The sequence below is a fragment of the Salmo salar genome, chromosome ssa03 (assembly GCF_905237065.1).
Source record: "Salmo salar chromosome ssa03, Ssal_v3.1, whole genome shotgun sequence".
NCBI classification, from domain to species: domain Eukaryota; kingdom Metazoa; phylum Chordata; class Actinopteri; order Salmoniformes; family Salmonidae; genus Salmo; species Salmo salar.
This window is the reverse complement of record NC_059444.1, coordinates 12,335,092-12,479,270: the sequence shown is the minus strand read 5'-3', so window position 1 is coordinate 12,479,270 and position 144,179 is coordinate 12,335,092. Positions and strand designations below refer to the sequence as shown.

General features: G+C 42.3%; 7 protein-coding genes across 11 annotated transcripts; 4 read left to right on the top strand and 3 right to left on the bottom strand.

Annotated features, from left to right (window-relative positions):
* Window positions 1-11,442: 11,442 nt before the first annotated feature.
* On the top strand, window positions 11,443-19,661 carry LOC106599180 (neuromedin-U receptor 1-like). Of its 2 annotated transcripts, XM_045714503.1 has the most exons (4): window positions 11,443-11,845; window positions 12,528-12,623; window positions 17,089-17,986; window positions 18,340-19,661. In XM_045714503.1, the coding sequence occupies exons 3-4, from the start codon at window positions 17,110-17,112 to the stop codon at window positions 18,747-18,749; spliced, it is 1,287 nt and encodes a 428-aa protein (XP_045570459.1). In that variant the 5' UTR covers window positions 11,443-11,845; window positions 12,528-12,623; window positions 17,089-17,109; the 3' UTR covers window positions 18,750-19,661. The 2 variants fall into 2 exon arrangements, with proteins under 2 accessions (XP_045570459.1, XP_014045773.1); XM_014190298.2 differs by lacking the exon at window positions 12,528-12,623.
* Window positions 19,662-28,055: 8,394 nt separating this feature from the next.
* On the bottom strand, window positions 28,056-51,630 carry cpdp (CPD photolyase). The gene is made up of 10 exons (XM_014189811.2): window positions 51,471-51,630; window positions 50,915-51,279; window positions 49,135-49,286; window positions 48,277-48,459; window positions 47,671-47,829; window positions 47,042-47,240; window positions 46,416-46,568; window positions 37,484-37,605; window positions 32,839-32,998; window positions 28,056-30,005 (listed from the first exon to the last, which is right to left on the bottom strand). The coding sequence occupies exons 1-10, from the start codon at window positions 51,479-51,481 to the stop codon at window positions 29,857-29,859; spliced, it is 1,653 nt and encodes a 550-aa protein (XP_014045286.1). The 5' UTR covers window positions 51,482-51,630; the 3' UTR covers window positions 28,056-29,856.
* A 102-nt stretch (window positions 51,631-51,732) lies between these two features.
* fytd1 (Forty-two-three domain-containing protein 1) lies at window positions 51,733-61,509 on the top strand. Of its 2 annotated transcripts, none has more exons than XM_014189691.2 (9): window positions 51,733-52,088; window positions 52,574-52,711; window positions 53,300-53,484; window positions 53,699-53,862; window positions 54,596-54,665; window positions 54,786-54,850; window positions 55,038-55,112; window positions 57,592-57,730; window positions 59,163-61,509. In XM_014189691.2, the coding sequence occupies exons 1-9, from the start codon at window positions 52,016-52,018 to the stop codon at window positions 59,259-59,261; spliced, it is 1,008 nt and encodes a 335-aa protein (XP_014045166.1). In that variant the 5' UTR covers window positions 51,733-52,015; the 3' UTR covers window positions 59,262-61,509.
* A 1,653-nt stretch (window positions 61,510-63,162) lies between these two features.
* On the bottom strand, window positions 63,163-90,846 carry LOC106598799 (TSC22 domain family protein 2). 2 transcript variants are annotated; one of them, XM_014189806.2, is made up of 4 exons: window positions 88,404-90,846; window positions 77,602-77,676; window positions 65,573-65,624; window positions 63,163-64,952 (listed from the first exon to the last, which is right to left on the bottom strand). In XM_014189806.2, the coding sequence occupies exons 1-4, from the start codon at window positions 90,173-90,175 to the stop codon at window positions 64,515-64,517; spliced, it is 2,337 nt and encodes a 778-aa protein (XP_014045281.2). In that variant the 5' UTR covers window positions 90,176-90,846; the 3' UTR covers window positions 63,163-64,514. The 2 variants fall into 2 exon arrangements, with proteins under 2 accessions (XP_014045281.2, XP_014045285.2); XM_014189810.2 differs by lacking the exon at window positions 77,602-77,676.
* A 15,797-nt stretch (window positions 90,847-106,643) lies between these two features.
* On the top strand, window positions 106,644-114,933 carry pfn2a (profilin 2a). Of its 2 annotated transcripts, none has more exons than XM_014189805.2 (3): window positions 106,644-106,966; window positions 109,159-109,351; window positions 112,664-113,005. In XM_014189805.2, exons 1-3 carry the CDS (start codon window positions 106,838-106,840, stop codon window positions 112,759-112,761), a joined length of 420 nt encoding a protein of 139 aa, XP_014045280.1. In that variant the 5' UTR covers window positions 106,644-106,837; the 3' UTR covers window positions 112,762-113,005. The 2 variants fall into 2 exon arrangements, with proteins under 2 accessions (XP_014045280.1, XP_014045278.1); XM_014189803.2 differs by having other exon boundaries at window positions 106,652-106,966; window positions 112,988-114,933.
* A 9,149-nt stretch (window positions 114,934-124,082) lies between these two features.
* LOC106598794 (proline-rich extensin-like protein EPR1) lies at window positions 124,083-128,427 on the top strand. Its single transcript, XM_014189799.2, has 7 exons — window positions 124,083-124,465; window positions 124,699-124,872; window positions 124,997-125,115; window positions 125,198-125,363; window positions 125,482-125,597; window positions 125,706-128,227; window positions 128,317-128,427. Exons 1-6 carry the CDS (start codon window positions 124,099-124,101, stop codon window positions 128,223-128,225), a joined length of 3,462 nt encoding a protein of 1,153 aa, XP_014045274.1. The 5' UTR covers window positions 124,083-124,098; the 3' UTR covers window positions 128,226-128,227; window positions 128,317-128,427.
* Window positions 128,428-138,568: 10,141 nt separating this feature from the next.
* Window positions 138,569-142,751, bottom strand: ahsg2 (alpha-2-HS-glycoprotein 2). Its single transcript, XM_014189797.2, has 7 exons — window positions 142,445-142,751; window positions 141,631-141,741; window positions 141,457-141,538; window positions 140,971-141,128; window positions 140,334-140,441; window positions 140,054-140,131; window positions 138,569-139,280 (listed from the first exon to the last, which is right to left on the bottom strand). Exons 1-7 carry the CDS (start codon window positions 142,652-142,654, stop codon window positions 138,891-138,893), a joined length of 1,137 nt encoding a protein of 378 aa, XP_014045272.2. The 5' UTR covers window positions 142,655-142,751; the 3' UTR covers window positions 138,569-138,890.
* Between the last annotated feature and the right edge of the window lie 1,428 nt (window positions 142,752-144,179).

Here is a 144,179-nt window from a genome sequence, read left to right as displayed (position 1 = left end):
CTTTGAAGAATATTTTTTAAACACTTTTTTGGTTACTACATGATTTCATATGTATTATTTCATAGTTTTATGTAGAAAAATAAAGAAAAACCCTGGAATGAGCAGGTGTGTCCAAACTTTTGACTGGTACTGTATTTCCACCTTTATACATCAATACAATAACCTTGTAACTTTACAGCCTTATTCTAAAATTGATTTAAAAAAGTCTTTCCCCTCAATCTACACACAACACCCCATAATGACAAAACAAAAACAGGTTTTTAGATTTTATGGCAAATTTATGAAAATAAAAAAGCTGAAATATCACATTAACATAAGTATTCAGACTTTGTTGAAGCACCTTTGATTACAGCCTCGAATCTTCTTGGGTATGTTGCTACAAGCTTGGCACACCTGTATTTGGGGAATTTATAGACCCTGAAAGAGATTCTAGTTGTTAGATAACTTTTTGTTATCACTTTTTGAGAACAAGTCTCCTCACTCACATCTACACCAACCCTGCCTGCACTGACACCTGTCTCCTTACGGTTGCTTGCCTCTCTCTGAGTGTACAAAACTACAGAAAACCTTCCTAATATATTGAGTTGCACCCCCTTTTGCCCTCAGAACAGCCTCAATTCGTTGGCGCATGGCACATGTTGACTCCAATGCTTCCCACAGTTGTGTCAAGTTGGTTCAATGTCCTTTGGGTGGTGGACCATTCTTGATACACAAGTGTCACATGCACAGGCAGAAGGAAAAACAATGAAAATAACTCACGTGCTCTCGTCCGGGACCTGCTCATTTAAGGTGCTGAATTCCAGAGATGGAAGGTGAGTGAATGGATCCAAATAATATCACATTAGCAGTTTAGGTAAATTGGTGATCGATTTGTAGTTATGATTTTGTATAATAAGTAACTAGTTAGCTACTTCATCTGGAAAAGAAAGTACATTTGAGCAATCTTGTCAGTTTGCCTTGTGATTTGCTATAGGTAGCTAACTTGTTTAGCCCACAATCAATATCAATGAGGGTAGTTAGCTAGTAGCCTGCTTCAAATTTGCATTAGCTGAATATCGTTAACTTTCACAATCACTTAGCTAGCTGGCTAGGTAAATACAATTAATACCTTGCTATCTAACTAGCTCGTTAATATTAACTACAATTTGGCCGAGTGTAGTTAGCTACATTGTGTCTCCATTAACTGACAGAAAAGTTGTTTGACACAAATCAGATTAAAACTTGGTTGCAAATGACGTGGTGTTTTTTTCTTCTAGAATAGGCTACAACCTTTGTGTCAATTAAGGACCTTTTACACTAGAAGAATCTTGTCATTATTTTGTGTTGGTACACTGTGTACTTCTACTGGTAACCATTTCACTGTCTGGCCTTTCTTTGTGAAATGTTTAGTATAAATTGAAACAGCTATGCAACAAATAATAGCCTTTATGGCCTATTTATTGCCTTACCTCCCTACTCTTCTACATTTGCACACACTGCACATAGATTTTTCTATTGTGTTATTGACTGTACGTTTGTTTATGTGTAACTCTGTGTTGTTTTGTCTCACTGCTTTGCTTCATCTTGGCCAGGTCGCAGTTGTAAATGAGAACTTGTTCTCAACTGTCCTACCTGATTAAATAAAGGTGAAATAAATAAGAAATAATTTCTTCCTTCTCTAGCCTACTATTAAATACATGATCTTTTTCAACAGGTTTCCGTTTCATGACAGGCCAAAGCTGCAACAGTGGGTAGAAAATGTCAGGCGGATGGATTGGGGACCCACCCAACACTCAACTCTGTGCCCTTCACTTTGAAGATGAGTGTTTTTGACCGTGATGACATGGGAAGAGTCAGCCTCACCGGACTGCTGTGCCCACCATTGTGTCTTTTTCCAGATCATCTACAAAAGCGATCACAAGACCCCAGGGAAAAACAAAGGAGTAAGGTAAGTACAGAGGTAAGTGGCCATGTTTATCATGCTACACATGATCACAGGTACAGACACACGCATGCACACACAAGCGCTAGCACACGCACTGTACACACACACACATACATTGTAATATTGTTGTATGGTGGTATTATACATTTTGTATTGTACATGTTTTAATTGTAGATATGTAGCGGTGTAATAATGTTATATCTGTTTTATCTTTTGTTTTATGTGTAATGTAAGTGCCTTAGTGTGTTTGGACCCCAGGAAGAGTAGCTGCATGGCAGCAACTAATGGGGATCCTTAATAAATACAAATACACTTACTATGCTGAGGTTGAGGATCTTGACGAGATAGCTGATAATGATGAAGCAGACATTGATCACTGTGATACTGGGTATGCATGACGATATTACTTTTGTGTCAGATGTATGGTTACATCACAATGATATATCTGTGACGGTGGATGTATGTGAGGAAAATGTGGTGTCAGACTCTATCGATCGTGGTTATGCTGTTCAGGAAACCACTTGTGTTCCTGAACACAACTACAATGTGATGGAATTACCCAGAACACTGAAGCGTAACTTGAGGTCAGTAGGAGACACCCTGTAAACATTTAGAAATAAGTTAAAATTGTAAAAGGAAAAAACACATTTTCACTTTGTTACATTTAGATTTGTTGAATGTGCACCAATGACGGCATCCTGTGTTCCATTGGTCTCTTTACTGCATTTATGTTCTTAACTAACATCGTCTTTGTCTGCTGACAACCCGCTCGTTGTCAGTACCTTGACTCGGTGAGTGGGGTTCAAACCAAGACAGGCCATTCATTTATCATTTCTTTAAAATGCTCACATATTCACCTGTGTGTGTGCCCTTTCCCTCACCCTTCTGCAGGTGTGACTGTCACAGCTGCAACATAACTATTCAACATGACAGAGTGAGTAGTTATTGGAAATTGAGTGTGAATTGAACTATGAACTATGAATACTGCTCCAGTGTTAATGTTATTGTGTGCCACTGGATGTACTGTGTTTTGGTAGCTTTCAATATATTCAGGTAACCTGACTCGGACGCAGTGGCAGCCCTACCCACCTGGTGGTCTGTAATTGGCTGGTATCTTATCTGCAATAAGAATGGAGGCAACAGAGAAAATGGCAGGACGCCTCCCAGGAGGAAGCCCTGTAAAGAGGGACACATTTTTTCCCATACTTCCTCATTGGCGTGACTGTCATGTACCGTTTCTGTTCACATGCCACTTATCTGAGATCCTCGTGTGTATTCCAGTCTCATGACGCCCAAAGAAACGCTGCCACCACTGCTGCGAGTTCAGTTTTGAGAAAGACAACCCTTCACGCTCCACTAGCTACTCACGTAAACAGGGATGAACTTTTCATATTCCTTCATTAGTGTGACAGCTAACGTTGTTAATCACATGCCATTTATCCTATTCCACTTGTGTGTTCCAGGCCGCCTGTCGTGATTTATTTAAAATTCAATGAACACTTAACCAGCATGGCTACCACAGCATTCTGCAGCTATACGTCATCCCATCTGGTTTGACTTAGTGGGACTATCATTTGTTTTTCAACGGGACAATGACCCAACACACCTCCAGTCTGTGTAAGGGCTATTTGACCAAGAAGGAGAGTGATGGAGTGCTGCATCACATGACCTGGCCTCCACAATCACCCGACCTCAACCCAATTGAGATGGTTTGGGATGAGTTGGACTGCAGAGTGAAGTAAAAGTAGCCAAGAAGTGCTCAGCATATGTGGGAACTCCTTCAAGACTGTTGGAAAAGCATTCTAGGTTCTGCTGGTTGAGAGAATACCAAGAGTATGCAAAGCTGTCATCAAGGCAAATGGTAGCTACTTAAAGAATCTAAAATACAAAATGTATTTTGATTTGTTTAACACTTTTTTTGGTTACTACATGATTCCATATGTGTTATTTCATAGTTTTGATGTCTTCACTATTATTCTACAATTTAGAAAATAGTAAAAATAAAGGAAAAACCCTTGAATAAGTAGGTGTCCAAACTTTTGACTAGTACTGTAGATTTAAAAAATCTATGTGATCTTAAGTAGAAATATAGAAGTACACTAATAAATCTAGGAGAACAATTCAAGTATTTGAGTGTGTTAACTAAAAGTTAATGAATAAAATGTTTAGTGGGTAATCCATGCTTACTCAAGCACTATCAGTAGGTGGGACAAAAATGTTCCGCTGCTGGCTGTTACCGTGGTAACTTGGGCACTTGCTTGTCTGTGATGGACAGTGTTGCCATGTTTAAGGTTTTTGCGCAAATTGGGCTACATTGAAAACGATGTCACGGGTGAAAATGTATTGGTCGCGGGTTGCGTTTTTTTGGGCTATTTCTAAGTTGCACCGTGGTCGCTATGGCATTTCTCATTAAAAATATATATATTTGACTGTCGCCTGCTGTCAGGCAGCTGTTGCTGAGTGAGTGAGTGGTGGGGAGGGCCGGAGGGTTGTGTATATGGGGGGTGATTCAGGCCAGAATTTAGCCTAGTGAAGCTACTGATACCTCTCTCCAAGTCAGCTAACGTCTTCCTAGCGCCATAAGATACCGCCATGAATTAACATGGACTGTCAATGGAGACAAGTTTTTTTCTAAGGCGTCAAACTGCCAAAGCGTTCACGTTGTGTAACGTGGCACTCACACGTCAGTTGCGTGTAAGTTTATTATGAAAGATCTCACCATGAATGCCTTAAAAAAACGTCTACATGACATCTACATGCACATCACGCTTTCACTTTGTGTACAAGCGACACTTACACATCATGTGTTAGTCATGTGTAAGTGATGTAAGTGATGGTTTAGTTTATTATTAAAGATCTGACCATGAACGCCTTGAAATCTACATGTACATTCTTTGGTAAAAAATCTTTGTCAGAGTAATCTAATTGATTTCATTTGTCAATTTAGCTAAAATAGACATAACCTCAATACAAAAAAAATATTAGGCTAGTTGATTTGCAGCCAGACACCATTACTGTGTAGATATGCGTATTTCTCACATCAATACAGGCACAAGGGCTTCTTTGTTGGAGGTAGCCCTATTCAGAGATAAGAGGTAGGCTAGGTCTCTAGCGGCGCATTCAAAACAACTCAGAACTCAGCAATCTCTGACTTCCGACTTAGGTGTATTTAAGACAACTGTGAACTCAGGGAAAAAAATTGCTTAGACTGAACATTTTTTTGTAACAGTCACCATGCAATCCTTAGGCTATCAATTTCTGTGGAGTTGTCTTATGGTTAATAGCAGGGCTTGAATTGAGGGGGTATGTGAGGATATAGGCCTAGATGAACGGAGCAAAGTACAGAGATCCTTGATGAAAACCTGCTCCAGAGAGCTCAGGACCTCAGACTGGGGCAAATGTTCACCTTCCAACAGGACAACAACCCTAAGTACACAGCCAAGACAACGCAGGAGGGACTTCGGGTCAAGTCTCTGAATATCCTTGAGTGGCGCAGCAAGAGCCCAGACTTGAACCCGATCGAACATCTCTGGAGAGACCTGATAATGCTCCCCATCCAACCTGACAGAGCTTGAGAGGATCTGCAAACTTGTAGCGTCATACCCAAGATGACTCGAGGCTGTAATCGTTGCCAAAGGTACTTCAACAAAGTCCTGAGTAAAGTGTCTGAATACTTAAATGTGATATTTCCGGGGTTTTTTTCTAAATGTGAAAAAAATTCAGAAAAACTTGTTTTTGATTTTTCATTATGGGGTATTGTGTGTAGATTGATGAAAAACTATTTTATAAATTTTAGAATAAGGCTAAAATAAAATGTGGAAAAAGTCATTAGGTCTGAATTCTTTCCAAAAGCACTGTATAAACGTTGATATTTATTTGGTACAGGTAGGTCAATTTACTTTCACAGATTTGATGTACACTCACATGGCAATCATACACTGAAATACTGAATTCTGATGTGTGGAATAGAGAGGAGGTGGGTTCTGTGTGGGTGGGAGGTTTTGCCTGTCACTTGTTCTCAACAGGCAGAATTTATTTTTTGTTGATGACTGTTTGTTACTAAGCTGTACCACAGCGCCGATAAAGAACAATATCCATCCGGACCTTTCCAACCTAGGAAATTTGTGTCACTGGACCTTCTCAAATAGTAGTTGAGTAACCCTGCCCTAGGTCCTGGAGAACAGGAACAGAGTGAAGGGAACAGGGTAGGAGACAGAGACGTAAACAAGCAAACACAGGTTACAGGTTGATCAGGTATGTAAATATACAGCTTTGAATAATTTCATGTAAATGTTTGATTAGACATACAATAATGTTAATGGCAGACAGAAAATAAAGGATACCTGTCTTATGTTCAATGTCAGTGGGGTTGATGAGGGAGGTAAAGGATGGTCCCTGGAAAAGATGAGAGGTGAGTTGTGAGAGAAACTCTGGGGTGGTGTCATGACCACTGGAGTCATACACCTCAACCTCTTAAATGTAGTCCACATATTTGGGGACCCTATTTGATGTTTTTTATTCAATTCAGTCTGGTATGAGAACGGTAGCCCCTATCTGCAAAAGCAGGGTGTCTGCGGAAAGCCGAGTATCTTGGCTATTGAGTGGTGCCTTCAAATCTTTGGTATGACTTACTGCCATATATAAACACACCGAAAGCTGGGACTCCACAGATCATGAGGATATCTTATTTGTCTGCCTGTGACCAACCGTTATTGATCACCTTCCCCGAGAGTCAAAATGTTCATTTTACACAACGTTTTCACCAAACATCTTAGAAGGTAAGCTTCCATTTTCATCTGTGTCTGAGCTATAGCTACATGGGAGGGTATGAAATGAATCCTTGGGTTGGTAGGAACACATCTAGCCTATTACCAATGCTATCTGATGATGTATGACTTAATGGCAACATTGAATATATCTTTGCGCATCAAAAATATGATGTTGCCTGCTTATGTGCCATAGACATCCATATCCCCTGTATATCCCCTGACACCAGCACAATGTTTGAGAGAGGTTTTGATAGTGAACAATAACTTTTAGGCACATCCAGTGTTGAAAAAGTGTGCAATTACCACATTCGGGACACTTTGGAGAGGTTGAAAGGACACTTGTGTATCCTGCATACCCCATAACACCACCACAATGTTTGAGTGAGGTTGATATGGTAAAAATGTTGTTTTTATACTGAACAAATAGCATTTAGGGATTGCAAATATGTAATAGCACTGGAATTATCTAATTTACAGACATATGCCACTTTTGAAAAGTTTAGGGACACTTGGAAACGTCCCGTGACCACATTTGATACCACTTACTAAAATATCTGACCATTTCTAGTTAAGTCTATCAATCCCATTTTTCTTCTGATATTGTTCACATGTTGTGAAGGCCATTTGATGTGTTTCCAGCTCGAATCATCATTGATCTTGTGTATTCAGAACTGTGTAACTCATATCTATCTTCTGATCATTTCCCAGATGTCCTCTTTCCAAATATACCAGGTTTTTGCATGTCAGAATCATGTAATTATACATGAATAGCAGTTACATTGGGGTATGTCTATTTACGTGGACATCTACATTTTCACCTGTCAAATTTGTTATGTCAGTGGGGTTGATGAGGGAGGTAAGGGATGGTCCCAGGAAAAGATGAGAGGTGAGTTGTGAGAGAAACTCCACTGGAGTCATACACCTTAACAGTACCTACCTGGCAGCGGAGGTTACTTACCGTGACCCAGTGGTTAGCCTTGAGATTGACTATTTGGGGAAACCCCTGGGCCAGTGTGTTGGTACTGCTGACAGCATGGTGATGCCGCCTACCACGAGGTGATGTGTTGGGCAGACCACACCACGCTCTGGAGAGCCCTGCGGTTGCGGGCGGTGCAGTTGCCATACCAGGCGGTGATACAGCCCTACAGGATGCTCTCAATTGTGCATCTGTAAAAGTTTTTGAGGGTTTTAGGTGCCAAGCCTAAGAATTTGTTCTTAACTGACTTGCCTAGTTAAATAAAGGTTAAATAAATAAAAAATGTGTGGCATGACAATGATAGAGAAGTTGGCACGTATACAATATTGAACCGGGTCTAGAGCAGTGTCTAGTTCATTCCTAGGAGTTACGGGGTCTTGAACTCAGAGTCAACTTTGAAAAAACATTGCGTGGTGGTGTGTTTGCTGGGGACCATCCCATTCAGGAGTTCTAAAAAGGTCAGACCTGCATGATTACATGGCAGCCATGGAAATGGATAAACCAGAATCAATACAATTTGATTTAAAAAAAACTAAACCCCTTACAAAAAAATAAACCTCTCTGCATAGCCGCATGTGATTTCATTCTGCCCAGTAGGACCATGGGTGTCTGCAAACACAAGTCTCGTTATCTCCACTCACCCTCAGTTGTGTACATAGTTATGTTTATTCAATCACTAGGTCTTAATCCTGTGCTGCAGCGCCAGACTACGACTGGCTGTCACGTCATTTAGCCACAATTAGTGAGCCGGCTGAGACCCTTGTTTTTTGGTATGTTTATTTTATTTATTTATTTATGTAACATTTTATTTATGCAGTCGAGTCAACATTTATTTATCCAGGCAAGTTAAATAACTTATATTTACAATGACGGCCATTAAGTGGCTTCCGCCGGCACTTGAGACAACAGAAAAACAGGAAGAGAGAAACATAGGATAATTTCTTAGAAGCTCTAGACTTGATAGGGGGTTCTTGCATAAGTTATGGAATTTCTAGTCGTGATACGTTATACTTAGCCTGGTTAAACCAGACCAGTGGTGAACGCAGCGTTCAGTCTGGTATAACTGCCAGGCTATGTGTCATACTGATTTGGGCAATGAGGCCCTTTACCTAGTCAGATTAACTACTGGATACCATTTTTACGTATCTGCGTCCAGTGACACCAGCCTACCAGACGAGCTAAATCACTTCTATGCTCGCTTCGAGGCAAGTAACACTGAAACATGCATGAGAGCATCAGCTGGTCCGGATGACTGTGTGATCACGCTCTCCGCAGCCGATGTGAGTAAGACCTATAAACAGGTCAACATTCACAAGGACATGTACAGGGAGCATGCCTTGACCAACTGGAAAGTGTCTTCACTGACATTTTCAATCTCTCCCTGTCTGAGTCTGTAGTACCAACATGTTTCAAGCAGACCACCATAGTCCCTGTGCCCAAGAACACTAAGGTAACCTGCCTAAATGACTACCGACCCGTAGCACTTACGTCTGTAGCCATGAAGTGCTTTGAAAAGCTGGTCATGGCTCACATCAACACCATTATCCCAGAAACCCTAGACAAACTCCAATTTGCATACCGCCCCAACAGATACACAGATGATGCAATCTCTATTGCACTCCACACTGCCCTTTCCCACCTTGACAAAAGGAACATCTACAGTGAGGGAAAAAAGTATTTGATCCCCTGCTGATTTTGTACATTTGCCCACTGACAAAGAAATGATCAGTCTATAATTTTAATGGTAGGTTTATTTGAACAGTGAGAGACAGAATAACAACAACAAAAATCCAGAAAAAAGTATGTCAAAAATGTTATAAATTGATTTGCATTTGCACAGTCGTGAAGAGGGCACAACAAAACCTATTCCCCCTCAGGAGACTGAAATGATTTGGCATGGGTCCTCAGATCCTCAAAAGGTTTTACCGCTGCACCATCAAGAGCATCCTGACGGGTTGCATCACTGCCTGGTATGGCAACTGCTCGGCCTCCGACCGCAAGGCACTACAGAAGGTAGTGTGTACGGCCCAGTACATCACCAGGGCCAAGCTTCCTGCCATCCAGGACCTCTATACCAGGCGGTGTCAGAGGAAGGCCCTAAAAATTGTCAAAGACTCCAGCCACCCTAATCATAGACTGTTCTCTCTGCTACCGCACGGGAAAACGGTACCTGAGTGCCAAGTCTAGGTCCAAGTGGCTTCTAAACAGCTTATACCCCCAAACCATTAGACTCCTGAACAGCTAATCAAATGGCTACCCAGTCTATTTGCAACCCTGTTTCTCAAACTTGATATGAAGGAAGTTAAGAGGTAGTTTTTTAGAACCAAAGCTAACTAGCATTAGCGCAATGAATAGAAGTCTAGAGGAACAGCTCTAGCAATTGCGCTAATGCTAGTTAGCAACTTCCTTCAATCTGCATTCAAATACATAAACATGGTATCCGAACTCTCTCTTTAAATTTGAAATGTGATGGTTGGAATAAGACTACCATTGTACATCAGACCCCATGCACTGAGGATGTGGTGAGAGAAATGTAATTTATTGGACATGTCTCCCACAAACTATGTCAATGTTGTGAAATAAATAGGTGTCATTCTGTTGTATAGTGGAGGGTAAAACGCACGTAAACGCCTTTTGTGTGATCACTTTCCCACCGATCGTGAAAAAATGAATTGAAAGTATAGGGGAGTGTTAATTTAAATTAAGCACCAAACATTTTTTTACCACTACATCACTACATCATCATGGTGTCATTATTATCCGGTGATCTAAGATGTCTCTCACAAACTATCTCAGTGGGTTATTTTCAGGAAACCTTCAGAACCTGTCCTTCCTCATTCACTAAATTATTTTTCTTCACTTTTCTGCAGGAGAACGCTGAAGGACACTGCAGGTTGCAGCTGAGAGAGTCCTGTCAGTCACTCAATATAAATAGGATACAGTGCCTTTTGAAAGTATTCACACACCGTGACTTTATCCACATGTTGTTACTTTTTTATATTTAAACTTTATTTAACTAGGCAAGTCAGTTAAGAACAAATTCTTATTTACAACGACGGCCTACCGGGGAACAGTAGGTTAGCTGCCTCGTTCACGGGCAGAACGACAGATTTTTACCTTCTTAGCTCAGGGATTTGATCCAGCAACTTTTCAGTTACTGGCCCAATGCTCTAACCACTAGGCTACCTGCCACCCCAAATATTAGTAATATTATGTCCACATCACCTCAGCATATGGTGGACTGAAGTGTTTTAAATGAGTGTTTAAGTGATATTTAAAACGGAACATTGGACTTGCAGTACAGAGACAACTTTTTTCTAAGCATTTTCACAATTGATGTTTTACAGTTCACGTCTTCTTCTCTTGTTTATTTCTTTGGCTGTTGTTGTATAGAAGCGGTCATTGGGTGAGTATTTAGTAGGAACATTAGCTTTCACCCTGGACAACGTGTTGAAGAGGTAAAATAATAGAGGCCATCTTGTCAAGGTAAACTCTATTTTTGTGTGTGACCACTGCCCTTTTAACTGGGGTCGGGCTGTGTGTGTGTGTGTGTGTGTGTGTGTGTGTGTGTGTGTGTGTGTGTGTGTGTGTGTGTGTGTGTGTGTGTGTGTGTGTGTGTGTGTGTGTGTGTGTGTGTGTGTGTGTGTGTGTGTGTGTGTGTGTGTGTGTAGAGTGGGGTAATAAAAGTGGAACCTTTTTTAAATTGGTTGCCACTGTGAACAAAAGCTCTATCAGACATCACTACATCAGACATCAATTGGCACAATCATTGGTTCACTGCAGGTCAAGGACTCAATCTTACATGGTGTGTGGTGCAGTTAGGAGATGTACATAGGGGATAAGACCAGAGGGAGGAGGAGAACAGAGAGCTGAGCATCATTTACTCTCACAGAGAAAAGGAATTAGGGAGAGAGAGATTATATTTTTGGTGCTATGCTCTCCAATTCATGAAGACTGAGAGGAGAGAACAGCACTCTTTGTCTTCACTCCGGCAGTTCAGGAGATTTTAACACGGTGAACCAAACCAGTAAAGTATAGGAGGACGTAATCGTTGCAAAGTTGAAATCCAAGCAGTGGAGGACAAATGACGAACATCAATTTGCGACCTTTTTCCCTCTCCTTTACATACATCCGTGTCTGAAGAGAAATAAGAAGAGGACATTTAAAAAGGACAAGGTAAGTTTTCCATCTTTCCATCCATGGCATATGACGATGGAAGAACATTTCTGCAACGACTACCATTCATGGTAGTCGTTGCAGAAATATTCTTCCATAGTCATAAAAAAGGTGCATTAGTGGTTCTTGTTAGACAAAGACAAGAAACAGGCCCACTGTACTTTCCCAAATTATACAAATATATACAGCTATGGGTTCAACATGGGTTCAACACTGTTTATAGTAAGAATGTTAAAATGACCAGTATACTTTATACATTTATACAGTATAAATCATATGGGAGTAGTCATATTTTTATATCCATTTTCATGTATGTATTTTAATACCTCTCATGGTTAATTATCTTGAACTTGATATGAATTTGGATGGGAAAGAGCAGTAGGTTGTTGTTTTGAATTAATCATGACTTTAACCAGACTGTGTTTATGCAGTTGGATCCGTGGCTGGTTTGGAGCCAAATATTTTAACTGAATTGTTACTATTGTTAGGATTATTATCATTTATATTGGTTATTTGGAGTGACAAAATCCATTTGGATCTTTTAGCTTTGTTCAGAAAAATGTAATGATGATTTATGACAGGTTGGTCACAGATACCTTCAAAAATAAGTATGGGCTTCGCATAGAGTTGATCAGGCTGTTGATTGTGGCCTGTGGAATGTTGTCCCACTCCTCTTCAATAGCTGTACGAGGTTGCTGGAAATTGGCAGGAACTGGATCATGCCGACGTACACTTTGATCCAAAGCGTCACAAACATACTCAATGGGTGACATGTCTGGTGAGTATGCAGGCCATGGAAGAACTGGGACATTTTCAACTTCAGGGGAATTGTGTGCAGATTCTTGCTACATGGGGCCGTGTATTATCATGCTGAAACATGAGGTGATGGCGGCGGATAAATGGCACGACAATGGGCCTCAGGATCTAGTCACAGTATCTCTGTGCATTCAAATTGCCATCGATAAAGTGCAATTGTGTTCATTGTCTTTAGCTTATGCCTGCCCTTATCATAACTCCACCGCCATCATGGGGCACTCTGTGCACAACGTTGACATCAGCAAACCGCTCGCCCACACGACACCATACACGTGGTCTGCGGTTGTGAGGCCGTTTGGACGTACCAAACTCTCTAAAATTATGGAGGCGGCTTATGGTAGAGAAATTAACATTACATTCTCTGGCAACAGCACTGGTGTACATTCCTGCAGTCAGTATGACAATTGCACACTCCCTCAAAACTTGAGACATCTGTGGCATTGTGTTGTGTGACAAATCAGCACATTTTAGAATGGCCTTTTGTTGTCCCCAGCACAAGGTTCTCCTGTGTAATGATCATGCTGTTTAATCAGCTTCTTGATATGCCACACTTGTCAGGTGGATGGATTATCTTGGCAAAGGAGAAATGCTCACTGACAGGCATGTAAACAAATTTGCACAGCACATTTGAGAGTAATAATGTAAGGACCAACGCTGGAGTAGAGAAGCAGGTACGGAGTCAACATTTAAATAAGGAACAGATATAGGACAAGACAGGAACAGTGTCAGCACATGGGTAACACAACGACATACAACAATTAATCCTCAAACAGAGCTTCAGGGGAAGGCAGGTGTGCGTAATGATGGAGGCAGGAGTGCGTAATTCTGAGGAACGCGCCAGGGAGGGGGAGCAGGTGCAGGTGTGCCAAATAAGCTTTTTGTGCATATGGAAAATTTTCGGGATATTTTATTTCAGCTCATGAAACATGGGAACAACACTACATGTTGCGTTTATATTTTTGTTCAGTCTGGTGAACCAAGTTCATGTGACGAGTAACCTGGTCTGGGACATTGGCTTTAGCATAGAAGGCTAACACTGCCAGGAGAACCAGGTCATGCCACCAATATAACCGAGATCTCCTGTGAGCCAACACAAGTTTTCATGCAAGAATTAACCATCATGCGAGCTTGGTTCACTGAACCACCTGTGTTACATTTTGCAATGTCTGTTAGCAAACCGGTATTAGAGAGACAAGATGTATTCACCCCTTCATATCTTCCTGCTACAGACTAGAAAATCTGAAATCAATCTCCCTTGGTAGAGGAAAATACCACCGCCAACATTAGCTATATTCATTCAGTATGAAATGTAGCATAACTCATATAAAAAAAAAAAAACATTTTAATGGGAAAGTAAATCAACAATTCTGTTCCTTTTCTGTCAGTAAAAAAAGTACCCCTTTTCTTGCTCCATTCAGTACATTGGTTGGTGCATGAAAGGTTTTCTAAATGGATGAGGGCATAGCAAGGCATCACATTACAGGTATGCAATCACAAGTTATTGGCTCCTCCAAAATGGATCTATTGTGCCACTTGATTCAATCATATCGTGTTCTGTTGTTCATGAAAAAAAATTGTAACGCGCAAAACCCCGAGGGTAACAAGTTTGTAATCTTTGGATATTAAATCAGTTTCAACCTGTATTATGGGCAACAATGAAATCATTAAAAAAAAAGAAATCGGTAACACTTTATTTGAAGCTTAGCTACGTATTATTCTGTAGGTACACTACCGTTCAATAGTTTGGAGTCACTTAGAAATGTCCTTGTTTTTTAAAGAAAAGCACATTTTTTGTCCATTAAAATAACATAAAATTGATCAGAAATACAGTGTAGACATTGTTAATGTTGTAAATTATTATTGTAGCTGGAAACAGCAGATTTGTAATGGAATATCTACATAGGCGTACAGAGGCCCATTGTCAGCAACCATCACTCCTGTGTTCCAATGGCACGTTGTGTTAGCTAATCCAAGTTAATCATTTTAAAATGTTAATTGATCATTAGAAAGCCCTTTTGCAATTATGTTAGCACAGCTGAAAACTGTTGTCCTGATTAAAGAAGCAATAAAACTGGCCTTCTTTAGACTAGTTGAGTATTTGAAGCATCAGCATTTGTGGATTCGATTACAGTCTCAAAATGGCCAGAAACAAATACCTTTTTTCTGAAAATTGTCAGTACGTTCTTATTCTGAGAAATGAAGGCTATTCCATAAGAGAAATTGCCAAGAAACTGAAGATCTCGTACAACACTGTGTAGTACTCCCTTCACAGAACAGCGCAAACTGGCCCTAACCAGAATAGAAAGAGGAGTGGGAGGCCCCGGTGCACAACTGAGCAAGAGGACAAGTACATTCGAGTGTCTAGTTTGACAAACAGACGCCTCACAAGTCCTCAACTGGAGCTTCAGTAAATAGTACCCGCAAAACACCAGTCTCAACATCAACAGTGAAGAGGCGACTCTGGGATGCTGGCCTTCTAGGCAGAATTGCAAAGAAAAAGCCATATCTCAAACTGGCCAATAAAAAGAAAAGATTAAGATGGGCAAAAGAACACAAACACTGGACAGAGGAAGATTGGAAAAAAGTGTTATGGACAGACAAATCTAAGTTTGAGGTGTTCGGATCACAAAGAAGAACATTTGTGAGATGTAGAAAAAATGAAAAGATGCTGGAGGATTGCTTGACGCCATCTGTCGAGCATGGTGGAGGCAATGTGATGGTCTGGGGTGCTTTGGTGGTGGTAAAGTGGGAGATTTGTACAGGGTAAAAGGGATCTTGAAGAAGGAAGGGTATAACTCCATTTTGCAACGCCATGCCATACCCTGTGGACAGCACATAATTGGAGCCAATTTCCTCCTACAACAGAACAATAACTCAAGGCACAGCTCCAAACTGTGCAAGAACTATTTAGGGAAGAAGCAGTCAGCTGGTATTCTGTCTATAATGGAGTGGCCAGCACAGTCACCGGATCTCAACCCTATTGAGCTGTTGTGGGAGCAGCTTGACCGTATGGTAAGAAGTGCCCATCAAGCCAATCCAACTTGTGTGAGAGGCTTCAGGAAGCATGGGGTGAAATCTCTTCAGATTACCTCAAATAATTGACAACTAGAATGCCAAAGGTCTGCATGGCTGTAATTGCTGCAAATGGAGGATTATTTGACGAAAGCAAAGTTTGAAGGACACAATTATTATTTCAATTAAAAATCATTTTTTATAACCTTGTCAACATCTTGACTATATTTCCTCTTCATTTTGCAACTCATTTAATGTATGTTTTCATGGAAAACAAGGATGTTTCTAAGTGACCCCAAACTTTTGAACGGTAGTGTAAATCCGAGACACTCCATTTAGTATGATATGTTAAGTTTCATATGGTATGTATTCATTTGTGGATGTCAATCACACATTTTGTATAATATGTTCCGAATAACAATTCCTATGATATTTTTTTCTAATTGCAATTCGTACAATATCTAACAATTTACAAATAAGTATGACATGTTAAGAGTTACAATTTGTTGTGGCTAACGTTAGCTAGGTGACTAGGTGGCTAACGCCAATGTTAGCTAGGTGGCTAACGTTAGCTAGGCTAGGGGTTAAGGTTAGGAGTTAGGTTAAAGGGTTAGGGGAAGGGTTAGCTAACATGCTAAGTAGTTGCAAAGTAGCTAAAAAGTAGTAAGTAGTTGAAAATTTGCTAATTAGCTAAAATGATGAGATTCGAACACGCAACCTTAGCGTTATTCGCCCACCCATCCCGACCAACCACCATCCTTTCATTTTTGCCTTAAGTAACCTTCAGTCTTATATAACCATACCAAACCTAACATATCATACTCATTTGAATGTCCCAGGTGCACATTTACTATGTTTCGTCTAGTTTTTGAGACCAGGGTGCGTCATAACACTTTATAACACTTCATAACCATGTCATAACAGCTGTCATAGCCTGTCATAAATAACATTGTAACACTGTTTTCACACATATTTAGACATTTTGTTGACTACAATGTACATGTTAATGTTGTGCCATACAGTATATTGTGATATTTTATAACCTGGTTATGACACCTACATAAGTGTCAAAACCCACAAAAACCTACCACACAAGGCAAACCATTCAATTACACCAAACTTGTAGTAGGCTATGTTAGATAACATTTCCTGGAATTAGCATTGTTATTGCACACACATTGATATCAGACATACAGTACAAACCCCAATGCTCATTTGCTGATGACTGGGATGAATTCAGAAGCAGGACAAGACACCCTCATTGTGACATATGACTGACATATGAGCATGCACATAATAGGTCACGTCATAATCACCAACTGCCAAATGTTGTTTGTTCAGACTACTGCTAAACTGTCACCTACACTGAACCAAGCAAAACATTCCATTCCTATTATTTCCATTCTCCCCCTCAGGTGTTGTGTCCCCATAAACCAATGGCTCAGTATAACTGTTCCTCTCTGGGTCTGCCTGCCACCACTCCTGACCAGCTTGGTTGGAATGTGTCCTGGGCCCTGGGCAACGTCAGTGCTGATGACATGGAGGACACGTGCCTGAATCGGAGTCAGTACCTGGAAAAGTTTCTAGGCTTCCAGCGGTCGCCTGTTTTCCTGCCGGTTTGCATTACCTTCCTCATTATCTTCGCTGTGGGAGTGTTAGGGAACGTGCTCACCTGCGCCGTCATCGTGCGCTACAAGGTGATGCGGACGCCAACTAATTACTACCTGTTCAGTCTGGCCGTGTCCGATTTATTAGTCCTACTGCTGGGTATGCCGTTGGAACTCTACGAGATGTGGAGCAACTACCCGTTCCTGTTCGGCGCCGGCGGCTGTTACTTCAAGACCTTCCTGTTTGAGACGGTCTGCTTTGCCTCCATTCTCAATGTAACGGCACTGAGCGTGGAACGCTACATCGCCGTGTTACACCCGCTGAAAGTCAAGCACGTGGCCACGCACGCCCATGCCAAGCGTGTCATCCTGATGCTGTGGGTCATGTCCATGGTGTGCGCCATGCCAAACACCAGCCTCCACGGGTTGGCCGTGTTGAGGCCCCGATTTGGCCGCCAATTCCCAGAGTCGGCCGTCTGCATGATGGTCAAGCCCATGTGGATGTACAACCTGATTATTCAAGTAACCACACTGGTCTTCTTCCTGATGCCTATGCTCACCATCACTGTGCTGTACGTGCGCATTGGCCTGCAGCTCAGGATGAAGAGGGGCATGCAGGGGGTCAGGACCGGGCAGGGTTTTGGTCCTGACCGCCACTGCAGACACCAGCAGAGGGCGCGCCACCAACAAGTCACCAAGATGCTTTGTGAGTTCATCATCCACTTTCTCTATAGTGCCTGAAGGGTAGAGAGGAGATGTCCAGGAAATTACAGATTACAGACCGATCTCTCTATTGAATAGGGATTTAAAATTATTTGCTGAAGTACAACTGAAAGTCTGTTGTTACTTAACCATTGCTCTTGCTCTCAGAAGATAAGATGTTCTGGAAATGCGACAAATTATAGACCAATATTTATTTCGAATTGGGACTTAAAATCCTGTGCTAAAGTACAAACCAAAAGATTAGTTTCTAAACATGTTCATTGTCACTTAAACATTGCTCTTACTCTCAAAGTCTGCAAATGTCTTGTCTGTCCGTCTGTCCAACTGTCTATGCAGGCATACTGGTGATTGTTTTTGGCATCTGCTGGGCTCCCTTCCACATTGACCGTCTCATGTGGAGCTTCATAAACACCTGGACCGGCCACCACCACCTGGTCTTCCAGTACGTCCACATCGTCTCCGGGGTCTTCTTCTACCTCAGCTCGGCGGTCAACCCCATCCTCTACAACCTCATGTCCACCCGCTTCCGGGAGATGTTCCAGCAGATCACGTGTCACTCCGGCCTCTGTGGCGGCAACGTGCCCCGGCTGAGCGCCCGTAGCACCCAAATGACCCTACGTAGTATCGTCTATGAGAAGCCGCAACATAATGGGACCCCAGAGAGAATCACCCCAGACAGACAGGAGCAGAATGTGTACGTAAACCCCCACGGCCAGCATGTATATGGCAATACAAGCCCTGATTAGATAGAGGGTGATGGGGTGGGGGTAACAAAACAATGTATAAAAATGAACTAAGATTGGGTACCAAAATGAGAAAACGTGTAGCTGATTGAATGTGTACAGTGAGAGTTTGGATGGAAAGCAACAGAGTTGAAGTTGAAGTTTTGCCCTTTGGATTTAAAGAGGAATTCTCACTGGGCGATACCGAAATTAACCAGGATGAGGTACCAAAATGTAACAAGATTATTAAATCGATCACTGATTGAATGTGTAGCAGGTAGGCATTTATTGGGATGACTCATGTACTGAAGGCAGCTTTGTAGAGTGGTCACTAGATGGCACAGCCACAAAGTCATAAAATCAGATTTCAAACCTAACCCTAACCACCCTGCTAACCTTTTGCCTAACCCTAACATATAGCCAATTTTGACTTTGCAGCTGGCCCATCTAGTGGAAATCACTCAGCTCTGCCTCCAGAACACGGCATCTCAATAAACGTCAACTTGCAACTGTGTACAGCCAGAGTGGATAGAGACAAAGTAATAAAGTTTAGTCCTTCGACTTTGAATTTAAAATGGTTTTCCCACACACATACAATTAGATATATGTGGGATATTCAACTGTTTATTCTGTGCAGATGAAAGTGTTCTTCAACCGGATATTAATATTCAGATTGAACACATTATTTATATAAGCTTATCTAATAATCAAACTTTGAAAATAAACGATACCCAGCTTTGTAAAATAGCTTATTAATATAATACTGATCTTATTCTGTTCATATGTTTCAGGAGACACGATTAAATTGTAACTGTCTTCTTCCATGCGTTATTGTACTAGGTACACTATCAAAATCCCACTCGCTATGAATGTAGATCACAGGCAATATTGAAAGTATACGGGAGATAGAAATGTCATGACACAGAAATGGAAAATGTGATGTGCGATGTACGTATGACTGTCACGTCCTGGCCAGTATATAAAGTTAATTGTTTTGTAGTTTGGTCAGGGCGTGGCAGAGGGTATTTGTTTTATGTGGTTCGGGGTGGTGTGTTTGTTAAAAGGGTGTTTGGTTTAGTATTTCCGGGTTTTGGTTTATATAATCTTACGCTCATCAAAACTTCTGTGGTGAGGAAAGAAGTTTCTCAGTGCCAAAGAGAGAACTTTCTTCAAATTCGATTTTTATCTTCAAATCGCTCTTCAAATCGCTATACATGGAAGGGTTCTTCTTTAATTTATTTATTTTTTATTTCACCTTTATTTAACCAGGTAGGCAAGTTGAGAACAAGTTCTCATTTACAATTGCGACCTGGCCAAGATAAAGCAAGCAATTTGACACATACAACAACACAGAGTTACACATGGAGTAAAACAAACATACAGTCAATAATACAGTAGAAAAATAAGTCTATATACAAACTGAGCAAATGGGGTGAGATAAGGGAGGTAAAGGCAAAAAAGGTCATGGTGGCGAAGTAAATACAATATAGCAAGTAAAACACTGGAATGGTAGATTTGCAGTGGAAGAAAGTGCAAAGTAGAAATAGAAATAATGGGGTGCAAAGGAGCAAAATAAATAAATAAATACAGTAGGGGAAGAGGTAGTTGTTTGGGCTAAATTATAGATGGGCTATTGGCAGCAGAGAACTGGAAGGAGAGGCAGCCGAAGGAGGAATTGGCTTTGGGGGTGACCAGAGAGATATACCTGCTGGAACACGTGCTACAGGTGGGTGCTGCTATGGTGACCAGCGAGCTGAGATAAGGCGGGGCTTTACCTAGCAGGGTCTTGTAGATGACCTGGAGCCAGTGGGATTGGCGACGAGTATGAAGCGAGGGCCAGCCAACGAGAGCATACAGGTCGCAGTGGTGGGTAGTATATGGGGCTTTGGTGACAAAACGGAAGGCACTGTGATAGACTGCATCCAATTTATTGAGTAGGGTATTGGAGGCTATTTTGTAAATGACATCGCCGAAGTCGAGGATCGGTAGGATGGTCAGTTTTACGAGGGTATGTTTGGCAGCATGAGTGAAAGATGCTTTGTTGCGAAATAGGAAGCCAATTCTAGATTTAACTTTGGATTGGAGATGTTTGATGTGAGTCTGGAAGGAGAGTTTACAGTCTAACCAGACACCTAGGTATTTGTAGTTGTCCACATATTCTAAGTCAGAACCGTCCAGAGTAGTGATGCTGGACGGGCGGACAGGTGCGGGCAGCGATCGGTTGAAGAGCATGCCTTTAGTTTTACTTGTATTTAAGAGCAGTTGGAGGCCACGGAAGGAGAGTTGCATGGCATTGAAGCTCGTCTGGAGGTTAGTTAACACAGTGTCCAAAGAAGGGCCAGAAGTATACAGAATGGTGTCGTCTGCGTAGAGGTGGATCAGAGAATCACCAGCAACAAGAGTGACATCATTGATGTATACAGAGAAAAGAGTCGGCCCAAGAATTCTAAACCTTATTTCCTGGTAAAAACCAGAGCTCTTTGAATCAGACTTTTAAAATCAACTTGCTTTGTGCCCACAAGAAAGAGCCATCAGCTACCCTTTCACACTACTGAGCTGTGCCCAACTGTATTGTGTGGCCTGGTCAGCCATCCAACATAGTTGCTGAAACAATGCTGGAAAAGATAACATGAAAGTAAAACATCTGAGCCAGCACCGTACAGTACAGTTTGCCATTGTAAAAGGGTGTGAGAAGGGTATAAGAGAGGAGCTGTGATGACGATTTTCTTTGCGCTTCTCTGTTTACATTATTAGTGCCAACAGGGCTATTCTCAGCCCCGGATGGCTGGAAAAATGTATTTATAAAACGTTCTACCAGAACCCTCTGCGCTCTATGAAACAAACATCTCCCTTTAAAGCACACCATCAATTTAAGGTACGTGATAATGAAAATACATTATATGTGTGGCTTCTAACCCCTTTGGCATCACATCCACTCTGTGTGTAAACCCACGCAGCATTACGCTTAAATATAACACCTCAATACATGAAATAAACCTATCTTTTCAAGTCAGTAGGTTGCATGCCTCTGAGTTAAGACATCCATATATGGTCATCCGTCACAACTCTAAGACACACCTCCAAAGGAAGATGAGTAGTGAGTAGTTTAAACGCAGACATAATACAAGCAAGCATGTCACGCAGTCGCATAAGATGTGCCAAATCTGCCAGGGCGCCAAGACCATCTGCTTGGGCACCACAGAAATTTGCCAAAATATCAAATTAAATGTATTTGAAAACTGAAAAAAAACCACTAGCTATTCTGTTAAGAAGGCATGTAAATGTACATAAATAATTAAGTGTAGGTGATAGCCTATGCGTATTGGCTATAGTCGGTCATATCAAAACTGATGCTAACATGAGGGAGAGGCTCCTGAAAATGTAGCCAGACTTTTAATTACAAACTGTATATATATATATATATATATATATATATATATATATATATATATATATATATATATATATATCTATCATGTACATACAGTTGAAGTCGGAAGTTTACATACACCTTAGCCAAATACCGTTAAACTCAGTTTTTCACAATTCCTGACATTTAACGATGGTCCTTATGGCCAAACAATTCCCTTTTTGTTTCATTAGACCAGAGGACAAAATACGATCTTTGTCCCCATGTGCAGTTGCAAACCGTGATCTGGCTTTTTTATGGCAGTTTTGGAGCAGTGGATTCTTCCTTGCTGAGCGGCCTTTCAGGTTAAGTCGATATAGGACTTGTTTTACTGTGGATATAGATACTTTTATACCCGTTTCCTCCAGCATCTTCACAAGGTCCTTTGCTGTTGTTCTGGGATTGATTTGCACTTTTCGCACCAAAGTACGTTCATCTCTAGGAGACAGAACACATCTCCTTCCTGAGTGGTATGACGGCTGCGTGGTCCCATCGTGTTTATACTTGCATACTATTGTTTTTACAGATGAACGTGGTACCTTCAGGCGTTTGGAAATTGCTCCCAAGGATGAACCAGACTTGTGGAGGTCTACAATTTTTTTCTGAGGTCTTGCCTGATTTCTTTTGATTTTCCCATGATGTCAAGCAAAGAGGCCCTGAGTTTGAAGATAGGCCTTGAACATCCACAGGTACCCCTCTAATTGGCTCAAATGATGTCAATTAGCCTCTCAGAAGCTTCTAAAGCCATGACATCATTTTCTGGAATTTTCCAAGCTGTTTAAAGGCACAGTCAACTTAGTGTATGTAAACTTCTGACCCACTGGAATTGTGATACAGCGAATTATAAGTGAAATAATCTGTCTGTAAACAATTGTTGGATAAATTACTTGTGTCGTGCACAAAGTAGATGTCCTAACTGACTTGGCAAAACTATAGTTAACAAGAAATTTGTGGAGTGGTTGAAAAACGAGTTTTAATGACTCCAACCTAAGTGTATGTTAACTTCTGACTTCAACTGTAAGTATATACATGGCTGAGCTCTTTAATCACCACTTCATTAAGTCAGAATTCCTATTTGACTCAGCCATGCCTCATTGCCCGTCCAACATTTCCTAATCTCCCAGCCCTTCTAGTGCAACTAGCCCAGATGCTCTTCCCTCTTTTCCCCATTCCCCGCTACAAAGTTTCTCCCTGCAGGCGGTCACTGAGTCTGAGGTGCATAAAGGAGCTCCTTAAACTTGACCCCAGAAAACCATCTTGGTCAGATGGTTTAGATCCTTTCTTAGGAAAGGGTGGATTTAGCTAGCTAGCTACTGCAGGACACAAGCAGACCAGAAACAGACACTGAAAATTACATTTTGTTTCAGAAGTGATTTGATTGGTGTGAAGACAAATCCAAACTGGCCTCCCTTGGGGGGCATTTTCTGCACCAGGACAACCCACAGTTGAGCTCAGCTCAACGATGATTGGCCAAAAAAAAAATGTTGTTATTATCAAGAGAGGCCAAATGCTGGCATCAATCAATCAAATGCTACTGCAGCAACGTAATTTATTTTTTACCAGACAGCATCAGATACATTGGATACACATACTGAGACAGAGAGGTGCTGTTTTGCTTGCTTGGAGACTGGCACATTTAAGGATAGTTATGAAAAACACAGAAAGACAAAAGATACATTTTATTTTTATTGGTCAAATATTTGGGGAAGCCTGGCCTCCCTTGGAATCCATGAATACACGACACAGTTCTAGCAGTTGGAGATAGTTCAGATGGGTTTGAGGTGGCAAAATTGCTGATGCACACCTCATGGTAAATGTAGCAAAAGTTAATTTGTTGCTTTACTGGGGAGTCATGTATTTTTCATGAGGACATGGGTTCCAGTGAAGACCGGTACATCACATTATGATGTTGTAGACCCAAACTGCACCACATGATTGGTTTTACTATTTAGTACAAACTTGAGGAAAATGAGTAAATCCATATGAATTCAATCACTTTTTGAAAGCACCCTTTCTGATTTGAACAAAATCTTGAATATATACGTGCCCATTGTAGAAGATCATACAAAAGGACGTTTTGGACCCGAATGCCAAAATATTCAATAAATAAAAGTGCTCAAAGTTGACCTATTTTGCATACCCCACCATACCATGAGACATCCATGTCTTCATCACTGGAAAATATAGAGTTCGAGATCATTTAAAAGCTTACAAAGAGGGTTGTCAAAGGTGTTCATCATTTCTTAAATTTTGGGAAAAAAAATTCAATGATCTAAAAACGCATAAAACTCTGTTTTTCATATTTGCATATGTTATAGCTACATGACATAAGAGGTTGTGTTGTGCCTGCTATCAGCTGAGACATGCTCTTTAATACAGGGTGGGTGTTATGGTTTGGCTGATAAATGTACTAAAACAGAAATAAAAATTGACATTTTGGCTTTCAAATGCTAAAGCTTAAAGCTGGTTGGAGGACCACTCTAGAGAATGTTGACTTGAATGGCAATATCTGTTGTTTAAAATAATACTGTCAATCCTTCATATGAAACCTATTGTAATCGTAGAAATATAGACAATAGAATAGACATGACCATTTAAGTTGACATTCGACGGTGGGTGGACTGGTGGCCATCTTTGTGGTAGTCATTAGAAATTAACATTTCAATTAAATTTAAATGGTGTACCAGCTAAATTTCAGTGGTCTGAAGGGATAAGTCCATTCCTTGAATTATATTTCAATGATAGAAATTACACCCACCCTGTATTCAAGTGCGGGCACAACACAAATACTTCAGTTGCTGTAAAGTAGGGTCTAAGTGACAACATATGCGAATATGAAACAAATCTGAGTTCACGTGTTTTTAAATAATTGACGTTAAAAGGTTAAAAAAATACACTTTTTCCACCAACAACAAAAATTAAATAATTAAAAATAATTTGACAACCCTGTTCGTAAGATTTAAAAATGATATCAAACTCCACCATTTATATTTTCCAGTGATGAAGACATGGATGTATCATGGTATGGTATGCAAAATAGTCAACTTTGAGCACCTCTATCTCCTTAATATTTTGGCCTTCAGGTCCAAAAAAATCACTTTCTGACCACTTCTTCCATGGGTAAACATGTATGGAAAGTGTTGTTTAAAAGGTTTGTACCCTTTTTTTCCCCATTTTTGCTGAAAATGACACCCAAATCTAACTGCCTGTAGCTCAGGACTTGAAGCAAGGATATGCATATTCTTGATACCATTTGAAAGGAAACACTTTGAAGTTTGTGGAAATGTGAATTAATGTAGGAGAATAACACAGATCTGGTAAAAGATAATACAAACAAAAAACATGCGTTTTTTTCCTTCCATCATCTTTGAAATGCAAGAGAAAGACCATACTTTCAGATAGGAGTAGAGGTGTAATTTAGATTTTGCCACCAGATGGCAGCAGTGCAAAGTTTCAGACTGATCCAATAATTATTTGGGGATTTTGGGTAATTTCCTGAGTCAGATGAACTCATGGATACAATTTTTGTGTCTGCGTGCAGTTTGAAGGAAGTTGAAGGTCATTCCAACATTTAAGAGGTTTTACTAAACTTATTCCTCAATGACAACAGGGGTCCCTGTAAAAGGACATAAATATCACCCAGAAATGACCTGATTATATAGAAAGGGGCACACCTCAAAAAAACTCAAAACGAAGTATGATATTCATATTACATTCTGTCTGTGTTTATGATTAGGGGGTACCCTCACGGCCGTAGTGGAAACCCCTGCAGCCCCCGGAAGGTGGGGGGCCCCACAAGCTCTGGGGGCCCATGTGCTCCCCATCTCACACCTGTCTACATTTTATTACTTTTTAAATAAATAATTTTGACAGTAACCCTCCTTTAAATTTCAATGTGTAGCAAGTGAAGTGTTTGTGATGTCCAATCTACTTGGGAAGTAGGTGAGGCAGACAAACAATATAGTTGCGATGCATCTAAATTAGCCTATTTACCAGCGGCAGACTATAGTCCTACAGGACAGTTGTGTTTTATTTGTATAATAATAAGTTACTGATTACTATGCTGTTGCATTGAAAATCTATTTTACAATCTGCAATGTTTGAATTTCCCACTTTAATTACTGAACAAGTAGCCAGCAGCCTAAATACAGTAGGGTAGATTGCCTAGCATAGGAAATTGTTCCCATGTAAATACGTAAAAAAAGTGTTGACGGCCTTACCTGTACATTTATGGGAAACTATAAAAATAACTGTCCTGATGTACAGAAAAGTAAGAGGATTGCATATTTCTAAATATTTCTCTCTGTGGGACACTTTGCAAAGTATACCAAGGCCAGTGCTAATGACTCGTCTCCACTAGATGGCCACACAACACGTCTAACTCAAGGCCTCATCTACACAATGTACAAAATATTAGGAACACCTGCTCTTTCCATGACAGACTGACCATGTGAATCCAGGTGAAAGCTATGATCCCTTATTGATGTCACTTGTTAAATCCACTTCAATCAGTGTAGATGAAGGAGAGGAGACAGGTTAAAGAAGGATTTTTAAGCCTTGAGACATGGATTGTGTATGTGTGCCATTCAGATGGTGAATTGGCAAAACCCCAAACTGTAAGTGCCTTTGAACGGGGGTATGATAGTAGGTGCCAGGCACACCAGTTTGCGTTAACTGCAACACAGCTGGGTTTTTCACGCGTAACAGTTTCTCGTGTGTATCAAAAATGGTCCACCACCTAAAGGACATCCAGTCAACTTGGCACAACCGTGGGAAACATTGGAGTCAACATGGGCCAGCATCCCTGTGAAACTCTTTCGACACCTTGTACAGTCCATGCCCCAACGAATTAAGGCTGTTCTGATAACAACCTTTATGAAACTTCTATTAGCTCTTATAAGCCTCACGTATCGAAATAAAAACAAATTGCTACCTTGACTAAATTCAACTCTCATTGCACCACATACAAAAACTCTTCACTTGCTTAATAATGAATTATCTGCTTAACGTGGAGAGATTTTGGGTGGAGTAAACCCTCTTCATCTCTGGCGCTAACCAGTGGAAGTGGGAGTTGTTGTATGGAGGTCAATGGGAGTGTCAAAATTGGTCAATAGAATGAAGTTGCATTTTATATGCAAGGCTTATTTGATCGAAGTTTATAAACGGTCAGGTTGTTACAAATGTACTAATAAAAATCAGGCATGTGGCATCCCGGCAACTTTGAGAAAACCAATGTTATCATAGTTGTGCCCGTTGTTCACATGTGAATGTTCCCACCTGCTCCCACCTCCACCCGGTTTGCAGACATTAGTATTGTTAGAGCCTTGAGTCCTGCATCTTGTCCTTATATAGATCATCTTTGTTTTTACTCAGCGATATGACGATGCCACAAGCAGCACCACAGATGTTACAGATGAGCGCAATGCAAGATGATACACTCAAGGATTATCACAAAGTATCCGCGCATGTGCATGGGTTCGCTGCAATAGCTACACATGATGGCTGCGGGACTTCAACGCTCGGGACTTCAACGACTTCAGTCTGGCACTTCAACGCTCTTAGTTGTTGTGGAAATCGATTACTTTGTGCATCGCTGACTGACGATCTTTAAACTTATTTTTTGTTGTCTATGCAACAGCAGGGCATGGTCAACAACGTCGAAAACTTTCAGTTAGTCAATAAAGTGATACGCAATGCTCTTTTTTTGTCCTGTGCATCCTGAAGATCACTGATCACCTTGGTTACAGCTGATTATACTATGTTTAGCTCTGAAACCAGACTGGCTTTGGGATATGATACAATTATTGTAGAGAAAATCTTTCAGCTGTGAATTAGTCGGTTTTCAAGTTTTACAAATCTTATATAATAGTTGATGGGTTAACATTATAGAATAATAATTTATTGGACACAGAACACTATACTAAAAACAAATAACAACTTTATTCAAAAATACAAAGCATAATGCTATTCTCTGTGACACAAAAAAACAAACTTTACTTGACACCAAGCGCCATAACATGTTATGACAACGTCATAACACTGTCATGACCAATATACTTACACGTGTTGTGACATATATTGCGTTACTTTAAGGCTGGTTATGACACCTACATAAGTGTTACCACGCTGGGTGTCAAGGAAAGTGTTACCAAAATAACACTAGGAAATACATATGAAATAAAACATCAGTGATGTTCTTGACAAGCCAAAGAAAATCAATCACGCAAAACTGTAATACATGTACATATACTGGCAAATTTACATAGTCGCTTAGATACCAGATACAAATAAAATGAAGTATTATTACCTTTGACCTAAGAAGAGTGTTTGACATCTATTTGACATGTTTGATCTGCTTCCCAACCAAACACACATTGATATAGCTACAGTATGTCCATTTAACAGATGATTTGAACCAAAGCGACTTACAGTTATGCGTGTATACATTGCTCTGCAGTCCATGTAGTTATATAAACCTGAAATAGCAGCATGCTGTGGCTGAAAAACCCCAGCTGTGCTCAGTAGGGGGAAAACGTTTTGAAACAGAGTGAAACGGGGAGGTACTACCTGGGCCCATATCCACAAAGCGTCTCAGAGTAGAACATTGGTCGCAAGTGCTGAGACTGGAGCCATTTTTCTCCTACTCTCATGTCATAAGAGTCCCACCTAGTCGGCAGATATTTAGGAGACCTCATGAGCTGTCCTAACCAGTTAAGAGTTACCAGCAGTTGTCTTGATAACAGTAAAGGGCAGTGAGTCACTGGTTCCTGCACTATAGACAAGCAATTGATCTGGAGTTGAAAGAATGGTTTGATATTTCTATACGATCAACCCATAAATAATCTAGACCTTCATGCAACAGTAGGTATCTCTTGTGCTTTTGACAATGATTTTACACGAGGCCTAATTCACATGATGATATGCCTAAATACTTATAACCACTAGGCTAATAAATTATCACATTTTTATTTTGACTATTTCATTAACCTACATGTTATATCAAGATGTCCCTTTGGAGTGCAATATCCCTAAATTGGGCATGCTTATAAGTTTGGCAATTGACAGCATCTAGGGGCTATGTGTTTGGTGATTAATGATAGACCTTTCAAAATGTTTTAGGCAACATTATCGGCAAGTGACTTGATGCCTACTGTGCTAAAAAGAGATTCAAAGTCGTTGAAGGGGAGAGATGAGTGTGTTGATATAACAGTAATATAATCAAAATTCTGCTTTTATCAACCATCATACTGTATGATTCAGTGCAATGCCTTTCAGATTATAAATATAAGAATTTGTAAAAAAACAAAACATTTATAATAAGTTATGCATGCCAACATATTAGGTAAGAATTAAGAGTAGTTTTATGTTGTTTCCTTAAAACAAGTGAACAGGATTCCTAGGACCTTTTCTGAGATGCTTTGTGGATACGGGCCCTGAACAATAAGAACACAGAGAAAAAAAAAGTCCCGTACCGAACTTGACCCCATCTTAAAGTCTGGAGTAGGTCTGAGTACAGGGTAGTATTCACTAGGCACCAAAACAAACAAAACTGAATGAAACGGAGGGACCACCTGAATGTGTAATAAGAAAGGATTATTTTCCTTTTTGCATTGAACATCATTTTGATACGTTTTGTCCTTACGAATATGACCCAGGTATGGGATATTATGGCTCCCAGAGTCTACACACTCTTCCCCCAACTTGCCTCTGCTCCCATCCTCATTACAGGTCTTTGGGGCAGTACTTCTTCTCAAACTGTGACACGTCAAACTTGCGGGTGCAGCCTTTGTAGTTCATGTACCGTATCTTTCCGAAGATGGGTCTCTCGGCCCAGCCCTGGTCATGGACCCCACATATGGACCACATACAACCTACAGAGAGATAGATAGGGTGGGGGAAAAAAACGTTGCAGTGTAAAACAGACATGGTAGCAGTCGTAAGAACAAAGATTCAGCACGAGGCAAGCATGTAGAGGTGCAAATGGATGTTGGTTTAATTTACACAGTGCTGGTGATGACGGTGACAAATGTACAAGTTAATATATTTAGAAAAAGGTTTGCTTTCCAAATGGCAGCATTCAAAAGACCAAAAATATAATAATAACCCCTTAAATCAGGCAAAACCTGTCTTAACCAGAAAGCGCAAGTGGAGTCTACTAGGCTCAGATGCAGCCTCCCCATTAAGTTACCAAAATCAAAAGAACATACCCAAACGGTAGAGCTGCACAATTAATCAAAATTGCGATATAGACATGTGCAATATCCATAATCGCAAATCTGCGATATTTTTGAAACGGCACTTAGCCATTAGCCATCTTTAACGCCCATTTATTTTACTTTTGATTTATTGCTCGAGTTGACGGAGATCCCTCTCCATCCCTCCTCTTTAGGCCGGAGATCCCTCTCCATCCCTCCTCTTTAGGCCGGAGATCCCTCCTCTTTAGGCCGGAGATCCCTCCTCTTTAGGCCGGAGATCCCTCCTCTTTAGGCCGGAGATCCCTCCTCTTTAGGCCGGAGATCCCTCCTCTTTAGGCCGGAGATCCCTCCTCTTTAGGCCGGAGATCCCTCCTCTTTAGGCCGGAGATCCCTCCTCTTTAGGCCGGAGATCCCTCCTCTTTAGGCCGGAGATCTCTCCTCTTAAGGCCGCTTCTCAATACCACATACACCAAGCCCCGCACCCTGTCACTCAAGCAGGCAGTTCCTTGTGTTTCAGATTCACTCTGCATGCATTGACCAAACAGCATGCAGTCAACAGATTTTACCAAACAAGAACTTTGCTTCTTAATTTAAGCCCACGTTCTCCACACAGAGTGTACAACCCATTAAGAACACCTTCCTAATTCACCCTCCTTTGCCCACAGAACATCCTCAATTTGTTGGAGCATGGACTCTACAAGGTGTAGAACGCATTCTATAGGGATGCTGGTCCAAGTTGACTCCAATGCTTCCCACAGTTGTGTCAAGTTGGCTGGATGTCCTTGGTGTGGTGGACCATTCTTTACACACGTGAAACTATTGAGCGTGAAAAACCCAGCAGCACTGCAGTTCTTGACACAAACCGGTGTGCCTGGAACCTATTACCATACCTAGTTCAAAGGCACTTAAATATTTTGTCTTGCCCATTCACCTTATTTAAAAAAAAAAAAAATAATTTAAAAAAATATATATATATTTTTTTTTTTTACCTTTATTTAACTAGACAAGTCAGTTAATTAAGAACAAATTCTTATTTTCAATGACGGCCTAGAAACAGTGGGTTGGTTAACAGCTAATCGCTAGCTAAATCCACTGAGCTAGGGAAACTCTTGCTAGCAAACTCTTGCTAACTTTTGCGCTGATATAGGCCGGTAACAGGGTGGAGTAAATCAGCAATGTTGGTTGAATAGCTTCCTCTTAAAATCAGAGGAAAAGGTACAGAATATTCTAAAATATATGTCGGAATGTACCCATCTATTTAAATCTAATTAGGGTCCCCTGTGAAACACTGACCAACACTTTGGTTCCTACCCTGACCTTTTCATTCGTTGTTATGCTAAACAAAACTGCATTCCAAGTTCCCATTGTACTCCAACCATAAAATTAGAATGATAATTCTATTCCTAGGATTCCAACAGTTTACCCCAGTGTTTTGAGTATTAAAATCGCAAGTAAAATCACTATTTGGTACAAAAACGCAATGCAGGCCTACCAAACAGGCACCTAAATACAATAAGCCACACCTATCCTGACGCGTCATGCCAGGTACTTCTGTGCACGGGCTTTCACAAAACATTAACAAGACAGAGAAACTGGACACATGCTCTCCAAAAGAAGACAATGAAGATAGACACTAAACTGGTAAACAGAATGAAATAAACCAAACTTCTTTCAAATGAGTGTAGTGCAGTTTGTGAGCTCTACAAACATTTCCACTTCGGGAATGAGAATGGTATGAATGGTATGAATGTATTAACATAATTTACAGTGTCCAAATATTCTAGATTACTGGCATTAACGGTAATTTTAGATACTGTATATTTAACAAGGAATTGACAAACAACTGACACAATGAAACAATGAATCATATGAATTGGCGGGAGACAGTGCGCATTAGTGGAGAGAACAGACCTTCCTATTTGGCACAGAACAAACGTGCATTAAGTATACATCAGGTATTTGGAGTTGTCTTAAAGACAGACTTTCTTGCATAAATGCATTTATTTGACAAAATTCCGTAACAAAACATTACCTTGTAAGATGTATTGACATAGATGCGTCAACATTACCTTATAAGATGCATTGACTGTTAGACAAGTAGAAGTCTCAGCATTATCAAACTTTACGATCCCAAGGGGGACATTTTGGTTTGCAGGCAAGGGTATTATTATTTATGATCTCCCAGATCCATCTATTTATATCTGTATGCTACCTTGCTAGCTCCATTTCTATCCGGTCAAAGGTCACGTGGAGAAATTACAAATTAGACTTATTATAAGTAAAAAGCTGCACCTCCACCAGCTCAAGGCAAATTCAATGGGATGACACATTGGTTAGGTCTGCCCGTACACCTATAAATTAACCTTGCTTTCACCTACCCAGTTCTATCAGATCTAGGAACATTGAAGGGGTGTAGGAAGAGGCTAGGTGCAGAAATGGAACCTGGCCTTACACCAAAATAATAGGTGCTTTGGGTAAGAATTGAACCAACCACCAGTGAGTCACTTACCTACGAATCCATTAGGGTCCTGCCCGTCCAACTCGTATCGGTCGTTGAGGTAGATGGCGATGGACAGCGCTCCCTCTGGTGAGGAGGTCCACTCCAGGATCTTCTTGGCCCAGTACATCCTTAGGAAGCCATGCATCTTACCCTCAATCACCATCTGGTACTACAGGAGGAAGGATACAAGATGGACAATTTATTTACAGTGATATAGGGCTGTCCCGGACCCCAAAAAATCTTGGTTGATCGAGAGTCATCTGTTCTTTCAATCAATCGATTTGTCTAAATTTAAACTTGTATTTTTTCATATACAGTGTATTCGGAAAGTATTCAGACCTCGACTTTCCACATTTTGTTACGTTACAGACTTATTCTAAAATTGATTAAATTGTTTGTTTCCCCTCAATCCACACATAATAGCCCATATCGACCAAGCAAAAACAAGTTTTTCGAAATCTTAGCAATTTTTTTTTTTTTTAAATAACTGAAATATTACATTTCCATAAGTACTCAGACCCTTTACTCAGTCCTTTGTTGAAGCACCTTTAGCAGCGATTACAGCCTCAAGTCTTATTGGGTATGACGGTACAAGCTTGGCACACCTGTATTTGGAGAGTTTCTCACATTCTTCTCTGCAGATCCTCTCAAGCTCCGTCAGGTTGGATGGGGAGTGTCGCTACACAGCTATTTTCAGGTCTCTCCAGAGATGTTCGATCGGGTTCAAGTCCAGGCTCTGGCTGGGCCACTCGAGGACATTCAGAGACTTGTCCCTAAGCCACTCCTGCGTGGTCTTGGCTGTGTGCTTACGGTCGTTGTCCTGTTGGAAAGTGAACCTTCACCCCAGTCTGAGGTCCTGAGCACTCTGGAGCAGGTTTTCATCAAGGATCTCTCTGTACTTTGCTCCATTCATATTTCCCTCAATCCTGACTAGCCTCCCAGTCCCTGTCACTGAAAAACATCCAAACAGCATGATGCTGTCATCACCATACTTCACCGTCGGGATGGTGCCAGGTTTCCTCCAGACGTGACGCTTGGCATTCAGGACAAAGAGTTCAATCTTGGTTTCCTCAGAGCAGAGAATCTTGTCTCTCATGGTCAGAGTCCTTTAGGTGCCTTTTGCCAAACTCCAAGCGGGCTGTCATGTGTCTTTTACTGAGGAGGGGCTTTTGTCTGGCCATGCTACCATAAAGGCCTGATTGGTGGAGTGCTGGAGAGATGGTTGTCCTTCTGGAAGGTTCTCCCATCTCCACAGAGGAACTCTGGAGCTCTGTCAGAGTGACCATCGATTTCTTGGTCATCTTCCTGACCAAAGCTCTTCTCCCACGATTGCTCAGTTTGGCGGGGCGGCCAGCTCTAGGAAGAGTCTTGGTGGTTACAAACGTCTTCCATTTAAGAATGATGGAGGCCACTGTGTTCTTGGGGACCTTCAATACTGCAGAAATATTTTGGTACCCTTCCCCAGATTTATGCTTCAACACAATCCTGTCTAGGACACTTCCTTCGACCTCATGGCTTGGTTTTTGCTCTGACATGCACTGTCAACTGTGGAACCTTATATAGACAGGTGTGTGCCTTTCTAAATCATGTCCAATCAATTGAATTTACCACAGGTGGACTCCAATCAAATTGTAGAAACATCAAGGATGATCAATGGAAACAGGATGCATCTGAGCTCAATTTCGAGTAATAGCAAACGGTCTGAATACTTATGTGAATAAGGTATTTCTGTTTATTTTGAACACATTTGCAAACATTTCTAAAAACCTGTTTTGTCATTATGGGGTATTGTGTGTAGATTGATTAAAAAAAAATCTATTTTAGAATAAGGCTGTAACGTAACAAATCAATTATATGCACTGAGCCTGTCTGATGCTTTAAGTGAACTATTTTATGAAATAATTATGACAAACAAATTACTTGATTGCATTTAAAATCATGAATGACTCGTATGCTTCGTGATGACATTAACCAATGAATGACTGATACAGTAGCCTATATAAGTATTGAAATATAGGCCTAAGTAAGTTACGGTATTAAGACTAAACATGATGCGCTGTTAGGTCTACAGCTTGATGGTGGTTATACAAGGCTGCTATACTAAGCCTACTAATGATGATTACATTACTTATTATGCTGATCATAATAACAAGAAAAAGTTGGGTTATTGTTATAAATATTTTTCTGACAATTTGGAACAGTGTAAACACTGAATAAGTGAGAGACGCTGTTCTTACGAGATAAAAAAAAGTGCAAAGCCTTTATTACAGCATAGCAAAGATTAAAAATAGCAGAACGTGAAATTGTTTATCCGACATGTTGTGGTTGCGTGAGGCTTGGCGCTCATGGAATCAGTCGGCTATTAAAACACACTCAAACTGGCAACAGAAGCAGGATGTGTCTTATTTCTGTACATATAAACTATATATACACAAAAGTATGTGGACACCCCTTCAAATTTGTGGATTCGGCTTTTTCCGTTGCTGACAGAAGTATAAAAAAAAAAGCACACAGGGATGCACTCTCTATAGACAAACATTGGCAGTAGAATGGCCTAACTGAAGAGCTCAGTGACTTTCAACACGGCACCGTCATAGGACGCCACATTTCCAACAAGTCAGTTCGTCAAAACTCTGCCTTGCTAGAGCTGCCCCGGTCAAGTGTAAGTGCTGTTATTATGAAGTAAAAACATCTAGGTGCAACAACGGATCAGCCGTGAAGTGGTAGGCGACACAAGCTCACAGAATGGGACCACTGAGTGCTGAAGCGCGTAAAAATAGTCTGTCCTCAGTTGCAACACTCCATACAGAGTTCCAAACTGCCTCTGGAAGCAACGTCAGCATAAAAACTGTTTGTTGGGAGCTTCATAAAATGGGTTTCCATGGCTGAGCAGCCACACACAAGCCTAAGAACACCATGCGCAATACCAAGCGTTGGCTGGAGTGGTGTAAAGCTCACCGCCATTGGACTCTGGAGCAGTGGAAACACGTTCTCTGGAGTGATGACTCACACTTCACTATCTGGAAGTCCGACGGACGAATCTGGGTTTGGCGGATGCCAGGAGGACGCTACCTGCCCCAATGCATAGTGCCAACTGAAATAGTTTGGTGGAGGAAGAATAATGGTCTGGGGCTGTTTTTCATGCATCTGGCTCCTTAGTTCCAGTGAAGGGAAATCTTACAGCATACAATGACATTCTAGACGATTCTACGCTCCCAACTTTGGGGAAGGCCCTTTCCTGTTTCAGCTTGACAAGCATTTGATTGACTGATGCCAGCAAGTATTTGGCCTCCTCCCTTGATCATTTTTAAAAATAAAAGAATTAGCCAATCAGCTCAACTGTGGGTTGTCCTGGTGCAGAAAAATGCCTCTCAAGGGAGGCCAGTTTGGATTTGGCTTGACAATGCCCCGTGCACAAAGCAAGGTTCATACAGAAATGGTTTGTTGATCGGTGTGGAAGAACTTGACTGGCCTGCGCAGAGCCCTAACCTCAACCCCATCTAACACCTTTGGGATGAATTGGAACGCAGACTGCGAGCCAGGCCTAATCGCCCAACAACAGTGCCCAACCACACTAATGCTCATGGCTGAATGGAAGCAAGTCCCCTCAGAAATGTTCCAACATCTAGTGGAAAGCCTTCTCAGAAGAGTGGAGGCTGTTACAGCAGCAAAGGGGGACCAACTCCATATTAATGCCCATGATATTGGAATGTCATGTTCGACAAGCAGGTGTCCACATACTTTTGGCCATGTGTATATGGATGATTTATAAAGCCAGGCACATTTAACAGTTAGGCTTTTGATTATAGAGCTAATTAAGTTGGGGTTCTCACTCTCTCCTCACTTTTCTTAGACAATTAAGTCAAGGTCTGTTTTCTTCTCAACTTCACTGCTGCCTCTGCCGCATTGTTCTCAACACCAATATGCTGGGTAACTTTGCTATTATGCACATAGCAACATGGTCTAGGAAAAGGCGCCAATTTAACAGCATGTTTCAGAACCGCGGCCAGCGACCACTATCCAACGCAAAAGAAAGCGCATTTGTTATAAAATAATATTTTTATTAGTGTTGCGCCATTGTTCTTATGTAATATAACCATATACAATTCCAGTAGTGCACGTCTTAGCGTGATGGACCTTGCCATCCCCACGGCCTTCACAATGGATTAGTCCACTCAGACAGGTGTCTTGTACACTATGATGTTTTGTTGTTGATTTCTTCAGTCGAGCAGTAGCAATCTCTGTCGACCAAGAGCTTATCGACAAAACAATCGTAAATGGGGTCAGCCCGGCAGTGAGTTGACTTTATTGAAGACTGAGCTTCTTTTTAACTTCCCTAAGGTATAGTTATTTCTGGGAATTGCTAACCAGCAAACGGTTAGCAGGAAACGACACCAGAGGGAAGTCGAAAATTCCCTTTTATGCTTCAACTTACAGCAATGAGTGCATTCATATGTGTCAAAGTGATTGGAGTTGTTTTCATGCACTCACTATATTATAAGTTGCTTTGGATAAAAGTGTCTGCTAAACTGCAGATTTAATTACATGATTTATGTTAAGAAATAAATACAAGTCTTGTTGTTGTTCTGAGAATTGCTGAATTGGCTGGTTTGCATGTTGATAGTCTATGGGCGGTCAGTACTGTAAATGATACCTGGGCTGCGTTCCAGAGCTTGTCATGGGTCTGGGCTTTCTCCAGCTGCTCGCGGGTATAGACGTATGGTCTGGGGTCTTTGGCGTGATCTTTCAACGTTTTCTGGGCCCAGTCATTTGCACCTAGATCAAATACAAGGATCATGAATGTTAACTTAGCAAAACAGAACGGAAACATCCCTTCCCCTTTAAAATGTCACAATAGACTTTAAATTGTTGCATTGTCTAAGACCCTGCACATAATCTACCATGTAAATACTAATCAAATGTTATTTGAAATGCTTACGGGCCCTTACCAACAAAACAGAGAGAAAGAAAATAGAGAAAGAAACACGTAATAATAAATACTTCATGAGTAACGATAACTTGGCTTTATACACAGGGTACCAGTGCCGAGTCGATGTGCAGGGTACGAGGTAATTGAGGTAGATATGAACATAGACAATACCAGTCAAAAGTTTGGACATACCTACTCATTGCGGGTTTTTATTTTTACTATTTTCTACAATCCGGAATAATAGTGAAGCCATCAGATCTATGAAATAACACATATGGAATCATGTAGGAGCCAAAAAAGTGCTAAACAAATCAAAATATATTTTATATTTGAGATTCTTCAAAGTAGCAACCCTTTGCCTCGATGACAGCTTTGCACACTTTTGGCATTCTCCCAACCAGCTTCATGGGGTAGTCACCTGGAATGCATTTCAATTAACAGGTGTGCCTTGTTAAAAGTTAATTTGTGGAATTTCCGAACCTTCTTAATGCGTTTGAGACAATCAGTTGTGTTGTGACATCGTAGGGGTGGTATACAGAAGATAGCCCTATTTGGTAAAAGACCAAGTCCATATCTGGCAGTCTCTATGGGGGTGCCACAGGGTTCAATTCTCAGGCCGACTCTTTTCTCTGTATATATCAATGATGTCGATCTTGCTGCTGGTGATTCTCTGATCCACCTCTACACAGACGACATCATTCTGTATAAATCTGGCCCTTCTTTGGACACTGTGCTAACAAACCTCCAAACGAGCTTCAACACCATACAACACTCCTTCAGTGGCCTCCAACTGCTTTTAAATGCTAGTAAAACTAAGTGCATGCTCTTCAAACGATTGCTGCCCGCACCCTCCCACCCGACTAGCATCACTACTCTGGACTAGAGGTCGACCGATTATGATTTTTCACCGCCGATCCCGATTATTGGAGGCCCAAAAAAGCCGATGCCGATTAATCGTCCGTTTCTTTACATGTATTTATTAATAATAAATGACAATTACAACAATACTGAATGAACACTTATTTTAACTTAATATATTACATCAATAAAATCAATTTAGCCTCAAATAAATAATGAAACATGTTCAATTTGGTTTAAATAATGCAAAAACAAAGTGTTGGAGAAGAAAGTAAAAGTGCAATATGTGCCATGTAAGAAAGATAACGTTTAAGTTCCTTGCTCAGAACATGAGAACATATGAAAGCTGGTGGTTCCTTTTAACATGAGTCTTCAATATTCCCAGGTAAGAAGTTTTAGGTTGTAGTTATTATAGGAATTATAGGACTATTTCTCTCTATACGATTTGTATTTCATATACCTTTGACTATTGGATGTTCTTATAGGCACTTTAGTATTGCCAGTGTAACAGTATAGCTTCCGTCCCTCTCCTCGCTCCTACCTGGGCTCGAACCAGGAACACATCGACAACAGCCACCCTCGAAGCAGCGTTACCCATGTAGAGGAAGGGGAAAAACCACTCCAAGTCTCAGAGCGAGTGACATTTGAAACGCTATTAGCGCGCACCCGGCTAACTAGCTAGCCATTTCACATCGGTTACACCAGCCTAATCTTGGGAGTTGACAGGCTTGAAGTCATAAACAGCGCAATGCATTGCGAAGGGCTGCTGGCAAACGCACGAAAGTGCTGTTTGAATGAACGCTTACGAGCCTGCTGCTGCCTACCATCGCTCAGTCAGACTGCTCTATCAAATCATAGACTTAATTATAACATAATAACACACAGACATACGAGCCTTAGGTCATTAATATGGTCGAATCCGGAAACTATCATCTCAAAAACAAAACGTTTTTCCTGTCAGTGAAATACGGAACCGTTCCGTATTTTATCTAACGGGTGGCATCCCTAAGCCTAAATATTCCTGTTACATTGCACAACCTTCAATGTTATGTCATAATTACGTAAAATTCTGGCAAATTAGTTTGCAACAATCCAGGCGGCCCAAACTGTTGCATATACCCTGACTCTGCGTGCAATGAACGCAAGAGAAGTGACACAATTTCACCTGGTTAATATTGCCTGCTAACCTGGATTTCTTTTAGCTAAATATGCAGGTTTAAAAATATATACTTCTGTGTATTGATTTTAAGAAAGGCATTGATGTTTATGGTTAGGTACAGTAGTGCAACGATTGTGCTTTTTTCGCAAATGCGCTTTTGTTAAATCATCCCCCGTTTGGCGAAGTTTGCTGTCTTTGTTAGGAAGAAATAGTCTTCACAGTTCGCAACGAGCCAGGCGGCCCAAACTGCTGCATATACCCTGACTCTGTTTGCAAGAAAAGTGACACATTTTCCCTAGTTAAAAGAAATTCATGTTAGCAGGCAATATTAACTAAATATGCAGGTTTAAAAATATATACTTGTGTATTGATTTTAAGAAAGGCATTGATGTTTATGGTTGGAGCAACGTGTACCTAAGCGATTATATGCAACGCAGGACAGGCTAGATAAACTAGTAATATCATCAACCATGTGTAGTTAACTACTGATTATGATTGATTGATAGTTTTTTTATAAGATAAGTTTAATGCTAGCTAGCAACTTACATTGGCTTCTTACTGCATTCGTGTAACAGGCAGGCTCCTCGTGGAGTGCAATGTAAAGCAGGTGGTTAGAGCGTTGGACTAGTTAACCGTAAGGTTGCAAGATTGAATCCCCGAGCTGACAAGGTAAAAATCTGTCGTTCTGCCCCTGAACAAGGCAGTTAACCCACCGTTCCTAGGCGGTCATTGAAAATAAGAATGTGTTCTTAACTGACTTGCCTAGTTAAATAAAATAAAAAATATAACAATTAAAAATAAAAATAAATAAAAAAATTAAATTAAATAAAAAAGACATTCGGCCAAATCGGCATCCAAACATACCGATTTCCGATTGTTATGAAAACTTGAAGTCGGCCCTAATTATTTGGCCATTCCGATTAATCGGTCGACCTCTACTCTGGACGGTTCTGACCTAGAATATGTGGACAATTACAAATACCTAGGTGTCTGGTTAGACTGTAAACTCTCCTTCCAGACTCACATTAATGATCTCCAATCCAAAATTGAATCTAGAATCGGTTTCCTATTTCGCAACAAAGCCTCCTTCACTCATGCTGCCAAACATACCCTCGTAAAACTGACCATCCTTGACTTTGGCAAATTGGATGTTGTCTATCACAGTGCCATCCGTTTTATCACCAAAGCCCCATATACTACCCACCACTGCGACCTGTATGCTCTCGTTGGCTGGCCCTCACAACATATTCGTTGCCAAACCCACTGGCTCCAGGTCATCTATAAGTCTTTGCTAGGTAAAGCCCCGCCTTATCTCAGCTCGCTGGTCACCATAGCAACACCCAGCCTAAGCACACGCTCCAGCAGGCATATTGCACTGGTCATCCCCAAAGCCAACACCTCCTTTGGAGTCTATATGAAGCTGCAGTCTCATTTCTCCCTCTCTAACTTTAAGCATCAGCTGTCAGAGCATCTTACCGATCACTGTACCTGTACACAGCCAATCTGTAAATAGCACACCCGACTACCTCATCCCCATATTATTGCTTACCCTCTTGCTCTTCTGCACCCCAGTATCTCTACTTGCACATCATCATCTGCACATCTATCACTCCAGTATTAATGCTAAATTGTAATTATTTCACCTCTATGGCCAATTTATTGCCTACCCCCCTACATTTGCACACACTGTATAGATTTTTCTATTTTTCTTTTCTTTTGTGTTATTGACTGTACATTTGTTTGTGTGTAACTCTGCGTTATTGCTTTTGTCGCACTGCTTTGCTTTATCTTGGCCAGGTTGCAGTTGTAAATGAGAACTTGTTCTCAACTGGCCTACCTGGTTAAATAAATAAAAAAATATTATGGCAAGAACAGCTCAAATAAGCAGAGAGAAACGACAGTCCATCATTACTTTAAGAGATGAAGGTCTTCAAGTGCAGTCGCAAAAACCATCAAGCGCTATGATGAAACTGGCTCTCATGAGGACCACCACAGGAAAGGAAGACCTAGAGTTACCTCTGCTGCAGAGGATAAGTTTATTAGGAGTTGCCAGCCTCAGAAAATGCAGCCCAAATAAATGCTTCAGAGTTCAAGTAAGACACACATCTCAACATCAACTGTTCAGAGGAGACTGTGTGAAATCAGGCCTTCACGGTCGAATTACTGCAAACAAACCACGACTAAAAGGACACCAAGAAGAAGAAGAGACTCGCTTGGACCAAGAAACACAAGCAATGGATATTAGACCGGTAGAAATCTGTCCTTTGGTTTGACAAGTCCAAATTTGAGATTTTTGGTTCCAACCGCCGTGTCGTTGTGAGACAAAGAGTAGGTGAACAGATGATCTCCGCATGTGTAGTTCCCACCGTGAAGCATGGAAGAGCTTTGCTCGTGACACTGTCTGGGATTTATTTAGAAGGCACACTTAACCAGCATGGCTACCACAGCATTCTGTAGCGATACATGGGACTATCATTTGTTTTTCAACAGGACAATGACCCAACACACCTCCAGGCTGTATAAGGGCTATTTGACCAAGGAGGAGAGTGATGGAGTGCTGCATCAGATGACCTGGCCTCCACAATCACCCGACCTCAACCCAATTAAGATGGTTTGGGATGAGTTGGACCGCAGAGTGAAGGAAAAGCAGCCAACAAGTGCTCAGCATATTCCTTCAAGACTGCTGGAAAAGCATTCCAGATGAAGCTGGGGGTGAAAAAAGGAAAAGAAAATAGCAGCAGTTCTGGCCTTTATCTCAGCCCGAATGTTGCCTGTAATCCATGGCTTCTGGTTGGGATATGTACTGTCATGATGTTGGCCTGTGGGTAAGGTTTATGACCCCCCCATAAATACCTTTCTCCCTTCCCTCTCTCTCTGACTCTACTGAAGGACTCTTGAATAGCCTTTGTTAAACATAGAGAGTCTGGGAACATCAAACAAGTGGGGGGAAAGGAACCATATTTCGGTAATAGAACCAGTTGAAAATATGCGTTGGTACTTAATGTATATAATGTCTGTTTGAATATTAAACTATTTGTGATAAGATTAAATGTAATTTTAGCTTCCAAATGAGAGAGTTGGGTTTTCATAATGTTAGAGCCCTGCTCAATCAGTGGCCCGCCCCTGTGAAGAGACATGGGTTATAAACTATGAAACACACCCTTCTCTCCCTCCACTATATAAGCCCTTGACGAAAATGTAACCTCCTGTTCCGAGGACGATAGACCCTTTTAACGTATGGATCGTCGTCCTAACATGTCAACTACAGAACTAAGCCAACCTCAGCGTGAGCTTTGGTTGTGAATGGTATGAATTTTGAACTCTTATTCACTAAAGAAGTGAGACCTCCTAGCTGTTGAGTTAGCAACAGCAGCTGTAAACGTGGGCTGGGAAAGGACGGACGACGTATCCAATCTAACACACAACGACGATACTACGACGTATTCAATTTACCACCAGAGACATTCTTCCGAGGACAGGAAGATCTCTGTTGGCCAACACGGCCAGCATCTACGACCAACCTAGCGAAGCGCAGCTCAGAGTAAATATTTATTGCATTTTCCTTTTCCAAGTGGGCGGTAATTTAGAATGTATAAGATACTGTATTTACGAAAGCTTAGCTTTTCCCTTTGTTCCTCAGTCTTCCCGCTCTTTCATTCAAGCCCAACCCCCTCTCTTTGTGTAACCAGCCATCATACAGGTTCCGTCCACCAGGGATGTTTTCTGTATGACATAATTAGCATTCTGTGTATATGTAATTCTGTGTGATTAGTTAGGTATTTAGGAAATAAATAATTAAACCCAATTTTGTATTGCTGATTCAACTTGTTAGCCAGGGTTCGTGAAGATAACCAAGAATTTACAACTTTCAGATGAGACTGAAATAAAATGACGATTAATATTGACTGCTATTGATGTGAAATATTACTAGGTCTTTAAGAGTTTATTTGGAAGATAACAGCTCTATAAACATTCTTTCGTGGTGCCCCGACTTTCTAGTTAATTACATTTACATGATTAGCTCAATCAGCTAATATTAATTACAGAGAAAGGATTTTATAGAATAGCATGTCATATCACATAATCCGGGATAGCCAAAGACACGACAGTACATACGGTCACCGTGGGGACGACGTCATCAATGCACTTGTTAACGAAGCCGGTGACTGATGTGGTAAACTCCTCAATGTCATTGGATGAACCCCAGAACATATTTCAGTCTGTGCTAGCAAAACAGTCCTGTAGTTTAGCATCTGCTTCATCTGACCACCTTCTCTAGCTGCACAGATGACATGCTGGTAGAAATGAGGTAGAACGCATCGGTTTCCCATTAAAATCACCCGTCATTAGGAGCACCGCCTCTGGATGAGCATTTCTTGTTTTCTTATGGCCCTACACAGCTCGTTGAATGTGGTCTTAGTGCCAGCATTGATTTGTGGTGATAAATAGACATCTATGAAAAAAAAGAAACATCCCTTTTTCAGGACCCGGTCTTTCAAAGATAATTCGTAAAAATCAAAATAACTTCACAGATCTTCATTGTAAAGGGTTTAAACACTTTCCCATGCTTGTTCAATGAACCATAAACAATTAACCGTTCCAAAAGGTATATGTTCATTAAGACACTAACAGCTTACAGATGGTAGGCAATTAAGGTCACAGTTATGAAAACTTAGGACACTTAAGAGGCCTCTCTACGGACTCTGAAAACCACCAAAAGAAAGATGCCCAGGGTCCCTGCTCATCTGCATGGACGTGCCTTAGGCATGCTGCAAGGAGGCATGAGGACTGCAGATGTGGCCAGGGCAATAAATTGCAATGTCCATACTATGAGACGCCTAAGACAGCGCTAAAGGGAGACAGGACGGACAGCTGATCATCCTTGCAGTGGCAGACCACGTGTAACAACACCTGCACAGGATCGGTACATCCAAACATCACACCTGAGGGACAGGATGGCAGCAACAACTGCCTGAGTTACACCAGGAACGCACAATCCCTCCATCAGTGCTCAGACTGTTCGCAATAGGCTGAGAGAGGCTGGACTGAGGGCTTGTAGGCCTGTTGTAAGGCAGGTTCTCACCATGGGCACCTATGTGCACAAACCCACCGTCGCTGGAACAGACAGGACTGGCAAAAAGTGCTCTTCACTGACGAGTCGTGGTTTTGTCTCACCCAGGGGTGATGGTCAGAGTCGCGTTTATCCTCGAAGGAATGAGCGTTACACCGAGGCCTGTACTCTGGAGTGGGATCGATTTGGAGGTGGAGGGTCCGTCATGGTCCAGGGCGGTGTGTCACAGCATCATCGGACTGAGCTTGTTGTCATTGAAGGCAATCTCAACGCTGTGCGTTAGAGGGAAGACATCCTCCTCCCTCATGTGGTACCCTTCCTGCAGGCTCATCCTGACATGACCCTCCAGCATGACAATGCCACCAGCCATACTGCTCGTTCTGTGTGTGATTTCCTGCAAGACAGGAATGTCAGTGTTGTGCCATGGCCAGCGAAGAGCCCGAATCGCAATCCTATTGAGCACGTCTGGGACCTGTTGGATCGGAGGGTGAGGGCTAGGGCCATTCCCCCCAGAAATGTCTGGGAACTTGCAGGTGCCTTGGTGGAAGAGTGGGGTAACATCTCACAGCAATAACTGGCAAATCTGGTGCAGTCCATGAGGAGGAGATGCACTGCAGTACTTAATGCAGCTGGCGGCCACACCAGATACTGACTGTTACTTTTGATTTTGACCCCCACCCTTTGTTCAAGGGAGACATTATTACATTTCTGTTAGTAACATGTCTGTGGAACTTGTTCAGTTTGTGTCTCAGTTGTTGAATCTTGTTATGTTCATACAAATATTTACATATGTTAAGTTTGCTGAAAATAAACACAGTTGACAGTGAGGACGTTTCTTTTTTTGCTGAGTTTAGATTAACTCTCTCTTCGTAAATAGTATGGTCTACAGCTTATCATGAGGTATTCTAGCTCGGGCACCAGCTGTTGTTAACAAAGAGAAACACACCCCTCACTTCAGCTTAACTGGGGCTTCCGTTTGATCCTGCAGATGCATAGAAAAACCAGCTAGACATATATTATCCATGTCCTTGTTCAGCCATGATGGACTCTGAGAAACATAGGATATTACAGTTCTTCTGGTCCCGTTGACAGGATAGTCTTGAACGGAGTCATCCAGTTTGTTCTCCGGTGATTGTACGTTCGCCAATAGAACAGTGGGTAAAGGCGAACTATTTATTCGTCAGGGTGCTCGCATGTCGGCCTCCCTTATGGCGTCTCTTCCTTTTCCGAGTCATTGGGATTAGGGCCTGGTCCAGGGTGAGCAGTACGCCCTGTTCCGCAGTTTCCTTGAAGTAGAAATCTTAATCTAAATCGAGGTTAGTGATTGCTGTTCTGGTGTCCAGAAGCTCTTTTTGGTAATAGTAAACTATGATCAGCACAACAACAACAACAAAAAACAGCAGAACTGGTCATGAGCCTGTAGAACGGCAGCTATCCATCGCAGCGCCATTCTAATCAGGTATTTGCTTGGGGCTCTGGTCAAAAGTAGTGCACTACATAGAGAATAGGGTGCCATTTGGGATGCAGATCATGTCTTAACTCAAGAGAACTCGGTCCTCCTCACTCACCCTTCATGCTGTCATAGCTGGGGTTGTAGAAACAGAAGTTATCGGTCAACTCTCTGCGCACCACCAGTTCTTCTGTGAAGGAGGAAACGGACTCGCCGGCACTCTTCCCACAGCGTTTTACCTGCAGCACCACGCGCTGGGCAGACAAGTGACCTGGAGATAGGGAGGGAGAAAGGTAGGGATGGAGAGAGGGTAGAAAGGGGAGAAGGAAAGGGATGGAGGGATAGAGAGCGGGGGAAAGAGAAGGAGGGACAGTCAGTGGAGTCCACCTTGAGCTTCAGAAATAAGTTTGAAAAACATTTGCATACATATAACATTGGATACGAGCAGGCCTGCAAAGCCTGTGTTTCTTTAGGTGGGAGTGGGGCTTCACACCGGGTGGGTGGGAGTGGGGCTTCACACCAGGTGGGTGCTAGGTGTATAAGGTCATAAGAGGTGTGTTTGTAGGCTGGTATCAGGTGAACACCGTGTTTTGAGTTGGCATGTTGAATTTAATTCAACATTTAGAAAGGGGAGAGCTGACACAGGTGTGTATTGCAGGGTCATAGTGGGTGTGTGTTTATAGGCTGAAATAACACTAAAGTTTGTGTTGGCACAAACTCCAGTAAGTTACTTCCTCAACTGACCGAAGCGGATCCACGGCGAGAGCTGACTAACGGCAGAAGAATTGGGGTTGTTCCTCTGAGTGGCAAAGTTCTTGAGGCGCAGGTCGATGAAAGATTCCAACATGGCTATGCCTGCTGCCGTGCCAGACTTGGCCCAATCCACCTCCTCCACCGTCCTGTCCACCTCCAGAGAGGACAATGCCTCTGGCCAGTCTACTGGCTGGAAGGAGAGAAGAGCTTAATTTATTTAAGGTTGTGGAGAGTTAAATATATATGGAGTGGCCCATACCAACAGAGGAGGAAAGATATGAGGAAGAACTTAGGTCTTCTCTAAAAACAACATCAAACTTACTTCCACTTTGTTGTTTGCAGGTCTGGAGGGACATGATAAGTGTAAGCAATACAGCAGAAGCTCCATTGGAAGGCTTTGCAAAGTCATCACCTTATTGCTTACACATATCCTGTGTATTCTGCTAATACGGTGGAAGGGAGACGGTGGGGACTATGGGTTGTTTTCTGATCAGGCAAGGAATGAACCAACTCAGAGAACAACCCATTAACCAACCCAGTTTAGTGGATTGTCTCTATACAAATACCATTAATGAATCCCTCATCTTAATGAGGCCCACCTTCTATAAGTAACCTCTTACTTTGGCGGTTCGGAGAGCAGTGTGTGGGTGTTTGTCCACTAAAGGTATCTCTGTGAGGAACTCGTTCAGAAGCTTGGTGATCTTGTTACGGATCGTCCTGGCAGAATACTCCAGCTTGTCTGATGCCACCCAGCAGGGCACCACGTTATGGGCATCGACCTGCGGTAGTGACGGGAAGATGTGATAGTTGACAGACTGGAAATCCTTTGTTAACATAGCCTGAGAAATTGAAGGAAGAACGCTATACTGGAATTCAATAGGTGTTCAGTGTTGGTATAACAGAGTGAGTTCCATCCCTGTCTACCCAACACGGGACACAAACCTTCTAACACAAATCTTTTGCAAAATGATACTCAAGAAGCACTGGCCCTCAATAACACTGACAAGAATATGGATCTGGGTGCGACATTCATCCTACTTTTACCCCATAATGTTAAATCAAGCCACAACACACCGTCTGTGCATTTTTGTGATACATTTGACAAAAATCTTCGCAAATTGCCATGCAAAATAGCAGAATTGCTGCAGCAAAATAAAGCACTTTCGCTCGCAACTACCAAATAAAGAAAAATGCTAAGTAATCCTGAACGGGACTGATCCGCATACTTGTATGAAGGGGATATCCGATGGAAGCCCCTTTTTGACCTCCTCCACCCACTGCAGCGGTGTCCTTAGAGGGGAGAAGTCAGTCACTACTGCCCCAAAACTCCAGTCCGCCACAAACCCTGGCAGCAATTCTCCAGCGGAGCCCTGAAGCAGGTGGAACTGAATATCCAGGGCACTGCAGTCCTATGAAAGGGGGGACAGATACGTGCATGAGACAAGAAGGAAGCAAGTATAGAGGAGAATCTCAAACGGATTTTCTCGATTCCTCTCGCCCCCTAGCATCCACTCGATGAGGAGATGAAACGTGGAAACAAATGCGCTTGTAAGAAATGAGGCTGTCCTCCTCTATCACTCCATCAGGCAAATTACATTTACAGATGTGGAATCTCTTTTGGCACTGATTGGCCCAATCAGTTATTGCACTGGTTGGGCCATCTCCATCTCAAAGTCTCCCAGCAGCTGTTATTTTCTCAATTGGGAAAACAATTTGAGCCAGTCCCTAGATGCAGGTTGTCTTTTTTTTCCATCATGAATCTTGTTCTGGAGGAAGCTCTGCTCCAAAATCATAAAATCTGATTTTAAACCTAACCTTAACCACACTGCTAACCCTAATGCCTAACCTTAAAATGAAGACTAAAAATAATGTTTGTTTTCATGAATTTATACAATAAATTCAATATTGACTTTGCAGCTGGTCTATCTAAGAGGGAAAGAAAATTAAATAAAAAAATGTGCTCAGTTCTGCCTCCAGGGAAAGACTCATGACAATAAAAGTCAACCTGCTCCTTAGACAGAAAAAACAGGGAAGAGAACACACAAGTCATTTTTACCCCAGACAACGATGGAGGATTTCTCTACCTTAGCGACTTCCTCCAGTCCCCTCAGCATGAAGCCAAAATGGCGGATGGTGGCCAACTCTGAGTTTTGTGGTATCACCAAACAGAAACAGATATGCAGGGGCAGCTTCTCTTCAAGGGCAAGCTGCTGGGCATAGATCAATGCCCAGTTATCTACAGTAAGAGTCAAAGAGAGAAGAAAACATTCTGTTACTGGTGAATATGGCTGCAAATACTGAAATGAATCCACAAAAAAAAATCCCACTACAATGCCAACCCAAACTATACTGGCTTGAATAGTTTATTTTCCCATTGTCATTTCGAGCATGGTGGATGCATAACCAGGCCAAAACACCCCCCCTATCTACATTGACGGGACAGTAGTGGAGAGGGTGAAGAGTTTTAAGTTCCTCGGCGTACACATCACGGACAAACTGAAAATGGTCCACCCACACAGACAGCATGGTGAAGGCGGCGCAGCAGCGCCTCTTCAACCTCAGGAGGCTGAAGAAATTCGGCTTGTCACCCAAAACACTCACAAACTTTTACAGATGCACAATCGAGAGCATCCTGTCGGGCTGTATCACCGCCTGGTACGGCAGCTGCTCCGCCCATAACCGTTCTGCTGTGGTCTGCACAACGCATTACCGGGGGCAAACTACCTGCCCTCCAGGACACGTACACCACCTGATGTCACAGGAAGGCCAAAAAGATCATCAAGGACAACAACCACCTGAGCCACTGCCTGTTCACCCCGCTATCATCCAGAAGGCAAGGTCAGTACAGGTGCATCAAAGCTGGAACCGAGAGACTGAAAAACAGCTTCTATCTCAAGGTCATCAGACTGTTAAACAGCCATCACTAACATTGAGTGGCTGCTGCCAACATACTGACTCAACTCCACCCACTTTAATAATGGGAAAATTGATGTAATCAATTTATCACTTGCCACTTTATATTATATAATGTTTACTTACCCTACATTACTCATCTCTTATGTATTTTCTGTACGCTATACCATCTAGTGCATATTGCCATCTGATGTAATTAAATGTATCACTAGCCACTTTATATAATGTTCTCATACCCTACATTGCTCATCTCATATGTATATACTGTACTCTATACCATGTATTGCATCTTGATGTAATGTATCACCAGCCACTTTAAACAATGTCACTTCATATCATGTTTTCATACCTTGCATTGCTCATCTCATATGTATATACTGTACTCTATACCATCTACTGCATCTTGCCTATGCCGTTCGGCCATCACTCATTTATATATTTTTATGTACATATTCGTATTCATTCCTTTACACTTGTGTGTATAAGGTAGTTGTTGTGGAATTGGTAGGTTATATTACTTGTTAGATATTACTGCATGGTCGGAAGTAGAAGCACAAGCATTTCGCAACACTTGCATTAACACCTGCTAACCATGTGTATGTGACAAATTACATTTGATTTGATTTCACACAGCTCGGCAGTGTGAAAAGGCTACACTTTCTATCAGACATCTTGTTTCTTGTTTGTTTATTTAACTTGGCAAGTCAGTTAAGAACAAATCCTTATTTACAATGACTGCCTATTCCGGCCAAACGCGGGCGACGCTGAGCCAATAGTGCACCGCCCTATGGGACTCCCAATCACGGCCGGATGTGATACAGCCTGGAATCGAACCAGCGACTGTAGTGATGCCTCTTGCACTGAGATGCAGTGTCTTAGGCCACTGCGCCACTTGGGAGCCCACTGTATATCCACTGCTATTGGTAGTGGATATACTGGAGATTTTCTCACCTTGGACCCTGTGATCCCGGTTCATCCAGTAGACTACTCCCTCTGAACCTTGCTTTATCTTCTGGGCTTGGGACAGAAAACGGAGGCGCTTCTTGTTGAATTTCAAGTCCTTCTTCTCCTTCCGTTGCTCTGCCACCACACCCTGCAGCCAGCCCTCTTCTCTACCCCTCTTCCCATTTTTTACAGCCTGCAGCTTCTGCTGTTTGGTGTTGTCCATTTTGGCAAATGTTGCCTTGCGTTTTTCTGCTGGCATGGTGGTTCGATTAATGCTGCTTAGGCCTACTAATTTGGTAAAGGAGCAGTGTCTTTGGCTCTCGAGTGTCAAAAACTTCCAAATGTACTTGGATGCTGGAATGAGCAACAAACTGGATAGAGGGAAGCATTGGAGGATAATTACTAAAGAAATATCACTTTTTCATCTTCAATACATGTTCTAATAATGCAAGCAACCATGACAAAACAGGATGTTATCATGCAGACCAAGGCACCATTTGAAGTAAGCCAGGAAATAATTAAATGACAATCGCACTGAAATGTTTGGCAAGAAATGCCTTACCTGCGATGCATACAGATTATTGAGAACGTGTATTGCAGTCCTTTTCAGAGTTAATATGTTAAACTGAGGCTTCTTGATATGTATGTATTCAAACAACAGCATATGTGTGTCGTGTTCTTTTTGTTTTGTAAGAGCAGATCTTTATGGGGAGGGGGGTACTATGACAACTACACATCCCAAAATGCCATTCGTGTCTCTAGTTTTCGTGCGTAAAGACGTTTTTGCAGTCGTCACTAGTTACCACAGCCACAAAGTCATAAAGCTCCCCCGATGTCTACAATTGATCTTCTTAAAATCTGATTTTAAACATAACCTTAACCACACTGCTAACCTTATGCATAACCCTAAATTAAGACCAAATAGCACCTTCTTTTTTTTTGAGAGAGAGAGAAATAGCAAATGTCGTCTTTGTGGCTGTTGTATCTAGTGACAACCGTTTAGACGGGGGGGATATTTGACGTTTCTAGGCAGGCTAACTGGCGTGATAATTTTTGGGGAATTTCATCCTGAATATTTTCCTGTGTGTAGCTACAGATTTCCACAGTATGAGTAACGTTGGTTTTTCGGCTACACGGGGGATCACCTCAGGCGCTCCTGATAAGGTCGACATGTCTTTAGGTAAGGCCGCTCGCATGTGGGTGGGTCACCAGCAGCTCGAGCATGGTTGTTGTAGCTAGCTTGCTATTTTGCTAAATGTTCGCATATGAGGGATTATAATATGCATCTTTATATAGCTAATTACGTGCATTTATTTTAGATACATTACACTGTTTATTTCAAACTACTTATTTACTAGTCTGGGCAACTTTGTTTGCTAACCGTTAGTTAGCTGCGTTCATTCAACGCGACCAAGCCAATTAGCCACTACTAGTCAGTTAACGAACAGCTAGCTAACGTTAATTGTTGTTATGCAGGGCTATTGGCCCATCCAAATGTCAGCGAGAATGATGAATGTAGTTAGTTAACTAGAATGCACAAATTCAGCCAAGACTTCCAAGAGCCAGACAAACTTTAATTCATAAGCATGGCATACATAACGTTAGATTGACTGAAAGAGCTCACTGACAAGTAAACTTATTGTTTTGTTCATCTGACTATCCTAGATGATATAATTCGTTTGAACAAGAAAGAGCAACAAGCAAGGAGGCCGAGCCCGGGGAACCGCAGGCCACTACAGAAGGGGAAGGTCTTTGTCCAAGGGAGGCCAGTTGGAGCGAGGGCCAGGGGACAGACCCAAAGAGGTGTGTACAGTAGTTTTGTTTGTGGTGCTCATCACTGCAGCTAGTTCTCCATTGACTATAAACTAGGTGGTTCGAGCCCTGAAGGCTGATTTGGCTGACAGCCGTGGTATTTCAGATCATATACCACGGGTATGACAAAATATTTATTTTTACTGCTCTAATTACTAAGGGCTGTATCCAGGCACTCCGCTTTGCGTTGTTTGTAAGAAGAGCCCTTAGCCGTGGTACATTGGCCATATACCACAACCCTTGGGCGGCAGGTAGCCTAGAGGTTAGAGAGTTGGGCCAGTAACCGAAAAGTTGCTAGATCGAATCCCTGAGCTGACAAGGTCAAAATCTGTTGTTCTACCCCTGAACAAGGCAGTTAACCCACTGTTCCTAGGCAGTCATTGTAAATAAGAATTTGTTCATAACTGACTTGTCTAGTTAAATAAAGGTTAAATATATATTTATATATATATATTTTATTTTTAAATATTGCTTAAATAACTTCATATAATCATGCCTGGGATATTTGAAATGCCAGAGAACTAGTTAGACCTTCCAATACATCACATCAATTGGATTCTCCACATGAATAAGAAGCAGTGTCATTTCCAGGAGGTGGTGTACCAAGAGGTGCGATAACGAGAGCGGGTGTTGGAAGAGGCCGAAAGATTCCCCCTCCGGTTGGTCGACGCCGGGGTCAAGGGGTTATCACTGGACTGGCAGCCCGGAAGACTGCAGCACTACAGAAAGGCATCAGTCCGCTCAACCGACCTGCTATCAACCGGGTACTAAGGGCACACTGTAGCAAAACATGCATCAAAACCAAAATGAGCATCCCTTATTGGACAAGTTAAGATAATACCTCGCTGTTTCAAACTGTTTTCCTCTGTTTCATGCCTAGTTAACATGACCCTTGTTGGGATCAAAGAGGAGAGAGTTAGTTTCCAAAGAAGACCTTGCTCCTCTGTTCACCATCTCTATTTACATTTTCTCTCTCAGAAGTTACAGCCCTTCAACAACCGATCGCGGCCCTTCAACAACCAATCGCGGCCTTTTATCCAATCAGCCCAATACAGACAGATGCAAGGCCAAAGGAGGCCGTACAGACAGACAGACATACAGAGAGGCCTCAACTCGACGAGACCCTTTCAGCAGCGGAGACGGTGAGTAAATAACATTTGTAGCATTTCTCCTGGATGACTCCCCTCCATGGAACATCACTTCGTCACACTATCAGCCGGTCCCAGACCGCTATCTACTCCTTCTTCCCTTTGGCCCTAACCCTTCAATGTTTGCAGATCTGTATGTATTAAAGGGCCAATCAGCAGTTGAAACAATAACAAAGTGTTCTCCCTGCTACTGTTATTAGTAAACAGCTGAGGGATTTGGGGTGAAGAAATGTAACCATTCTAAAATGCATACAGCTATGGCTGCAAGGACTGACCATCCATTATATCAAAAGTATAGTTTTAACCATGTGTTGAAGCTATATGGTGTTTGTTTACATTTACTTTGTTTACAAACATTGGAGTAAAACAAGCTTATCTTTTTGGTTCTGATGGGGTACGACTGTTGAACTAAGCTCATGAGGCCTTTATAAGTTATATTCAAGAATCGATGGGTACATATAATTCATTTACAAGTCCAAAAAGGATGTAGCAACTGCAGATTTCCTCTTTAAGTAATGTGGGGGAAGCGCCATATACACTGCTTATACCTATATAGGCCTATCTGCAAATATCGAAGGGTTAACATCAAAGCAAAGGGGTAGGGAACAAATTGGGTCTGCAGCGTTGTTCCAAGTGCTCTCCAATGACATTGCACAAACGAAGGACATCAGGAAACAATTCCATCTCCATTCCTAGACCAACCATCCATTTTGTCTTCTCCCTGTAGGCCCTTGCCCCCTGTCCAAACCCAGAGAGAAGCCCGCCAAGCCACGTTTCTCTTCCGCAGGGGCCTCAAGGTACACTCTATTGGCCCGTAGGTGTCTCTGACCGAATGCAGACTTTTTTTATTTATTTATTGGACACAGTGCATGGAAAGTCCTGTCTTTGTCCCACCTGTACATTCTTCCATACTGCAGGTTCACACCCAGGTGCCGAAGCCGGCTTTAACATCTATACCCCCTGCCCCAGTTAGACCTCGCCAGTGAGTATTTGACGTGTGTGTGTGGATGGGTGTGAGACTGTTAACACATTCTGACTGTCGCCTCTTGACAGACTGCATTCCACTCTATAATATAGTGCACCCTCATCATTCTTGAAGACTAAACATCAAACCTTTGCTCGTCTTTATCCACAAACCGTCTAACCGTATGTGTCTGTCTGTCCACCAGGTGGCGCACGTCAACAAACAGCAGTGGGATCCTGACCGTTTCTATCGACAACCCCACTGCCATGACACAGTCTGAGTGAGTCACATTATGAAGCCACACATACCACTATATGAGCAGAGGCTGACTAAATACATAGAGCCAGTAATTACCATACCAAAGAACCTGATCATAACTAAGGGCCAGTAGTTATCATACCAAAGAACCTGATATTAACTACGGGCCAGTAGTTTTTCCTAGTCCGTTCAAGTGGTATGAGGGCAGCAGGTAAGAACTTTGGGCCATTAACCGAAAGGTTGCTGGTTCGAATCCCCATGCTGGCTAGGTGAAGAATCTGTCTATGTGCCCTTGAGTATTGCCCTTAACCCTAACTGCTCCTGAAAGTCGCTCTGGGTAAGAGCATCTGCTAAATGACGACAAATGTAAATACTCCTGGCCCTATATATACAGTGGCGACCAAATATATTGGCACCCTTGGACTTTTCTTACATCATTCGTTACTTCTTCTAAAATAAGTTGAATAAGTTAGTTTGGCAAATTTCTGCCCTGCTAGTGCTGCCCTGGTCACCTGTAAGTGCTGTTGTCAAATCAAATTTTGTTCGTCACATACACGTGATTGACAGCTGTAATTGTAGGTGTAGCGAAATGCTTGTGAAGTGGAAACGTCTAGGAGCAACAACGGCTCAGCCGCGAAGTGGTAGGCCACACTAGCTCACAGAATGGGGCCGCCGAGTGCTGAAGCGCGTAAAAAATAGTCTGTCCTACCGAGTTCCAAACTGCCTCTGGAAGCAACGTCAGCACAAGAATTGTTTGTCGGGAGCTTCATGAAATGGGTTTCCATGGCCGAGCAGCCGCACACAAGCCTAAGATCACCATGCGCAATGCCAAGCAACTGCTGGAATGATGTAAAGCTGCCGCTATTGGACTCTGGAGCAGTGGAAATGCGTTCTCCTGTGTGATGAATCACGCTTCACCATCTGGCAGTCCGACGGACAAATCTGGGTTTGTTGGATGCCAGGAGAACACCACCTGCCCCAATGCATATATTTAAATGTAATCTTTATTTAACTAGGCAAGTCAGTTAAGAACAAATTCTTATTTACAATGACTGCCTACTCCGGCCAAACCCAGACGATGCTGGGCCAATTGTGCACAGACCAATGGGACTCCCAATCACGGCCAGTTGTGATAGAGCCTGGGATCGAACCAGGGTGTATTAGCACCTCAAGCACTGAGATGCAGTGCCTTAGACCGCTGCACCACTTGGAAGCCCCCTGTAAAGTTTGGTGGAGGAGGAGTTAATGGTCTGGGACTGTTTTTCATGGTTTGAGCTGTGCACATTACTTCCAGTGGCTGAATGGAAGCAAGTCCCTGCAGCAATTTTATTAATTTTACCTTTATTTAACTAGGTTAGTTAAGAACAAATTCTTATTTTCAATGACGGCCTAGGAACAGTGGGTTAACTGCCTTGTTCAGGGGCACAACGACAGATTTTTACCTTGTAAGCTCGGGGATTCGATCTTGCAACCTTCCGGTTACTAGTCCAACGATCTAACCGCTAGGCTACCTGCCGCCCCAATGATCCAGCAATGTTCCAACATCTAGTGGAAAGCCTTCCCAGAAGAGTGGAGGCTGTTATAGCAGCAAAGGGGGGACCAACACCATATTAATACCAATTATTTTGGAATTAGATGTTTGACAAACAGGTGTCCATATACTATTGGTCATGTAGTGTAACAAACTCTTCTTGTAGCAATCAATGAGCTTGCTGCACCTTTCTACTGGCAATTTGACCCACTTTTCAGCAGGAAGCTGCAAAAATTCTGTAATGTTTCAGGGATGCCCTCCACCTACTTTTTTTAGATCTCGCCATAGGTTTTGGATGCGATTCAGGTCTGGATTCTTCCCTGGCCACTCCAGGACAGTCCAGCTTTTCTTCTTGAACCATTCCATGGTGCTTTTGATGTGTGTTTGGGGTTGTTGTCCTGCTGGAATTTCCACAACCTTCAACAGACAGTTTTTGACAGTGAGTTGAACATTGCACTCTAAACACCTTGATAATCTGCTGATTTCATGATGTCTTGCACACATTCAAGGCCCCCAATACTAGGCCCCAAAACTGTGTCTGTCTGAAGGTTGTGGAACTTCCAGCAGGAAAATAATCCCAAACAAATGTCAAAAGCACCCTGGAATGGTTCAAGAAGAAATGCTGGACTGTTCTGGAGTGGCCAGTGAAGAGTTCCAATCAGAATCATATCCATAACCTATGCCAAGAGCTGCTGCCGTTGTTACAAGCTCATTAATGGCTACAAGAAGCGTTTGTCTGCAGTTCTTGTCCAAAGCCTGTGCCACCAATTACTAGCTCCGGGGTGCCAATAATTGTGTCCATTCATCTTTTATTTTCTCAATTCTAAACTTACATTTACAAAAATTAAATTGTTTCTGCAATGTAGTTTTAGAATAAATAGGGAATTATTTAAGAAAAGTGCATGGGTGCCATTATATTTTCGACAACTGTCCATAACCACTCGCCATATTTTCTTCTCTGTTCTCCCAGGCCTCCCTGTGCTTGGTCACTGCACCCCCCGGCCCCCACCAGCTCTGCCCCAGTCAAGATGAAGGTGGAAGAGGAGAAGAAAACGGAACCACCTAAAGGAGTTCCCTTGCAGTTTGACATCAACATTGTGGGGAAACCGGTGAGAATAAGATAGAATTGGGCAATCATACACAAAGGCTGCATTTACAAAGGCAGCCCAATTCTGATGTTTTGGCACATTTTTGGCAAAAGAGCTAATCTGATTAGGTAAAATATCAGAATTAGGCTGCCTGTGTAAACACACCCCAAGTTGTTTCAGATAATGTCCTCAGGAGCCTCAATGTACAAAACATTAGGAACAGCTGCTCTTTCCATGACAGACTGACCAGGTGAAAGCTATGATCCCTTATTGATGTCATCTGTTAAAGCCACTTCAATCAGTGTAGATGAAGGGGAGAAAGAAGACAGGTTAAAGAAGGATTAGGCCTTGAGACAATTGAGACATGGATTGTGGATGTGTGCCATTCAGAGGGTGAATGAGTAAGACAGAAGATTGAAGTGCCTTTTGAACAGTATGATAGAAGGTGCCAGGCACACCGGTTAGAGTGTGTCCAGAATTGCAACATTGCTGGGTTTTTCCATGCTCAACAGTTTCCCATGTGTATCAAGAATGATCCACCAACCGAAGGACACCTAGCCAACTTGATACAACTGTGGGAAGCATTGGAGTCAATATGGGCCAGCATCCCTGTGGAATGCTTTCGACACCTTGTGGAGTCCATGCCCTGACAAATTGAGGCTGTTCTGAGGACTAAAGGGGTGCAACTCAATATTAGTAAGGTGTTCCTAATGTTTTGTACACTCTGTATAAATGTTATGAACGGTTGTTTGACGTAAATAGTCTAACTCCCCCTAGTGGTTCAAGATCTAAGTCTCCCCTGTGAATTGGTGAATAGTGTCGTTCATTAGTGCACGCTGAAGCAAAAAGGTTAAAACGTGCAATGTTAACAAACTTATTGAAGTTCAGATAGTGTCTCCCTGATTCGGTCAGTTTGACTCCATTTCGTTTCTAGTGAACTGGACCCAGTTATACTGTATGTACACACCATTATATGCAAATGTATTATATGTACACAAGTCAGACTTCTCTCTGCTACCACACGGCAAGTGGTACTGGAGTGCCAAGTCTAGGTCCAAGAGGCTTCTAAACAGCTTCTACCCCCAAGCCATAAGACTCCTGAACAGCTAATCAAATGGCTATCCAGACTATTTGCATTTAAAAAAGAAATAAAATTAAACTGCATTGTTGGATAAGGGCTTGGAAGTAAGCGTTTCACTGTACGGTCTACAGCTGAAAGTATTCGGCGCATGTTATATTCTGGTCTCTGACATTGCTAGTTATATATTTTTTAAATCTGATTTTTTAACATTTATTATTATTTCTAGGTATTACTGCTGAAGCTAGAAAACCAAGCATTTCGCTGCACCTGCAATAACGTCTGTGTACACGACTAATACATTCTGATTTGATTTTGTGAAGTGAATTGAATGTTTTTCTGACAAGCGTTCTCTCCCAATTGTTGTCACATCAGACTGCGATGACTTTGAATGAGCGATTCCGCATCCTGAAAGACGAGCGCGTCGCCACTGCGCAGACCAGCAAAGGCAGCCGATTCGTCACTGTGGGTTAAGACAATGACACGAAAGACACACACACACTGATCCCCACCTATCTGATGATATAGAATTGTTTTAAAAGGACCCTGAGCTAATCGTAAGCTGATCCTCCTGAGTGACTTTCCTTATGGAGCACACTTTGTGTAGAAAGAGAAACAATGTGTAAATATGAAAACTATACGGGTGCAATTATCGTGGAAGGTGAACTATCTTTGTTTTTTTTACCACGATGGAACCCTATAGCATTATCTGTAACATTGTACTCAGATGTCGGTGTTAAGGAGCTTCAACATCAGGACAAAAAGGAAAAATACTTTTAGTTTATTTGGAAGATTGTTTTTCAATAGGGAGGTTGCTTTGTGCCAGTAATGAAGGGTTTTGTTTAGTGTACTTTAAAAAAATTCTGTTTTGTTTTACAATGTTTCAAATAAATGTGGCACCTTGTTTCCAACACAACCCTTAACCACAGTTCACTACACCTATCCACCAGAGGAGGCTGGTAGTAGAAGCTATAGGAGGACAGGGTCATGGTAATGGCTGGAATGGAATAAATGGAACTTAACAAACATATGGAAACCACATTAATACCGTTACAATTATCTCGTCCCATCAGCCTCCTATAGCTCCTCCAACTTCGGCATCGATGTGGCATGAAAAGTGTTTCCCGTTTGACAACAGTTGATGGGACTCGCTGTACCAAAATTAACGAATTGCGGGAATCAACGCAATTACGCATAGATGACGCATTCTCAGTAGGATGAGCCGAGTATGCTGATATTTGTTGCTTACTTGCATTCATTTTTATTAAACAGTAGGCATAATTCTAAATAGTATGCCGTTCGAGTAAATATTAGGCAAGCCAGATTTTGACACCGCCTTTTTGATGTAAAAGAAATAATGTTTTTTATATGTATTGATATGGGCTACTGTTCCATAGGAAATGTTATACTTTTAAATGTTTTTATACTAACTACAAAGTCATTTTGTTGAATAAATCCCAAATTAACGTACGAAAAGGCTTTTTTTATAATTATTTCTGCGTAATCACGGAAGGCCTGCAGAGCATATCCAGTGTTAAATATAGAAAATGGATTCATTAGGAAAACAATTATAAGAGGTCTATCTTGTCCGTACCTGCACGGATGCGGTTGCTCTCGGATAGCCACCTGATGTTTGCTACCCAATTTATTATTTTAGGAGCGCAGTAGCCTATGCCTGCAAAAGTTTGGTAGGTATCAAAGAGAGAGGGGGGAAATTGGTAGGCTCCCAGCCATATTATTGTTCTTCTGTAGCAATTGTTTTTTTGTTTTTTTTTACCTTGCATGCAACAGAAATGGCAAAAATATGAGACCGGAACTGCCCCAAATGGCACCCTACCCCCAACATTGTGCACTACTTTTGACATTTGGGATGTACATAGTATTTAATTTGGCCTTTACGGTAGACTTTGGACAAAAGGGCTAAAATAACTGCTTTGAAGTGTATAATGTTCCAATCATACCAGATAATTTAATGGTAACAAAAAAAAGATATTTGGCTACAGAAGCTACATTTGTTACCGATCTCTACAGCTTCCATCCAAAAACAAATCCTGTGAAATAAAGTTGTGAGGAGTCTACCTTGTCCGGAAGTGGCTCCACCATTCATTTTCTGGATTCAGTTTCACTCAAAAATCATTTAAAGCTTTGTTTTACTATTGACAGTTACAGCTGATTTCGGGATTGTATATAGTTTGGCTCTCCTTAAATATGTCATCTGAAGTCGCTCTGGATAAGAGCGTCTGCTAAATGACTAAAATGTAAATGTATTCGTTTGTCTCTTAATTGTTTAATCGAACTTTCGCTGCCAGCTCCGGATATCGGTGCACATAAACTATACTCCCCGGAATTAGCATAGTGCCCATGTGCGCCCAGCTATAACCCTTCCCGACCTTGTTTTCCCTGGCTAAACTATGCTAGTTTTCGTCATTGCCAAACTTCATCAATACTAAACCTAAACTTCAAAACGCCTTTGCTAGTTATACAGTCATGTAACTAAGAAATTCGCTGGAAATAAACTTGTGTTTTGTTGAATATTCACGACTCGTTCGATATCCTTGGCTCTCATTGTTACTTAACGCAATATCGTTGCTACTTCAGATTTGGTTGCCATGGTGCCCTTATGGTAGCATAGACTGATTTGCTCTGCTAGTTTTATTGAAATGTATTAAGTGTTTTTATGTGCATTGTTTTTGAATAAAATAACCTTTTTGTTTTACCTCAACGTGGAAATTGGACAATATATTTAACTTTTCTGTCATTAAGTATAGCTAGCTGATTTGTTTTCTTTTGATTACCAACATTGAAGTTTCACCTATTGGGTGCGTTCGTAAATTCACTCTCGCTATCCACTCCTTTTTCAGAGCACAGAATAACTTAATTATTTACGAACGCTCAACACCCGTTGAATATAGTGGTTGTCAGTAAACATCGGCAACAAAAAGTTGTTGCCAGCAACAGTCACCAACGCTCTGGATAACATGAAAACAGCTTAACCAGCTATGCTAGGGCGAGTAAAATGGTCAGTGAGATGTTCTCTCATTTATGTCTGGAAGTAGCTGGCTAGCTAACTTTAGACAGTTGTGAGGTCAAAGTTTGGATCAACTATACTCCTCGCCCAGACACAACATGCAAAGTGTTGGTTTCATGAGCTAAAATAAAAATCCCAGAAATGTTCTATACACTCAAACTGCACAAATTTGTTGTTCTCCTTTGCCAAGATAATTCATCCATTTGACAGGTGTGGCATATCAAGAAGCTGATTCAACAGCATGATCATTACATAGCACCTTGTGCTGGGGACAAAAGGCCACCAAAATGTGCAGTTTTGTCACACAACACATTTTGAGGGAGTGTACAATTGACATGCTGAATGCAGGAATGTCCACGAGAGAGCTGTTGCCAGATAATTGAATGTTCATTTCTGCCTCAAATGTCTTTTGGAGAATTTGTCAGCATGTCCAACTGGCCTCACAATGGCAGACCACGTCAGCCCAGGACTATCACATCCGGCTTCTTCACCTGCAGGAACGTCTGAGACCAGCCACCCTGACAGCTGATGAAACCAAGGAGTATTTCTGTCTAATATAGCCCCTTTGTGAGAAAAAAACTCATTCGGATTGGCTTGGCTCCCAAGTATGGGCCTATGCCCACACCCCTGCCCAGTCATGTGAAATCCATAAATTAGGGCCCAATGGATTTATTAAATTGACTGATTTCCTTATATGAACTGCAACACAGTAAAATCATTGATATTGTTGCATATTGCATTAATATTTTTGTTCAGAATAAATTAATGGTGGACACTCATCTTTTACTCAGGAGGATAAAACGAATTCTACAAGAAAAGCTTAAACATTGACTGTGGCGGTAGGAAATCCATTCATAAGAAAAGAGTCCACACAGAACTGTACAACTCCCTCTATGCATTGCAGATTATTTTTACATTTTACATTTTAGTCATTTAGCAGACGCGCTTATCCAGAGCGACTTACAAATTGGTGCATTCACCTATAATATCCAGTGGAACAATTATGCAGCAAGTAAAAGTTTTTATATGTTCTGCCTCACTCAGGCACTGTTTAATGGCAGTCTCTGACAAACACTACTATTTCAATAGTTCATCAGTGACAACGGCCTGGGACTTTAATGCTTGATGGAACAAATCTCAAAAATGAAAACTACAAGGTTAACAAGCCAGTCTTGTTGGAAGGAAATTACTCCTCAATGGCCAAGTTGTGAGGCTTGCTAGAAGCTAACTAATAGCATACCACAATTTTTGTATTTATTTAGAGAAATTAATAACACATACAATTGTGACAATTTCAATTATGTCTCCTGTAGTTTCTAATGGGTAGTAATTTCACAGAAAAAAATGGAATCTGAATATTGCATTTATTTAAATACATTAAATTTGCAATGTAACAAAACTATTGGCATATGAAATTCAAACACCATTTAAATGAACAAAACATGGCTCACTTCATTTTCTGTAGCTAGTGTATGTAACACTTGTTTGTATCGCTCTACCAAAACCCTAGCTCTTTGTCTCCATGTCTTTTTCCCCATTTACATTGTTCACAGACTATCTTACAATAAGAGTGCTGAATAAAAATATGAGGTAAGAAAGTGGTTTGAAGATTACAGATCATGCAGAACATGCTAAACAGCAACAAAAACATTTTGTTGTGAAAGTGAGAAGAAAAAAAAAATACAGAAGTGCGCATTACAAAATAATAAATCGAATTACAGCTTTGCATCTTTGGTTACAAAGTAGGTATGAACGATTTCACAGCTTTTTTCCCCCCACCCCAAAAACACATGTACAAGAAGACACGAGTGTATGACAATAAATGCTCCATTTTGGAGACAAAGAAACTAGCAATTGGATTGGAAGTTTGTTAAAAATAGTCTACCGCAGATTCACGTTCAGATTTCCTGTCAGAAGACTTGGTGTTCACCTGTACAAACCTTGCTATGTTCTTAATACTTTACACTATACAAAATGTACATTCAAACTGGATCTTGACTGGTGCGGATAAACAATTCCATTGTAAAACTGCCTGTTTAGTGTTAGACGTATGTCAGAGTTTCTTTATTATTGCCTACATATTCAACTGGTTAATGTAATACACTGCCCATTGTGTGTACAGACTTATTTTAAACACTGATGACAAAAAAAAGGCTCTTTTTTTAAAGTTTTTTTGTGACATTGTTCCTTTCATGAAAATAGCAGCCCCGTAATAAATAAACATTAACCGTAGAACTTTAGACTGATGCATGGATTGGACTAACGTCGAAGAAGAAATGGCGGCGCGGCTCCGAAAATAGATCTCTCCCCACTTCTTACTTACAACATGAAACAGCAAGGCTAAAAATACATCTCTTACAAAAAAAAAATCTCTGGGACGCTCTGATTCATCCTCTCATGTGAGCTGCACAACTCCTTTGTGGTGGGGGGAGGGGGGATCTGGTTCACAGGCTCTGACACAGCACTCAACCAGTCCAGGCTCCAGCATGGCGCCCCATAAGAAAAGCCCCCGTCCCTCTCGCGCAATGATTGCATTAACACTGGGAAAGCCAAACAGGCACAGAAGCACTGCACTTGGTTGTGGTGGCCAAGCTGGTGGAGAACAAGACAATATCATTTTTTTGTTGTTTCGTATGCTAATTTAGAATAATTGGAGGGTGCTTTTCTGCTTTTTTTTCTCCTGCTGGGGAGGATGCACTTCAAGCGGAGTTGCCGTTGGGCTGCGGTTGCAGCAAAGGCTGGCTGGCGTCAAGCTGGGGTTGGGGCTGGAGTTGGTGAGGCTGGACCTGCTGGGGCTGGAGTTGCTGGGGCTGAAGCGGAGGCTGCTGCGTTTGAAGCTGGGCCTGGAGCTGAGGCTGCGTTTGAGGCTGGGCCTGGAGCTGAGGCTGCGTTTGAGGCTGGGCCTGGAGCTGAGGCTGGCCTTGGCCTACCCCTTGCTGGGGAGGCGTGCTGCAGGAGGAGTTTGTGGCGGCCGGCCGGACGGAGAGCTCAGACAGCTGGTCGCTGTTGGCCAGGGATTTCAGCACGGCGTTCTCCTGTTCCAGCATAGAGTTCCTCTCAAACAGCTCCTTGATCTGCTCCTTCAGCACCTCCACCTCCTCACGCACTGCATACATCAGATGGCTTTTCACCAAGTCCTGAAGGGAGAGAAAACAGGGGACAGCCTATTAGCATTTAGCGCACTAACATCCTCAGTGGGAGGAAAGAGCAGAAGATCCTATTAGCATTTAGCTTGCTAACATCCTCTGTGGGAGGACAGAGCAGAACAAGTTATTAGCATTTAGCTCGCTAACATCCTTTGTGGGAGGAAAGAACAGAACAAGCTATTAGGTCTTTAGCTCGCTAACAGCCAATGCGAGAAGACAGAGCAGAAAACAACTAGCCTATGTACATTAACTGAACAAAGCAAACCCTGTAGGCACATGATGATTTCACAAACAAAAATGGCCCGGAGGGGCAATGAAGTCAGCGATAAGTCAGACCACAATTTATGCTTGTATTCGTCCTAGTCAGCAACTGGCTCAGACCAGGGAAACTAGTTGGAGTCTCTAGATGGCAAATTACTTTAATTACTTTAGTTTCAGTTAAGTACCAAGGAGGGACCTAAACCAGAAACCTAAAACATGACATGAGTTGAGATTTGTTCCTTGCAATAAAGTAGTTCCATTTCAACAATGAGATTTCAACAAGAGACTGTTTAAAACAAGAATGAAAGCAAATGATACCATAAAATGAATGATTAAATAAAAACACTTACCATCGCCTGTTCGATTTTGTTATCAATGGCAACAACACTGGCTCCAGAGGCACTGTAAAAGGAATAGAGGAGAATATTAGACAGACTTCTTTCACTAATTATTGATTACTTTTCATACACTTTAAAAAAGGTTTCTTTAACTTTTAACATTTCTGACACTAGAAACCTGAGAGATACCACGGGCCTGTTGATCATGAAAGTAAAGGGAAAAGTAGCCTAGTAGCCCAGCCTGGTCTCATAGACTAAACGTAACATAGTAAATGTAAATCCGGGTCACTGAAATTAGTATGATATGTTACATGAATACAGATGGTTACTTAAAGCAAAAACTAAAAGTAGGGTGGATGTAAAACGCGAATGTCTAGCAACCCAAAGGTTGTGAGTTCGACTCATCACGAACAACTTTAACGTTTTAGCTACATTCAACTACTTATCATGTTAACTAAGTCTTCCCCTAAACTTAACCCTTTACCTTAACTCCTAAACTTAACCCAAACCCCTAGCCTAGCTAACGTTAGCTGGCTAGCTGGAATTCGTAACACAAAATACGAATTGTAAATTTGTAACATATATGAAATGGGTGATGGACATCCACAAATTAATACATACCATATGAAACATAACATATAATACTAAATGTTGTGTCTCAGATTTAAGAACAGAATAATACAAAATGCTCTGAGACCAGGTTGATTAGTCATGAACTTTTTTCCATATTATTCCTCAAAATATCCTAACTCTATCATACATAGTAAGTGCTTCAAATGCAGTAAATTGAGTAAAACATCATATTAAAAAGGTAGCCTATTAAGATATGAATGGCACGCTACTAGTACTACTAGCATGCTAAGCTACTAGCAGTGACCTAGACAACAGTTCAATATAGGTCACAGCAAAGCCTATAGGAGAAAGGCCAGCCATATGGCCGCATTAACGCTGAAATATGTAACTTTTTGGAAGACCGGACAAAATTCAAATGGAAATGTGAGTTATATATTCTCATTGAAAGCATGTCTTAGAAGCGATAGATCTTTAACTATTTACACTATTTCTATCCTTCCCATTTAAGTTTTGTTTATGCATCTTTTACTTTTGGTTTTGTACACCAGCTTCAAAACAATAATTCTCTACACTACAGTTTTGTCAAACTGAAATTAAGCTAACAATTCGAATTTTAGCAACCAGGAAATGGCGGGGCGATTTCTTAATGTCTTTAAAATGGAGCCACGACTCACATTCCTATACTGTGCGATTAAAATATATCACGAGATGAACGTGCAACGTAAAAGTTTGACAAAACTACACTTAACATCTTGTGACACCTGTCCATCAGTTATGAGAACCTGAATGAAAATAAGTCAACTGTTTTTTTGTGCCTCGATAATTGTGTGTGTGTGTGTATTGTTGTACTCCCATGGCTGAGGCAAATCTATATGCATGAAAAAAACTAAACTAACATGCATTCATTCAACGACAGGTGTGAATTCTGCACCGTGACCTTTTTGGAAATGTAGTCTACATTTATCGAACGTGTGCACAAAACGTATTCCAAACATCCGACTGAAAACACATTTCCAACCTAATTTAGAAAATATAAAATCAAAATATCCAACGACAACTACAGACCCAGTCCGCATCAACGACACACTTAAAACCAATGCTCCACTATCGAAAACGGGCGACGGTGGAACTAAAGTAATGAGCAATACAGTTACCCGCGTCGTTCCCTGTAATGGACCAATGATCCGGAATAACTACGAGAACCGGGAGAGCACGGTAGCTCATAGGATAGTGTGTAGCGCATGGTTGAGAGAGTATTCTTTCATAGAACGTGATAGATTGAAAGGACACTACAAAAGCACTGGAGGCCATAAGTATCACAAAGGCTACATCGGGAAAAATGTAACATGAACCCGCACACGACATGGGTTGATAAGTATGCGGCGGGGATACATTTCACTGCTCCCGCAGTCACCTTCACCTTGATGCACATGCAGGGAGAGAATGGTAAATGTATCCAGTTATTTATAATCATGTCAATCAAATAGAAACAAATAAAAAAAAAAATAATAATAAAAAGCTAGAGTATTACTAGGCGACTAATCATAAATCAAATGGCAATGGTGGTTTATGACTCAGGTCAACAGCATGTATCCAAGTGAGAATGACCACAAAACAGGGGAAGTAGTAAAATGGAATGGATCCGCAATTATCACCTTGCTTTTGAGTACCCGTAACATGTATGCCTATTGAGCGCATGCATTTTGGAGTAGGTTAGGCTGGCAATGCACGAGAATGCAGGTTCAAATTAAGTTTAGTAAAGGGGCACACCACCCCACCCACACCCAAAAAAAGGATTTGTGTGGTTTCATGAAATAAGACATTGATAATATATCATATGAACCATACAGCCAACATTTGACAAACAGCATTACTTTCAAAGCTGTTCACATGATGTGTCATGCTTAATATATACATGAAGGCTACACCTTTAAAACGACTAACTATAAAAATTAATTTATTATCTTAGCCAATTAAATAATCTGAAAGACATGCAAGATATTTTCCTGATTAAAATGCTCAGTATACACTCAGTGGCCAGTTTACCAGGTACACCCATCAAGTACCAGGTCAGACCCCCTTTGCCTCCAGAACAGCCTGGATTCGTCAGGGAATGGAACCATTGCTCAATTGGTATAAAAGGGACCTCAAGTGTGACAAGAAAACATTCCCCACGCCATTACACCACCACCACCAGCAGCCTGTACCGTTGACGCCAGGCAGGATGGGGCCATGGACTCATGCTACTTACTCTAAATCCTGACTGCCATCAGCATGACACACCAGGAACCGGGATTTGTTTTTCTACTCAATTGTCCAGTGTGGGTGATTCCACTGGACCCACTTTTTGTTTCTAGCTGATAGGAGTGGCACCTGGTGTGGTAGTATGCTGCACTAGTTCATCCGTGACAAGGACCGACGAGTTGTGCGTTTTGAAATGTCTTTCTGCACCCCACTGTTGTACTGTGACGTTATTTGCCTGTTTGTGGCTCACCTGTTAGCTTGCACGATTCTTGCCGTTCTCCTCTCATCAACGAGCTGTTTTCACCCACAGGACTGCCGCTGACTGGCTGTTTTTTGTTTGTTTCCCCATTCTCTATAAACCCTAGACACTGTTGTGCGTGTTAATCCCAGGAGGCCGTTTCTGAGATACTGGAACCGGCGCGCCTGGTACCGACGATCCTACCACACTCAAAGTTGCTTAGGTCACTTGTTTTGCCCATTCTAACGTTCAATCCAAAAGTAACTGAATGTCGCGATGCCCGTCTGCCTGCTTTATATAGCAAACCATGGCTACGTGACTGTCTGTAGGAACTAAGCATGTTCGTGACCCGGGTGGTGTACCTAAAACTGCCCACAGAGTGAGAGAGTGTGTGTATATATATAAATATACATGCAGTATTGACCACCAGATGTGGTAGCCTTTATCAGCAAGGACTGATTTCATGAGTTGACATTCGGTGCCATTCTACAACGGTCATCATATTGTTGTGATCCACACTTTAGAAGGCTAGGAACCCAGTAAGACAGCTGCTGCTTTTTGATGTCTCAGGCTCTAATGAGCACACACACACACTTAGTGCTTCCCTCAAAATGAGTGTTGGATGGCCCTGGAGCACAACAAGACATTCTGTTCTTTCACCATCCAATTTAGTTGTCCAAGAAGGGCGGAAGTACAGGCAGATTAACATCAGCAGGCTTCTCCACAGAGGAATGCCCTCCTAGCTCTGCAGCCAGTCCAGTGACATCATTTGTGCCACTAAATCTCCTCTTTGAGCTCGTCGACAAGAGGATGATGGGTAATGAAGACAGAAGAATAAGACAAACATGTCACACGCGTGGAGGCAGTGGGCACACTCCCCCAAAACACATACTATTAGAAATAGTAAAAAGAAAATGATAATAAACTCCATCTGTGCTTGCCTGTTGCAATGGGACTAATAGAAACGTATTGAAAGTATTTGTCCCTGCCCACCTGGTCCACCAGGCAGGCTAAAGCAAACACATGCGAAGCCAGGCAGGTCCCCACTGTCGGGGGGGGGGACTTGAAGCAGGCAAAAGACAAACTTCAATGTGTGTTTAATTGTTTAGTTCCAGGTGTGCACACAGGCCTTCTATAAGTTTCCTGCAAGTTTTCAAAAAGGTCTGACCAGACGGATCTCTTGCTCTGTAAAAGCACAGACCTCGCCGTGTGCCCCAAGTCCAAATATCTCCAGACTGGTCCCATGCCAGTGAGACCAAAAACTAAAAACAGTTGAAATTGTTCAATAAAATGCATGAATGCAATCATGTTTAGGCCTACGTCACATGATTAGGCCAGTCCCAAACACTTTTGTCGCCATGGTGTCACTGGTCCTTTGGCACTTTAATAAAACCTTACACAACATCAAACAACCAGAATTAAACATGTCATCTTAGCAGTTAAGAGCGCTTTGGCCAGTAACTAAAAGTTCGCTGGTTCGAATCCCCGAGCTGAGTAGGTGAAGAAAAAAAAGAAACAATTCTGTCGATGTGCCCTTGAGCAAAGCACTTAACCCTAATTGCTCCCGTAAGTCGCTCTGGATAAAAGTGTCTGCCAAATGACTAATGTAAACATTGGGCTCTCTAGCTAGCGAGTGTACAGTATGTACACTGCCTAACTGGGCGTAAACGGTTAATACCAGCATTACGGATTTAGATGCTGGGACAGACTGAAGGGGAGTTTGTTTATTCATTTGCTCAGAAAAGACAAACATGACAGAGCACAGTCCCAGGTTACAGGATAAAATAGGAGTACAGTAGTGTGGTTCTTCCAGGTTTGCTCAAGATGAGCCTGGATAAAACCAGCCACTGGTGGACACTGGCAGGGGTGTGGTGGACACGGTTAGGGGTGTGGTGGACACTGGCAGGGGTGTGGTGGACGCGCCCCCCCCCCCCCCAACATATTTAGGGGGATGGTAGAGTCTTACTATGCGACTGTGGCAGAGGTCAATGTGACCACGACGAGGACAGTCTGTTCTGACCATTAGGCACAGTGAATAGAAGATACTGCTATTCAGTGTAGAGGACTGGGGGATTGCCAAAGATAGCTAGTGCTAGATTAGCACCCATGGTGGTATTCAGCACCAATCAGAGCTGCCACAAACCAGCTGATCATAGATCAGTCTGGGCAGTGCCCACTCAAATTAAGCTACTTTAATACGATACCTTCCTTGTATCGTTTTTGACATTCTGGTGGGCCTATGCATCTATATAGAAAACTCATAATTCTTGCAGTGCGACCACCCGAAACTCAGTGAAGGTCTTGAATTTGGCCCCAGTGGCAAAATGAGTTTGACACCCCTGGTATAATCTGAGAAGGTACATAGAGTGTCTACTGTGACACTAACAACAATATTTTTGTGATGCTTGCAGTTGTTTATGGTTGATGTGGAACAGTCACAGCTTCCTTCAAAAGCATCTCATCCATCCAATGATTTGGACAATCAACTGCATTAACAAAATCAGCTGGTTTTAATTAAGCTGGTGTTGAGTCATGAAGGGTTGGTTACACACTGCTACATAGGCCAAGAAAAACAACATAACTAGTTACCAAAGCCCATGGCAGCAATGAGTGTCTGAAAGGAAGAACAAAAAAAAAAGCTGTCCAAGAAGCAAAATTACGCTTAGAAGTGGTGATAGTTTTGTTGTAAGGCAAAACAAATGTGGCCAGGTGCTGTTACAAGTTCGCTCAAGCCTGTTCTGACATAACTAGAAACTATTGGCTTAAACTAAGCCACGTAGGCCTCCCTCTTTGTTCGAGACACTGACTTCGAACATGTACCATCGGTGGTATAAAGCTACTTCTCCGGCTCTGCGTGGGTAAAGGTGTCAATTCGCCTCTGTTCGTCAGAGCCCACAGGGGCAAGGGTTGGGCTGAGATTAAACAAAAAGCCGCTGGGGGGAAAAAAAGGGTTCTTATCGCCCATCTTACGCAACTCTGTAAAGTTGACCTTGTTCAAGCACCGGACAGAGCTTAAATGGAGTTCAAATTGGGGTTTGGTGTTCCAAGCAGAACGACCGAGACGGCTCAAACCTCAAGGGTTCAAGAGAAGGTGAATCTAAGACGTATTACCCACCGAAGAGTGGACAGTCATGAAGAGCTCTGACATTGACGAAGACTGAGTGGGAACCTGGAATAGTTGTCATACCTTGCCCCTAGCCACTGTTGCCTCAGTGGTCACCAGGATCAGTAACTTTGGCGCTTCAGTGAGGGAGAGAAGCCCAGTTGGGGCCTTTGGCTCGGCTTGGCTTACGATAAAACCAGCACGAAGCTCAAAAGGCAAGGCCAGTCCACTTGTTCAGTACCTGCAGGTTGACTTGACTACCTTGACACCTTTGAGAGTACATACCTGCTACTAGCATGAAAGGCTTTTCAAAACCATGTTTGACTGGAAGCACATTCCTTTCGTAACTAGAAAAAAAATGAACAGATACACAGGGACCAGTCTGGAGAATTGGCAATGGGGCATCCATCCATAGTACTCTTTACAGTAAACATGAGGAAACGGTGAAGCATGATGTTGAGAGACATCGGAACAATCTCTATGGAATCATGTTGACAGGGCACAATCTGTTTCAAAATTAGGTTGAATAACTTACTTTAAAAAAAAAAAATAATAATATTTGTCACATGCTTTGTAAAACAGGTGTGAAATAACAGCTAAATGCTTACTTATGGGCCCTTCCCAACAATGCAAAGAAAGAAAATAGAGAAATAATAGAAAAGTAAAACACATAATGAAAGTAATAGATACACAATGAGTATTGATAACTTGGCTATATACACTGTACAAGGAGTACCAGTACCGAGTAATGATAACTTGGCTATATACAAGGAGTACCAGTACCGAGTTGATGTGCAGAGGTACGAGGTAGATATCTACAGATAACTACCGTAATTTCCAGACTATTAAGCGCACCTGAATATAAGCCGCACCCACTGAATTTAAAAAATATATATTATTTTGAACATAAATAAGCCGCACATGTCTATAAGCCGTAGGTGCCTACCGGTACATTGAAACAAATGAACTTTACACAGGCTTTAACGAAACACGGCTTGTAACAAAAAATTTGCAGTAACCTTTAGTTGGCTTTTTTTGAGTCAATTCCTCACGCTGCTGTTTCCAACGTCTTATCATCGACTCATTAAGACCAAGCTCCCGTGCAGCAGCTCTATTTCCTTTTCCAACAGCCAGATCAATCGCCTTCAACTTGAAAGCTGCATCATATGCATTTCTCCGTGTCTTTGCCATGATGAGGGTGACAAAATGACTACCGTAATCAGAATGATGGGAAGTTTGAGAGCGCTCGATTTAATCTAAACAGTAAACAAAAAAGTTGTTTGACCTTAACCCGTTCGGCAATTTCATTGGTCTAATGAAAGCTTCATGCCGGCAAAAAACTGAGCACGTCACAGAATGTTTTTTTGGAGAAAAAAAAATTTGAAAGCGGGAAAAATCCATATATTAGCCGCGTCATTGTTTAAGCCGCGGGGTTCAAAGCGTGGGAAAAAAGTTGCGGCTTATAGTCCGGAATTTACGGTAGGTATAACGTGACAGATAATAAAACAGTAGCAGCAGCGCATGTGATGAGTCAAAAAAGTTGGTGCAAAAAAGGGTCAATGCAGATAGTTAACCAACTATTACCCAAATATTACCCAGACTAATCTTTTCAGCCTCCTGAGGGGGAACTTTGACATGAAATACCGACTCACCGCGCCAAGGGAACCATTGAGATCTACAGATGATCTGAGCCTGGCCCGTTTGCGCTTCTGCCGTGGAAACCGACACACATGGGTGTGTGTGTGTGCCTACGGAGCACCCTACATACAGCACCTCTAGAAACAGGAAGTTAACCAGAAAGTTGGGCCGAGGGCACCGATGCCATCCTGTGGTGCTGCTGGTGGTGATGTAAACCAACTAGAGATAGACATTCCAGGTGATTGCAGTAACAGTAAAGTCTCCAAACAATCACAGCACAACTGAAATCCGCATGTACTCTTCCAGACGGAAGAAGTACATGACATTATTGCAGCGTCCCAGTTAAAAAGCACTCAGTCAGTCAGCCAGCCAGCCAATCAATGCTTTAGTACTAGTGTGGCTCAGGCACACAGCGTTGTGGGAGGTCGGGTGTTTGAAATGACTGCATATGTATGTGTGCAGTTCTCCTCAGTGGTGTCTGTCAGCTGAGCGTTGTTTTAACGACGTGCTTTCATTTCCAATCCTGGTGCTGCTCTCTCCTCAGATATGGTTTCCTGTACAGCGCCTTCAGAAACTATCCACACCCTTGGACTTTTTCCACATTTTGTTGTGTTTCAGCCTGAATTTAAAATCAATTAAATATATTTTGTCACTGATCTACACACAATATCCCATAATATCAGAGTGGATTCATGTTTTTCAGAATCTTTACAAATGAATAAAACCACGAAAAGCTGAAATGTCTTGAGTCAACAAGTACTCAACCCCTTTGTTATGGCAAGCCTAAATAAGTTCAGGAGTAATCATTTGCTTAAAAAGGTCACATAATAAGTTGCATGGACTGAGTGTTTTACCCCACACATACAATGATCTATAATATCCCGAGCAGTGAATTTCAAACAGATTCAACTACAAAGACCAGGGAGGTTTACCAATGACTCGCAAAGAAGGGCACCTATTGGTTGATGGGTAAAAAAAAAAAAAAAGGAAAAAAAAAGACGCAGACATTGAACATCCCTTTGAGTATGATGAAGTTCTTAAATTACACTTTGGATGGCGTATCAATACACCCAGTCCCTACAAAGATACAGGTGTCCTTAACTCAGTTGCCAGAGGAAACAGTTACATAGTTCAATAACTGAAATGAGAAAAGTCTGTATCAACATTGTAGTTAATCGACAAAACTAACCTACTTGACAGAGTGAAAAGGGACACCTGTACAGAATAAAAATACACATCCTGTTTTCAACAAGGCACTAAAGTAATACTGCAAAAATGTTGGCAAAGCAATTAACTTTTTGTCCTGAATAAAAAGTGTTACATTTGGGGCAAATCAAATACATTACGGAGTACCACTCGCCATATTTTCCAGCATAATGGTAGCTGCAGCATGTTATGGGTATGTAATTGTTAAGGACTAAGGAGTTTTTTTAGGATAAAAAGAAACTGACATGAGCTTGGCACAGGCAAAATCCTAGAGGAAAACCCGGTTCAGTTTGCGTTCCACCAGACACTGGGAGATGAATTCATCTTTCAGCAGGACAATAACCTAAAACACAAGGCCAAATCTACCCAGGCGTTGCTTACCAAGAAGTCAGTGGATGTGGCAGAGTTACAGTTTTGACTTAAATCTGCTTGAAAATCTATGGCAAAGACCTGAAAATAGTTGCTTAGAAAGGATGTGGAAAGAATGTAAAAAAAAAAATAAAAAAATTTACAAAAAAAAAGGGCAAATGTTGCACAATCCAGGTGTGGAAAGCTATTTTTATTTAACTTAGACTTACAGCTGTAATCGCTGCCAAAGGGGATTCTAACGTGTATTGACTCAGGGGGTTAAATACTAATCTAATCAAGATCGTTCTTTTTCATAATTGTTTTACGAATGTTTGAATTTTTCTTCCACTTTGACAGACAGACAGTATTTTGTGTAACTCATTGAAAGAAAAAAAATAATATTTAATCCATTTTAATCCTACTTTGTAAGACAACAAAATGTGGAAAAAGTCAAGGGTGTGAACACTTTCTGAAGGTACGGTGTGGTTCCCTTTTCATAGGATGCTCCTCAAGAATGTCCTGCCCCCCTGAATGCACCCTCCGTCTAGCTGTCTGAAAGGGGTAGGGGAGGTCATAATATACTGGCAAATGATCTGTTCTGTACGTAGGCGTGATAGGGAAAGGTATCGGATGTGTCATGTTCAATAGGAATAATCAGATGATTAAATAGAGGACTTCATATGACTGAAAAGTAGTTTCCTTTCTAGCACAGTGTCATACTGACCACTGTACAGTCGTGGCCAAAAGTTTTGAGAATGACAAATATTAATTTCCACAAAGTTTGCTGCTTCAGTGTCTTTAGATATTTTTGTCAGATGTTACTATGGAATACTGAAGTATAATTACAAGCATTTCATAAGTGTCAAAGGCTTCTATTGACAATTACATGAAGTTGATGCAAAGAGTCAATATTTGCAGTGTTGACCCTTCTTTTTCAAGACCTCTGCAATCCACCCTGGCATACTGTCAATTAACTTCTGGGCCACATCCTGACTGATGGCAGCCCATTCTTGCATAATCAATGCTTGGAGTTTGTCAGAATTTGCGGATTTTTCTTGTCCACCCGCCTCTCGAGGATTGACCACAAGTTCTCAATGGGATTAAGGTCTGGGGAGTTTCCTGGCCATGGACCCAAAATATCGATGTTTTGGTCCCCGAGCCACTTAGTTATCACTTTTGTCTTATGGCAAGGTGCTCCATCATGCTGGAAAAGGCATTGTTTGTCACCAAACTGTTCCTGGATGGTTGGGAGAAGTTGCTCTCGGAGGATGTGTTGGTACCATTCTTTATTCATGGCTGTGTTCTTAGGCAAAATTGTGAGTGAGCCCACTCCCTTGGCTGAGAAGCAACCCCACACATGAATGGTCTCAGGATGCTTTACTGTTGGCATGACACAGGACCGATGGTAGCGCTCACCTTTTTTCCGGATGCCCCAAACAATCGGAAAGGAGATTCATCCGAGAAAATTACTTTACCCCAGTCCTCAGCAGTCCAATCCCTGTACCTTTTGCAGAATATCAGTCGGTCCCTGATGTTTTTCCTGGAGAGAAGTGGCTTCATTGCTGCCCTTCTTGACACCAGGCCATCCTCCAAAAGTCTTCGCTTCACTGTGCGTGCCAATGCACTCACACCTGCCTGCTGCCATTCCTGAGCAAGCTCTGTACTTGTGGTGCCCTGATCCCGCAGTTGAATCAACTTTAGGAGACGGTCCTGGCGCTTGCTGGACTTTCTTGGGCGCCCTGAAGCCTTCTTCACAACAATTGAACCGCTCTTCTTGAAGTTCTTGATGATCCCATAAATGGTTGATTTAGGTGCAATCTTACTGGCAGCAATATCCTTGCCTGTGAAGCCCTTTTTGTGCAAAGCAATGATGACGGCACGTGTTTCCTTGCAGGTAACCATGATTGACAGAGGAAGAACAATGATTCCAAGCACCACCCTCCTTTTGAAGCTTCCAGTCTGTTATTCGAACTCAATCAGCATGACAAGAGTGATCTCCAGCCGTGTCCTCGTCAACACTCACACCTGTGTTAACGAGAGAATCACTGACATGTCAGCTGGTCCTTTTGTGGCAGGGCTGAAATGCAGTGGAAATGTTTTTTGGGGATTCAGTTCATTTGCATGGCAAAGAGAGACTTTGCAATAAATTGCAATTCATCTGATCACGCTTCATAACATTCTGGAGTATATGCAAATTGCCATCATACAAACTGAGGCAGCAGACTGAAAATGTATATTTGTGTGATTCTCAAAACTTTTGGCCACGACTGTAAGTCAGTTGAGGGGAGGTTCAGGGAACAACTGTTTGTTTATGCGCTTTAGTAGGCCTTAGTGTTACTGAGGAGGCAGATTGCCTGGCGCTTAAGAGCGTTGGGCCAGTAACTCAAAAGGTTGCTGGTTCGAATCCCTGGGCCGACTAGGTGAAAACTCTGTTGATGTGCCATTGAGCAAGGCACTTAACCCTAATTGCTCCTGTAAGTCGCTCTGGATAAGAGCGTCTGCTAAATGACTAAAATGTAAATTTACTGATGTAGGCCTATTGGCTGAGAGGTTTGGCTGGCCAACATTCCCACTGCCATGCGGTTTCCATCCATGCACATCCACAAAGGAAAGCTCACTGTTACTGAGCTGCTATGCACTGCACCATAAACACACACAGGCAGGCCTGTCCCATCCAGTCCAGTACAGTACCTATCACTGTGGGCCTTAGAGTCCTGCAGCCTGCTGCCAGACTGGAAGGCCCGGTAGAACACCATGGAGGGGGTCCTGTGTCAACCAAAGTCAAAAGAAAACAGGAGAGAAAAGGAGAGAGGGGATGAATCAGAGAAGACAGGAGAAAAGGAGAAACCCATCTCGTATTGTTAAAATGTCTTAAATCAGAAGAACACCCTGTGTGCATGGTTAACTAGATAGGAGGACAGAGGCTGTGCCTGAAGCTGTTTCAGTAAATCGGCTGTCACAGTTTCAAGATGAGATCACAGTACGTTTTTCCCAAATATTCTAATAAAACTTGCTGGGGGGAGGGGGGTTTGAAGTGCCTGTTGAAAAAACAATACATGTACATCTAACCCCGCACTCTTAAAAATATTTAGAATGCAGCACAGGCAACTGAGGCAAAAACTGTAAAATCGCTTAAGTGTTGAGTTCTGCAGAGAAGGAAAGGAATTATTTTGCCAACCACTATGTTGATAGGGGGGCGAGCTCAGATGGTTACTATTCCCTCCCATGTCCCGACTATGGGGTTCTGGAGGCCACAAGCACACCATGTTCCATGAGGACGGAGAAATGCCCCCCCCCCCCCAAAGCCCCATGTCCATAAACTGAACTACACGTGTGCACCCCCCCGCCGTACAGCATGTGTGTGAATATCTGAACATTGAGCCAAGGCTCTATTCCTAGAAATCTCTGGCACAAACTCTGTCACAAAACACTTTTGGAGCTCCACCTTCACGTTCTGTCTCGCATCATACAAAACCCAACATGCATACAAACTCATGCAGTACTAATAGTGTCCAGCAATTAGTGCTTTTTGAGGTCTGTTCGGTTCAATTATTTTGTTTTTTGTTTAAATACGGTTTTTGGTCCAAAAAAATGAAGTGTTATACATAAAATGCACTACGCGGGTTCAATGCTGTAACATAAAACAATGATTAAAAATCTCATGTTGGTAGTGTCTGTCCATTACTGCTCATCATTTAACATGACTTTAATAGAATATTTCTGTTTTATTTGATGACTTTATTATTTAATTCCAAGTCATCTCTATAGAGCTGCTGTCTATGCGATCTGACAACAACAAAAAACAACACTATTTTAGTAGTCCTTCAAAGTAAATAAGTCGTTATTTTATGACTGCTGAATAGCAACTATACATAAACTTGTCTCGTGTATTTTCAGGTAGAGATACCGCGAAGCAACTGCTCTCTATCCCATCAAACATTCTGTCTCTTCCCCCTCCACGTCCTCTCTATCCCATCAAACATTCTGTCTCTTCCCCCTCCACGTCCTCTCTATCCCATCAAACATTCTGTCTCTTCCCCCTCCACGTCCTCTCTATCCCATCAAACATTCTGTCTCTTCCCCTCCACGTCCTCTCTATCCCATCAAACATTCTGTCTCTTTCCCCTCCACGTCCTCTCTATCCCATCAAACATTCTGTCTCTTTCCCCTCCACGTCCTCTCTATCCCTTTCCATCAAACATTCTGTCTCTTTCCCCTCCACGTCCTCTCTATCCCATCAAACATTCTGTCTCTTTCCCCTCCACGTCCTCTCTATCCCTTTCCATCAAACATTCTGTCTCTTCCCCCTCCACGTCCTCTCTATCCCATTCCATCAAACATTCTGTCTCTTCCCCCTCCACGTCCTCTCTATCCCATCAAACATTCTGTCTCTTCCCCTCCACGTCCTCTATCCCTTTCCATCAAACATTCTGTCTCTTTCCCCTCCACGTCCTCTCTATCCCTTTCCATCAAACATTCTGTCTCTTTCCCCTCCACGTCCTCTCTATCCCTTTCCATCAAACATTCTGTCTCTTTCCCCTCCACGTCCTCTCTATCCCTTTCCATCAAACATTCTGTCTCTTTCCCCTCCACGTCCTCTCTATCCCTTTCCATCAAACATTCTGTCTCTTTCCCCTCCACGTCCTCTCTATCCCTTTCCATCAAACATTCTGTCTCTTTCCCCTCCACGTCCTCTCTATCCCTTTCCATCAAACATTCTGTCTCTTCCCCCTCCACGTCCTCTCTATCCCTTTCCATCAAACATTCTGTCTCTTTCCCCTCCACGTCCTCTCTATCCCTTTCCATCAAACATTCTGTCTCTTCCCCCTCCACGTCCTCTCTATCCCTTATCAAACATTCTTGTCTCTTCCCCCTCCACGTCCTCGCTATCCCTTTCCATCAAACATTCTGTCTCTTCCCCCCTCCACGTCCTCTCTATCCCTTTCCATCAAACATTCTTGTCTCTTTCCCCCTCCACGTCCTCTCTATCCCTTTCCATCAAACATTCTCTGTCTCTTCCCCCTCCACGTCCTCTCTATCCCTTTCCATCAAACATTCTGTCTCTTTCCCCCCTCCACGTCCTCTCTATCCCTTTCCATCAAACATTCTCGTCTCTTTCCCCCCTCCACGTCCTCTCTATCCCTTTCCATCAAACATTCTTCTGTCTCTTTCCCCTCCACGTCTGCCCCACATTACCCTAAAACAGCAGGCAGACAACTGCTCTCTATCCCTTTCCATCAAACATTCTGTCTCTTTCCCCTCCACGTCCTCTCTATCCCTTTCCATCAAACATTCTGTCTCTTCCCCCCTCCACGTCTGCCCCACATTAACCTAAAACAGCAGGCGGACAAGAAGACGCCTAGACCGGACAAGTAGGTTTGCAATGGATTATGGTCATTGTCATTCATTACCACGTTTTCTGCACTAAACTATGTAGAATATTGGCCTGTTGGAAACTACAACACAGTTCAGCTTGATCAAATTTCTCTCTGGAGAAAACAATGTCACATTGAGCTCACAGAAAAAAATAAAAAATATATAATTCAAATAATTTAACCGATGCCGGTCAATTAGCCGTTTACACACACGCATGTAAAAGAGGACATTACATCACCGGTCAAGCTTAGGAGAGAGAGTTGCTGCAGGTCGTTTGTGGGCTCAGCTGGGCTTACATTAGTGTTGGGCAATATCCAGACTGGCATACCTTCATACTGTTCCTGTACACACAAAACACATTTAGGCAGCAGGGATCTTGATCCAGGAGGGGATTGATTGATCTTGCAAGTTAGCAAACCAAATGCCTAGCTGGAGTCCTGAGCTGGATCTAATTTATTTGGCACATCTTAGATTGTTAACTTAAGCAGTGGCATAGCATTTGCTAGCAGCATACCACCCTGCTTCCCACTGCTGGTTTGCTTCTGAAGCTAAGCAGTGTTGGTTCTGGTCAGTCCTTGGATGGGAGACCAGATGCTACCGGAAGGGGTGTTGGAGGGCCAGGAGGAGGCACCCTTTCTTCTGGTCAAAAATAAATAAATACATTTAAAAAAAAAAGATATATATAGATATATATATATATATCTATCTCAATGCCCCAGGGCAGTGATTAGGGACATTGCCCTGTGTAGGGTGCCGTCTTTCGGATGGGATGTTAAACGTGTGTCCTGACTCTCTGTGGTCACTAAAGATCCCTTGGCACTTATCGTAAGAGTAGGGGTGTTAACCCTGGTGTCCTGGCCGAATTCCCAATCTGGCCCACATACCATCACCTAATCATCCCCAGCTTACAATTGGCTCATTCATCCCCCCTGTAACTATTCCCCAGGTCGTTGCTGTAAATGAGAATATGTTCAGTCAACTTACCTGGCTGGTAAAAGCACGCAACCCTGCAAGGCTTTTTTGTTGTTGTTGACAATATTGAAAATCATACCGTCGGTATTTCAAACTACCCTAGTATACCGCCCAAACCTAGATCACATGATTCTAGAACACCATCGTCAATGTAACTGATGAACTGGAGCGGTTATCCTCACCTGTTTCCAAGTTGGAAATCTCCCGACTGAAAGGACACCTTAGCCCAATTATGACTGGTTTTAACATTCTCCTAAACTAACAGACCCCAACCCATGAAGCAACACGCCCATCAGCCCATGGCTGAGGTAGCCTAGATAACAGCCATATCCCAAGGTAAGCTGTTAATTCCTAGGCCTAAATTGGTTGAAAAACTACTAGAAAACTTTGCTCCAACATGACTGATAGCTGAAAGGTGCCTAACCTAACTCAATACCGCCCTCAAGCAAAACTAATGACCCAGAACAACCGGTTCAACAAAAATAACCTTTTCAGGCATTCTTTTCCATTGATGTCAACCATTTCTATCTGGGTCAAACGTTGGCTGCGTTCACCCCTGCACACACAGAACCGCCTTGAGTGAGCCTGGTGGCTGGTTGGTTTGCTTGCAGGGTGTTGGACCTCGAAGCAACCTCACTCACTGAGCATGTGAAAAGCCATAGGGACTTTGTGAAGGGGAGGGAGGGAATCAATTCGGTTACATAGTCGGGATATTATTTTTTGACAATATCGCAATATTTCTGCGCTAGTCGGCTGTACTGCTACCAAAACTCCAGTATTTTTCCATCTATAGCTTGTTCTCTATCCAATTTTGAAAATGGCGAACCAAGATATTTTTAGCTATTTATTTCCATGACTGATCAAAACATAGTGAGATTTCTCTTGTTCCTCTGCAGCAGACATGGTGAGCAATATGTTAGGAACACTGAATCTTAAAACGTATAGAATTGTGACAATTGCAGGACATATCGTATCGGCACCTAAGTATGGCGATATCGTATTGCGAGGTCCCTAGCAATTCCCAGCCCTGGAAAGAAGCAATCTCTCCTGGTGAGGCCATCTGTCATCTGCCCCATCCATCAGAGCCTGGGCAGAACTAGGTCAAGACTATTTAGATTCCAGCGCTCTGTTGGAGTCCCCCTGCGGCACAGGTTTAATTCAGTGGGGTGTTGGGGAGTAAGAGAACGGGGCTCAATGCCCACTCTGTAAATTCATAAATATGGCCACACTTCTGGAAATGTTCCCCTGTACTGTAGGCCCCTAAATCAGGAAGCAGGGGTGATGGAAAACAAAATGATAGAGAGAGTCGAGGGAACTGACTTTCGTGGAACTGTGGTTTCTTGGACTCACTGTATGTCCTATAGGCCATGTCGTGTTTTCCCATACTCTTGTAAGGATGTGGATAGGCTAGGCAGAAAAGTTACGGATATGAAGTTTGTGACATTGCTTTAACCTACCTGGACAACCTATCAGTGCTTTCAGAGTTACACGGATAAGAAAGTGGAGCAAAGGAAAGGCCTCTTGACTATTCAAACATACATCACTTAAAACACCACTCACCTAAATACCGTGCATAAATAACATCTCTTCTTTAGCCCTTTGTGACGTACTGTAAATCTATTAAATCAGGGGCTGAGGAGCCTTTCTTTCTGAAGCCAGGGCTGACGGGCCTTTCTTTCTGAAGCCAAGGCTGACGGGCCTTTCTTTCTGAAGCCAGGGCTGACGGGCCTTTCTCTGTAAACAATGGCAGGAATCTGTACCTGGAGCAGAGATGATGACTGAGAAGAGAACCTAAATATGACAATGGAGAGACCGGCAGAGTGGGTCGGCAGAGAACAATGCACTTTTTTTAGAATAGCAATAAAAATGTTGAAAAAGGCAGGCGGGACTTGAGAGGCTGATGAGTGCAAAGATTAACGTTGGTAGGCTAATTCTGTTCACCCATTTTAGCCAAAAGGGCCTGCTGAATGGTATGAAAGTGAAGAACATAGGGCTGGATGCAGGCTAATGTCTTTAGGTACATTGTAAATGAGTAGCAGGGGCTGAAGGCGAGTCAGGACACAGTGATCAGTGGTGGTCCAGGTCCCTCAGGATATAACCGGACACCCTGGGGTTAAAGGCCAAGTGCCACTCATTGTCACACACACCCTGACATGAAATACATATACTTCCCCTAACAGACTATTGTACTCAAAACTTTTAAAGTTCATCCCAACCCATCCTCCACCCACACACACTCAAACCTCCTTGTCCACACACACAAACCCCTCCCCCAGACACACCTTCTTGTCCAACACCCCCTCCAGACACCCTTGTCAACCCCCCCTCCCCCTCCAGACACCCTCCTTGTCCACACACTGGCTCATTTCAGTGTCAATCCCTCCTTGTCTCCTAGTGGGCTGCTGAGTCAAGATGCACAGCTCAGCTAACTTAGACCTATAACACATTCCATCCACCAGGTGATTTACAGAGTGACTGACACCATAAGGTCAATTAGGCTACAATTGTTGTTAAACTGTTGTCGTTGTACGCAAATAGCCTCAGTTCATTATACAAGTATATCTAGTTAAACATCTTCCCCTAAAATGTCTGTTACTCTGACAACACCGCATAAAGCTGCAAAATGTTCTGCAACAACTTTTTCGACCATCAGGCAAACATTAAACGTCTCTAACATGGAACCCAAACCGGCTGCGCGTGCGGCATCGTGCATACATTTATTTTGTCCCCCCACATCAAACGTGATCACGACACGCAGGTTAAAATATCAAAACAAACCCCACCAATTATATTAATTTGGGGACAGGTCGAAAAGCATTAAACATTTATGGCAATTTAGCTAGCTTGCACTTGCTAGCTAATTTGTCCATTTTAGCTAGCTTGTACTTGCTAGCTAATTTGTCCATTTTAGCTAGCTTGCTGTTGATAGCTAATTTGTCCTGGGATATAAACATGGAGTTGTTATTTTACCTGAAATGCACAAGGTCCTCTACTCCGCCAATTAATCCACACATAAAAACGATCAACCGAATCGTTTCTAGTCATCTCTCCTCCTTCCAGGCTTTTTATTCTAGACTTTATATTGCGATTGGCAACTTTCATAAATTAGGTGCATTACCGCCACTGACCTCATTCGTCTTTATCACCCACGTGGGTATAACCAATGAGGAGATGGCACGTGGGTACCTGCTTCTATAAACCAATGAGGAGATGGGAGAGGCAGGACTTGCAGCGCGATCTGCGTCAGAAATAGAACTGAATCCTATTTTAGTCCTTGGCAACGCAGACGCTCGTTGACGCGCGTGAGCAGTGTGGGTGCAATAACTGAATAACAGATTTCTAAATTTATTTTGCAACGCGAGCGCACGCAACGCGAGCGGTGTAGTCAGCCTGTCAATCTGAAGTAAAAAGTAGATAAATGGGGGGAGAGCAGTTTAAATCGTCCATCTTCAGGCTATCTATGGCTGGGGGGGGGAAGATAAGATTCAAGACACAGCTAAGCTTTACAGTAATCACTTGCAGGAATAACTGGCAGGGGGGATACTGCCTTACGAATGATGCAACAGTTGACTCTAAAAAAAAAAAAACGGACTTGCCATAACAATAACAATTTAATGAGGGAAGGGGACCCATGTCCCATTACAAATTCTAAAACATGTAGGCAGAATGTGCAAAACAGATCAGATCATGACTTAGTCTCATTACAATAACAGTAACAGTAGCAGTCACAGCAACACATTACAAACCCAATATCACCAATATCTTTGATGGCATTTGATTTCTATTGTGAGAATGGGGAAACAAACTTACAACTGGTTAGTTGGACCTAGATGTTATAGCCCTAATGTAAACAAGGGAGACAGGCCTACTACATAGCTCACATGCATACCCTAAACACCAATCTGGAAACAATATTGTATAGAATAGGAAGCGTGGAACTCCACTCACTCTGCGCCGGCTTCCTAGAGTTTTGGGAATACCTCAGTCACCTCAAAACAGAAATGTCATTCAACACTTAACTGATGAGCAACAACTGCCAGTTTGCCTTGCCTCTCTATGCCTGTCAGTCAGTCAAGGGGCCTGGCACTAGACACTACAACAGAGGATGTTCCCCGCTGACACAAAAGACACTGGAGTGGTACATAATGCACAGAACAGAAGAGCATTTCCTCTGGAAAAATGTGAAGCACGGAGCCTAAAAGGTCACGGGGCCTGTTTTTGCAGCCTATATTCGAGTCAGGTAATTGTTTCCGTAAGGCACTCGTAACTTGAATATTTATCTGGCATAGAACACACAACAAGCCGACTAGGTAAATCAACTATTCTACTACGGGGTTGTCAGATTTTCCTATTTTATTACTCGTTTCGTTTGAAGAGGAAAAATAAATGTGGACTGTTACAGCATCTTCAACGTGTGCCCCAGCAGAAATATTTTTTCCATGTTCCATATTTTTGGGCCGTGGTGAAAATTATTTTGCCGTGGCACAGCGCCACAGCTATATGACTGCATTGGAAGCACTGAAACAGATGCAAAGTTACAGCCAAGTCTCGCCAGCCAGGGCCACAGTGTGGTTTTGGTTGAGGCATTGCAGTTTCATACGCCACTCAGCTCCTGACAAGGGACGGTGGGTGACTGACAACAACGAGCTTCGATTAAGTTTCAGGCAGAGAGAGTGAAAAAAGTATGTATGGCAGAAGAACGTGACAACTAGTAGTGATTTCTGGTTCTGCATTGCCGTTTTAAACACAGCAACTTAGGAATAGCAAAACTGGGTAACTTACACGTTCAAACACAACTAAAATCTATTTTTCAAAAGGCTAAAAAGGAAAGTTAAGCTCATGAATCAACAAAGAGCAGAACCAAAGCTTTCAAAATAAAAAAACATGTGCTGCAAAAACTATTTTTTGAAAAAGACCGTAAGGCAAGTTGGGCTCGTAAATCAACAAAAAAGGTCAAACGATTGTAGGTATCTAGGACATGCGACCGAAAACAAAATGCCTGTGCTGCTGCCTAGTCTAGGCTATATTTCAGTCTATAAAACCGGTATATGGAAACCACCAAGAGATTTGAGGCACTTTACGGTTTCCTCTAACGCTTGCCGACCCCGACGAGCACTCAACTCAGGAACTGAAAGTTTTAGCATATGAACAGGAAGTGTGAGTGACACCTCTCACCCCTAACAACCCCGACAAACCTAACCCCCTCAACCCTAACCCCCTCAACCCTAACTGTATGATAATTTAGGATGTGATCATCTGCTTTGAAGTCTAGTTCCTAAACTGTATACACTAAAACGACTATTTTCAGTCAAAGGTCACCATCTGTAAAGCTCCTATGCCAGACTGTAGTCAATCCTTCAATATATCTGTTTGTAGGCCCATCTAAAAAAAATTAAACTTGACTCCTGTATCAAATGTATACACATCATACAGCCTAACAGTCCTTGAGCAATCCACTTGGCTAGACTTACCCCCCCCCAAAAAACACCCAACAGCACTGCACCAACTCCAAGCCCATCCTCTCAGAACCTTTTCCTAAGTGGGGTCTACTAGCTAAGTGAATGGAAATTATGATAGCATGAAATGTGGCAAAACACCAGCTCCAGCCTCCACTATACTTCAACGAGGAAGCCTTTTTCTAGGTCAGGAGCTAACAATTTTTTTTGTTTGTTAAAACAGGTCAAGCACACAGGAGGACTAATACAAAAGGAATATCTAGCCTCCAGTGTAGAAGGTGGCTGGCTATAAGCTTATTTTGCAAGTTTGTTACAGAGGCCATCGACTTAGAAATTGCCTTAAAGGCCGAGTGCAGTCAAAAACGTGACTTGCCTGTGATGTACGTGTGTACTGTGAAATAGTGAAAATTATGTTGGGGGGGAACCACCTGAAATGTCTGCCTTTTTTGGTAGAGCGGGAGTTGTGTCTGGCCTGGTGACATCACCAGGCGATAAAGTGGTTAATAGACCAATAAGAAATAGAGTTCCAAACCTCTGCCAATAACAGCTACTTTTCAGTTTTCCCCTCCCCACTCAGACCACTCCCAGACAGTCCTAGCAAAACTCTTGCTTGAGAAATTGCTCTTTGCTAAGAAGCTATTTTTGTTTCTTTTTGACCATGTCAATATAATAAAATCATAGTAAGGTACTTAATTGACACCCAGAAATGATTTGATTTTGAAATAAAAACATCTGAATTGGACCTTTAACGTGTGATGGCAACAGAATTAGGATAGCTGGAGATTAGCCTGGGTCAAGTCAGCAATAATGTATTTAGACTAACAACTGAAAACAGAATACATCAAAGCAACACGAGTACACACACTTCTGTACACCAGTAAGGAGTTAATAATGTATGCTCATTGCTATCTAACCCAGGTGTTAAGTTGGGGGGGGGGTTACTTGGGCTACACTCTACCTTTCGAGTCTGCCTACTGAGAAACATATTTCCTTCCTGTGTGCCCCTCTGCTCCCTCCACTCCCATGTACAGCTATGCTACATCCCAAATGACACGCTAGTCCCTACATAGTGCTCTACTTTTGAACAGAGCCCTGGAAGAAAGCCCCGTTTGTCTGTCCAGCCACGCCAACCAAACCACTGACAACAAGACGTCATCGTGACAAAAGGAAAGGAATAGGAGATCTCCAGTCCATCTACATGTCCAGGGAGCTGGCTGGCTGGATGCTACATGCAGCCATGAGTTCAAAGACAGACCCTCCCCCTCGTGAACACACACACACATGCTTATGCACCCCCCCCCCCTTCATAAAACCACTCCACAGCTGCAATGTTTTTCCACACTGCTATAAAAGCCTGCCAATTCAAATCAATCTTTATTTGTCAAATGCTCCGAATACAACAAGTGTAGACCTTACAGTGAAATGCTTACTTACAAGCCCTTAATTGTACAAGCTATTGTACTGCTTAAAAGAGAGAAACAGTGCCAAAATGCTTTAAACCTCAACATATGAGATTGAGCTATTGTTTCACAATAGCTATTATTAGCTAGGCCTCAGTCATGCGTCTGAATGGCCCTGCCCCTGAGAGTCTCCAGTATGTGGCCCGACAGCATTTTGTTGACTTTCTAGCCAGGTTATTCCCTTCCATATGATAAATGAACTGTGACAGGGTGAAAGGTGGTGGCTTACCTGTCCTCGTCCCCGTCTATGGCTATTCCAAACAGGCTGTTCACAGAGGGGTTGTTGGCCAGCTGCAGGCTCTCAGGGATCTTCATCAGGTTTTTCTCGGAGAAGGCGGGAGGCTGGCCCTCCTCCACATGGCTGAACCCGGCCGCCGGGAGGCCCTGCGCCCCCCTGCCATCGCGGGCCTGTTGCCCGGGCAACAAGGAGGCAGTCAGGTTTGGCATGACAGTGGGGGCTAATGTGGTGGCGCTGGAGGCACTGGGCACAATGGTGGGTACGTTTTGGGTGCCGGGGGGCGAAGGGTGGAGGCTGACGGGTTGACGAATACCCGTGGGGGCATACTGACCTACAAGCTGTTGCAGAGTAGAGCTTCCGCCCAGTACCATGGATGACCCAACACCTCCACCCATCAGGCCTGAAGCTGGCTGACTGACAGGTAAAGAACCTCCTCCCCCCACCGCTGCCATCTCCCCTACCTGCCCCAGCATCGGAACCCCGGTGGCGGGAGTCATGACCAGTGACGGGCCCTGACCCACAGTCTGTCCCACATAGAGGGTCTGGCCGGCTGAGGCCACTGCCTGCATGCCAGGCTGGTTCTGTTGGTGTTGGTAGTAGTCTGCCTGGTTCTGGGGCAGGCCTGGGGGCTGGTTGGGCAGGTGCTGTCCCAGTGGAAGCTGCTGTAGCATGGCCTGCTGCTGGGGAGGGTAAGCCAGCGTCTGGGTCTGGGCTGCAGGGGTCATGCTTGGGGATTTCTGTATGTGAATGCCACTTTGAGGAAGACCGTTGAGCCCCACAGAAAAAAGCTTCTGGTTGGCAGCGGGTTGGATAGTACTCAGCGTTGGCTGCTGACCAGGGACAGCCATGAGGTTGTTGGTGGGGAAAGTGCTGTGTGTGGCTGTTCCAGGCTGCCCAATGTTGTAATTTTGGTGGTGGGGCTGCTGCTGTTGCAGTGTGTCCATTGGGTGAACGTGCAAGGCATTAAGAGCAGCAGCGTCCACTATGGAGTCTAGGCCCTGGCCGGAGTGAGTCGACGGTGCAACCACCGTACCACCCGTCAACCCCAGCCCGCTGTCCCTGTCAGCGCTGGGGTCAAACGCATTGGCATGCCTAATGTTATCCGTAGTCCTGTTAACCACAGTGTTACCCTCTGAGTCTTTCTCATAGAACTCTGTGCAAGTCCATCGGCCCTTTCTGAAGGGCTCTCCAGTACCATGGTCAAGTTTGATGACCCTGAAACGTGAACTGCAACTTGCTGTCGATGACGTAGTAGAAGTAGGGGTTAAACTAGTCACTACGGGCTGGGATGTGCTCACTGACACTGTTGTAACCCCCCAACTGGCCACTGGGGCAGGCTGTGGCATGAGCCCGGACTGAGCAATAGGGAGGCCACTTGACGAACCACTTCCCAGTGTTTGCTGGCTAACATGAGGCGAGCCTGCCACTCCTGCCTTTCGAATAGAAAAACCTTCATTTGGAGGCCCCGACATTGCAGGTATCTGCCCAACTTTAGGTACACTACGCGGTGGGGCCATAACACCGGGTGCCTCTTGCTCCCCTACATGGTTTAGGGTTTCCTCAGACGAACTTCGATCACATACCTCCGGCTCGAAGTCGGCCCGGGACACATCGAATATTTCCGACGACACGTCTTCAGTCCGTGATTCGTCTGGGTCGTCCAGGCTCTCCGTGTCGTCCGTGGCACTGCTGGCCGCCACCTGAGCCTGTGTCACACTTGTGATCTGAAAACAGCTTTTCTTTTTAGCCGGCATTTTAGACATTTTGAGAGCCTGCGTTCACAACTCCCGTCTAAATGTCTCGCGTTAAAAGCAAGCGAGTTAGCTAATATCAGCTGACAACTGGCTATCTGAAACAGCGAATTTGCATCGATGTAAGTTTTTTTTAACTATTATCAAGAGGAGTATGAGTCATCCTTGTTCCTTCCTCCTCTCGTCTCCTGTTGCATTTTACGAGTTCATAACATTGAAGACCAACCCTTCCAAGTCCAGCAATGCAGCGTTTGCCAATAGAAGTAGTAATTCGATAACTGATCCAAAGCTTTGATCCGTCCGTACCGGCCTGTTCAGTAAAGTAATGTCCGGACCCCGTAGTTGTCAGATGGCGGCTGTCGCAGATATAGTTCCCCAGCTGCGGCAGCTACTTTAGTCCGACTGTGAAGCGGGCCCGTACCTCTCCACTCAACTAGCTAGCTGGCTACAACAACACTCCTTTACGTTGGGACAAGTATGTAAGACATCTCTCGGAACAAGTCTCCTCTCCCCTCTTGACTTACGAACTTAAAACGATTCAATACTAACACTTGTTTCAAAGGTATATGTAACACATTTCCAAGAATAAATCGTCTCTATTTCACACTTTAGGGAACTGAAATTCCGAACAGCGGCTACCTCCCTCATTCTTGTCAAGATGGCTAGCTAGCCTAGGCTAGTTATGTACAACCGCATTGCATCGTGGGTACCGTACGCAACCATATTTACGTACATGATTATTTAGAATTTCATTTCCCTCGTCTCTCTCTCTCTCTCTCTCTCTCTCTCTTTCTCTCTCTCTCTCTCGTGATATAAAATCTCACTTTCACGTGAATTGCAAAATAAACTCAGCAAAAAAAGAAACGTCCTCTCACTGTCAACTGCGTTTATTTTCAGCAAACTTAACATGTGTAAATATTTGTATGAACGTAACAAGATTCAACAACTGAGACATAAACTGAACAAGTTCCACAGACATGTGACTAACAGAAATGGAATAATGTGTTCCTGAAGAAAGGGGGGGTCAAAATCAAAAGTAACAGTCAGTATCTGGTGTGGCCACCAGCTGCATTAAGTACTGCAGTGTATCTCCTCCTCATGGACTGTACCAGATTTGCAAGTTCTTGCTGTGAGATGTTACCCCACTCTTCCACCAAGGCACCTGCAAGTTCCCGGACATTTCTGATGGGAATGGCCCTAGCCCTCACCCTCCGATCCAACAGGTCCCAGACGTGCTCAATGGGATTGAGATCCGGGCTCTTCGCTGGCCATGGCAGAACACTGATATTCCTGTCTTGCAGGAAGTCACGCACAGAACGAGCAGTATGGCTGGTGGCATTGTTATGCTGGAGGGTCATATCAGGATGAGCCTGCAGGAAGGGTACCACATGAGAGAGGAGGATGTCTTCCCTGTAACGCACAGTGTTGAGATTGCCTGCAATGACAACAAGCGCAGTCCGATAATGCTGTGACACACCGCCACAGACCATGACAGACCCTCCAACTCCAAATCAACCCCGCTCCAGAGTACAGGCCTCGGTGTAACGCTCATTCCTTCGACGATAAACACGAATCCGACTATCACCCCTGGTGAGACAACACTACGACTCGTCAGTGAAGAGCACTTTTTGCCAGTCCTGTCTGGTCCAGCGACAGTGGGTTTGTGCCCATAGGCAATGTTGTTGCCTGTGATGTCTGGTGAGGACCTGCCTTACAACAGGCCTACAAGCCCTCAGTCCAGCCTCTTTCAGCCTATTGCGGACAGTCTGAGCACTGATGGAGGGATTGTGCGTTCCTGGTGTAACTCGGGCAGTTGTTGTTGCCATCCTGTCCCGCAGGTGTGATGTTCGGATGTACCAATCCTGTGCAGGTGGTGTTACACGTGGTCTGCCACTGCGAGGATGATCAGCTGTCCGTCCTGTCTCCCTGTAGCGCTGTCTTAGGCGTCTCATAGTACGGACATTGCCATTTATTGCCCTGGCCACATCTGCAGTCCTCATGCCTCCTTGCAGCATGCCTAAGGCACGTTCACACAGATGAGCAGGGACCCTGGGCATCTTTCTTTTGGTGTTTTTCAGAGTCTGTGGTAAGGCCTCTTTAGTGTCCTAAGTTTTCATAACTGTGACCTTAATTGCCTACCGTCTGTAAGCTATTAATGTCTTAACGACCGTTCCACAGGTGCATGTTCATTAATTGTTTATGGTTCATTGAACAAGCATGGGAAAGTGTTTAAACCCTTTACAATGAAGATCTGTGAAGTTATTTGGATTTTATGAATTAACTTTGAAAGACAGGGTCCTGAAAAAGGGACATTTCTTTTTTTGCTGAGTTTAGTAGCTTTTAAACAACTTGTCTTAATTGAAAGGCATTTACAGACTACATTTAGTATGCAGCTCAAGATTTCTCAATGTATTTTAAACCTGATTGTTATTTGTTGAGGCATCATTTGAATTAGGCATTTTTATTACTCACTTGGCTGACATGCCCCTCCTCTCCCCTGTAACTATTCCCCGGGTCGTTGCTGTAAATGAGAATGTGTTCTCAGTCAACTTACCTGGTAAAACAAGGGTACAAAAAAAGCTAAGTTAGTAATAAACTCCACCGCTTACTATCTGTTCCGCTCAATGTATGGGTGATTAACACTATTGAAGGGACTGGCAACAATTCAAAGTAAAACCCCTCCATCGACCCCTGGGGGTCTTTGTTTTGAACGGGTTCTGATTATGCACACCGATGTATACAAATCTTAAAAAATTCCCTGGTCATCCCTACTCCCTCTGATCTGGCGGACTCACTAAACACACATACTTTGTTTGTAAATGATGTCTGAGTGTTGGAGTGTGCCCCTGGCTTTCTGTAAAAAGAAAATACAAGAAAAGGGCGCCATCTGGTTTGGTTAATAAGACATTTCAAATGATTTGTACTTTTACTTTTGATACTTTAAGTAAACAAAATACTTTTAGACTTTTACTCAAATAGTAGTACTTTTTCCACCACTGGGTAAGTTAGAACCACTGCCTAAAGATATTTAGATCTGACCTTGTTCACAGTATAACTAGAGGGACATTCCAAGCATGTCATGATAATTTTTGCTTTATTCGTTTGAGATTATTGGATTGCTCATAATATTACTCAGCTTCTTCAAAATGTTGTCTCTTTTCATTTATTTCAGCTGTAATGTCCCCATGAGACCTCGTTTTCCAGGTGGGACCCACGTGAGACACATCTACTGTAGCCTACAGAGAAAATGTTTGACAACAACAATGTCTGCATAGCACTGTAATATTTAATTTCTTTAGATGCTTATTTACTGAATTAGCTTATGGTAACTTGCCTTGCTTTGGGGCACGGCAGCAATATGCAAAGCCTTATGACTGATGATTCTCTGATCACCAGACTTGGTCATATTCATATCCTTTACAAATTGATCATAGTGTTGTATCGAAGCATTTTCGACACTTTATGAACAGCCAACCTCCACTGAAAAACCCATGATTCATTCTCTAGAGTCTAAGATGTTAGGGAGGTTATAAACTGACCTATGGAATCGTTTTAAGATGGTCATACCATGGATCATTTAGCTATTTGAATTTGAATTTTAGGATCCTTTAAGTGTAAAAAATATATATAAAAAAAATATTTGATAAAATATTGAATTTGGACTTTAGTACCAAATCCTATAGAAATGCATTGAAAAACAGATTCATACATGGGAAAAAATAAGACAGTCAAAAAATGCATAATAAGGAATAAGGTTTTGAAGTGTCTGTCCTATATCTAGGAAATCTAAGACAGCTCAGGAAATATATATGTACAGTACCAGTATACTCATTCCAGGGTTTTTCTTTATTTTTACTATGTTCTACATTGTAGAATAATAGAGAAACATCAAACTATGAATTAACACATATCGAAACATGTAGTAACCAAAAAAGTGTTAAACAAATCCAAATATATTTTATATTCTTCCAAGTAGCCACCCTTTGCCTTGATGACAGCTTTGCACACTCTTTGCATTCTGTCAACTGGCTTCATAAGAAATGCTTTTCCAACAGTCTTGAAGGAGTTCCCAAATATGCTGAGCACTTGTTGGACGCTTTTCCTTCACTCTGCGATCCAACTCATTCAAAACCATCTCAATTGGGTTGAGGTCAGGTGATTGTGGAGGCCAGGTCATTTGATGCAGCACTCCATCACTCCCCTTCTTGGTCAAATAGCCCTTACATAGCCTGGAGGTGTGTTTTGAGTCATTGTCCTGTTGAAAAACAAATGATAGTCCCACTAAGTTGAAACCAGATGGGATGGCAATCGCTGCAGAATGCTGTGGTAGCCATGCTGGTTAAGTGTGCTTTGAATTCTAAATAAATCACCGACAGTGTCACCAGCAAATCACCATCACACCTCCTCCTCCATGCTTCACGGTGTGAACCACACATGCGGAGATAATCCGTTCACCTACTCTGTGTCTCACAAAGACACAAAAATCTCAAATTTCTCATCAGACCAAGAGACAGATTTCCACCTGTCTAATGTACATTGCTTGTGTTTCTTTGGCCCAAGCAAGTCTCTTCTTATTGGCGTCCTTTAGTAGTGGTTTCTTTGTAGCAATTCGACCATGAAGGCCTGATTCATGCAGTCTCCTCTGAACAGTTGATGTTGAGATGTGTCTGTTACTTGAACTCTGTTAAGCATTTATTTAGGCTGCAATCTGAGGTGCAGTTAACTCTAATGAACTTATCCTCTGCAGCAGAGGTAACTCTGGGTTTTCCTTTCCTGTGACGGTCCTCATGAGAGCTAGTTTCATCCTAGCGCTTGATGGTTTTTGTGACTGCACTTGAAGAAACTTTCAAAGTTCTTGAAATGTTCCAGATTGACTGACCTTCATGTCTTAAAGTAATGATGGACTGTCATTTCTCTTTGCTTATTTGAGCTGTTCTTGCCATAATATGGACTTGGTATTTTACCAAATAGGGCTATCTTCTGTATACCACCCCTACCTTGTCACAACACAACTGACTGGCTCAAACACATTGAGAAGGAAAGAAATTCCACAAATGAACATTTAACAAGGCACACCTGTTAATTGAAATGCATTCCAGGTGACTACCTCATGAAGCTGGTTGAGAGAATGCCAAGAGTGTGCAAAGCTGTCATCAAGGCAAACGGTGGCTACTTTGAAGAATCTAAAATCTAAAATATATTTTGATTTGTTTTACACTTTTTTGGTCACTACATGATTCCATATGTGTTATTTCATAGTTTTGAGTCTTCACTATTATTCTACAATGTAGAAATAAAAAATAAATAAAGATAAACCCTGAAATGAGTAGGTGTGTCCAAAATTTTGGCTGGTACTGTATATATATATTTTGACACATATTTAACCCCTTTTTTGGTGTAGGCACAAAACTCCCTCCGCACTTCCATTCATTTTTTAAACAAGTAGGGGTTGCCTCCAGAGGAGTCACTTGTGGATTGGTCAAATTAGTTTGTAGACCAAACCGTTCTGATGCTACAGCCGTTTTTGTGAGAAAACCTATTTTTGGGATGTCTCATGGTCTGACAAACACCACTGTAGCTCAGCCACCTTCCACCGCAAATGCAGAAGGCCGCCATTGGAGGATGTGGTGGATTGAGACACAGCCCATGCAAAAATTATATATCTCTAGTTTAAATTGACATATTTTGAAGGGGATTTTTTAATTCTATTACTTATATTGATGCACCGGTTTCTTATATTTGAAAAAGGAAACACTGCGTAACTCTGCATAGTCTGCATAATGTCTAACATATTTCTGGCGTTGCATCAGGTAGTGACATAGACAGTGTTCTTTGTCACTAGAAGAACATAATCATTGCATTTCCATGGGAATATGCATTTTATAAAATGTATATTTAAATACCTCTTAAGGATCCGCCCCTTTTTTTAAATTTACGCCTAAAATGACATACCCAAATCTAACTTCCTGTAGCTCAGGACCTGAATCAAGGATATGCATATTCTTGATACCATTTGAAAGGAAACACTTTGAAGTTTGTGGAAATGTGAAATTAATTTAGGAGAATATAACACATTAGATCTGGTAAAAGATAATACAAAGTAAAAAACATGCGTTTTTTTCCTTTTTTGTACCATCATCTTTGAAATGCAAGAGAAAGGCCATAATGTATTATTCCAGCCCAGGTGCAATTTAGATTTTGGCCACTAGATGGCAGCAGTGTATGTGCAAAGTTTTAGACTGATCCAATGAACCATTGCATTTATGTTCAAAATGTTGTATCAAGACTGCCCAAATGTGCCTAATTGGTTTATTAATAACTTTTCAAGTTCATAACTGTGTGAAACCAGTGTGAAATGGCTAACTAGTTAGCGGGGTGCATGCTAATAGCGTTTCAATTGGTGACGTCACTCACTCTGAGACCTTGAAGTAGTTGTTCCCCTTGCTCTGCAAGGGCCGCGGCTTTTGTGGGGAGATAGGTAACGATGCTTCGAGGGTGACTGTTGTCTGTGTGCAGAGGTTCGAGCCCAGGTAGGGCCGAGGGGAGGGACGGAAGCAAAACTGTTACATGTGCACTCTCCTCAAACAATAGCATGGTATTATTTCACTGTTATAGCTACTGTAAATTGGACAGTGTAGTTAGATTAACAAGAATTTAAGCTTTCTGCCAATATCAGATATGTCTATGTCCTGGGAAATTGTCTTGTTACTTACAACCTCATGCTAATCGCATTAACCTACGTTAGCTCAACCGTCCCGTGGGGGACCCACCGATCCTGTAGAGGTATTGTTAGCAGCACAAAGGGAATGTTGTTATAACATTTCCTTGAAATCCGGTTGTCAGATTTGAGTTCATAGGGGCTTGCCCTTTTTAGGTAAAACTTTGCATATATTTAAACATATTACAGACAAACAGCTTTTCCAGTATATTCGTTTGCATTCGTTTTCACACAGTAATATCACAGACAGAAGGGGTTATTTTAAGTATCTTTGGTAATATCTTCAAATTGGCCTGTGTGCAACCAATGGAAATGTATAATAATATATAATATAATAATATATGCCATTTAGCAGATGGTTTTATCCAAAATGACTTAAAGTCCTGCGTGCATCCATTTGACATATGAATGGACCCAGGAATCGAACCCACAACCCTGACATTACAAGTGCCATGCTCTAGAAAACTGAGCCATAGAGAACCAAAAATGTAGTTTTTGAGGGTTTTCATCCTTGAGGGTCAATGTCTTTCATTGTATGCAAAGTGAGTTTTCCTTATAATGTTGAAGTAGAAGTTTTAGAGGTTACATCTGCATCAATAACATTAGCTTCGAAATGGTGTCTTGCGTTTTAGTATACAAAAAATCAGTTGCAACATTTTTTAAAATGAATTATAATATTTCCTACTGTATCTCAATGCTTATGGTGTTTCTAAAAGATACCCATCACATCACATTTACCCCTCAGGCCTTCACCTATCAGCTGTGATGATACTGATGTGTGGTGACCAGAGTATGTGAGCGGAGCGGGCCCAATTTGACTGAGCGAGATTCCCAAAGGCAGCCTTTGGCGTCAGCGCCAATTTCGCCAATAGCGCCAATAGCGCTCACTTCACCAGCTAAGGCCATGCCCGGTCCAGCATGCATTTGTAGTCTACGGCTATAGCCCCTTGCTTAAGCTACTGACACGGAGCTCACTAAATATTTTCAGAAAAAAACTGATAAAACACACAGGTGCAAAATCAAGAATGACGCACAAAGATGAAGAACAAGAGAGGGAGTGCGGTGATGTCCACAACTGAAGAATCATTGTGGAATATTTTTTTTAAATGTATTTTACCTTTAACTTTATTTTACCTTTATCTTATCTATACAATAGGCCATAATTGATTTTGTGCCAATAGTCCTGGCATATTCCAACTTTCAAGGAGCTTTCTGTTTTGATTGGGTTATTTTTCCTAAAACCTTTAGGTCTACCTATAGAAATAACAGTCAGGCAAGAGTGGCCAAAAGGGTGTTTAGCATTCCCATTGTCTCTGCCAGCACGGACAGGATATTCTCCGCTGCTGGCCTGCTCTCCAGGCGCCATCGCATGAGCCTGATTGGCCAAACTGGTGTTTCTAAAAATGAATTCAAAGGCACTGTAGTCTGAGTCAAATAAGGCATTTTTTGTTCATTTGTATTTAATTCTAAGCAAGTGACAGCCTATGTGCACAATTTATAGACTATAATGATTTAATACAACGATATGTTGTTTAAATGCAGAACGCTTAATGTCCTGACTCCTTACCAGCCTAGTGTGTCGCACTCGCAAATGCTTCACAATGTATTTCTTTGTAGGCTATAGCCTTGAAATAATATAAATAATATAGCTTGAATAATTCATTTTGTTCCTTCTCAGGCTCCATGTCTGGCTCCTGACCTTTTAAGAGTGTTTTATGCTGTTTAATATGACATGTAGCCTACTTGAAATGATGAGCGCTTCTTCAATAGACCTTTTCATGTTTATTATTCACTGCTCTAAAAAATAAAGGGAACACTTAAACAACACAATGTAACTCCAAGTCAATCACACTTCTGTGAAATCAAACTGTCCACTTAGGAAGCAACACTGATTGACAATAAATTTCACATGCTGTTGTGCAAATGGAATAGACAACAGGTGGAAATTATAGGCAATTAGCAAGACACCCCCAATAAAGGAGTGGTTCTGCAGGTGGTGAACACAGACCACTTCTCAGTTCCTATGCTTCCTGGCTGATGTTTTGGTCACTTTTGAATGCTGGCGGTGCTTTCACTCTAGTGGTAGCATGAGACGGAGTCTACAACCCACACAAGTGGCTCAGGTAGTGCAGCTCATCCAGGATGGCACATCAATGCGAGCTGTGGCAAGAAGGTTTGCTGTGTCTGTCAGCGTAGTGTCCAGAGCATGGAGGCGCTACCAGGAGACAGGCCAGTACATCAGGAGACGTGGAGGAGGCCGTAGGAGGGCAACAACCCAGCAGCAGGACCGCTACCTCCGCCTTTGTGCAAGGATGAGCAGGAGGAGCACTGCCAGAGCCCTGCAAAATGACCTCCAGCAGGCCACATATGTGCATGTGTCTGCTCAAATGGTCAGAAACAGACTCCACGAGGGTGGTATGAGGGCCCGACGTCCACAGGTGGGGGTTGTGCTTACAGCCCAACACCGTGCAGGACGTTTGGCATTTGCCAGAGAACACCAAGATTGGCAAATTCGCCACTGGCGCCCTGTGCTCTTCACAGATGAAAGCAGGTTCACACTGAGCACATGTGACAGACGTGACAGAGTCTGGAGACGCCGTGGAGAACGTTCTGCTGCCTGCAACATCCTCCAGCATGACCGGTTTGGCGGTGGGTCAGTCATGCTGTGGGGTGGCATTTCTTTGGGGGGCCGCACAGCCCTCCATGTGCTCGCCAGAGGTAGCCTGACTGCCATTAGGTACCGAGATGAGATCCTCAGATCCCTTGTGAGACCATATGCTGGTGCGGTTGGCCCTGGGTTCCTCCTAATGCAAGACAATGCTTGACCTCATGTGGCTGGAGTGTGTCAGCAGTTCCTGCAAGAGGAAGGCATTGATGCTATGGACTGGCCCGCCCGTTCCCCAGACCAGAATCCAATTGAGCACATCTGGGACATCATGTCTCGCTCCATCCACCAACGCCACGTTGCACCACAGACTGTCCAGGAGTTGGCGGATGCTTTAGTCCAGGTCTGGGAGGAGATCCCTCAGGAGACCATCCGCCACCTTATCAGGCGCATGCCCAGGCGTTGTAGGGAGATCATACAGGCACGTGGAGGCCACACACACTACTGAGCCTCATTTTGAATTGTTTTAAGGACATTACATCAAAGTTGGATCAGCCTGTAGTGTGGTTTTCCACTTTAATTTTGAGTGTGACTCCAAATCCAGACCTCCATGGGTTGATAAATTGGATTTCCATTGATTATTTTTGTGTGATTTTGTTGTCAGCACATTCAACTATGTAAAGAAAAGTATTTAATAAGATTATTTCATTCATTCAGATCTAGGATGTGTTATTTTAGTGTTCCCTTTATTTTTTTGAGCAGTATATTACTTTTCATTCAAATCATATGGTTTGGTTTCAATACTTGAAAACCAAATGGTAGGTCCAGGTAGTCACAAAAATTGATGGGTGTTAATTAAATTGTGATTTTAATGAATGGAGCGAATTTGGAGTGGCAGTTTTTTCTTTATGAGATTATTTTAGTGGAGCAGTTGGAAAGGACGTGGAAGCCAGAGCACTGCACGCGATGAGCGCGATTTCCGACCGCTAAACTCTGCTCACATACTCTGGTGGCGACTGGGGAGCGTTCTGGTGCAGAATGGTTGTTGGGTGCAAATAAGTAGCTGTGGTGGTGGATGACCAGTGGCGGTTCTAGACCATTTCAACTGGGGGGGCCAAGCTGGGGCCAGTTGTACTGTTAGAGGGGCCAGTTACATTAGACATTATTGTTGTCATATCGTTTTCTTCACTGCATTGAGGGCATTAGCATGCAAAAGACCATGTTCATAATCATCATCGTTGCCACTATCTAATAACTGATGTAAAAAATATTTCATAGTCCACATTTAGGGGGGCCACAAGGGTTTTCCTAATAATGCATTCTAAGACCTACAGTATAGTGAAAGGCTGTACATACAATTTGTAAGTTGTATGTTTTATTAGTTATACAGTTGAAGTCGGAAGTTTACATACATTTAGGTTGGAGTCATTAAAACTCGTGTTTCAACCACTCCACTAATTTCTTGTTAACAAACTATAGTTTTGGCAAGTCGTTTAGGACATCTACTTTGTGCATGACACAAGTAATTTTTCCAACAATTGTTTACAGACAGATTATTTCACTTTTATTTCACTGTATTACAATACCAGTGGGTCAGAAGTTTACATACACTAAGTTGACTGTGCCTTTAAACAGCTTGGAAAATTCCAGAAAATGATGTCATGGCTTTAGACGCTTCTGATAGGCTAATTGACATAATTTGAGTCAATTGGAGGTGTACCTGTGGATGTATTTCAAGGCCTACCTTCAAACTCAGTGCCTCTTTGCTTGACATCATGGGAAAATCTAAAGAAATCCGCCAAGACCTCAGAAAAAAATGTGTAGACCTCCACAAGTCTGGTTCATCTTTGGGAGCAATTTCCAAACGCCTGAAGGTACAAACGTTCATCTGTACAAACAATAGTACGCAAGTATAAACACCATGGGACCACACAGCCGTCATACCGCTCAGGAAGGAGACACTTTCTGTCTCCTAGAGATGAACGTACTTTGGTGTGAAAAGTGCAAATCAATCCCAGAACAACAGCAAAAGACCTTGTGAAGATCCTGGAGGAAACAGGTACAAAAGTATCTATATCCACAGTAAAACGAGTCCTATATTGACATAACCTGAAAGGCCGCTCAGCAAGGAAGAAGCCACTGCTCCAAAACCGGCATAAAAAAAGCCAGACTACGTTTTGCAACTGCACAATGGGACAAAGATCGTACTTTTTGGAGAAATGTAACAAAAATAGAACTGTTTGGCCATAATGACCATCGTTATGTTTGGAGGAAAAGGGGGATGCTTGCAAGCCGAAGAACACCATCCCAACCATGAAGCATGGGGGTGGCAGCATCATGTTGTGGGGGTGTTTGCTGCAGGAGGGACTGGTGCACTTCACAATATAGATGGCATCATGAGGTAGGAAAATTATGTGGATATATTGAAGCAACATCTCAAGACATCAGTCAGGAAGTTAAAGCTTGTTCGCAAATGCGTCTTCCAAATGGTCAGTTACCCCAAGCATACTTCCAAAGTTGTGGCAAAATGGCCTAAGGACAACAAAGTCAAGGCATCGGAGTCGCCATCACAAGCCCTGACCTCATTCCTATAGAACATTTGTGGGCAGAACTGAAAAAGCGTGTGCGAACAAGGAGGCCTACAAACCTGACTCAGTTACACCAGCTCTGTCAGGAGGAATGGGCCAAAATTCACCCAACTTATTGTGGGAAGCTTGTGGAAGGCTACCTGAAACGTTTGACCCAAGTTACACAATTTAAAGGCAATGCTACCAAATACTAATTGAGTGTATGTAAACTTTTGACCCACTGGGAATGTGATGAAATAAATAAAAGCTTAAGTAAATCATTCTCTCTACTATTATTCTGACATTTCACATTCTTAAAATAAAGTGGTGATCCTAACTGACCTAAGACAGGGAATTTTTACTAGGATTAAATGTCAGGAATTGGGAAAAACTGAGTTCAAATGTATTTGGCTAAGGTGTATGTAAACTTCTGACTTCAACTGTATATTGACTCAAGACGTTTCACCTTTTCATTTTTTATTAATTTTCAAAAATTCGTAAAAACATTATTCCACTTTGACATTATGGGGTGTCTAGGCCAGTGACACAAAATCTCTATTTAATCAATTTTAAAATAAGGCTGTAACAACAAAATGTGGAAAAAAATCATCAAGGGGGTGTGAATAGTTTCTGAAGGCACTGTACACTATCAAATGAAATGCTTACTTACAGGTTCCTACTTGACCTTGCAACAATAACACACCATCTATACACACCATCATATACATTTATATTCCGGACTCTAATGTTTCAAAATGTCTTAATTCCTTTATTTGTATTTTTGGGATTTGCATGTATTGTTATGTCAAGGGTGTGTACGGGAGGCGAAGTCAGGTGCAGGAGAGCAGAGTGTAGTGAACAGGCGCACTTTAATTCCGTTCCACAAAATAGAGCACATAAAAACAATAACGTGCCAAGAACACGGAACTTTGCAAAAGTAAAGCGCCTGACAATAATTCACATCACAAACAAACAATTACACACAAAGACATGGAGGGGAAACAGAGGACTAAATACATGCAGTAATTATGGAATGAAAACCAGGTGTGTAATGGAACAAGACAAAACCAATGGAATATGAGAAATGGAGCGGCGATGGCTAGAAAGCCGGTGACGTCGATTGCCGAACGCCGCCCGAACAAGGAGAGGAGCCGACTTCGACATGTTAGGTGTTATTGCACTGTTGGAGCTGGAAACACAAGCATTTCGCAACACCGATAACATCTGCAAAATATGTGTATGTGACCAATAACATTTGATTTGATAAGAAATAATAAAATGTATAAATGGAAACAAGAAATATAAATTACTCTTTCTTGAAGAGTTCTTGAAGAATCTGGAAAATATAAAAAAATATATCTCGATAATTATAATACACAACCTAGACAAAAATACAATTGTCAGAAATTATTTAAAATGACTAAATCCTCTAATGCTCTCCAAAACAAGTGACATGATTACACTTTGCTATATGTTGACCACAAATGAGATCAACTGATCTATCCTTGCTCTATCCACTGCAATGGCATCTTATGTCTACTGAGTTGTATTAAAAATACAAGTAATAGTCTCAAAATCTGAATAGACTGGTAGAGGAATAGCGATGGAAATTGACCAGCTCAAACATTTTAGTTGAAAGTGAACATCTGGCATACTTGCTCAATTGAAGCTTCAGCCTTCATCGATTGCCCATCAGGCTAAGGCCTATGACACGGGTGGAATTAAAATAAAACCACAGTCATGGGTCTTGAATACAAGTCTCCCAATCCATAGGCAACCCTGCTGCTAACACCTCTCATGACGTGTACACGCCTCTCCATAGGCCTTCCCACTTGTGACACCAGTGTAGCGAACAGCGACAGTGCAATGCACCATAAGGATTTCAAACTTGGGCTTTCCAACCTTTGGGCAACTTGCTACCCACTGCTCCAGTTAGGGAGATCATAATGAGCCTATTGTATAGGTATTTAGGGGTCATCGAGCCCCACAGTGGAGGTGTCATAATACCCATAAAACCTAGCGGACAAACAGGGAAATGGTTCCTAATAGTTTTTCCACCATTCATTTTTCCAATAGGTAATTTTACAAACAATTAAAATAAGGGCTGCGTTTCGTGGATCCTTACCCTGGCGTGATGTTTTGATAACCATGTAAATCTCTCTCGGACAAGGTGAGTTTTATCAATATATTCTGTTCTATTTACTCTCTGATTCTAAAATGCTAATTAGCGTCAAACCAGACATCATGCAAAACTACAAATCCCTGCAAGCTCCTGCACGTCATCTCCAGCTGACACTTTTGCTAACAGGCATTGTGTCCATTTAAAACGTACACAAGACAGTTCGCAGAATTGTAAATTTAAAGAAATGTAGCCAATTTATTCATTACTACATTTAGCTAACATTAGATAGTTAATCCAGAGATTCTTACCTTTGAGGCGATTTGGCAGTCTTGTCCAGATTATCATGGCATTTGTAGTTCTTTATGATAGCCATATTAGCTGCATTTCATTTATGGGGGGGAAATATAGGCAAATATATTGATATATAATATACCTTGTCCTAGAGATATTTACATGGTTATCAAAACGTCAAGCCAAGGTTTTTATTTTATTTATTTTTATTTAACCTTTATTTAACTAGGCAAGTCAGTTAAGAACAAATTCTTATTTTTTGCCTACCAAAAGGCAAAAGACCTCCTGCAGGGACATGGGTTCGGTTTAAAAAAAATATATATATATTTATAAATTTAGGACAAAACACACATCACGACAAGAGAGACAACACTACATAAAGAGAGACCTAAGACAACAACATAGCAAGGCAGCAACACATGACAACACAGCCTGATAGCAACACAACATGACAACAACATGGTAGCAACACAACATAGTAGCAGCACAAAACATGGTACAAATGTTTTTGGGCACAGACAACAGCACAAAGGCAAGAAGGTAGAGACAACAATACATCATGCAAAGCAGCCACAACTGTCAGTAAGCGTGTCCATGATTGAGTCTTTGAATGAAGAGATTGCGATAAAACTGTTCAGCGAACTGAAAAGAGAACCGACCCAGGGATGTGTGTGCTTTGGGGACCTTTAACAGAATGTGACTGGCAGAACGGGTGTTGTACTGTATGTGGAGGATGAGGGCTGCAGTAGATATCTCAGATAGGGGGAGTGAGGCCTAAAAGGGTTTCATAAATGAGCATCAACGAGTGGGTCTTGCGACAGGTATACAGAGTTGACCAGTTTACAGAGGAGTATAGAGTGCAGTGATGTGTCCTATAAGGAGCATTGGTGGCAAATCTGATGGCTGAATGGTAAAGAACATCTAGCCACTCGAGAGGACCCTTAGCGGCCGATCTATAAATTATGTCTCCGTAATCTAGCATGGGTAGGATGGTCATCTGAATCAGGGTTAGTTTGGCAGCTGGGGTGAAAGAGGAGCGATTACGATAGAGGAAAGTCTAGATTTAACTTTAGCCTGCAGCTTTGATATGTGCTGAGAGAATGACAGTGTACCTTCTAGCCATACTCCAAAGTACTTGTATGAGGTGACTACCTCAAGCTCTAAACCCTCAGAGGTAGTAATCACACCTGTGGGGAGAGGGGCATTCTTCTTACCAAACCACATGACCTTTGTTTTGGAGGTGTTCAGAGCAAGGTAAAGGGTAGAGAAAGCTTGTTGGACACTAAGAAAGCTTTGTTGTAGAGCATTTAACACAACATCCAGAGAGGGGCCAGCTGAGTATAAGACTATCATCTGCATATAAATGGATAAGAGAGCTTCCTACAGCCTGAGCTATGTTGTTGATGTAAATTAAAAGAGTGTGGGGCCTAGGATCGAGCCTTGGGGTACTCCCTTGGTGACAGGCAGTGGCTGAGACAGCAGATTTTCTGACTTTAAACACTACACTCTTTGAGAGAGGTAGTTAGCAAACCAGGCCAAAGAACCCTCAGAGACACCAATGCTCCTTAGCCGGCCCACAAGAATGGAATGCTCAACCGTATCAAAAGCTTTGGCATATCAATAAAAATAGCAGCACAACATTGCTTAGAATCAAGGGCAATGGTGACATCATTGAGGACCTTTAAGGTTGCAGTGACACGTCCATAACCTGAGCAGAAACCAGATTGCATACCAGAGAGAATACTATAGACATCAAGAAATGTCAGTTGATTATAGATAAGTTTTACGTGTAAGCTAAGGTAAGCCTACACGAAACACAGGCCTTAAAATCCTCTATGGGAAAAATGAATGGTGGAAAATTGATTGGACCCATTTACCTGTTTGACCGCTAGGTTTTATGGGTATTATGAGTCAAACTACAATATTGTCTGAAATAATATACAGAGGTCCACAAATCAGGAAGGGTGTTGTTACATTACTACAGCAACATGCTATAGACACTCACCCTGTCTATGAATTTCTCAATTTAACTGACAACAATAAAGTTTCGGAAAAAATGGATTATGCAGTACAAAAACTTGAAGACACTCCAGAGAACTCTGAAGTGCAGGACATGTCCTTTTTTATTCTTCCGCCCCTTATGCTAAAGCGCCAGTGAGTTCATTGTGCGGAGTGATCTGACGCAGACTACACCCATGCGCTGCCTGATTACATTGGCTTTCTTTACTGCCCGAGCCAAGACGTGTGTGAACGTCAAAGTGGGGGTACAATTAGAGACACTAAATTGATCCGTAAGCAGCGTAAAATCGGCTGTAACTGTCTTATCCCATAAACTACACTTCGGAGTTCATAGGGAGCTGTATATTTCAACATGTCTTGGCAAAGCTACGTGGATAACCTGATGGCGGATGGCAGCTGTCAGGATTCCGCCATTGTTGGGTATACGGACGCCAAATACGTTTGGGCAGCACATGCCGGTGGTACTTTTAACAACATAACGGTAAGAAATGAAATGGAAACCAATAACAAATGTAAATCAGAATGAATGCTGGCAGGGATGAATGCTGGCAGGGATGATAACCTTGCCGAGCCTAGTTTAGCTAACGAGTTCGTTTGCTAGCTAGCTCCACCGTCCATTCCGTTTGGCCAGCAAGCTAGTAACGTTAGCATGTTAGCTTGCTATTGCTAACGTCATATGTACAATGCGACTTGGCCAATAATATTAGGCTAAAACTGTTATGGATTTATCCTGGCTGCTAACAATGTTAGCTAGCTAGGTAACGTTAGCTAACTGTCCAGAATTAGCCTACCTAGTTGGCATGCTAGACAACCTTTTTATTTTTTATAAATATCACCTTTTTATTTAACTAGGCAAGTCAGTTAATGACGGCCTACACCGGCCAAACACCCAGACGACACTGGGCCAATTGTGCGCCGCCGTATAGGACTCCCAATCACGACCGGTTGTGATACAGCCTGGATTCGAACCAGTGTCGCTGTAGTGACGCCTTAGACCGCTGCGCCACTCGGGAGCCCGTTAAGGTTAGATCCAATGAATGAGTGTCGTGGTCTAAAGTTAACGTCAGATACCATAGTTAAGTTAGCCAACTAGCTAATGTGGCTAGCTAGCTACCTACCTACACTTGCCAACCGTCACTAGCTAACGGCCTGCCTAATCTGTTTATTCTATACGGGTGTGCTAGCTAGTTATTACGGCTTGTTACCCAATGTTTCCATTTGGAGAACCTAGACAATTGATACATTTCGACATTTTATGTTATAGCTAGTTAACTAAGTAAATGTGCAAGGTAGTAGTTTATATTAACTAGTTGCAGAAAGAGTGCTTAAGCGTTTTGCGCAAGTCAGGACCTAACTTGCCTTGTTGCTTCCCAAGATGGCGGCTCTCCCATGCCATCCACAATGGGTGAGCTTACTAACTATACTGATCAAAAATGTAAACTGAACAATTTCTAAGATTTTACTGAGTTACAGTTCATATAAGGACATCAGTTAATTGAAATAAATCCATTAGTCCATAATCTATAATCGATTTCACAAGACTGGGAATACAGATATGTGTATGTTGGTCACACACCTTAAAAAAAAAAGGCAAGGGTGTGGCAACAAAAAAAAAGGCAAGTCAGAATTTGGTGTGGCCACCATTTGCCTCATGCAGCGCAACACATCTCCTTTGTATAGAGTTGATCAGGCTGTTGATTGTAGCCGGTGGAATGTTTACCCGCTCCTCTTCAATGGCTGTGCAAAGTTGCTGGATATGGCGGAAACTGGAACATGTTGTCGTACACAGTGATCAAGAGCATCCCAAACATTCTCAACGTCTGAGTATGCAGACCATTGGTAAATTGGGAAATTTCAGCTTCCAGGAATTTTGTACAGATCCTCGTGACGTGGGCCCATGCATTATCATGCTGAACATGAGGTGGATGAATAGGCCTCAGGATCTGGTCTCATTCAATTCTTGGGGAACAGCTCTGGTGGACATTCCTGCAGTCAGCATGCCAATTGCACACTCCCTCAATCTGTGGAATTCTGTTGTGAAAAAACGGCACATTTTAGTGGCCTTATTGTCCCAGCACAACGTGCTGCTGTTTAATCCGCTTCTTGATATCCCTCCTCAGGTGGATGGATTATCGTGGAAAATCTTCACTAACAGGGATGTGAACAATTTGTGATATTTTTGTGCTTATGGAAAATGTCCGTTTTTTTTTTTATTTCAGCTCATGAAACATGGGACCAACACTTTACATGTTGCGTTTTGTTTTTGTACAGTGTAGCTAGTTAGATTATTTTGTAGACAAGTGTCGCTAGCCAACTCCACTAATGCATTTTGAATTTAGACTAAGTGCTGTACTAGTTATTCATTATTCCCAGAGTGTATTTAAAAAAAAAAAAAGAGTTCAGGGTAGTCGCACCCACCAAAAAAACTAACAAGCTTCGGCAAAAATTGAGGTTGAAACGTGTCAGCTTTCAAAAATGTATAAAATATCACCTATGTGTTACGAAAAACTTTCGTTGCCGTCTTTTTGGTAGATACATCCCTCTTGCCATACCATACCCTTTTTACAAAATGACTTAAATCCAGATGTGCTCCCCATTCCAGATGCTTTTAGTAGTGCTGCCATTTCTAAATGTTACATGTCCACTTTTTAATCTGCATTAACTGTGTTTCAGCCTCAAGAAATTGATGTCCTCATTGGAAAGGACAGGACTAGCTTCTTCACCAACGGCATGACCTTGGGTTCGAAGAAGTGCTCGGTCATCAGAGACAGCCTCCATATTGAAGGGGACTGGACAATGGACATCAGGACAAAGAGTCAAGGAGGAGAGCCAACATACAATGTTACTGTAGGCAAAGCCGGAAAAGGTAAAGGGTGACTACTTTTAGTGGTAAAAACATTTCAGTGATTGCAACGTTATAGCCCCAGATCCATCCTACGAGTTTGCGTTTAGACAGGCAGCCGAATTCTCATCTTTGTCCCACTATTTGGTCTTTTGACCAATCGCATCTTTTCAGATCAGAGCTGATCTAATTGGTCAAAAGACCAATTAATGAAAAAGATCAGAATAGGGCTGCCTTTCTATCACAGCCTAACATACTCAAGTGTTGCCTTATAGTCAATGCAAGCGTCTTGTGGATTGGTGGTGATGATTCGTTCTAGTGCTCTGTTCTCATTAGTACATCATGCAGCTTTTTTACTATGAAACAGAATACAGCACAACATATATCGGTGTTCTGAGCATGTCAAATGCAAAGGGAAATATCCACATGTTCAATTTGATTTATCAATATAGTCAATGGTACAATTTAAGCTAGGACATTGCTGTGACTTTGGGATAGAAATCGAAGAGAACTTGGGCCTCCCGAGTGGTGCAGTGGTCTAAGGCACTGCATCTTAGTACTAGCTGTACCACTAGAGGTTCTGGTTTTGAGTCCAGGCTCTGTCGCAGCCGGCCGTGACCGGGAGACCCATGGGGCGGCGCACAATTGGCCCAGCATCGTCCAGATTAGGGGAGGGTTTGGCCGGCAGGGATGTCCTTGTCCTATCGCGCACTAGCGACTCCTGTGGCGGGCCGGGGGCGCTGTGCACGCTGACAAGGTCGCCAGGTGTACGGTGTTTCCTCTGACACGTTGGTGCGTGTGGCTTCCGGGTTAAGCGGGCATTGTGTAAAGAATCAGTGCGGCTTCGTTGGGTTGTGTTTTGGACGGCTCACGACCTTCGCCTCTCCCGAGTCCATACAGGAGTTGCAGCGATGAGACAAGACTGTAACTACCAATTGGATACCAGGAAATTGGGGAGAAAAAGGGTTTAAAAAAAATAAAATCGAATTGAACTTGTTGAATTTCATCACCGGTCGGCAAGATGTCCATTGAGGCAAAGTACGTAGGTGTTACTTATGAAGATCCATGCTTTGTATTAGAGAAATGAAGCCTAATTCACAAGCGGTCTCATTCAAGTTAGTGTATTGAAATGGCAGAAGTAAAGAAACAAGAAGTCAAGGTTTGCCTACTCTTAAGTCCATCTTCCTTTGTGGTCCTTACTGACGCCTGTCATTTGAGTCTAATCAACAACTTTGAGGGTCTTTACCCTTTTTCGGCTTCTTCTTGCCTCTTAACTATTAGGTGGTTGTCAACCTCACTAACATTTTAGATGCATGCTGTTATGGTAGTCTGTTTAACATTATTTCTAGCCCTCTATCGTCTCCCTGGACAGTAGCCTACAATGTCTCTACATTTTGGCGCAGGCAAAACGGGTCTGTAGCCTACATTTTGATTAACTAGCAGTCCATGGACTTCCAATTTCAAGGCAATGTCAAATTTTTAATATGCTGCTTGCATTTGTTATTCTGCCTCAAATGTTTTTGGGCAAGACACCGCCAAGTATTATGAAGAGAAATGGTAGATGGCTGTCCAATCTCCCTGTGCCACTTTACCCCTACCATCACTAATACAGGGCTCTACGCTGACATATTTTTACAGTGAGCACGTGTGCCTATTTTGAAAATGTAGGACCACACAAAGAACTTTAGGAGTACAATGAAAAAGGAGGTAATAAAGCTAGAATTCTTCATTTTTCTTGGCACACTGGTGCTCCTAAATTAAAATTCCAGGTTGCACAGCAAAATATGTAGGCGCATATGCAATTAAAATGGTCGGCACTGTAGAGCCCTGTAATAACCCCAAGTTAGATTCCAGTGTAGAAGGGGCTTTAAAAACATACCACACACATCCCCCACCCATTTACCTTATGTTGGCCACATTCAACTCTTTTGACATTCTAGTCATTTAGCAGATGCTCTTATCCAGAGCGACTTACAGTAGTGAGTGCATACTTTTTTGTGCTGGTCCCCCCCCCCCCATGGGAATCGAACCCAAAACCCTGGCATTGCAAGCGGCATGCGCTACCAACTGAACCACACAGGACCCCCACTCCTCAGAGGGAAGGTCCTATATGCATGTAGTGAGTGAAGTGCTCTGTAGAGTGGTTATGACACTGCAAAAGGTGGCCTAATAAACCAGAGATACGTGCAGGTACCTGAGCATCACACTCCTAAAGGGTAGATGGCTTGTTTTTTAAATGTTTGCTGTACTTTTTAGAGGTCATCTGGCTTATTACATTATTTATCTGTTTGAAACATTTATCCGAAACATTTGTGCGTTGAACTTCTTTGCAGGTAGTCAGGTGACTTGTGAAGGATGGGCTCTACTTGGTTTAATGTAAAGCTTCAGTTTATAGAAAGATAATAAATTCTCAAGCCGTGTTGAAGTTACGGTCAGGTCTGTATACAATTCTGTACATTGTCCATATGCTTGAATCCAGGCAATGACATTGATGATTGATAGCGTAGCAATATGAGAAGTGTTAACCTCGTAAAAATATATTCTACAACAGTAGTTAGCTGTGTTGTCAGTGGTCAAGACACCTACAAAGGTTTTTGGGGTATTTCCTCCATGCATGCTCTACCCTGCAACTAGGGCTGGAAATTGCCAGGGACCTCACCGATACATATCTTGCGATTGTCACAATTCTGTATGTATTGCGACTTTATATTGTAATTGCGGTTTGACGTTCCAAACATATTGCTCACCATATGTCTGTTGCAGAGGGACAAGAGACATGAGAAGTTTTGATCAGTCAGGTTAATTTAATAAAAGTGCTGAAAACAAATTGGCTCCCTATTTCAGTAAATGGAGAACAAAACTATGATGGGAAAAAAAAATTCTTGGTGCAGGTACAGCCAATTAGTGCTAAAGTAATATTGTGAAGTTGTCAAAACGATACGATCAAAAAATATCCAGATTATGGAACTATCGAAAAAGAAAAAAAAAAATTACCCTCATCACTACCTGTAACTTTAACTTCTGTTATGCCAACTGTACAGTGTTTCCCCTAGGATTTTTTTCAGCAGTGGTGGTAGTTCCCATTAACTTCCATTCATTGAGCCAACAACTATCCATTTTTAAGTGTGTGTCGGCAGAAATGTATCTTTTTTTATATATATATATATCGAATATCTTTTTTTTGTTGCAGCGGTAGCAAAAATTCAGCAGTGGGCCACCTCTGCTAAATGAATATAGGGGAAACACTTCCATAGGCTCACTAACCTTCTTTTCCTCACTTGACTGTCTTTCCCTTTGACCGCTCTAAACTTTCCCCTTTCCTTTCTTCTCTTTCAGTCTTGGTTCTTGTAATGGGCAAAGAAGGGGTCCATGGAGGTGGATTGAATAAGAAGGCATACTCAATGGCAAAATACTTGAGGGATTCAGGGTTCTAGTGTCACCAAGCTTGCTTAGTTAAAATTGAGGGACAAAAAGAAGAGAAAATAAAATATTGCTGTTAAGATTTCTCCTGCAAGCAGTCAAATGTCGTGGAAACTTTAATAGCAATGGAGAGTAATGGTGGCGGTAAGGTCCTATGTCACCTTTATCCCCACTTTTAGCGGGGAAAAATACTTTCTTGTCAATTTGTCATTTTTCCTTTTGTTTCCTTGTGTGCTCCAGCATTGGTTTTAGTCATGGGAAAAGAAGGGGTCCATGGCGGACAGCTCAACAAGAAAGCATTTACTATGGCTGAGTACCTGAGGAAGTCTGGATCTTAAGGCAGCCTGTCTACCCACCTAGCAGTTCCCTCTGGCTCCCCCTCATTGTGTTGACAGTACTTCCAGGATTAGTTAGCAGATGCATTTCTCTCCCAGTTCCATTTTTATGTACACCCATTTTATTTTATTTTCATGTTAATTCATGTTTTTTTTTTGCTCCTTTCTTAGAGTATTAACACTACAGTATGTACTCAACTCTATTTCTGACACTACAATAACAAATTGTTGAAGTTTATATTTACCAAAACACATGTGCAAAGAAATGAATAATGTAATAAAGTGTATACCAAATTTGGACTCGGCTTGTAAAAACAAATACTTAGTAATTGGAAAATGAGGAATCACACTGTGAATGGCTGTTCATTCAATGGTGCAGATAGTTTTGGATGGGACAATGCCTTATGAGCATACTGAAGAGAGAACCGGCTGCTATTGTTTTCTTTTTCTCCGGGTGTCTTCCATGTCAGGATTTGAAAGTTGCATGCATATCTTTTAGCATGGTTGGGGTTAATTCCATTTTATTTCCAGACAATTCAGAAAGTTAACCCAATTCCACATTTTCCTAATTGAAGAGAATTGGAATTTCAGTGTAATTCCTGAATTGAAATGGAATTGACCCTAACCCTGTCTATAACCATACAGAGCTGAACTCTCCTTGCCCTTCCCAAAACTTGTATATTCCCGCAAAATGTTATTTTCATTCAGCCCTCAATTTCTTGCTTTGTCATTGGATACGACATAAATCCAGAATAATCCTCTATACATACACCTTAAAACCCATGAGTCAGACCACTTTTCCTTTTGCATTGTCTTCCATCAAATGCTTTTGCTGTTGTAACTTGAATGTGGTCTTACACGTCATTGTGGTGTTGGAATATTGTAATGGCAGATTAAATCAGTATTGCTGAGGTTTTTTTGTTGATAGAAATTCCTCCCATGAACTCTCACTACATCTTGAAGTCTCCATGGACATTCCATCTGCCAGCTCCTGTATTTCACGCTGCCGATTTTATTGTGCAGCGTATCGTCCCGACTCCCTACATAACCATGTTTTGTCAAGTTGGCAAGTTATATTTTCCATAGGACCAATTGTTGTCACAGTTAGGGGACTTTTCAGAATTGCTTCAAATCATTGTGAAGGATGATTGTTGTTGTCCTCTGTTTGACTGTAATCATTAGACTATACTTCAGATGACTGTAAAACACACTGCTTCTTATGATGACTTTAAAACACGAATTGATTTGCTGATAATTTGTTGTTAACAGATAATTGCACTTCTCATTTGACACCTGTGGTAACCAGAGTATTCTCACTGAATGCATTTGACTGTAAATCCAAGCTCTGCTGGGCAACAAACTCTTTGAATTTATTGCCTAGTGCTCTACTTATCATCATGTGTATCAGCAACTGTCATAGCACGGTACTTAACAGTAAATAAAAAAAAAATATGAAAAAATAGTGATAGTGTGTACACTAAATTTAAGAAAAATGGTGTTGGTTGGAATAAGAACACTAAGTTGTCTTGTGAAAACTTTCTAAGAAAAACTGTGTATCCTGTGCCATAACACAGATCTGGTCTGTTGCTACTTTGAGTTAGATTATTCTTTTTTAAACTGCTGGCCCAGCAAGGACTAACTTCAATGGCATTTTCCTTTGGGATATTTTGGCATCAACCGATACACTCCAGGCTTTGTGGACTATGTACAGACCAAAAAATACATTTTCCCCCTTATGCATTTGGATTCAAAATTATGAAATGTGCATTTTCAACATTTGGGAAAATGCTATAAATTGATAAATCACCTTTTGTTTACAGACGGATCAAATAAAAGCTATTCCAACCAGAACTGTAACCCTGTGTGTTCTTGGTTTATTAACTGATTTCAATTCTGTAGTTGAGTTATTTGATTAAACTGATCTTTACGGTAAAAATGCTGCAGCATTAGAGTAGGAGATGTGGGAAAACGTGCAAGACACCCTACAATATATGCCATATTTACACAGGCAGCCCAATTCTCATCTTTCTCCTCTAATTGGTATTTACCAATAATTGGGGAAAAGATCAGAATTAGGCTGCCTGTGTAAACGCAGCCATAGTTGGCGTTCTCCTGCTCAGACGTTGCATCCATCAACCAATGGTTGTGTTCCTTGTCATCAGCTGCGGTCGAGCACCACATTGAAGATGGTTGCGTTCCTTGTCATCAGCTGCGGTCGAGCACCACATTGCTGGAACATAATGTGAGCGTTCCTCTGCCCAGGTTTTGCTGACGCATTACCGATCTTACAATGCCTGGATAGGTATTCTACGTACAACTAATCACATACTTTTGTATATAGTGTATGTGGACAGCCTTTCAAATTAGTTTATTCAGCTATTTCAGCCACACCCTTTGCTGACAGGTGTATAAAATTGATCACACAGCCATGCAATCTCCATAAATCCAACATTGGCAGTAGAATGGCGTGAGTGATTTAACGTGGCACCGTCCAAGGGCGCCACCTTTCCAACAAGTAGATTCGTATAATTTCTGCTCTGCTAGAGCTGCCCCGCTCAACTGTTAGTGTTGTTATTATGAAGTGGAACGTCTAGTAGCAACAGCTGCGAAGTTGTAGGCCACACAAGCTCACAGAACGGGACCGTCCTCGGTTGCAACACTCACTACCGAGTTCCAAACTGCCTCTGGAAGCAACGTCAGCACAATAGTTGTTAGTCGGGAGCTTCTTGAAATGGGTTTCCGTGGCCGAGCTGCCGCACACAAGCGTAAGACCACCATGCGCAATGCCAAGCATCTGCTGGAGTGGTGTGAAGCTCACCGCCAGTGGACTCTGGCGCTGTGGAAATTAGCTCTGTTCCGGCCATTATTATGAGGCGTTCTTCCCTCAGCAGACTTCTGTGCACACTTGACCACGGTTTCCCAAACTAGGTGCTGCGTTTACATTGGCAGTCAAATTCTGATATTTTACCACTTATTGGTCGTTTTGGCCGATCAGATCTTTTGACAATAATTGGGCTGCCTGTGTAAACACAGCGTGAGAGGATTTTATCGTATAATGCTGCGGTCATTAAAAAAGTGGGTAGGTTGTATTTACCACATACGACTGGGAAGAATCCACTTGAACGCCCCTCCAATTTGTAATTACTAGCGGGAAACTCATCTTTCATCCCTGAGCGCTGACTTCTCCCACACGCTGATATCTAACGTCACCTACTAAGCAAATTACCTTGATAACAACATTTTCGGCAGTTAATTGTAACAACAAAATATATATAAAAAGCAACCTATTGACTATAATGGGGGATCCTGCTTTCTGAAAACATTGCCCGCAGTACCCCGGTTTGCCTTGAACTTGACGTCCTCAATGAGAGAGGCCAGTCGTTCTCCCCTGACCTAATGCCGCGTTCAAGACAACTGGGAACTTGGAAACAAACTAACTCCGACTGGGAAAAATCCTTTTGAACGGTCATCCAACTTGGAATTCGGAAAACTGTGGAATCACCCTAGAGAATTTTTCCCCACAGGATTCCCAGTTGTCTTGAAAGCACAATATACACCATATGGGCAATCTGGTGCCCGATGGCACAGTGGATAACGTGGCAGCAACCATTGGTTTATGCATGCAACGTTTGAGCAGGGGAACATGTCAATCTCAGTGCATATAGTGGGTGCGTTTTTCTGTCCAGACATTGCTGATGAATGCCAGAGGTATACTACAAAGCAGGATTATGGAGTTAGCCAGCTAACTTGTCTAAATATTCTGTTAACTTTTTATTTTGTAGAAATAAGCTTGGTCTAATTCATTTAACAAATGAAAAGACATTTTCTGTTTAGCTTTTTTTTACAGTGCCTTCAGAAAGTATTCAGACCCATTGACTTTTCACATTTTGTTACGTTACAGCCTTATTCTAAAATTGATGAAATAAAACACTTTCCTTATCAATCTGCACACAATACCCCATAATGACAGAGCAAAACAGGTTTTTAAAAATTGTGGCAAGTTTATTTAAAAAACAATAATAAAAAAAATACCTTGTTTACATAAGTATTCAGACCCTTTGCTATGAGACTCGAAATTGAGCTCAGGTGCATCCTGTTTCCATTGATCATCCTTGAGATGTTTCTACAACTTTATTGGAGTCCACCTGTGGTGAATTCAATGGATTGGACATGATTTGGAAAGGCACAAACCTGTCTATATAATGTCCAACAGTTGACAGTGAATGTCAAAGGAATTGTCTGTAGACCTCCGAGACAGGATTGTATCGAGGCACAGATCTGGGGAAGGGTACCAAAATATTTTCTGCAGCAATGAAGGTCCCGAAGAACACAGTGGCCTCCATCATTCTTAAATGGAAGAAGTTTGGAACAACCAAGCTTCACCTATAGAGGAAACCTGCCACCATCCCTATGGAGGAAAGATGAACGGAGCAAAGTACAGAGAGATCCTGTACTTAGTCTCTGCTAGGTAAAGCCCCGCCTTATCTCAGCTCACTGGTCACCATAGCAGCACCCACTCGTAGCATGCGCTCCAGCAGGAATATCTCACTGGTCACCCCTAAATCCAATTCCTCATTTGGTCACCTTTCCTTCCAGTTCTCTGCTGCCAATGACTGGAACAAACTGCAAAAATCTCTGAAGCTGGAGACTCATATCTCCCTCACTAGCTTTAAGCACCAGCTGTCAGAGCAGCTCACAGATTACTGCACCTGTAAATAGCCCATCTGTAAACAGCCCATCCAACTACCTCATCCCCATACTGTATTTATTTATTTATCTTGCTCCTTTGCACCCCAGTATCTCTACTTGCACATTCATCTTCTGCACATCTACCATTCCAGTGTTTAATTGCTATATTGTAATTACTTCGCCACCATGGCCTATTTATTGCCTTAACTTACCTCATTTGCACTCACTGTATATAGTCTTTTTGTTTTCTTTTGTTCTACTGTATTATTGACTGTATGTTTTGTTTATTCCATGTGTAACTCTGTGTTGTTGTATGTGTCGAATTGCTACGCTTTATCTTGGCCAGGTCGCAGTTGCAAATGACACCTTGTTCTCAACTAGCCTACCTGGTTAAATAAAGGTGAAATAAAATAGAAATCCTTAATGAAAACCTGCTCCAGAGAGCTTAGGACCTTAGACTGGGGCGAAGGTTCACCTTCCAACAGGACAACGACCCTAAGCACACAGCCAAGACAATGCAGGAGTGGCTTCTGGACAAGTCTCTGAATGTCCTTGAGTGGCCCAGCCAGAGCCCAGATTTGAATCCGATCGAACATCTCTGGAGAGACCTGAAAATAGCTGTGCATTCAACCTGACAGAGCTTGAGAGGATCTGCAGAGAAGAATGTTAGAAACTCCCCAAATACAGGTGTGCCAAGCTTGTAGCGTAATACCCACGAAGATTCGAGGGTGTAATTGCTGCCAAAGGTGCTTCAACAAAGTACTGAGTAAAGGGTCTGAATACTTACGTACATGTGATTTTACATTTTTCCTAAATTTGCACCAAAAAAACTACGTGCTTTGTCGTTATGGGGTATTGTGTGTAGATTGATGAGGGAAAAAAACAATTTAATCCATTTTAGAATAAGGCATTAATGTATCAAAATGTGGAAAAAGTCAAGGGGTCTGAATACTTTCTGAATGCACTGTAAGTTATAGCAATCTGGTGCCTGATGGAAAAGTCAATGATGTGGCCAACGTCTGAGCAGGGGAACTCGACCAGGGTCTAGGGGTCGATTTGGGGCCAATGTCTTCAAATGGTGACCATAAACAGATGGTGTGTAGAAACTTGGTGGTTTGGTGGGTAGAAACTTGGGGGGTAGAGTCTTAGTGGTAGGTGGGTAGAAACTTGGGGGTAGGGGGTGAGGTTGGTGGGTAGAGACTTGGTGGGTAGAGACTTGGTGGTAGGTGGGTTAGTGGGTAGACACTTAGTGGTAGGGGGTTTGGTGGGTAGAGAATTGGTGGGTTGGTGGGTAGAGACTTAGTGGTAGGGGGTTTGGTGGGTAGAGAATTGGTGGGTTGGTGGGTAGAGACTTAGTGGTAGGTGGGTAGAAACTTGGGGGTAGGGGGTGGGGTTGGTGGGTAGAGACTTGGTGGGTTGGTGGGTAGAGACTTAGTGGTAGGTGGGTTGCCTACTGTACTTTGCAGATCCTATGGAGTGTAGACCATTGAAGAGTCGACTAGATATGAGGGTGCAGGGTGGTTGTGTAACTTACCGGCCCTGTGAAGTGTGGACCAGTAGGGTTATGAGGGAGGAGGTTGCTGGACAGATGCAGTTCAGGGCCAACATGGCATACTTGAATTCCTCCTCACACACTACATGATCTGGGGAAACAGAGAGGAACAAGATTTGATGTCGTTTTAAAAAGAGTCTTACAGAGATGAGACTCCATAACCAGGTTTCCATCCAACCTTTTTATGCAAGTAAAGTACATGTCGGATAAAAAAATATCCGACATGATGGAAACAGCAAATTTGTCTGTAAACTTTTCCAATGGCGACAAAACAAAATACGCTAGACAAGGTGGGAACTTTTGGGTCGGTAAAATTCTATATGCAGGAAATGGCGGTGAAACCGCATCAATGCACAAATATTGATATAATAATCGCCATATTGAAGTAAACTTGGAATCACACGATATGTTGTGGAAAAATGTGCACTATGTCATCATGCACAGCTGGAAAGGTGTGTTTGTGAAACACAATTTTATTCTGATGGCATGGAACACAAAAGGGACAGCATCTATCTTTAACATGTTTAGGGCTGGTTGTGATAGTATTGAACTCATTTGAATGTGACACTGGCCATTTGATTTAACCTGGACTCGGGTAGATGTAACACAGTACATTTAAATATGGTACACTCCAATTAGTTTGATGTTATGTATGGTATGCATTAATTTGAAAAAGTCCACCCATTAGGATTCGAACAAGCAACCTTTGGGTTGCTAGACGTTCGTGTTATACTTCCACCCTGACCAATGTTTTCTTACGTTTTTGCATGAAGTAACCTTCTGTCGTATGTAGACATACCAAACATAACATGTCATTTGGAGTGTCTTGGATTTACGTTTACTACTTTACGTATAAACTATGAGACCAGGCTGTTTGATTAGAGACACCTGTGAATGGAAGATCTGAAGTCTGGTTGGTAATCATCTTCAGCCTCTGGTGACAATGAGTGAAATAACCTTTGCGGCACACTGATGTGGTGGTCTGGTTTGTGTGTGAAAGGTTGCTGCCTACTCTATGCCCCCAAACCCCCAGGCTCCACTGCATTGTCACTACCAATATCATTATGACCCTCAGCCAGCTAAGCCTGTAACTGGCTCGGGTTAGAAAGACCTTCAGCCTCCTTGGTATCGAGATCCCTTCTACCCTTATGACCCTCAACCAGCCAAGCCCGCTATTCATCATCCTGTGACTCAGAAGCCTACTCCTGCCATCCTTTACCTTGTTATTGAAAAGCCAACAGCTCCACGGCATCCTTACTACCTATAATCTGCTACTCTGCCTCCTGGGAACCCTCAGTATTACTTTTCCTTCTACCCTCTGCCCCCCAAGCCTGTTACTCGTCTGCATTATCCACTGAAAATGTGGTCGGAGGATTCGTATGAAAGGTGTGGTATACCGCATCGCCGTGCGACTCAAATTTTGGTACAATGTGGAGTGCACCGCATAGCTCAGCGTTGACATGATTGGTTGACGGTAGGTGGGGTCAGAACGTCCTGTATAAACACAAACTCACTTCCTTGACAACTTCCTTCACAACAGCGCTGACGTCTGCGGAGGCTGCATCGCACTAAATGCTGTACGGTAACTTCAGATGTCGCATTGATCGTGCAGAGCCTTTTTATTGTCAACGTGTGAGTCAGCAATGGACACTGGAAGTGAAGGAATCTGCACTGTACATATCAATTAGATTTAAATGAACATTAACCCCTAATTCTTCATTTGTTGGGAATGTTTTCTCTACCTCCGTATTATCCACAGGTTAACAGTCAACTTGTGAGTCTGAAAATTGACACTTGATGTGAAGGAATCTGTAAATATCAATTTGATCTATAAAGACATTTTTCATTTCACATACAGGTGTTAAGTGCACAGAGGTAATTTGTACATTGTTTTGCCCTTCAGATGCGACCTTCCGGTGACTCCCCTTCCACAACTGAACAATGGACCAAGTTATTTGCTAAAAAAGAAAGAAAGATTATTGAAATCGTTCTGTTAGTTGTCAGTCTTGAGTCATTAATTTAATATTTTGATAGTATAGCACAGCATGCCATTGTGATTTAGTGCTGAATGTTTTAGTTTTATGCATTGAATTTATATGTAGCCTAGCTACAGTATGTAAGGTAAAAAGCTACATTTAACATTTATGAAATATACCTCTGAACAAAAATATAAACCCAACATGCAACAATTTCAAAGATTTTACTGAGTTACAGTTCATATAAGGAAATCAGTCAATTGAAATAAATTCATAAGGCACTAATCTATGGATTTCACATGACTGGAATACAAATGCATCTGTTGGTCACCGATACCTTAAAAAAAGGTAGGGGCGTGGTTCAGAAAACCAGTCAGTATCTGTTGTGACCACCATTTGCATCATGCAGCACAACACATCTCCTTCACAGAGTTGATCGGGCTGTTGATTGTGGCCTGTGTAAATGTTGTCCCACTCTACTTCAATGGCTGTGCAAAGTTGCTGGATATTGTCGGGAACTGGAACGATAAAATGCAATTGTGTTCGTTGTCCGTAGTTTATGCCTGCCCATACCATAACCCCACTGCCAACATGGGGCATTCTGTGACATCCACAAACTGCTCGCCCCTTTCAATGCCATCTTTCTGGTACATTTGAAACCAAGATTCCTCTGAAGAACACACTTCTCCAGCATGCTAGTGGCCATCAAAGGTGAGCATTTGCCCGCTGAAGTTGGTCACGGTGCCGAACTGCAGTCAGGTCAAGACGCTGGTGTGGACGACGAGCACACAGATAAGCTTCCCTGAGACGGTTCAGACAGTTGGTGCAGAAACTCTTTGGTTGTGCAAACCCACAGTTTCATCAGCTGTCCGGGTGGCTGGTCTCAGATAATTCCGCAAGTGAAGAAGCCGGATGTCGATGTCCTGGGCTGGCGTGGTTACACGTGGTATGCAGTTGTGAGGCCGGTTGGACCTACTGCCAAATTGTCTAAAACCACGTTGGAGGCAGCTTATGGTAGAGAAATGAACATTCAATTATCTGGCAACAGCTCTGGTGGACATTCCTACAGTTAGCATGCCAATGGCACCCTCCCTCAAAACTTGAGACATCTGTGACATTGTGCTGTGTGACAAAATGGAACATTTTAGAGTGGCCTTTTATTGTCCCCAGCACAAGGAGCACCTGTGTAAGGGGCTCCCGAGTGGCGCGGCGGTCTAAGGCATTGCATCACAGTGCTAGAGGCGTCACTACAGACCCTGTTTCGATCCCGGTCTGTATCACAACCAGCCGTGATCGGAAGTCCCATAGGGTGGCGCACAATTGGCCCAGCGTCGTCCTGGTTAGGGTTTGGCCAGTGTAGGTCGTCATTGTAAATAAGAATTTGTTCTTAACTGACTTGACTAGTTAAGTAAAGGTAAAAAAAAAAAATATATTTTTTTAAAGTATAATGATCATGCTGTTTAATCAGCTTCTTGATATGCCAGACCTGTCAGGTGGATGGATTATCTTGGCAAAGGAGAAATGCTCACTAAAAGGGATGTAAACAAATTTGTGCACAACATTTTAGAGAAATAAGCTTTTTGTGCGTGTGGAACATTTCTGGGATCTTTTATTTCAGCTCATGAAAAATGGGACCAACACTTTACATGTTGCATTTATATTTTTTTTGTATTTTGGAATATATTTTACTAGCTACCACAGAATGCTATCAAAGTGTATTTCCACACCATATATTTAAATATATAAACATATATGTAGAAATATATGAAAACAGCAAATTTTGTTATATGTCCATATATTTTTGTGTACATATAAGGCTTAAACATAGATTTAGCAGTGGAGGCTGGTTGGGGGACCTATAGGACGACTGGCTCAAAGTAATGGTTGGAATTAAATGAATGGAACTGACTCAAACGTGTGGTTTCCATATGTTTGATGTGTTTGATACCTTTCCATGAATTGCATTCCAGTCATTACAATGAGCCCGTCCTCCTATGGCTCTCCCACCAGCCTCATCTGCTATTTAGATATCGGTCATTTACATATATGTAAACACATGTACATACAGGTTAAAATATATGTCAATATATTATTTTTTCCATATGTGTGTAGTGACATTTTTTATCCGACATGTACCTTACTCGCATAAAAAGGTTGGCTGGAAACCCAGGAGGCTGCCGAGGGGAGAACGGCTCATAATAACGGCCGGAACGGCGCAAATGGAAACCATGTGTTTGATGTATTTAATACCATTCCACTGATTCAGCTCTAGCCATTACCATGAGCCTAGTTTTCATGTGCCACCATCCTCCTGTGGATGGAAACCTGGTTATAGATGGAAAATATTATAAGCGTACACGTCAATCAACCATTATAGATGGAAAATATTCTAAGCGTACACGTCAATCAACCATTATAGATGGAAAATATTCTAAGCGTACACGTCAATCAACCATTATAGATGGAAAATATTCTAAGCGTACACGTCAATCAACCAAATACCACTAATTGATCACAGCTGCATATCCTCACAGTTGCGTTCAACTTGGACGCAATGTTCAGATAGAAATGTAGGCTGTAATGTAGAATAGACATATGCCTCTCATGTAGAATAGGGAATCATGTCAGCTCAGAACAAGACATTTCTGTCTGCGTCGTTCTGAATGTCGCACCCTCCTGAAGGTGACGTGGGTCATTTGATTAGAGACACCTGTGAGTGGGAGGTCTGAAGTCTAATTGGTCGGTAATCATATTCAGCCTCTGGCCACAGTGAGTGAAGGAAACTCTTTCAGCACACTGATGTGTTGGTCTGGTGTGTTTGTGAAACGCGATTTTAGTCCGATGGCATGGAACGCAAAAGGAGGCCGTCTCGCTTTAATATGTTTAGGGCTAGTTGTGGTAGTATTGAACTCCTTTGGTCAGTGCACTGCATTAGCACAAACAAGCTCGTCAAAATCCTCCATTGTCCTGGGACCCCATTTTAAGGGGGATCTTAACAATGGTAAAGAGGAGCAGTCTACAGGTGCTGTGCGACTTGGAAGGCTTATACTTGGACGTAATGTCAAACCAAGAAATGCGAGTTTTTCTACTGATGAACCTACTGTCTCCAGAGTCAGATCATCCAATGGTTCACTGGATGATGATGCTGACTACCAGTCTGACATGGGTATGTATGATCTCTAACTTGCTTTTTATTATGCTAATTTTGTTTCTATTTATCAGTGACTTAATTACCAACAATTAGTTGCACCTTCCAGTGTAAATGGAAGTGTTTGGTTTAAACAATGCTGTTAGGGATTAAGTCCCATGAATGGCTTTAGTAGCATTGCCCTACAACCTAGGCTTAGAATGGCCTACCATTGGTGTAGTTAAATACCTTAGTTGTCTTCTACTTTAAAGCTTGGGAGTCTAAGCAGCTGGGAGGACAAGTTTATGGCAAAGCTAGCCCAAGTAGTCCAGTGGTGGAAAGTCTTTTGCAGATGGAGCCAAGTGTTGAATGTGTTGGGGACTCCATGAAACTGAAGTTCCATGACACAGGCTCTACACCAGGGTCTCTCTTTTTTGTGGACCGAGGCAAGTATCCAGCTGTTTATTCTGGTACTTGATATTGAGTCATTTGAAAGCTGTACAAGTTAGATGCAATTTGTTGTGACTGGTTAACACATTTACTTTCTCTTGCTGTTACAATTTTTTGCAGGAAATCAGTCTCCCCTGCCTTTGTCACAGTTGCCCACAAGCTGTGGTCATTCCATCATAGCCACTCGCCAGGATTGGCTTTTCATTGCAATCTATAATGGCTGTTATGTCACACTGGAGGTTGGAAATCATTTATATTGTTTCTGATTTAATTTGAATTAACACTTATTCAAGATGAGTAACTTTAAATGTTATCTTGCAGGATGGTAATTATGTTCTGCCTTTGCGTTGGTTGGGGTTGCCACTTAAAATGTCCTGCCCTGCCAAAAAGCCCTCTAAACCCAACGCTCCTACTGTTTCCTGCTACCCTGAGGGCATGGTGGTGAAAATGGAAGGTGGCACCTCTGCCAAGGATCTCAGGGTTAAGTGTAAGTAATTTCCACAAGTCTCAATCCTTGTGCATTCTCTCAAGAGGAACACAAGCTCAAGTTGGTTAAGTACATTTTAACTGTATGCTTTAAGTTCTACTCCATTCCCCTCTTCTAGTCAATGGACACTGGCAGCCATTGATGAGAGTTTCGCAGCAGTGTGGCTACAGTGTGGTAGCTCATCTAGAAGCTGTGATCATTTCTGCTCATTATGAACCCTGTGTGGAAACTAAGGTATGGCTACCTGAATTGTAAGGTTTGTGTAAATATTGTCCTTGCTGGTTTTGAAGGACATGGATGGGAATCAATGATTTGACTCAAATGTTCATCTCTTTATTGCAGGATGGGATGTTCACCCTTGAACTTGCTGGAGAAGGGGAGGTTAAATTGTCCTGTCCTAGTTCTGTTGACCAGTCTTTCCCTCACCCCAATTACCCCCAAAACCCTGTGTTTCCTCTTCCTCCCACCATTGCGCTTCAACCAAGGCCAATGTTTCCTCATCGGCCTACTCCACCCCCTAAACCCCAGGCTCCACTGCATCCTTACTACACAAAGCCTGCTGAGAAGCCAAAACCTGCTACTCTGCCTCCTGGGAACCCTCATTATTACTTTTCCTTCTACCCTCAGCCAGCCAAGCCTGTTACTAGCTCTCCACCTAAAGACCCCCAGCCTCCTTGGTATTCAGATTCATTCTACCCTCAGCCAGCTGAGCCAGTAACTCGTATGCCTGCCACACTTCCCCCTGCAACAGATGCTCCAAATGGCAAGGTGTACTATCCTTACTACCAATATCCTTATGCCCCTCAGCCAGCCAAGCCTGTTACTCATCCTCCTGTCACTCAAAAGCCTGCTACTGAAAAGCCAACAGCTCCACTGCATCCTTACCACACAGAACCTGCTACGCATCCTCCTGTGAACCCTCAGTATTACTTTTCATTCTACCCTCTGCCTGCAACTCCTCCCCCTGCTATCAAAGTTCCTCAGGGCCATGTGCTGCATCCTTACTACCGACATCCCAAGCCTGTAACTGTCTCTCCCCTTAAAGACCCCCAAATTCCTTGGGAGTTTTTTTACCCTCAACCAGCCAAGCCTGTGACACCAAAGCCTACACCTGCCATGCTTCCCCCTGCTACTGAAAAGCCAACAGCTCCACTACATCCTTACTACCCAAAACCTGATACTCTGCCTCCTGGGAACCCTCAGTTTTACTTTTCATTCTACCCTCTGCCTGCTAAGCCTGTAACTCCTCCCCCTCAAGTGTCTACTCCTGCTACCAAAGCTCCTCAGGGCCATGTGCAGCATCCTTACTACCCACATCCTCTCTATCCACCACATCCCAAGCCTGTAACTGGCTCTCCCCCTAAATACCCCCAAATTCCTTGGGATTCCTTGAACCCTCAACCAGCCAAGCCTGTGACGCATCCTCCTGTGACTCCAAAGCCTACACCTGCCATGCTTCCCCCTGCTACTGAAAAGCCAAAAGCTCCCCTGCATCCCTACTACCCTCATCACTACCAACAGTTCTACCCTGAGCCAGCTAAGCCAATTACAATCCTGCTTAGGCCTGCAACTCAAACACCAGAACAAACTCCACTTGTAGTCCATACATGGACACCTGCTTCTCAACAACCTAGTCATCCTAGAACTACTAAAGCACCTCCAACTGTGGCTCCTACTTTACCTCAGCCAGGTGACTCTTATCCACCAAATTCTGGCTATTGTCCCACAATCTGCCCTACTGGTTTCTTGACCTGCTGCCCCATGCCCATATCTTTCCATCAACACCACCACAACCATTTTGGCCCTGTAACATCCAAGGATGGTGTTATCATTCCCGCTTACCCTATCAAACATTCATCTGACTTGTTCAATTATGCATCATTTTCTGGACCTACCCAAGCCACTACAACCCCACAACCTACAACGGTTCAGACCGTTGCCCCCACTATAGTGTCCTTGACTGGTTTCCATGACTATTGGAGTCAACATGGAATGAGGTTTTCAGCCTCCTTGACTTCGTATGCCCAAGCACCTAGTGATGCCAACATGCCCTCAGAACCCCAACATCAAAAACAGTCACATTTTCAGCCCTACAGCCCAAAGCAGCCAATGACCCCATATTTTGAAGCACCTGCCAGTGACTCCAACAAACCTACGGCACAGCAAAGACCAATTCTGCCCCATAACCCACAATGGCTTAGGCATGCATATCCTCTGCCCTACAACCCACAAGGTCCAGTACAGCCACATGGCCAAGCACCTGTTTATTCTAACAAGCCCTTGGATCTTGAGCGACCTGCCAGTGACCCAAGTAAACCATCAGAACCGCAATCGCTATCTAGTGACCTCAACAAGCCCTTAAAACGCCAACCTTCAAAGTGGCCACATTATCCTTTCAGACCTCCAATGTGGTATGACCCTGACATGTTCTACGCATCCAAGCCTCTGACGCAACCAGACCACAACCACCTGTCTGAATCTGCAATGCAGATGCATAGCACACTTGACCAACTGAGTCCTCAAGAGCATCCGCATGGAACGCCTCAGCCTCCAAGACCAGTCAAGGAACTGGGTGGCTCTCTTCCTGTTAATTCAGAGGGTATCTCTAGCCTTCAGCAGCCAAACCCCTCAGGCCAACAAATGCCTACCCATTACGGCTCATGGCCAATATATTATGCTGGTTCCAAACCATCCTACCCCCAGAAACCTGCAGCCAAGCCTTCTGGTAAACCCTCCAGACCTGAATTCCCAGAGTCATTTGAACACTATTGGAAGCCCATTGTGCCATTAGAGTCTAACGAGGGGTTCCATGGTTCTTACCCGGCCCAGTCCGCAGGAGGTTCTTACCCGGCCGCTAACTAAATGTAAGTCATTTGGACCATTCTCCATAGCTGACCAAACATTTTAAGCCTTTAATTGAACAGTGGACTTAACATTCATCTGTCTTTTTCAGGATGCATGACCCGTCTCATCCTTCAGTTAATGGTGCTGATGCCCACCAGAAGCAGTCATGTTTTCCTAATAAAGTAACAAACTGACAACTGCGCAATATTGTTTTCATTGTTTTCCTTAACTGCATGTTAGGACATGTAGGTGTGTTAAGAAATGTTTTAGCCAGGTGTGAATAACACTTGTACTGTAACCCAGAAGGCACAATTTCTCCCTACACACTGCCTTTTCTGTGCACCTCTTTTCCCAGTCAATGTCACCCAAATACAAACTTAAATTCTAAAACTGATCATATTTTAGTAACAATTTCAGGCCATGGTTCCAGAAGCTATTTCAGAATACTGCTGGCAACATTCTACCACTCAAATATGGTGTAAGCCTCCCATCTAGTGGCCATATTGATAGTTGTATTGGCCACTGATCTCAAAGGAGTCTAAGGGGAAACTTTGCTATTGAATGTGACCCATTATTCACAGTGCATCAATTGCAATCCTGCTTTGAAGTCCACTGCATTTTGCTAGCATCCCACTCAGACTGCACATGCATTTGGTAGTGAGAAATTACCCTCATTGTTATCACTCTTTTGCGCACATGTGTAGAACTACAGGAACTTTGCCTAGTCCCATACAAATAAAGCTTTCTGCAGTATTAAGAGTTACTTTCACACTGCTGACAATTTAATTAGTTTAGGGGAGTTCACACAACTGGCTAGGAGTTGTGTATGGGGGTGTGGCTTGTTCAATACTGGGTTACAGTAAGACACATCAGCCAAAAAATACTGTTGGCCTGGTTATGTATCTACCATATTTGCTGGAACAGTGCTAGAAAGTACAATACTAAAAAAATCTGGCAGCTTGGCTTACATTTGAGTCCCTTATCCAAAGTGACTTACAATTAGTAGTGGGTTGGGTTGTTGTGTAATGGGCGTAACTGTGGTCCCCTGTAGCTCAGTTGGTAGAGCATGGTGTTGCCGGGACAGTGGGTTTGATTCCTGGCACCACGTATGTAGAATGTATGCACGCATGACAGTCGTTGGCTATAAACAGCTTTCTGTGCCAATGCACCACACAACCAATTAACAAAGCATACTGACTTTGGGCACTTCAATATCATGGTTTGCGTTTTCAAAACAGACTCAATCTTGACAAAATACATCCCACCCTACCTTGTATGCTTACCCAGAATTGAAGGCTTCGCTTGACAATCTCAATGTCAAACTTAATGTCTCGTGACATCTCTTTCCGTTCATCAATTGGCTGGTGCACAGTTTGGATTGATTGTTTGATTAATTGATAAAGTCAGGGACTTATTTCTGTTGTAGTCCCTATTTTCTTTTTACATAAATACATATACAATTACAGTGGTGTAAAGTACTTAAGTAAAAATACTTTAAAGTACTAAAGTATTTTTTTGGGTGGATGCATGCTATAGTACTTTACTATTTGTATTTTTGACAACTTTTACTTCACCACATTCCTAAAGAAAATAATGTACTTTTTACTCCATACTGTTTCCCTGACAACCAAAAGTACTCGTTACATTTTGAATGCTTAGCATGACAGGAAAATGGTCCAATTCAAACACTTATCAAGAGAACATTCCTGGTCATCCCTACTACCTGATCAGGCGGATTCACTAAACACAAATGCTTCGTTTGTAAATTATGTCTGAGTGTTGGAGTGTGCCACTAGCTATCCGTAAATTTAAAAAACAAGATGGTGCCGTCTGGCTTGCTTAATATAAGGAATTTGAAATGATTTATACCTTTACTTTTGATACTTACTGTGCCTTTGGAAAATATTCAGACCCCTTTACTTTTTCCACATTTTGTTACGTTACAACCTTATTCTAAAATGATTAAATAAAAATATTTCCTCAGCAATCTACTCACAATACCCCATAATGACAAAATGAAAAAAAAGGTTCTTAGAAATGTTTGCTAATAAAAAATTAAAATAAAAAACATAGTATTCAGACCCTTTGCTATGAGACACAAAATTGAGCTCAGGTGCATCCTGTTTCCATTGATCATCCTTGAAATGTTTCTACAACTTGATTGGAGTCCATCTGTGGTAAATTCAATTGATTAGACATAATTTGGAAAGGCACACACCTGTCTATATAAGGTCCCACAGTAGACGGTGCATGTCAGAGCAAAAAAACAAGTCATGAGGTCAAAGGAATTGACCGTAGAGCTCCAAGACAGGATTGTGTTGAGGCACAGATCTGGTGAAGGGTACCAAAACATTTCTGCAGCATTGAAGGTCCCCAAGAACACAGTGGCCTCCATCATTCTTAAATGGAAGAAGTTTGGAACCACCAAGACTCTTCCTAGAGCTGGCCTCCCGGACAAACTGATCAATTGGGGGAGAAGGGCCTTGGTCAGGGAGGTGACCAAAGCCCAAAAGGAAACTAAAGGACTCTGACCATGAGAAACAAGATTCTCTGGTCTGATGAAACCAAGATTGAACTCTTTGACCTGAATGCCAATCATCACAACTGGAGGAAACCTGGCACCATCCCAACGGTGAAGAATGGTGATGGCAGCCTCATGCTGTGTGAATGTTTTTCAGCGGCAGGGATACTAGTCAGGATTGAGGCCAAGATGAACGGAGCAAAGTACTGAGAGATCCTTGGTGAAAACCTGCTCCAGAGCGCTCAAGGTTCACCTTCCAACAGGACAACGACCCTAAGCAAACTGCCAAGACAACGCAGGAGTGGCTTCAGGACAAGTCTCAATGTCCTTAAGTGGCCCAGCCAGAGCCTGGACTTGAACCCAATCGAACATACAGTTGAAGTCGGAAGTTTATATACACCATAGCCAAATACATTTAAACACAGTTTTTTGCAGTTCCTGACATTTAATCCAAGTTAAAATTCCCTGTTTTAGGTCAGTTAGGATCACAATTTTATTTTAAGAATGTTAAATGTCAGAATAAAAGTAGAGAGAATGATTTATTTAAGCTTTTATTTCTTTCATCACATTCCCAGTGGGTCAGAAGTTTACATACACCCAATTAGTATTTGGTAGCATTGCCTTTAAATAGTTTAACTTGGGTAAAATGTTTCGGGTAGCCTTCCACAAGCTTCCCACAATAAGTTGGGTGAATTTTGGCCCATTCCTCCTGACAGTGCTGGTGTAACTGAGTCAGGTTTGTAGGCCTTCTTGCTTGTACACGCTTTTTCAGTTCTGCCCACACATTTTCTATAGGATTGAGGTCAGGGCTTTGTGATGGCCACTCCAATACCTTTACTTTGTTGTCCTTAAGCCATTTTGCCACAACTTTGGAAGTATGCTTGGGGTCGTTGTCCATTTGGAAGACCCATTTGCGACCAAGCTTTAACTTCCTGACTGATGTCTTGAGATGTTGCTTCAATATATCCACATCATTTTCCTACCTCATGATGCTGTCTATTTTGTGAAGTGCACCAGTCCCTCCTGCAGCAAAACACCCCCACAACATGATGCTGCCACCCCCGTGCTTCATGGTTGGGATGGTATTCTTCGGCTTGCAAGCCTCCCACATTTTCCTCCAAACATAACGATGGTCACTATGGCCGAACAGTTATATTTTTGTTTCATCAGACCAGAGGACATTTCTCCAAAAAATACGAACTTTGTCCCCATGTGCAGTTGCAAACCGTGGTTTGGCTTTTTTTATGGCGGTTTTGGAGCAGTGGCTTCTTCCTTGCTGAGTGGCCTTCATGGTTATGTCGATATAGGACTCGTTTTACTGTGAATATAGATACAATTTTTTCTGAGGTCTTGGCTGATTTATTTGTATTTTTCCATGATGTCAAGCAAAGAGGCACTGAGTTTGAAAGTAGGCATTGAAATACATCCACAGGTACACCTCCAATTGACTGAAATGATGTCAATTAGCCTATCAGAAGCTCCTAAACCCATGACATAATTTTCCGTAATTGTCCAAGCTGTTTAAAGGCACAGTCAACTTAGTGTATGTAAACTTCTGACCCACTGGAATTGTCATACATTGAATTATAAGTGAAATAATCTGTCTGTAAACAATTGTTGGAAAAATTACTTGTGTGATGTGCAAAGTAGATGTCCTAACCAACTTGCCAAAACTATAGTTTGTTAACAAGAAATTTGTGGAGTGGTTGAAAACCGAGTTTTAATGACTCCAACCTAAGTGTATGTAAACTTCCGACTTCAACTGTATCTGGAGAGACCTGAAAAGAGCTGTGCAGTGACGCTCCCAATTATAAGGTACTATGTGTAGATTGATGAGGGAAAAAAACAATTGAATACATTTAGGAATAAGGCTTTAACCTAACAAAATGTGGAAAAAGTCAAGCGGTCTGATTAATTTCCAAAGGCACTGTAAGTACATTTTAGCAGTTACATTTACTTTTGATACATAAGTATATTTAAAACCAAATACTTTTAGACTTTTACTCAAGTAGTATTTTGCTGAGTATTTTTCTGTAAAGGTATCATTACTTTTACTCAAGTATGACAATTGGGTACTTTTTCCACCGCTATACAATGACATAGATACAGACACGTTACAGAGATAGAGACCAAAAAATGCTCAACTTCCAGATGAGTATGAGGGGGGAGTTTAAGTACAATTCTTACAAGCTTGTTTGGCTGGTAGCTTATTCTTTAGATGTTAGGGGCTGCTGGTGAACTATGACGTGCAGCATAATCAAAGTGACACTGGACTAGTGCACTTGCCAGAGTCTTTCGGGTGTCTATGGCAAGGTTTCCATCCAATTGGCAACAGATTTTCATGTGGCTTTTCTAAAATCTTCATTAAACAATATGCCATTTCAGAGTTTCCAATACATTTTATGGACATCCATATGCATTCAGATCCAACCTGGTTCAGCCAGTGACATCAATAGACGAGGGATATTGGCCCAATGAGACACATTTAAGTGTCCTTAACAGCCTATAACAAATGACAAAAACACTATTCCTTGTGTTTCTATGTGTATGCAAAACTTTATAGCAAATTTTTTTTCTTTTTTTTTTGTGGCTATTTTCCTAAAACAATAATTGTCCACCTCACGGTTCAGCTGTCAGAGATTTGAGCACTAAATGTATCAGGGCACTGTATGGATAGGCCTGTAGGCTTAGGTGTCCACTGTATGATATTCATATTCTAATATATACACTGCATTCAGAAAGTATTCAGACCCCTTGACTTTTTCCACATTTTGTTACGTTACACCCTTATTCTAAAATTGATTAAATTGGTTTTTTTCCCCTCATCAATCTACACACAATACCCCATAATGACAAAGCCGCAAAAACAGGTTTTTAGACATTTTTGTAAATGTATTAAATATTATAAGTATTCAGCCCCTTTACTCAGTACTTTGTTGAAGCATCTTTGGCAGCGATTACAGCCTCAAGTCTTCTTAGGTATGATGCTACAAGCTTGGCACACCTGTATTTGGGGAGTTTCTCCCATTCTTCTCTGCAGATGTTGGCACCACAAACCGATGCTGGCAATAAGACCGCACTCATTGAGCTGTATACGGCCATAAGTAAACAGGAAAACGCTCACCCAGAGGCGGCGCTCCTAGTGGCCGGGGACTTTAATGCAGGAAAACCTAAATCCGTTTTACCTCATTTCTATCAGCATGTTAAATGTGCAACCAAAAACTCTAGACCACCTTTACTCCACACACACCCTCGCCCTCCATTTGGCAAATCTGACCATAATTCTATCCTCCTGATTCCTGCTTACAAACAAAAACTAAAGCAGGAAGCACCAGTGACTCGGTCAATAAGAAAGTGGTCAGATGAAGCAGATGCTAAGCTACAGGACTGTTTTGCTAGTACAGACTGGAATATGTCTGTACTAGCAAAGTACACCACATCAGTACACCACATCAGTCACTGGCTTCATCAATAAGGGCATCGATGACGTCGTCCCCACAGTGACCGTACGTACATACCCCAACCAGAAGCCATGGATTACAGGCAACATCCACACTGAGCATAAAGGGTAATGCTGCAGCTTTCAAGGAACGGGACTCTAACCCGGAAGCTTATAAGAAATCCCACTATGCCCTCCGACGAACCATCAAACAGGCAAAGCATCAATACAGGACTAAGATTGAATCGTACTACACCGGCTCCGATGCTCGTCGAACGTGGCAGGGCTTGCAAACTATTACAGACTACAAAGAGAAGCACATCTGCGAGCTGCCCAGTGACACAAGCCTACCAGACAAGCTAAATTACTTCTATGCTTGCTTTGAGGCAAGTAACACTGAAACATGCATGAGAGCATCAGCTGTTCCGGATGACTGTGATCACGCTCACAGTAGCCCATGTGAGTATTTAGTAAAATAGTTATAATAATTTTACATTTATTTAACTCTGGTATAAGCACTTTAAACAGGTCAACATTCACAAGGCCACAGGGCTAGACAGACTACCAGGACGTGTAATCCATGCATGCGCTGACCAACTGGCAAGTGTCTTCACTGACATTTTCAACCTCTCCCTGTCTGAGTCTGTAATACCAAAATGTTTCAGGCAGACCACCATAGTCCCTGTGCCCAAGAACACTAAGGTAACCTGCCTAAATAACTAACGACCCGTAGCACTCACGTCTGTAGCCATGAAGTGCTTTGAAAGGCTGGTCATGGCTCACATCAACACCATTATGCCAGAAACCCTAGACCCACTCAATTTGCATACCGCCCCAACAGATCCGCAGATGATGCAATCTCTATTGCACTCCATACTGTGCTTTCACACCTGGACAAAAGGAACACCTATGTGAGAAGGCTATTATTCATTGACTACAGCTCAGAGTTCAACACCATAGTGCCCTCAAAGCTCATCACTAAGCTAAGGACCCTGGGACTAAACACCTCCCTCTGCAACTGGATCCTGGACTTCCTGACGGGCCACCCCCAGGTGGTAAGGGTAGGTAACAACACATCCACCACGCTGATCCTCAACACAGGGGCCACTCAGGGGTGCGTGCTCAGTGCCCTCCTGTACTCCCTGTTCACTCATGACTGCATGGCCAGGCACAACTCCAACACCATCATTAAATTTGCTGATGAAACATCACGGCTAGGCCTGATCATCGAATACAACAAGACATCCTATAGGGAGGAGGTCAGAGACCTGGCCGTGTGGTGCCAGGACAACAACCTCTCTCTTACAACGTGATCAAGACAAAGGAGATGAATGTGGACTACAGGAAAAAGAGGACCAAGCACGCCCCATTCTCATCGACAGGGCTGTAGTGGAGCAGGTTGAGAGCTTCAAGTTCCTTGGTGTCCACATCACCAACAAACTTACATGGTCCAAGCACACCAAGACAGTCGTGAAGAGGGCACAACAAAACCTATTCCCCCTCAGGAGACTGAAAAGATTTGGCATGGGTCCTCAGATCCTCAAAAGGTTCTACAGCTGCACCATCGAGAGCATCCTGACTGGTTGCATCACTGCCTGGTATGGCAACTGCTCGGCCTCCGACCACAAGGCACTACAGAGGGTAGAGCGTACTGCCCAGTACATCACTGGGGCCAAGCTTCCTGCCATCCAGGACCTCTATACCAGGCGTTGTCAGAGGAAGGCCCTAAAATTGTGAAAGACTCCAGCCACCCTAGTCATAGACTGTTCTCTCTGCTACCACACGGCAAGTGGTACTGGAGCGCCAAAGTCTAGGTCTAAGAGGCGTCTAAACAGCTTCTACCCCCAAGCTATAAGACTACTGAACATCTAATCAAATGGCTACCCAGACTATTTGCATTGCCCCCCTCTCTTTTACGCTGCTTCTTCTCTGTTTATTATCTATGCATAGTCACTTTAATAACTCTACCTACATGTACATATTACCTCAATTACCTCAAATAACTGTTGTTCCCGCACATTGACTCTGTGCCGGTACCCCCTGTATATAGCCTCACTATTGTTATTTTACTGCTGCTCTTTAATTATTTGTTACTTTTATTTCTTCTTTAATTTTTTTTAAACAATTATTTTTAGGTATTTTTTTCTTAAAATGGCATTGTTGGTTTCACTGTATTCTGCGCATGTGACAGGTAAAATTTGATTTGATTTGAGATCATCTCAAGCTCTGTCAGGTTGGATGGGAAGCATCGCTGCACAGCTATTTCAGGTCAAAAGGGGCTGAGTTCTTATGAAACACACTGTATATTATTAGATAAAATATTACTGTGAAGTGTCAGTCTGGTTCCACCTCTAGCACTGATCTGAAATGACTAGATAGGTGAAATTAAAATATGGTGTAAATTCTTACATATTAAATTGTTTTCCATACATCGAGATACACTTTGTCAATCTGGTATCTTCCCCAGCTTTAAGACTCTTATAAAGTCCTGGATTGTTTTGCTCAGTTCCTCTAGGACTACCTGTAGGCAGCTGCCAGTTGTTGTTAGGATGATGGTGTCATCGGGTCCACAGACATGGCATGGATATCAGCTTGCCAACAGCAACAGCAAACAATGGCACATCTTCAACCTTGATCATTGCTCTTTGCTATTGGCTGAATGTGTGTGTAGGTTCTGAGTGTAAAGAGATCCTCAGTAGCCCAGGATACACATTTGCCTTCTTTGACCAATCAATACGGTAGTTCTTTGAATTGGAGTATTAGAAAAAGAGCTTTCATAAGACATTATTTACACAAGCAAAGTACCATTGAACATTTTGAATGAAAGCTGTGTTGCTATCACAGACTTGTTAATGAAGCTCTTTCAAACCAACTTGTGTTTTCTGGATTCAAATAGTGTTACTTAATCCTTTTCTAAATTGTCCACAGTTATGTCCATATTTTCTAGCCACATATTTTTTATGTTTTGATGTACATGATCATTCAGGGATTTATTATGATACTATAATTTTAATTAGAAATGTATAGTACCAGTAGTATTTTGTACCATAGAACAGCCATACTCAACACGCAGAACTCAGTCAGGCCTTGACTCCTTGTATCGTAGAAACACACATAAGAAATGGAAAACTGTGTAGAATTGCAGGAAATTAGCTTTAAAACTGCTAAATGTTCTCTCCGCCCCATGGCAAACTGTGTAAAATTGCAGGAAATTAACTTTTTTAAATTGCTACATTTTATCTCCGCTATCAAGAGGGGTGTTAACCGTTTGAACAGTTTGGGGTCGCATGGGTTGTGAAGTGGGGGTTGTTACTACGCCGATAAACACAGTAACAATATCCATCTGGACCTTTGCCACCTAGGAAATGTGTGACTGGACCTGCTCAAATAGTAGTGGAGTACCCTGCCATGGGCCATAGTCAGTGCTATGTATCATAAGTTGGCCCAATCTGGACAGCATGGATCAATGAATAATTTAATTCTTAGAGGATGGATGATGCCAGTGCTTCTGAAAATAGTCATTTATTTTGAATACCTTATGAATTATATCACCAGAGTAGTTTATCTAGTAACGCATTTTAAGATGCTCAAAGATGACTAACAACCTTCATGCACATTAACACAGTGAGTCCTATCGTCACACCGGTGCGATTTAGGACTTCTAAACCCTTCTAACCCCTTTTATGTGTTTCAGCTACAGACTTCTGAGTTATACCATTGGATTCGTCCACTCCCTCTGCATCCTTTGGTACCAAACATTAGTTTGTTTAACCGGGGCGGAGCTAAAGTGATGTTTGTGAGACAAGGGAGGATCCCGAAACGGCCCAGGGCAAGGTCTTTTATACAAAAACACCTGTAGAATCCGAATGGTTTGAGCTTTCAAGTATTAAAAGATATGACCTCACAAGCTACACAAGAGTCATTAGAAGGTAAGGGGTTCTTCTACACAGAAGATCATAGAAAATCCCAGGACATAGTGTCTATAATACTGTAATAAACTCACATAGTTGTGGTCATAAACTCTGAACTCCAAACAGTTGTCACTGACTAGTTGGATATTCATTTCCCACTGAGAAAACAATTTCTGTACTTACAGCATTCATTTGAATTCATTCTGATCAGGTTTGTGCTTTGGCATAACATATATATATATATATATATATATATATATATATATATATATATATATATATATATTTTTGTCAAAAAATTAATCTCATGAATTCAACAGTTTATGTCAAATAGTTGTCTTCTACTTGTAGCCTTGGTTGTCCTGAAAAGAAAATCGTTCAACACTTAATTGCAAGGCTAAATATAAGGGCTGGACATTAAGTCAGATAAATAAAAAGCCAATTTCTGCTGGGGTCTCGTTTAGCTATGAAAGACACATGAGAAAGTAAGTAAAATGTCATTCTTTATTACCCCTAGATACAGAGCAGTTCAGAGTACATACAGCCATTGCGCAATGAGAGTAGTAAATTAACCCTTATTATCTACATTTTAACCCAATGACAACACCCCTAAACAAATAGCTAGTAAAGATGTAGTAAATCTCTGCCTAACCAATTAATGATGAAGGTCTTGTAAAAGCAAAATGAAAACTCAGCAAGGAAGCAGACTCAAGCCCTTATGTGGTATTCTCTGATCATGCAGTGGGCCCACTGCATGCAGTTTGATGACTGCGACATTAAAGAGTCTGTGCTTTGTAAAATCTGAACGCTTCTCAGAAAAATTTCTTCTTCCCTGGACACACTGGCATAGGTGCAAGAGGTGCAGACACAATAGCTGGGCTGTCTGGCACTGGTTCTGGGGCTTCCCTCTTCACCACCCCAGATACAACAGGTGCATCCGTGCCTACAACTGGATCGACTACGAACACAGGGGGCGCTTCGGTACCTACAGGGACCACCACCACGGGGACCACAGGCACTATGGACTCCTCGGACTCGCCAGACTCGCCAGACTCGGCAGACAGAAGGCCGCTGCGGTCGGGGTCGTGGAGGACGGTGAGTTTGTGGTGCCTCAGGCCGTGGACCTTGGGGAGGTTACCATTGTGGACGTGGACCACTGGTGCAGGCACCGGGACTGTGCCATTGGTGTCCACGATAGGCATCTGTACATTAGAACAAGAGACAGGTGGTCAAAGTACTGTGTCAGTGCAATGGTTTGTTTTCATGTGGCATTTATTGATATACCCTGGCATTATGTGGCTGAGTGATGAGGAGAAACTGAAATGTTTTTTTGTCCATTGGGTATTTCCGTTTGCGTAATATTTAGATAAAGCCTTGAATAAAAAAAAATGGCTACCTATAATTAAATTGTCAAAATATTTATCTTCGATGTGGTAGATGGCACGTGTGTATTAAATATTGTGTATAGGCTTGTCTCCCATATGAATCTTCTCTTTGTGCCAGACTGGGTTCAAATGCCTTCTATTTTTTTCTGTATTTATTTATCTGTATATATTATGTATTTATGTGTATGTATGTATGTATGTATGTATGTATGTATGTATGTATATTATTTTACTGCTCTAAGGATATAATTATTGTTTGGATAACCTTATTCACTATTATGTATAGATTTTTACCTTACATTTTTTCACTCTTTATGCGATGCACAATGCAGAGAACACTGGAAGAAGAATTATCATTTAATTACCACAGTGAATTATTGTAATGTTTGTTTATGTGTCAATTAATCCCATAAGGGATGGGTTGCCAACTGGCGATTTGACCAGAAAATAAAATGTCATTAATTCATTCATATTGTTCGGTTCAAATAAGATATAGCCTTTATAGAGTTTAGAAGACACATGAATAAATCAGTGATAACAAGTCACCTACTTATTCACAGGTGTGAATTAATGCATGTCTTTTCTCTTACCATTGAAGATGCAGCAAATATATTGCACTGGATTGAGTGTAAAGAACTCACACCAGCAACTTGACAAAAGCCACGTTGCTGAAAGAGAAAAGAAATGTGTTAGCTTGTCATATGGTGGTACTGATTTAATACCAAGACATTGAGTATGTTTCAGTAACCACACTATCATACCACCTAGAATGAAACAATGTGTTGGGCATGCATTCTAAGTTGTATGCTAGTATGGCCATTTGAATGCAGGTTTGGGCATTCCTCCTTCCATGATATAATGTATACTTACTGCCATAGCATTGGTCAGCGGCACACAGTTGTCATCACTGTCATCAGCGGTGCAGTTAGTTTCTACTATAACGTATTCTGCCAAGTATCTGGCTCCACCAGACACAACCTGCAAACAGAATTGAAGTACATAACAGCTTTCCACTATAGTTGTGTCACAGTTAGTATATGGGAGGTATATGTTCAAACAGAGGAGATGTTTTATTTAATCTTTATTTAACTAGGCAAGTCAGTTAAGAACAAATTCTTATTTACAATGACAACCTACACCGGCCAAATCCGGACGACGCTGGGCCAATTGTGCACCGCCCAATGGGACTCCCAATCACGGTCAGTTGTGATACAGACTGGATTCGAACCAGGGACTGTAGTGACACCTCTAGCACTGAGATGCAGTGCCTTAGACCACTGCACCACTCGGGAGCCCCACATCAACATCAACCTGTCTAATGGAGCCCTTATTCACTTTTTACATGTAGGGCCAGTTTCCTGGACAAAGAAAAAAGCCTAGATCTGTGTGCAGGAAACTGGCCGTAAAAATGTTTACTTCATTTGGACATAAAAAACATGACCATACTCTTTTTAGAAGATTGCACTTGCCCACATGATGATCATATGATCAGAAAAATATGTTTTACCTGAGTTGACATGCGTCCAACTTCCATGATTGCAAACAATGACTCTTTGCCTGTCTTGTTGTTGAAGGTGACCAGCGAGGCAGAGACCATGGCCAGGCCTGCAGTGTCGTTAAGGGGAAGGAGTGAGGCACAGCCCACACAGAGGTCCTCCGTTGATTCTTGACATGGTACCAGATAAGAGAGAGGAGGTGAGTGTATTAGTGTGTGTGTGACTATATTCCACTGGGCACAGACGTCAATTCAACATCTATTCCACGTGGGTTCAATGTAATTTCATTGAAATGACATGGGAACAACGTTGATTCAACCAGTGTGTGCCAAGTGGGATCTCACCTTCCCGCTTCTGTGGTACCTCTCCAGTCAGTAACTGTCAGACTTTGTTCACAGAATGTGTTGATTATACTTTATTTGCCTGGGGAACGGGATTGTGAAATTATATAATTCACTGGATTAGATTGAAAAAGATGTGACATAAAGATTGCATACCTTCAGTTTTACACTTGAAAGCTGTGACAGACATAACTCCTCCAACCTTTCTCAGTACCACATCACAATCTCCCTCCACTGCCTAAAAAACAACAAACAACATTACCAATGATCCATTGGAATTAACTACGTAGAATAGAAAATTTATTTAATAAAGTGGAGAATTGGCCTCACTGTGACTACTTTCGGTCTGACGGTGCAGTTGGCGACAGGTGTAGGGTCCAGAACATGACATGTGGTCTCCAGTAGGTCCACTTCCATCAGATAGATCTCTGATCCATCAGGCTATTGAACAACATTGGAGAGCATGACTGAACGGGAATATATTATATCTGCGCTCTTATTAGAATATAAAGTGTCTCTGAGTGGGAGTGCTGATCTAGGATCAGACCACCCCAGTCGTCCATATAACCTCATTCATTATGATCTAAAAGGTGAAACTGATCCTAGATCAGCACTGTGAATACAGCTCCAGGGCTAAATGTAGAGGTTAACACATGAAAAAAGGGGCTTTGTATCAAAAGTGTATTTCTCTTTAGAACACTAGGGTAAACAAAACCGAAATATGTCTATTTTATCTGTCTCAAACATCTGCAAAGCTGTAGACTAGTGAGGACCTGGGTAGTTGAAAACCTGAAAATGAATCTTGTCTTTACATTTTACATTATAGTAATTTATCAGACGATCTTATCCACAGAGACTTACAGTATTGAGTGCATACATTTTCATACTTAAAAAAAAAATGGTATGTACTTAAACAACATAACAATAATTCCGCCTCATTCTGCGAGTACAGAAGTCCAATCTACGTGAGGCCGGTATTTCCATTACAATCTGTAATAATGAATGTTGCCTGGTGTGACGTCACACTAGACTGTATCATACATCTATGCCAATCTAGAGATGAGGCATATAGAGATGAAGTTTAAAGTACAGGCTATGTGACTCTGTGGATTATTCTATTATCCATGCTCCAGCTCTGGCTCACCTTGGTTATGATCTTGATGTCATCGATCTGGTTCAGGGCGTACTTGTAGCCGTGAGTGTGCTGGCCATTGAGGTAATCCTGGGCCACCAGGGCTGCAGCTACCACGTCGGGCGAGTCGCAGGGCGGACGGGTCACATTATGCAGCAACAACTGGGCCCATGCCCCCGTCAGCAGCCCCAAAACCAAGGCTATACCCAGGCGACTCATCATCGGGAGGGTTAGGACAGGGTGAGAGGATGGAAGTATTGTAGCAGGTAATGACGGGGGTACACTAGAAGAATGACTGAGTCCACATGCCCTGGTATATAGCCTGCACTTTAAACTTCAACACAGAGCCAAGGTAAACACATGTCCACCCCGGATTTCTGTGTACCGTGTGGGTTGTGCAAGAATCCTCAGCCTGAACCCCATGTGGAACATTGCCAAGATAAATGCTAGACTGATAAAGTCTGGGGTGATCAGGTGCATTGGTGTCAGCAGGTAGATGTCAAAGTTTTACTCTTTAGTTCAACTGAGAAAAAGTCAAGCTTGGATCAAATATGGGATTTCATTGATGTGAATTAAGAAGATGCCATGAAAAGTAATACTGTAACAAAACTGTAGCCCAGGTCTTCTCTAGATCTTTCGTAGCCTGTGTGTTCAGAACATGCAGTAGCTTTACAGTACAATGTAATATACATTGCGATTGATAAGGGACCAGTGTAAATGTCATATCACGATTATGAGGCATCACCCTGTATTTCCCTGAAAGGGAACAAAAGGCCTATAGTCTGGTTCCAGATGTCTGTCACGACTTCCGCCGAAGTCGGCTCCTCTCCTTGTTCGGGTGGCGTTCGGCGGTCAACGTCACCGGCCTTCTAGCCATCGCCGCACCACTGTTCATTGTTCCATTTATTTTGTCTTGTTTCCCCGCACACCTGGTTTACATTCCCTAATCACACTATATATATATTCCCTCTGTTCCCCCCCATGTCTTTGTGTGGAATTGTTCTTTGTTACGTGTTTTTGGGTGATGCGCCAGGCTGGGTTTTTCGGGTACCATGTTCACCCGTAGCATGTTTATATTGTTAGTAATTTTTGCTTCATTGTGACTTTGTCGCACTTTACACTTTCGCTTTTGGCTGAAGGTTTGTGCGTCCTACGGTTGTTTGCCTCTGCCTAATAAAGTGTGCGCCTGAACAATACTCTCTGCTCTCCTGCACCTGACTTCTGCACCAGTAGCGCACAACCTTGACAATGTCTCTGTGTAGCATGGCCATAGCTCTGTCTGTGCTGCCTTGTGTCTTGCCAATGGTAAGTAAAACAGTATAAGTCGATCTGGGATCAGGCTAGCAATGTAGGCTACTACCATTAGATAGGAGAGCCACAACAACAATGATGCATTGACACCTGGTGGATTATATAGGGTCTGCCACTAAACCAGAGACAAGCGATTTGCGAGTATGCTGCTGATAGTAGATGATTGGCCTACTACAGCATTCACGGATTCCTGCCCAACTCACAACAGGCGCAACTGGCAGGCAGACAAAGGGCCAGATCTTACAACGCCTGGATAGGTACTTTAAGTATCAGCTAACCACATCATATGTTATAGCAATCTGTCAGTCGATGGCAACCATTGGTTGATGCATGCAACGTCGCACCAGGGGAACGAGATCACGTACCAGACATCGGCCGTGTTCGAGAGCATCAAAACGAGTGCAGTCAGTCAGTCAAAATTTACCCATGATACATT

Bases quoted from the DNA above. Each gene is read 5' to 3' on its own strand.
- LOC106599180 (XM_014190298.2), top strand. From the start codon at position 17,110: ATGGCTCAGTATAACTGTTCCTCTCTGGGTCTGCCTGCCACCACTCCT. The intron at 17,987-18,339 runs GTGAGTTCATCA...CTGTCTATGCAG, and splicing joins ACAAGTCACCAAGATGCTTT to GCATACTGGTGATTGTTTTT.
- cpdp (XM_014189811.2), bottom strand. The intron at 48,460-49,134 runs GTAGAGAAATCC...CCCCTTTCATAG, and splicing joins GACTGGAGGAAGTCGCTAAG to GACTGCAGTGCCCTGGATAT. The intron at 47,241-47,670 runs GTAAGAGGTTAC...CTCTCCTTCCAG, and splicing joins CTGCTCTCCGAACCGCCAAA to CCAGTAGACTGGCCAGAGGC.
- fytd1 (XM_014189691.2), top strand. From the start codon at position 52,016: ATGAGTAACGTTGGTTTTTCGGCTACACGGGGGATCACCTCAGGCGCT. The intron at 55,113-57,591 runs GTGAGTCACATT...CTGTTCTCCCAG, and splicing joins ACTGCCATGACACAGTCTGA to GCCTCCCTGTGCTTGGTCAC. The intron at 57,731-59,162 runs GTGAGAATAAGA...TTGTCACATCAG, and splicing joins TCAACATTGTGGGGAAACCG to ACTGCGATGACTTTGAATGA.
- LOC106598799 (XM_014189806.2), bottom strand. From the start codon at position 90,175: ATGTCTAAAATGCCGGCTAAAAAGAAAAGCTGTTTTCAGATCACAAGT. The intron at 65,625-77,601 runs GTACTGTACTGG...TTCCTTTTACAG, and splicing joins TCTAAGGCCCACAGTGATAG to TGCCTCTGGAGCCAGTGTTG. The intron at 64,953-65,572 runs GTAAGTGTTTTT...CTCTCCCTTCAG, and splicing joins ACAAAATCGAACAGGCGATG to GACTTGGTGAAAAGCCATCT.
- pfn2a (XM_014189803.2), top strand. From the start codon at position 106,838: ATGTCTTGGCAAAGCTACGTGGATAACCTGATGGCGGATGGCAGCTGT. The intron at 106,967-109,158 runs GTAAGAAATGAA...ACTGTGTTTCAG, and splicing joins GTACTTTTAACAACATAACG to CCTCAAGAAATTGATGTCCT. The intron at 109,352-112,987 runs GTAAAGGGTGAC...TGTGTGCTCCAG, and splicing joins TGTAGGCAAAGCCGGAAAAG to CATTGGTTTTAGTCATGGGA.
- LOC106598794 (XM_014189799.2), top strand. From the start codon at position 124,099: ATGTGTTGGTCTGGTGTGTTTGTGAAACGCGATTTTAGTCCGATGGCA. The intron at 125,116-125,197 runs GTTGGAAATCAT...GTTATCTTGCAG, and splicing joins GCTGTTATGTCACACTGGAG to GATGGTAATTATGTTCTGCC. The intron at 125,364-125,481 runs GTAAGTAATTTC...CCCCTCTTCTAG, and splicing joins CAAGGATCTCAGGGTTAAGT to TCAATGGACACTGGCAGCCA.
- ahsg2 (XM_014189797.2), bottom strand. From the start codon at position 142,654: ATGATGAGTCGCCTGGGTATAGCCTTGGTTTTGGGGCTGCTGACGGGG. The intron at 141,129-141,456 runs GTATGCAATCTT...TACCATGTCAAG, and splicing joins TTTCAAGTGTAAAACTGAAG to AATCAACGGAGGACCTCTGT. The intron at 139,281-140,053 runs GTAAGAGAAAAG...TCTAATGTACAG, and splicing joins TATTTGCTGCATCTTCAATG to ATGCCTATCGTGGACACCAA.